The sequence below is a fragment of the Sorex fumeus genome, unplaced genomic scaffold (genome assembly GCF_029834395.1).
Source record: "Sorex fumeus unplaced genomic scaffold, SorFum_2.1 ptg000109l, whole genome shotgun sequence".
In the NCBI taxonomy this organism is placed as follows: domain Eukaryota; kingdom Metazoa; phylum Chordata; class Mammalia; order Eulipotyphla; family Soricidae; genus Sorex; species Sorex fumeus.
Window position 1 is genome coordinate 2015667 of NW_026606166.1, and position 113894 is coordinate 2129560.

The 113894-nt window shown below is 43.2% G+C and overlaps 1 protein-coding gene across 18 annotated transcripts; it reads left to right on the top strand.

Moving 5' to 3' along the window:
• The first annotated feature begins 6609 nt into the window (after positions 1-6609).
• CDC14B (cell division cycle 14B) lies at positions 6610-108715 on the top strand. 18 transcript variants are annotated; one of them, XM_056134857.1, is made up of 16 exons: positions 6610-6937; positions 19147-19173; positions 42565-42655; positions 43122-43197; positions 47858-47950; positions 65838-65914; positions 74029-74095; positions 77538-77600; positions 80627-80714; positions 81715-81945; positions 89455-89593; positions 89964-90123; positions 90847-90944; positions 100879-100995; positions 105920-105985; positions 106281-106965. In XM_056134857.1, the coding sequence occupies exons 1-16, from the start codon at positions 6778-6780 to the stop codon at positions 106315-106317; spliced, it is 1590 nt and encodes a 529-aa protein (XP_055990832.1). In that variant the 5' UTR covers positions 6610-6777; the 3' UTR covers positions 106318-106965. The 18 variants fall into 18 exon arrangements, with proteins under 18 accessions (XP_055990832.1, XP_055990836.1, XP_055990837.1 ...); XM_056134872.1 differs by having other exon boundaries at positions 6841-6937; positions 42593-42655; XM_056134861.1 differs by lacking the exons at positions 105920-105985; positions 106281-106965 and adding an exon at positions 108377-108715.
• The last annotated feature ends 5179 nt before the right edge of the window (positions 108716-113894 follow it).

Sequence of the window (113894 nt, forward strand, 5' to 3'; positions counted from 1 at the left end):
AGAATTGGTCCCCAGAGCCTGCCAGGAGTGGTTTCTGAGCACAGAGCTTTATCATAAGTATATGTTAGATCTTCTCGGACACATTCTCTGTGTCTATTGGACATGATCCTATAATTTTCATATTTTAATGTGGCATATCACATTAATTGATTTGTATATATTGAACTATCCTTGCACCCCTGGGCCAAATTCCACTTGATCGTGGTGTATGATCATTTTAATATATTGCTGAATACAGTTTGATATAGGCAAGTAGGCAGATAGGGAAGGCCCCCTCCTCAGGTGATGGCAGTAAATTTCCTCGTAAATAAATGCTCTGAAGTTGCAAAAGGCCAACCTTGCAAAAAACAGAAACTAAGGCCAGACAAGACCCTCACCTGGTGCCAGAAGCGGACCCTGAGGAGACTGGACCCCTCCCCATGAAGGAAATTCCTCAAATATCCTTGACCTCTCCCTTAATCCAATTAATTTTCCTGATTCAGCCCAGAGAAAGTCCAGCAGGATCAAAGGTCAAGAAAAGGAATTTCATAGGCTGCACCCAGTTTCACCTACTTAGCAATAGATTCTTTTTTTTTTTTTTTTGCCTTTTGGGTTACACCCAGGGATGCTCAGGGGTTACTCCTGGCTCTGTACTCAGGAATCACTCCTGGCAGTGCTCCGGAGGCCATATGGGATGCTGGGAATTGAACCCGGGACAGCTGCGTGCAAGGCAAATGCGCTGTGCTATCGCTCCAGCTCCAGCAATAGATTCTTATATAGGTAGAAGCCCCACGTGGGGGCACGTTTAAGAAACCTTATATAGGCCACCTTTTGTGTGTGTGTGTGTGTGTGTGTGTGTGTGTGTGTGTGTTTGGGGTTGCACCAGCGATGTACAGGGTTTATTGCTGGCTCTGCACTCAGGAATTATTCCTAGCAGTGCTCAGGGAACCATATGGGATGCTGGGAATTGAACCTGGGTCGGCCGCGTGCAAGGCAAATGCCCTACCCGCTGTGCTATCACTCCAGCCCCTCTAAAGGCCACCTTGAACAAGAAAGGGATGAGTGGAAGAAAATAAGGGGTGTGTGTGTGTGTGTGTGTGTGTGTGTGTGTGTGTAGAGGTATTAAAACTAACTACAAATTTTACCATTCTCTAACACAACTCTGTTTAATCTTTCTTATTGGAGAAGCATAGGTAACTGAAAAACATATATCAGAAATACTATTCTAAAAAATAAGTAGTGTTGAGACTGGAGAGAGAATACAATGGGTAGGGCTCTTGCCTGACACATGGCTGATCCAGGTTTGTTCCCTGACCCCACCAGGAGTAATTTCTTTTTTTTTTAATTTTTTTTTTAATTTTTATTAGTGAGACATCATGAGGTACAGTTGTAGACTTACAAATTTTTGTGCTTGGGTTTCAATTATACAGTGATCAAATACCCATCCCTCCACCAGTGCCCATTTCCCACCACCACGGATCCCAGTATCCCTCCCACCCCCCATTCCCCCCATCCCAGCCTCTGTGGCAGGGCATTCCCTTTTGTTCTCTCTCTCTTATTGGGTGTTGTGGTTTGCAAAAGAGGCAATGGGTGACGATCATGTTTGGTCTATAGTCTACTTTCAGCATGCTTCTCCCATCCTGGGAGGATCCTCCCAACACCCTTTATTTGGTGCTCCCTTCTCTATCTGAGCTCCCTGTTTCCCTCGCATGTGTGGTTGGCCTCCAAGCCATGGAGTAAAATTCCTGGTACTAATCTCAGCTATTCTTGGGTGTTAGTCTCCTATTTTGTTACTTTATGTTCCCCAGATGAATGCAATCTTTCTATGTCTATCCCTTTCTTTCTGAGTCATTTCGCTTAACATGATACTTTCCATGTAGTACCACTTGTGTGCAAATTTCATGACTTCGTCTTTTCTAACAGCTACATAGTCAGGAGTAATTTCTTAGTGCAGAGCCAGGAGTTATCCCTGAGCATAGTCATCTGTGTGATCCCAACCCCAAGGCAAATGTTTTATATATATATATATTTATATTTGGGGTATACATGAGTGAAACATGAGTTTTCAAACAAAACTCCAATCCAAAAGCCCTCCTTCAACCAGGCAACCAACCCTGTGGTCCCTCACTTAAACTTAAGAGAATGACAATGTCTCGTAGGAAGTCCTCATACTGCATCCAGAAAAGATAGCAGTGCAATAAATATTTCATTTTCTCCTTTTTTACAATTCTAAGAATTTTTCAGTCATAGTGTCAGAAACATGAAGTGAATTTCAGATAAATGTTGAATCACCAGACTATCCAAGGAACTAAAACCAGTTATGCTTAAATATGCCAGCGAAAATTCTGGGTTGTGTGTTTCCCAGTGATGTCGGTGGACAACACGGGTGGCTCACATGAGTTGGGAGGAGAAAGACAGGTCATTCTCTCCCGATCTGCCTCTGCCACCCGGGACCTAGGGTTACTGGGTTCTTGTCTCGCTCCCAGAAAAGATTTCAGGAGTAGACAAGCCGTGAAGTAAAACAGATTTTATTTGGAGGGTGTTTTGAAAGTGTGGAGGGAAGGGGGGGGGGGGGAGAGAAGGAGGAAGGAAGGGAGGGAGGGAGAGGGAGGGAGAGTAAAGCGCTCAAGAGAGAACGCAGGCTTCTCCAAGGGTGGAGAGAGATTCCTACACAGATCTCAGCATTAGATAGGAAAGCATGAAAGTACACATCTCAAGAGTGGGTAACACATGTGCTCAGGTACCACATGGGCTCGGGCACCATATGCGCACCCTTTCTTTGTTCAAGGTTGCTTTTACAGGCTCTTCTCAGGTTGTCTTGATCAGGAAGTTCTGGAGTCTTCTCTGGGCTGAATCACTGAAGTTAATTGGATTAAGGGAGAGGTCCCAGGATTTTTGAGGAGAAGACTTCATGGGGAGGGGTCCAATCTCCACAGGGTCGGCTGAAGGTCTTAATCAGGTCTTTGTTTTCCCGTATCCAAGAGTGGATCAGTCTTAAAATTTTCCTTCTCAGAAGTTTTGTTGACCTCAGTTTCATTGCCGAGGGCCTTTCCCTGTCTACCTGCCTACATCACCAGTGCCTGTCACTCTCTAGTTTCTATTTACATTTGACCTTAAAAATGATGACTAAGGGCTGGAGCAATAGCACAGCGGGTAGGGTGTTTGCCTTGCATGCAGCCAACCCAGGTTCTAGTTCCAACATCCCATATGGTCCCCTGAGCACCGCCAGGGGTGATTCCTGAGTGCAGAGACAGGAGTAAGCCTTGTGCATTGCTGGGTGTGACCCAAAAAGAAAAAAAATTATGACTAAAACTGAAATTTGTGGTGTCTCATATTTATATTAATGTTTCAACATTAATATCATGTATCTATTGACCAGCTTTCTATTAATTGTATTTATTTATTTTTGGTTTTAAACCACATCTGTGATGCTCAGGGTTTACTCTTGACTTTGCACTCAGGAATTAATCCTGGAGGTGCTGGAGGAACATAAGGTACGCTGGGGATTGAAGTCTGGTCATTCTTTTAGGAGGCAAACGTCATATTGCTATACTATGGTCCTGGCCCTCCATTAATTTTAGATGACGTTTTCATATTTTTGCTTGAGCGGGCCCAGTAACGTCTCCTTTGTGAGACTTGTTGTTACTGTGTTTGGCATATCGAATACTTCACGGGGAGCTTGCCAGGTTCTCTAGGGCGTTCGCCTTACAAGCGACCAACATGGCCGACCCGAGTTCGATTCCTCCGCTACCGAGAGTATTCGATATGCCAAACACAGTAACAACAAAGTCTCCAATGGAGACGTTACTGGGCCCGCTCGAGCAAATCGACGATCAACGGGAGGGCCTTTACCTTTCATATTTTTAGGTATAGGACCTATTTGAAATATACACAAAAAAACATTTTTCCATAAGCATCTCTCATGGTAAATTTACCCAGGAAAGAAATCACTTATAGGAGCATTGCAAGCTTTTTTCCGATTGCAGTTCGCTTCTGACCTCACTTCCTTGTGATTCATTCCCGCTCCCCCCCCACCAACCCCCACCCAATCCTACTTGTTGGGCCTCTAGCCTCTAGTCGTAGCCTCCTCATAATCCCTCCCCCGTTTACAAGATTTTCATCCTTGGAACATCCTGGTGGGGGGCTGAGACCCCAGTTGAGAGGACTCTTTTCCTTCATTTCTTTCTATTTGGGGACTTCACCTGGCAGTGCTTGGGGATAAGTCCTGGCTCTATGCTCAGGGATCACTCTTGATGGGTTTTGGGAAGTATATAGGATACCAAGTGTTGCAAGATGACTTGGTAAAGTGGGGAGCAAGGGAGGTTTCCTTGAAGAAACTGTTTCCACCTTCCCAGCCGGTCCTGAGATGGCAGATTGGGAGAAAGTGACCATTTTTCTCCTCTCCATCTCACATAAGTCGGTGGGGGTCCCCCCAACTTCAACATGAGCTTCTCCAAAGTGGAAAAGCAGAGAACTACTTTTGGAAGGTCACATACAATTCCTGAAAATTGTCTTGGTCAGGAATTCTCAGGAATTCTTTATATAAAAGTTAACCTGAGTGTAGTCCCAGGGAAGGCCTGGGCATCTAGATGGTCCTTTTCTGTTCTTATCTTGGCCTTTAGATGCTTCTGTGCTAGGGGGGCACCCTTCTCTGAGTTTTGCCTCTGTTTTTCCCTCTCAGAAGAGCTCAGGATTTGCATCTTAATAGGGTGTGTTCCTCATGTCTTTGGACTGTCAGGTCAGGGTTGGGCAATTTCTTTATAAATTTTATTATTTCCCAAAAGTTCATTACCAGGGCCCTCTTATCTATTTGCCAGCAACACCGGGATCGAACCACAGGCTGGTGTACAGTGGGTACGCATCTGACTCTGAGCATTGCTAGGAGCAATTCCTGACTGCAGAGCCAGAAGCTCTGAGCACTGGGTGTAGTCCCCAAACCCAACCTAAACCAAAACAAACAAAACAGCTGTTTCTGAGCTTCCACGAGGAAACCAAGAACATTCGATCAGTAAGTTCCTGCAAACTAAGACTCATTTGCAGGGCACTTTACCCCCCCCCCCCCCCAAGTCACTTGTTTCTCTGCTCTTTCTACAGACAAAACTTAGACCACTTTAAATTTATCAATTTTTTTAAAAAAGAAATCTTAGTAGAAAGTGAATGCGATTCCAAAATTTCTGACAAAATTGGCAGTTTTTTTTATTTTTTAAGCTCCAGACTGTTAAAACCTTTCTTCTTTATTATGCTGGGCTAAAGGTTAAAAAAATGGTCTCTAACTATGGAAATTAAATAGTTCCTACTGGAAGTACTGTGAAAATGTGCATTTCTAACAGGCCTCCTCATGGATAAGTCAGGTTGTTTTCTCTGAACAGATTGATCGTAATTGAGGAATTACAGGAGAAACTTGAAAATAATGAATGATGAAATTAGAAATAGTGAAAATTGGAAACAGTTTGCTTGAAGTTGTGAAATTTGGGGTCATGAGATCTAAAGACTGTCTTTCATTCAATTTTCAAACCCTCGCGGTGCTATCACCAGAATTTTTTTTTTTTTTTGCTTTGCTTTTTGGGTCAGACCCAGCGGTGCACAGGGGTTACTCCTGGCTCTGCACTCAGGAATTACTCCTGGCAGTGCTCAGGGGACCATATGGGATGCTGGGAATCGAACTGGGTCTGCCTCGTGCTAGGCAAACACCCTACCCGCTGTGCTATCGCTCCAGCCCCCAGAATTTGTTTAAATGTCCTCCAAACGGGGAGTTTTGCTTATGTTCCAGAAAGATTGGTATACTTTAATCTAGTAGAAAAAAGGGGTCTGGTTACAGTTTTCAAATACAGTGCAAGGACTAAATTTGCCACATGTTTTAGTAGTTCAGAGGACCTGTGACGACACCATAGCTAAGGAAAATACAGCAGCTGCTGTGTAAAATGAGCTAATTGAAGGTACAGGATTCCGAGAGGAGAAACTGAGGCACAAGCCATTACTTTATATCATATTTCCAGCAATTTTACCGACTCCTGAATTCAGGAGCTCTGGGTTGATTTCTTTGAAGGCTGGGCAACGATTGGTAACTAGAACGTGGCCGATTTACACTGTAGCTCTCCAGTTCTGAGACCAAGTCTTCCTTGTCTGCAGGGCGGCGGGCACTCTGTCCACACCACCCCAAACCATGCCCCTTACAAGGACAACCGAGAAATACTCCCTAGAGCCCACATGCCCAGGAACGCAGTCAGGCAACTGGTGGGGGCGGGGCGGGGGCGCTGGCGGCAAGTCTCAGTAGCCCCCTAAAGGAAACCGGGCAGGGGTCCTGCCCCGGGCCGCGGGGAGGGGCGGGGGGCACAGAAAGTTCCACGGGCAGGCGGCCAGAGACACCCGCTCGCGACTGGCCGGGGCGCAGACTTTCTTTATGGCGTCACCGAGTACCTGCCTGTAGCGACGCGCCGTCCGCGTGACGTCACGCGGGCCCGGCCAATGGCAGACCCGGGATCGCGGCCCCGAGGAGGGTTGTGGGCCTTTTTTTGTGAATGAAGCTCTTCGGAACAGCCCTCCTGGGGGTCCCGGTGGGCGCGCGCGCTTCTCCCGGGCAGCGTGGGCCGCGCGGGCGGGCTGCGGGCCCTGGGGGCGGGCTGGGGGCGCCCGAGCCGGGCTGTGGGGCCCGACCCGCGGCGGCCGGGGCCAGCGGGCCGGGCGCGTCCTGCGGCTCCTGCGCGGCCGCCTCCGGCGGGGCTCGACCGCTCCGTGCCCGGCGGGGGGCCAGCGCTCGGGGCCATGGTCGTGGACCCCTGACGGGCCGCGACCGCCCCCATGAAGCGGAAGAAAGAGCGGCGGCAGACCTGGGCCGCCGCGCCCCCCTCCGCGCGGCGCTGCTCGTCCACCTCGCCCACGGCGAAGAAGAGCCGCAGCTCCACGTCGCAGGACCTGGACGATCCGGATGAGCGGGACGACCTGTACCTGGACATCACCGGTGAGCCAGCCGCGAGCGAGCGCGTGGCCCCGCGGCCGCCCCCGGGGCACGTTCCCCCGCACTCGGCCCCCGGCCGGCCCCGCGGGACCTGACCGCCCCCAACCCCCACTTCGCACCCCCTGGGCTGCAGCCGGCTCCGCCCCGCCCCCAGAACCTGCAGCCTTGGCCCCCACCTAGCCCCCCGGACCTGCAGTCGGCCCCGCCTCCCGGAGCTGCGTCGGCCACGCCCCCACGGGCCGGGCGGGGCAGTTGGCCACGCCCGCGCCCCGCCCCCGGAGCTGCGGTTGGCCACGCCCCCGGAGAGTGGCAGCCGGCCACGCCCCCTCGGGACACCCGCGCCCCCGCGCGCCGGGGACCGCTGTTTGTGCCGCAGCGCGCTAGTCCGAGCTGTGACTATCCCTTTGCAACCCCTCCGCGCCAGCTCGCCGGCCGAGGTCACCATGCTAGGCTGCAGGCGTCAGCAGGGCGCCGCACAGCTCCTCCAAGTTCGCGAGTTCGGGTCCATAGCGCCTGCGGGGCGTGCGGGCTTCGTGGCCCCAGAGGGAGCATCGAGCGGCCAGTGGGGGCTGGCCAGACCGAGCCTTGAGCGGCCCCCGAGGGAGCACGCTCGCTCCCAGTGGGGGCTCCATGGGCTTCGCGCCCGTCTCCTCTCGGCCGCTTCAAAGGAGGTGGGGCCGTGCCCAGTGGCCCAGCCGGCACCCAGAGCCACGCCCCGGCCTTTGGTGCGCTCTGTCCTCTCTTCCTCTCCCCGCGCTCGTTGGGGACCACCCTCCACCTCCTAAGGAATGACCTCCTCCAGCTCCTCGGTGTCTACAGGGGCGGCGTGGGTGGCGTTTGTGAGCGCGGCGGCGCAGAATTCAGAGAAGTGACTTTGGTCTCGTTGCAGGCCAGCAGAGGAGGTAGCAGGGCGGTCCTGGGGAAGCTGTTTCTTAGAATCTCCAGTGCTCGAGGCAAATGGATTCGCCCTGACTGCTGTTGCATTTGCCATAGGTGTCCCCTAAGTACCTTTAGGCTTTGGATGTGGTGACAGATATGGAGACTAGGAGCACCTGGCATGTAAACAGTGTTTAGGGAACGTGCAGCTCTCTCCCAGGGTGCGAATGTGAGCCCTAGGCTTGTAGGGGGGTTGGTTATACATGTGAATATGAGCCACTTGAATGCGAATAGTCAGAATCTCAGTTCAGAAAGTGTGCAGACAAATTTAGATGAAATTCTTTCCTCCGTTGATGAGTAGGCTGGAGGTTAAAGTCTTCATTTTGCACAATGTAAAATGTAAAAAGTAGAAACTTCGGCTCTACCCTCAGCATATGTCTCCATTTTGCACAATGCTGAGGGTAGATCCAAAGTTTCCTCTGTTACATGGATGGAGGAAGACGCCGGACAGGAGCTGTCCCCGGGCTGTGCCCACATATACCCGGACCCCTCTATCCGATAGAGCTGTCGTGAGTGAAGCCAGCTCCACTGAGCTGAGCATCCCCATGGCGTGTACATCTGGGAGAGGCAGAACCCATAGAGACTTGTACTTCTTTGAAAAAAATCTAAGAGTGTTTTATTTCACTGCAAGGTATTGCACTTAAGGGGTAGAGTGTTCATTCTTCATGTACACAGGAGTATGTAGTGGGAACTTTTAGTCTCAATCAATTTCCCTAGAGGCAACTTATTTTCCTACTTTTTGGAAAAATGTTCTCAGAAACAGGCTCTGTTTCTCCTGCCTATCTCAAGCACGGCAGCACAGATTTCATGCACAGAACACAGTTTTGCATGTTTTTTTTTCTTACTGGTAACACAGTGCTCTTGTGAGTAGATGCAGAACTTCCTCATTCTCTTTTAGTCACTGCTTAGATTTCAGTAGGGACCATTTGGAAGTAGAAAAACAGAGTAGAGTTTATGTGGCTTGAAATGTGAGCCGTATATTTAATAATATATTTAGAGGACGGGGCTGGAGAGATAGCACAGCGGGTAGAGCGTTTGCCTTGCACGCGTCCAACCCGGGTTCGATTCCCACCATCCCATATGGTCCCCTGAGCACCGTCAGGAGTAACTCCTGAGTTCAGAGCCAGGAGTAACCCCTGTGCATTGCCAGGTGTGACCCAAAAAGCAAAAAAGAAAAAAATATATATATATATTTAGAGGACCTCTTTTTTTTTTTAAATCCCCACTACGTTTGTGATCATTTATTTATTTTTGCTTTTTGGGTCACACCCGGCGATGCACAGGGGTTATTCCTGCCTCTGCACTCAGGAATCACCCCTGGCGGTACTCAGGGGACCACATGGGATGCTGGGAATCGAACAGGGGTTGGCCGCATGCAAGGCAAACGCATGCACAGCAGATAGCTGTGCTATTGCTCCAGCCCCATAGAGGACCTCTTTTTGATGAAAATTTAGGTTGCTCTCATCACAAATGAGGGTTTTTTTTGACCTACTGCTTACTTCCTGAAGTAGAAAGGTAGAATGACTAGCTTTGCTGAGGCCAGTGAATCTATGTTAGAGCAGAATATTGAGGAAAGTGCTGGCAAATCATAAAAAATAAACTGCTATTCTTTTTATCAGGGTTCCAGGTTCAAATAGTGGCTCCCTGGAGTAAGGAAGCCAGCCTTCCCAGGTGTTTCTCCAGCTGTCTCTCAGTGGCAGCTTTCAATTTCTGGAAAAATGATACTAAATTAGTTTGTCTCAATTTGAGGTATTGGTATTGCACAAGCCAAATTAAGGTGACTTTGGATGTAAGAGGCAGATTTCTTTTCACTGGGCTCACTGGGAAGGCTCAGAGGCCTTGTCAGAAAGCAACTTCCTTTATAGTTGTCTTTTTCACTTAAAAAGTAGTGCATGTATGTTTTAAGTGTCCCAGCCACTTGGGTTCTGCACTAAGGAATCACTCCTGGTGGGCTTGGGGACCGTAGGGGGTGCTTGAGATCAAATCCAGGTTGGTCACATGCAAGGCAAATTTCCTTGCATGAACCTTATCAAGGGAGATAAAGTTAGTCTCTCTCCCATAGTTTTCTATGCAGATTTAAAGTTTTTAGGAATACCAGCAAAAAAATGATCTCTCTCTCTCTGGTTTTTGGGCCACACCCACTGTGCTCAGGGCTTACTCTTGGGGTCTGCACTCAGAGATCAATCCTTGTAGTACTCAGGGCACCCTTTGTAGTACAAAGGATCAAATCCCTGTTGACTGTACAAGGTGACCACATTAGCCTCTCTCTACTCTGACCATGTTCTCTCTAATGGCTGCATGGTATTACATTGTATACTTGAATTGTGTTTTATTTAATGGTAATAAATGGTTACTTGAGGGTTTCCAGTTTTATCTTCAAATGACTACAGTAGCCTACATGCCTATTTACATATTTAACTATCACAGAGCAAACTGAAAGTGGAAAGGTCCTAGTATATGGGCTTATGCAGGCATATGAGGAATTTTAGATGATTATGAGTAATGTTGCTCTGGATATGCATGTTCAAGTGTCTGTATGGACATCCATTCTAGTTCCTTTGAGTAAAGACCTAGGGGTAGAATTGCTGAGTCCCAGGGTGACACTTCAAGGTTTTGAGCATCTGCCAGACTTTCCCAAGACGACTCCACCCCCAGGATTGTCCCCAGAAGTTCCCCTGTCATTTTAATAGTGGTTACTAGATGATGAAGATTCTTCTGCTATAAGATTGGTAAAAAGTTAATGTATTCTTTTTGTTTTGCTTTTTGGGTCACACTCTGCACTCAGGAATTATTCCTGTTGATAATGGTGCTCAGCAAAAGCTAATAGGAACATCCCAGCTTTTGGATGGGGTGAAGTAGGAGCTCTGTATGTATACTACTATTCAGTAATGAATAATACAAGAATGAACTGTCACCAATCAAGCTGGAAGAGGAAGGGAGCTGATGAAGTTTTTTATTTGAATTTGGTACCCAATAGTTCATGGTAGAGAAATATCCAAAGTCAGATTTGAGATTTTATATGGACAGTCAGATTTTTATTTTTCTTAAGCCTTCTTGAGACTGGATTGTTTTTATTTCTATATTCCTGTCTCTTATCTAGAATTCTCATAAAATGACAGTGCACACTTTCCCTGTTTTCTGTTAAAATAAAAAAAAAACTCAATGTTTATTTTCATTTTGGGCCACACCCAGCTGTGCTCAGGACCTCTGGTTCTGTGCTCAGGGATCACTTCTAGCCCTCGGGACAGTAGTGCCAGGTATTGAACTGGCTTTGGTAACATGCAAGACCTTAACCCCTGTACTATCTTTTGGGCCTCAGCAAAATAGTATTAAATATTATTGCATAATATGTTAAATAAGCTATAGGCTGTAATTGTTGGTACAGAACTTCAATTTATTTTACTTTCATATTTTTTAAATTTTCTGATTGTTAAAGAAAATTGGTAATAACTACTGGAAAAAAAGGACTCCTGCTTGTCTTAAATTTTTATGATAATTGAATGATTATTGTATAAAATGCATATATATATGTACATATATCTTTTATAGGGCGTCTTTGTGCCACACTTGGCAGTGCTCAGGGCTTACTCTGGTTCTGCTCTAAGGGACCAATCCAGTTGGAATTAGGGTACTATGTGGAATCAAACTCAAGTTGGCCACATGCAAGGCAAATGTCTTCCCCATTATAGTATTCCTCCGAACCCATATTTATTATAACTTGAACACTTGATCACTTGACATCCGGTTATTCATCGATTTGCTCAAGCGGATGCCAATAACATCTCCGTTCATCCCTGTCACATGCTAGTGTAGCCCAATGGCATCTGCTCGCTCCAGGAACACGAAGAGCCTCAAACTGATCATTCAGGGTCTTGACGAAGAAGTCTGATCATCTCGTAGGTGGGCGGCCACACGATCTTTTGATGTCCCGTGGAATCCAGTTGATAATGGCTCTAGTCCAGTAGTCCTCTCCAAATCGCATTACGTGTCCAGCCAATCTGATTTTTGACAGCTTGGCAAACGAGACAGTGTCCCTGATTCTTGATCGTTGACAGAGGTCAGAACTCCGGATTCTTTCTCTGACTTGAGTGAAGTGTGATACTCCAAGCATAGCTCTTTTGATTCCTTTTTGGGAGACCCAAATAGCGTTCTCATCCAGTTTTCATGGGGCCCAGGTCTCTGAGGCATATGTTAATGCAGGAAGAACAGTGGAGTTGAAGAGATGTGCCTAGAGCCGGAGGTTATTCATCCTCTTAGCTATTTCTTCGAGGCTCTTGAAGGCGTTCCAAGCTGCTCTCTTCCTCCTGTGCAACTCAGGAGGAGTTGAGTTTTTGACCTAGGTACACATAACTACTGCATTCGGAGATGTTCGTTCTGTTGAGAGTGAATGGAACGTCAGGAACGAGTCCGTTTCTCATAAACATTGTCTTCGTGAGATTCAGCTGCAGTCCGACCTTTCCACACTGAGGTTGAAGTTGGCCAGCATTTGTGCTGCTTGGCTAATGTTTGGTGTTATTAGACCGATGTCATCAGTGAAGCGGTGGTAGTATAGTTGCCGACCATCTATCTTCACTCCCATTCCTTCCCATTTCAGTCGTCGCATGATGTTCTCGAGGGTGGCAATGATGAGTTTTGGCGAAATGGTATCATCCTGCTGAACCCTTCTCTAGACATTGATGATCACTTCCTTATAGAATGGTGAGATCCTGGTAGTGAATCTGTAATACAGCTCATGGAGGATCTTGATGTATTGAGTTTGAACACCCTATTTGGCTAGGGCTTTGATGACCACTTCAGTCTCAACAGAATCAAAGGCCTTCTTTAAATCAATGAAGGTTAGACAGAGTGGCATCTTGAACTCCCGAGAATCCTCAATGAGCTTGATTACTGTGTGGATATGGTCGATGGTGCTGAATCCTTTGCGGAACCCGGCTTGCTCGCATGGTTGTCCTTCATCTAGTGTTCTGCCAATCCTATTTAGGATGACTCGAGTGAACAACTTGTAGATGACAGACAATAGGCAGATCGGGCAACGGTTGCCAATGTCGTGGATGTCTCCCTTGTACAGTAGAACAGTCCTGCTGGTTTTCCACTGGGACGGAACCTGGCATTCAAACAGGTAGCATGTGAAGAGCCGAGCCAGTGTATTGATAGGTACTGACGGCAGATTCTTCAGGTGTTCAGGTCTGACCTTGTCTGGAATGGGTGCTATTCGCTTCTTTACCAATGAAATGGTGTGTCAGATTTCAGAAGGGAGAATGCTGGGAGCGACATATCCATCCTGCAGAATTTGGTATGTGGGCAGGTGAACGTGGCTATCGAAGAGATCCGAGTAGAAGTTATGGATAATCTTCTTCATTGCCCTTCTGGAAGATGTGATCGATCCATCAGGATGTCGGAGGGCAGTCATCTTGGTCTTGTAGTTGTCGACGGACAGGTGGGTGTTTTGAATGCTTTTCCTGGCTTCTGCTACATCGGCCTGCACTGCTGCTCGTCTCTCTTTGAGGTCTTCCTTTATCACTTCTCTGCACTGCTTTGAGTGTTTGGACATTGGCTTCTGGTTGCCTGAGGCTCGAGCCAAGTCACATTGGTAAATGAGCTCCAGAGTTTTTGAAGACAGACATCTTTTTGTGGCTTTCTCTCTCGGCATTCCTCACACAATTATGGAGGTACTGAAACAGTCGATCTATTCTTCTTCAGTGTTGTCAATGATGGCGTCTTCCCATGTTGCTGAAATAGTGTCAAAGAGCTCCCAGTTGGTGGTCGTTCTGCGAGTTCTTTTCTTAAACCTTGCAGCCCTTTCTTTCCGTTCTGTGAAGTAGAATATTGCACGAAATTTTCATGCAATATTCTACACTTCTCTAGTGTTGAGACGGTGGTCCGATTTCGTTTGGAATTTTTGGATGGCAGTGACATAGGTCAGGCAAAACTGTTGATTGAATATGGTGTGGTCAATTTTGTTGTGGAACTGTCTACTGGGAGATTCCCATGTCCGACATTTAGATTTGGCCTTCTGGAACTGTGAGTTACCATGGATGATTTTGGTTGACTTGATGAACTCGGACAGTCTCTCACCCTGTTTGTTCCATTCTAGGCCATGGGTCCCGGTATGAGTTCTTTGGCCGATCTTCTCGGTCCTATATTGTCATTAAACTCACGGACAATGATCTTGTAGAAGGTGTGGTCTTCTTTGTAGAACTTCTCCAGCTCCATGTAGAACTTCTCAATTTCTTCTTCATCGTAATTGGATGTTGGTGCATAGGTGATGAAGATAAAAACTGCTGACAATGAGCCAGCAATTATTCCAGTGTAATCGTCCGATTTGGGTTGTTAGGGATTTGAATGACAAGGACACTGACATCACCAACACCTCTTTTGTCGCATGTTCCGAGGAACATTTCTTCTCTAGTGTAGAAAATGGGGGTGATGTGATCAATGCCTTCTTGTCTCTGTCAGACCAATGATGTCGTATTTGAACTTCCATGCTTGCACCATCAGGTCCTCGATGTATGCATCCAATGCCAGTGTAGGTGCATTAAAAGTACAGACAGTCATTTTAGTCCTTCTTCATTTTGGCAGCCTAGTTCGGCCCTGAGATTTTATCAGCCTCTCCTTCCTCATCCTTGATGCTGCCGTATTGGGGGCTCTTTCAGGGTCAGGGGAATGAGACACATTGTATTTACTGTTTTTGGCATATGGAATACGCCACGGATAGCTTTCCAGGCTCTGCTGTGCAGACGGGATACTCTTGGTAGCTTGCCGGGCTCTCCGAGAGGGATAGAGGCTTTTACGGTAGCCTGTAATCACCCTTGCAGGTGTTTCCATGGTTCAAACCCCATCAAATATGGTACGGTAATCTTGGAAGATGGGTATTAAGTGTCTTATGATGTGTTGCGTGGCTGTAAAGCAGCCTGGAGTGTGGCAGTGGCTGGGTAGTGGAGGTAGTAGTACTACTGTTATAATAACAGTAGGTAGGTACTGTTATTATAACTAGCAGAAGAAGCAGAGGGCCCAGCCGTTGATCGTCATTTTGCTCGAGCGGGCCCAGTAACGTCTCCATTGGAGACTTGTTGTTACTGTGTCTGGCATATCGAATATTTTTATTTATTATAGTATAATAAATAAATTTTATATTGAGTGAAGTAGTAAGTGATTATATTGGTTAATATATTGGTCAAGATTTATCTTTTAAACATGGATTATAATGATATCTTGATACTCATCTAATAAAATTAAACATGATGCATGACCCTTTTATTTATTTATTTATTTATTTTCTTTTTGGGTCACACCCGGTGATGCATAGGGATTACTCCTGGCTCATGCACTGAGGAATTACTCCTGGCGGTGTTCGGGGGACCATATGGGATGTTTGGAATCGAACCCGGGATGGCTGCGTGCAAGGCAAACGCCCTACCCGCTTTGCTATTGCTCGAGCCCCAAGCATGATCCTTTTAAATAAGATTTATAATATTCACACCAGACATCATTAGACAGAAATTTTATTTACTAATTGGGAAATATTTATTGAATGCTTATTATGTAAAATAGTCGTGTATATTTATTGTTTACAGTGATAGAAATATTTTTCTTGATAGGAAGGAAATACTGTTACTTGGGGTGCTGATTCAAGAAGGAAATAAGTTCATTTTTCTTCAATAGTTACATGTATATTATTGAGTTTCAGTAAGTTCATCAAAGTATTTAGCATTCATTTTTCTTGCCTCTCCTTACTCTTAAATTTGTGCATAATGTGAGTTTATTCTCTTGAGTTATGTGTTTGCTTGATTCTTCAGCAATTTTTCTTCTGATGGTTTTGTCAGTTTTTTGCTGTATCTCTGATTCCTTAGATAGTTGAACAGCAAACAAGTTAACAGTCACAGTTCTCTCTTGCTCCAGTGAACATAGAAGTGGTGGTTGGGTCAAGAGATGCAGCGACAGTAGAATGACTGGGTTAAAAGGTGGTGGTGGGCAGCGGAGCAGGCACTCACCTTGCGCAGGGTGGCCTGGCTTCCATTCCAGCATCACTTAGGGTTGTCTCAACCCACCAGGGGTAATTCCTGAGTGCAGAGCCAGGAGTAAGCCCTGAGCATTGCTGGGTGTGGCCCCCAAACAAAAAAATGGGGCCCGAGAGATAGTACAGAAGGTAATGCTTGCCTTGCACCCAAGCCATCTTCAGTTAAATTTTCTGCACTGCACGTGGGCACTAACAGGAATGATCCCTGAGCACTGAATCAGGAGTCAGCCCTGAGCACCGATGTGACCCAAAAACTAATGTCAGTAGTTCCAGTCAAGCATAAGCTGTGACATTCTGTGAATCAAAGGGAATGGATTTCCCTAATTTCTGTTGGGAGTAGGGAGAGAAGCGTTAAAAAGACAGTGAAGATTTTTGTTTGTTTTTCTGCTACACCTGGCAGTATTTTGGGCTTACCCTGGCTCTGCATAGGGATCACTCGTGGCGGTGCTCAGAGAACCATATGGAAAATTGAAGCTGGATCTGCCATGTGCAAAGCAATCACCCTATGCACTGTACTGTTGCTCTGCCCCCTCTTGTAAATTCCCGAGTCTCTGGTTCTAGTTGATAGAAATTAGTGTTATGTTATATTTTTGAGAGAATTCTTTTTTGGGGGGATAACTTCTCCAGCTGTGCTCAGATGTCCCAGGGGGCTACCCCAGCATTATTTGAGGGTTTGTGTGGTGCTGGGATTGAATTCTTATATTTAAAGGCATGGATTCAATCCCTTTGAGCTGTATTCCAGGTCCTTTATCAGAGAGAATTGAGATGATGGTAGGGGGAGTTGGGCCAAACTCCTGGTTTTGTACTCAGGAACACTCCCTGCAGTGCTGGTGCTTAGGAGGAACCCTGTGCAATGCTGTGAATTCAGAGGGGGTCAGCCACAGGCCAAGCACCTTAAACCTGCTACAATCTCTCTGTTCCTTTTGAGAGAATTTTAGAAATCATCTAGCTATATTACAACTGTCCACTTTTTCCTCCAAAGTAGCCAAAGCCAGAGAAAATGCAATTTTGGCAAAGCTGATGCTGCGTTTTTTTGTTTTTATTTTTGCTAAAAAAATTGGGGAATGGGGGCTGGAGGGAGATGCAGAAATGATGCAGCTGCTTCACAGAGTGATTTATTGAACATCCATTGATTCCTGCAGTAACTGGCTGTGCTAGCACACTCAATAGCTTGTCTTTGCAAAATTAAGCTTGAGAGGTGAATATTAGAAATGACCAGATTTAAGATAGTCCAGGCCCTCCAGAATTCATTTTCCAGATTGGTTATCACACAATCTGATTTCCCAGATGTTTCATTCATTTTTCTTAAGTAATAAAAATAAATCACTGCTAGAGGAACTCATGAAATCTATACTTTATTTGCTAATTGACAAAAAGAAGTGTGTAATAAATATCTACTCTGCCAGGCCTTTCCCCCTAAGTACTTAAAATAAATTACTGCTAGAGGAACTCTCTCATGAAATCTATGTTTTGTTTGTGAATTGAGAATATAAAAGTTGGTAACTCTGAGGGGGATCTAGAGTACAGAGGAATCATATTGTTGAAAGCTTTGGGGAAGGAAAAATGCTCCTTCTTGTGGCTTTGCATAGGAACTCGGAGAAAGTGAGTGCTTGCCCTTGTATGGGTGGAACAAAGCCTCGTTACTAATAAATCTCGGGGGGCCTCTGTTCTCCTACCTAGTTAAAAATAAAGTGCACAGGAGTGTTGAGGATGGAAGGAAGGGGGTGCATGTGGAGTGCAGGGTTTTGTTTCTGGTTGAGAGAAGAACTCCATAATGAGCTGGGGCCCAGCAGTGGGCTGGGCCAGCGCACAGAGCTGCAGTCAGCAGGGCTTGGAAGGGTTTCAGGCTCCAAAGCAAACATTTCCCCCATGCATTTATATGCAAAAAGGACTCAGTGAATCAGCAAAGTGAATGTGCGGTACGTTTGCTTCTCCCTGGGTCTGAGCACTGGTTTTCACGGCAGAGACACTCCAGATAAGGCTGCTCTGTATTTGTTAGAGCCACGGGGGAGATTTGGTGCCTTGGGGATATTTCTGACCTGGAAAAATGTTAGTTTCTCTTTAAAATTCCTTATAAGGGAAAGGATAAAGCTCTTCCTTTCTATCGGAGACTATTTTTCGTATTTTAACTATACTAAAGAGTTTGTGTTTTGTTATTAAAGTGCAGCTAATCTCAGTGGGTGGGGAAAATGACATCATACTGGGAGGGCTCAGGCAGGAGGTTATTGAAAGAAAGAGGCCTGGTGGAATCCACAGTGTTCCGACAGTGTTCCGAAGGGTTAGTGTAAAAGTAGATAGTGCTTTGTCACAGTGTTTTGGTCCGTTGTATTTCACTGATCCAAAATATTTGATACTGGTGGTGCCCCTTGATGATAGGGAGGTTATTTTGTTTCATTTGTTTTATTTTCGTGGGTAAAACGAATGGTATTTCAAAGAAGACTTTGCCATGTGAATATGTTGTGCAAGTTTCCTTGGTAGGACTGGTAGTCAGACATAAATAAGAAATCAAACTTTTTTTCTTTGCTGGAGGATTGAATCCCGATCCTCACATGTGCATAGCAAACACTCAGCCACACTGGGCCACATCCTGGCTCAGAAATTAAAACTTTTTTACACTGGAACAAAAGAATTCCAGTGACCATTCCCGTGCTGTCCCCTACCCCCCCACCCCCTTCATTCTCGCTACAGGATATAATAACAGGATAAAATATTAGCAGTCTTTTAAAGTCTTTTACATTAAAGTTACTCTTGTTTATTTTGGGGCCCACACCTGGCTGTGCTCAGGGCTCACTTCTGACGCTGAGCTCAGGGATCTTCCTGGTGGGGTTTCGGGGCTCAGATGATTTGCCAGGGATAGAACCTGGTATCCTCCCTGCTGTTCTGTCTCTCCAGCCGGTACTTTCACAGTTGTCTGTGAGTTGAAATGGAGAACACGGGTGGACTGGCTTTTATGAATTTGAGAGACTGCCCCTCTCAGGATGCACACCTTTGTGAGGGGGTTAAGTAGGTGCAGGGTGGTGTGGGCAAAGTCATAGTATTGTTTCTTCACATTTATTTCATTTTTAGCTTCTGAAGTTATTCACTTAAGTTTTCGAGTCTGGAACAACCGAGTATGATATCCTCAAGCAATGATATCCTTAGAAAATATTTTCCAAAGTAAAATTGCTTTGAGTCGGATATTTAACTGGACTGTGTACATCTCATCTGGGTTTCAGTCTGCATGAACGTTTACGCCCTCTCTCTTTCTTTTTCTCTATAGCTTTTCATGGATACTGCTCCAACACAGGTATTCAGACCATTGACTCTACTTTGCAGTTCTTTCTGATCATTTTAAAACTGTAGATTTAATCTGTTAGTGTGAATCTTGCTTTTGTCCCTCCCTGTTTACGTGTCTTAAATTTAGTCTTAGGAAACACATGTAGTTTTCTATTATATGTAGAATATCTTTTGTATGTTTACGACTTAAGTTGATATTTGTTATTATATGAAAAATTCTGTTTTCTGTGTATCAATAATGCTGAAAGTTTCTGTAATAATTGGGTTACTCATGAATGCTGTATCTTGGATGGGGGTGTACTTGGGTGATACTAATTTTTTTCTCTGTTATCACTATCACTATCACCCTGTTGTTCATTGATTTGCTAGAGCGGTGCTCCATTCACCCCTGTCATGTGCTAGTGTAGCCCAAGGCTTTATAAGCTCTTGCTAAAAGGATGTATAAAATGCATTGTTATGATTATAAAAGACTTTATTTATCCTTCTTCCTCTATACCCCAAAACTAGGCGACTCAGTTCTTTCTAGACATTTCTTGCTGAAAGGACAGGCCTATGTCATATTTATTGTATTTGGCCAAAGGAAGTGTTCATAAAATGCCAACTTAAACTTTGGGAACAGAGAAACCTTTCTGAAGTCTGTTTAAAACAAAATTAAAAAGTGTTTGGGTTCCTTTTGATTTTCAAGTTCCATCAAGTCAGTTATCTAAAGAACACCTTTGAATAAATATCTGTATCTTGATCTAGGATCTAGTTCCAATTAAAAAATTTTCTAACTATACTTCTTGGCCATTTATTCAACTCCATAAATTTTGGGATTCCTTAATTTCTAAGGAGTTCTATTAGAGTACTTTGTTCACAGAGCAGTTCAAAGATTTGGTGTCATTGTCTTTGAGTATGACAAGCTGAGGAGGCTGGACTGAGTAAATTCACTCTTAACATCACATGCTGACTTCATTTCTCAGGTGGATCAGTTTTTAACATTCAAGCTTGCTTGGCAGTGAAAAACATCAGAGAAAAACATCTTGTCCCTGATGTCAGTGATATTTGTTATTCCTTCAAGTTCTAATTTGAAAGTAAAATTACTTTCTTGACACTGCTATAAAATTTGACATTGACATTATGACATTTTTTTTTAAGCCTAATCCATAGTGCCGTACTGTTACGGATTCTGAATTCTGCAAAGCCCTCTGTATGTGGACCATTGCAGCTGAATCATTCTCTGCATTATGCTCACTTATACTCTGCTCTATTTGTATGAGTTATTCTATAAAATTAATGTATCCTTTCGACAAATATTTGTGGAGCAAGAGATTGGACCAAATGTTATTTAAGGAGAATATGAAGATGTAATGTACTCCTTATTTCTGAAAGACTGAGAAAGGATAGAGCCTTAATATTAAATAAAGATAGGTGATCAAAGAATCAGTCATTGTATACTTTTGTTCTTTGTTAAAACAACTTTAGTTTGAGAGAATTTTTGTGGTTGAACTATTTTCTCATCAATTATTATACACTGTGAATTATTTCAGCTTGTGGTGAAAGTGATCAGTCTTAAAGGCCCTCCCCACCCTCCTTCTCTCCCTTCCCTTCCTTCCTACTCTCTCCTCCCTCCCTCCCTCCCTCCCTCCCTTCCTTCCTTCCATCCATCCAAGTGTGTTTTAAGTCACACAAGCATTGCTCTGGGCCGACTCCTGTCTTTGTACTCAGGGATCACTCCTGACAACCTTTGGGGACCCATATGGGGTTCTGAGGATCGAACTTGAGTCAGATGCATGCTATGCAAGCCTTCTACATCTGTATTATTGCTTCAGCCCTTGCCTTTTTCTTGTGTGTAGATATTGATAATATACTGAAACACCTATCTCCACTAAAGGTCTACTTTCTAATAAATTCTTTTTTTTTTTCCCACTTTTTGGGTCACACCCAGCGATGCACAAGGGTTACTCCTGGCTCTGCACTCAGGAATTCCTCCTGGCGGTGCTCAGGGGAACATATGGGATGCTGAAAATCAAACCCAGGTTGGACGAGTGCAAGGCAAACACCCTACCTGCTTGCTGTGCTATCGCTCCAGCCCTCTAATAAAGTCTTTATCTCTAAATTGACCTTCACAATATGGAGGCTGTAATCTAAGAGTGGATACTTTGTTTATTCTTAAGAATACCTAATTTATTGGTCTGAATGAATTGCAGAGATTACAGAGTATCTTTTAAGATGAGCATTACTACTTCTTTTTATTTTCTTTTTGGGTCACACCCAGCAGTGCTCAGGGAACCAGAATGAACCTGGGGTCAGCAGTCTGCAATGCCAGCACCTCAGCCTCTGTGCTATTTCTATGGCCAGAGTATTACTTCTCAAAAAGAAGGTAATACAGATAAAAATCCTTAAATATTTTCGGAAGTAGATTTGAACTATGTAACTTGAACTTGAACAGCATACTGATTTTTACATTTATTTTAAATAGCTACCAAAGAAAAGTTGCTTTGACGTGTATGTGTAAGAGAATTAACAGGGATTTGCATTTTGGAGAGCTGTTCTCTGTGTGCTCTCTGAATCTTCTATTATAATACTGTCATTAGAGAACCTGGAAGCAGCTAAAACATGAAACTGTGAAGTATCTTCACATGGATTTCTTTCTTTTTTGACAATAAACTGTCAAGAAATCTTAGCATTTAGCCAGCAAACACAACTGAGTTTGGGATTTTTTTTTTTTTACTTGACTTTAACTATATTCTGATTGGGAACTCTGTGACTGGCAGGGTTGGAAGTACACATTGGCTCAGGCTGTGTGTGCGGCATGTGGTGGTCTCCTCCTTCTGTGGCTGCAGGCGGGCTTCCCGCATCTCTGCTTTCTGGGGACTGACAGCAACACCCTGGACACCCTGACATTTTCTTTAGATCCCCAGCACGTGACGATGGAGGAGGCTCCACATCTTGACAGGCTGAGGAGGAATAGAACCTTAATATTCTAAAAGAAGACAGGATGAAAATCAGTCATTGGATAATTTTAGTCTCTTCTTCCTTAGATATTTTCTTCCTGTGATATGTCCAGGTAAATACACATAGTCATTCAAAGTCATTCTTCTGAATGAATGGAATCCTTGCAAAAGGATATTTGAACTGCATTTTTGTTATTGTTGGATCACACCCATCATTATTTAAGGCTCATCCCTGGCTCTGCTCTGGAATCACTCCTGATGGCCTCTGAGGGCCCTATGGAGTGCTAGGGTTCAGACCCAGGTGATCATGTGCAAGGCAAGTACCCTGCCCCCTGTGCTCTCTCTCCAGCCTCTTGGGCTGCATTGGAAAAGAGTTTATCCCTTTCTAGACCATTCAAGAATAGTTATTGAACACATCACAAATAAATGTCTGCATTTGCCTTCATTTGGAAGCACCATTGCCCCTCCTTTCTGGCAGCTGGGGTGGACATTACCTCAGGAATGACTCCTAGTGAGGTTCAAGGGCCCATGTAAGGTAAAAGGTAAAGGCCCTCCTGTTGATCGTCGATTTGCTCGAGCGGGCCCAGTAACGTCTCCATTGGAGACTTTGTTGTTACTGTGTCTGGCATATCGAATACTCTCGGTAGTTTGCCGGGCTCTCCAAGAGGGGCGGAGGAATCGAACTCGGGTCGGCCATGTTGGCCGCTTGTAAGGCGAACGCCCTACCGCTGTGCTATCGCTCCCCCCCTGTGAGGGCCCATGTGGGATGCTAGAAATGGAGCCCGATTGGCCATTGCAAGATAAATGTCCTACTCACCATACTGCTGTGGATCCAAGTCCCTCTAGTGGTTTCAGAATTGTTGATTCAGAAAACCACCATTTCTAGCCGAAATGCTAAAGGATATTGTTTTTATCCTTGAATTAAACATTATATTTTATAACTGTATATTGATATGACATCATAGCATTATACAAGTCTTAGCTATGTGTAATTATAAATTTACATCTATGTATAATACTTCCACTATTAAAAGAGTTATCTAATATTCTGTCAGTTATCTAATATTCTGTCTCCAAAATAAAAATGTCAGATAGGGGCTGGAGCAATAGCACAGCGGGTAGGGCGTTTGCCTTGCACGCGGCCGACCCAGGTTCGATTTCCAGCATCCCATATGGTCCCTTGAGCACCGCCAGGAGTGATTCCTGAGTGCAAAGCCAGGAGTAAGCCCTGAGCATCGCCGGGTATGACCCAAAAAGTAAAAAAAAAAAAAAAAGTCAGATATTTGATAGTGAGTAAACCTGAACCTCTAAAATTAAATTTTCACTTTTTTTTTCTTTAGATTTGGGCCACATCGGGCAGTACTTGTTAAGATCATGTGATGCTGGAGTTGGAGCCTGGGCTCAAACATGCAGAATAGGTGCTCCAGCCCTTTCAGCATCTCCCTTGCCCTCTTGAATTTTCTTTTGTTGCTTTTTTTGGTTTGTTTGTTTCTGGGACACACCTGGTAGTGCTCAGAGTTTATTCCCAACCACGCTTAGGGATCGCTCCTAGGTGAAGCTCAGGGAACCACATGCAGTGCTGGGGATTGGTCTTGGGTCAGCTGGACACAAGGCATATGGCCACACTGTATTATTGCTTCAGCTCCTTGAAAAAAAAATTATCAAAAATTTGGTGAAGGATTCTATTTTAAAATGATTTCAGACTACAAATACTATTCTAATGTAGAAACTTAAAAACAAGATTACTAATTATTCTTATTTTATGTTGGGAAAGCAATTTTTAAAATTATGCTTAAGCTTTGTGTACTTATTATATGCTTCATTTAATGTAACCCTGTGCGATACTGTTTTTGTTTGTTTTTGGTGAGTGTGTGTGTGTGTGTGTGTGTGTGTGTGTGTGTGTGTGTGTATGATTATATTATCCTTCCCATGATTTACAGAGACTAAATTGGCATTTCTAAAAATTGTTGTGCCTGACTTGTTTTGGGTTCTCCCAAAATTGAGTCAGAGTCTATGCACACCTTGCATGCATTGGACCCAAGTTCAATCCCTGGCACCCCATATGGTTCCCTGAGCCTGCTAGGAGTGATTCCTGAGTGCAGAGCCAGGAGTAACACCTGAGCACTGCCAGAGCATCCCCAAAGCAACAACAAACAGCAAAAAACCCCAAATTCAAATGCAAAAATTTTGTGAGATGATCCCAAGGGGAGCAGTGGGTTATCAAATGATCAGTACTGTGGTCGGGAGCAGGGTCCCAGGGGTGATTCTGCCAGCATAGTGCTAAGCAGATGGTGGGCTTGGGGAGAAAGTGAGCAGGGCTATATATATTTGATGGTGCTCAGGGGTCCTTATGGGATTCAGGGATTGAATCCAGTCAGTCATATACAAGGCAAATGCCCTCCCCACTGTGCTGGGATATTTTACACCCCAATAACTAAGAAAGGGAGCAGATTTTTGTAGGGGCACTGAGAGTGCCCATGAGCGACAGCAAAGAAATGCTGGTGTCACTGCCGAGCAGAAAGGAATGTTCAGGGCTCCTTCTCCTGACCAGCGAGCACCCAGCTGTGCAGTACCACTGTGCAGTGTCCTGCGTGACCAGGAGCATTTTTTAATAGAAGGTGATGAGAACAGGTACATGTGTGAGGGTGAAAGCTGTGTGTTTAAAATGCTAGCTTAAGGTCAATTTATAATTCAGGGTAATTGGAAGGATTTAGATTTTCAGGAAAAGCCCCAGAAATAGTGTTGTCATGTGGAGGCTTGACTAATAATTGGCTGATAAGCATCTTGGAAGTATGGTTAAAGATAAGTTGAGTAAATATGAAGTGACCTCAGGAATTGTGCTTTTCCAGCGTAGAATGCCAGGCTTGGGTCCCTGGAGATTTCATGTTCTATATAAATTCCAATTCCAGAAACACCTTTTTGCCAGGTAAATGGACTTGTGCATCTACTCCTATTTTTTAACTTCTTTATCCTCATAAGTCTATATAAACAAACTCAAGGAATGCTTGAGAAAGTTTCAAGATAGAAAAACCTGCTGATTTTATTGCTCGGGAAGTTTATCTGTATCACATGCATATACAAAATTAGGGAGGTCAGATTAGCTCCGTACGATGTGGTCTCAGCGCCATTTTTCTATTTTGGGGATGCTTTTCATGTATTAAAGTCTCACACAGTTCCTTTTAATTTTCCCTGGAAGCTCATGTAGTTTGTTGTTTTCAGTGGCAGGTGTTAATAAGCCATGTTGTTAATCTGTAAAGGCATACTTTTAACAATGCTCAAGCTTTCACAGGGGATTAATAATAAAATACTTGATTTTTGAAAGCAGCAGAAATAATTTTGCTTCATCTTCTTGAACATCATCCATGGGTAGGTTTTAAAACTTAATTGAGGGGCCAGAGAGCTTGTACAATGGGTAGGGTGTTTGCTTTGCACAGGGGCCAACCTGGGCTCATTCCCAGAACCCCATCTGGTCCCCTAAGCACCAGCAGGAATAATTCCTGGGTGCGGAGCCAGGAGTAACCCCTGAGTACAGCCGAGTATAGCCTAAAAACAAAACCAACCCTCTTTCCCCCCCAAAACCCCTCAAACTTATTTGAAAAAGTGGTACTGATTTCTTTCTCCAGAATTTTTATAAGTACTTCTGTGTTGTTCCAAGAGTCTACATTTTATTAATAAAAGATTCTTTTTGGAGGCCGGAGCCACAGTACAGCAGATAGAGCTTTTGCCTTGCATGTGGCTGACCCAGGTTCGATCCCTGGCATCCCATATGGTGGTCTGTGCACTGCCAGGAGAAATTCCTGAGTGTATAGTCAGGAGTAACCCCTGAGCATCGCTGGTGTGGCCCAAAAGACAGCATGTTCTACACATAATTTTATGCCTGGCTATTTGCTAATGATACCACATTTCACAAAATCCAAGCTACAATAGAATATATATTTTATGTACTTCTAAGAAAGTAAAAATGCTGCCAATTAAATTTCTGAGATTTTAAGAAAATGACACAATTTTAGAGATGTACAAATGTGAAAATGAGACAAAATTGATAGAATATGATTTGTCTTGGAGAATTTTTCAAGTATTTCATAGAGAAATTCTCATTTTCTTTTATAGCTGCATAGAATTCCACTTTAAAATGCACATAAGATCTAATATCAAACATAGATATTCACAATAGATTTTTCAGTCTTTACTTTTAAAATTAACACTGAATTGAATAGCCTATTGTTCATGGCCGTAACTTTTCATTCACAAGTGATTCTGTTCCATAACCAACTGCACTCAGGGGTTGCTCCTGGCTCTGTGCTCAGCGATTATCCTGGCGAGCTCAGAGGGGTGATGATAGATGTACATGTTTTTGTAAGTATAGTTACTATCCCACCAGAAATAAATGAGAGGACTTGTTAATGAACTTGTTTATAAGTTCACCAACAAAATGGGTTAACAAATTTGGATTTTGCGAACTTTGAGGAGCACAAATGAATTTCTGAAAAGTGGGTACCAATACCTGGTGCCTGTTTTTCTTCTGGATTGTTGGTTCTTTCTCATTTCAATGCACTAAATTTTTTCTATATTGGGGTAATTGTTATTTCTGATCATTCACAAAGGTGCTTTCTATTTATCATTTTGTATACATATTTTTTATTCACATTTTTCTTTATTTTGCACATTTTTAAAACTTCCCATATTTTAAAACTTCAATATTTTAAATCAAACATTTGAATGCCTAGCAGTGGTCTGGGAACCAGATAAATGGTGAATGGGAGTCATTTACTTTTGTTAAAGAAAATTAACATTGAGGTAATGCTGGTTTATATATCATTTTATAGTTTAATTTTCCAATAATTGTGGTAATCTGTACTAGCTATGCAGAGTTTATTTTGACATCCCTATTCTTTACTCTCTAGTTCCTGGGTTTTAAGTTTTAGTTGGCCTCAAAGTCATTTAGAAATCTTCATATAAGACTCTTTCATTTTTCTTGTCCTGTTTTTTTTTACATGCATTGTACTTATATAGATTATAAAACTCACAGTACATTGTTGATTTTGTTAAAACCCGGGGGCCACCACCTTCTCAGTACTTGGAATTGAACCCAGGGTTTCTGCATGCAAGCCTGTGTTACAGACTTCTGAGCTCTTTCCAACCCTAAACAAGAAAGTTGGTATCGAAACTTTTTAGAAAGATGTAAGGAGAGAAAGGGAAAAGTAAATGTTTGAGATAGAGCATCAGCTTCTCAGTGGAAATAGGCAAGCAAAGAAACAGAGACAAGCAAGCCAAATACATGTTCAAGGAAAAACAAAGGCTTGAAGGGTCAGCCAACCTTACTCAGGGGTTACTCTTGGCTCTATACTCAGGAGTTACTCCTGGTGGTGCTCAAGGGACCATATGGAATGCTGGGAATCGAATCCGGGTCAGCCACGTGCAAGGCAAATGCCCTACCTGCTGTGCTATCGCTCCAGCCCCGCTCACATATTTTAGCTGCAGACACCTTCCCCACTGTCCCATGGCTCTGGCCCAATTTGTATCATTTATATCTTTGTTTCCTTCCTTCCCTGCTAAAATTTGCTGTTGCTGCTGTTGTGCTGGGGATTAAACACTTGTAGTTGTGCTCCTGAATGCTTTCTGATTATAGTACCAATAAAGCATGTGAGTGCTAAGACATTCCTTCACCACATTCAACCACCTTCAAGGCCAGCACCTTATTCACTGCTATTGTTTCAGCCCCTGGACACTTTAGAAAAATCATATATGACAGTGTGCCTCTATATACATACCAAATATTGACTGACTTGAGGTGGATGAATTACTTGTTCAAGCTTTAATTTTTACCCCTTCCCATAAGCTGGATGACTGTGAGTTTGTTATTTCCCTTGGCACAGCCAGTTCTGTTTAAACTGGGAAACTGGGGAATGATAATACTGGTGTTATAAGACTGTGATGTGAACAGGTGGGCTAATAAAAGTGCTAGGCCAGGATAAATCAATACATACAAATATTCCTTTTTTTTTTTTTTGCTTTTTAGGTTACACCTGTCAATGCACAGGGGTTACTCCTGGCTCTGCGCTCAGGAATTACCCCTGGCGGTGCTCAGGGGACCATATGGGATGCTGGGAATTGAACCCGGGTCAGCTGCGTGCAAGGCAAACGCCCTACCTGCTGTGCTATTGCTCCAGCCCCTATTCTTTTCTTTTAGTCTCTCTGGTCTTCCTCCATTTTCATCACCTTTTGTCTGTGTAACAGGTATTTTTCGGAACACTTAGTTGGTACCAGGCATTGTGTACTGGGATGTGTTTCTGACTGTGGGTGACTTTCATTCTATCTGATACACTCAGAAAATCAGAGTTGTATTGTGAGACCTGGTTAAAACCTTGGTACTTGTTGGAACCAGAGGGCTTAAGAACAGAAGGAAGTCAGAGCTCTTTTTGCTTGCTGATGGGAGAGGCCTTTTACCTCAGAATATCCAGTTGTCAAGGCTATGGGTTAGACACAGTAGCTGTGCTTCCCTTAAGTCTGCACTGGCCAGTAGAGTAGCCTCTAAGCCCGTGTTAACAGATACTGAACATCACTATCACTCAGAAAGTTGCAGTGGGTAGCAAAATTCTAGTCATTGCAAGAGACCTGGCTCATTGGTAGATTTTTTAAGGTCAAGAGAAGAGCTGTTGCATGGTGGCACTGTAACTGGGTAGTTTCATCCTGGCTCCCAGTCTGCCCCTGATGCTGGAAGTCATGCCCTCAACCCACCCCAGGCACCATCTTGCCGTACACAGCAGTGAAGGGTCCCTGTGGTTATCACAGAACTGGAGAATTCTCTGGGCCCCATACCGAGCTGATATCATCAGGATGCCCCAGATGGAGCAGGTACAGTCTCCCCGCCTTCTCCGGATGGAACCACATTGGAATAGCTTCCTACAGAGATGTCTGTGGAACTGAACTATTTATAATTTAGAATCTCAGAAGCATGTGGCTGCTTATGCGGCCGCGTGATCTTTCCTGATATGCAGAGTGAGCAATGGAAAATAAACTATCTAGCGTCTGCCCCTGGAGGGCAGGCTTGAATGGTGGTGGGAAGATCCGAGCAAAATATAATGCCCAAAGGTAGAGAGTATCTGGACAATTGTCTGCCATAGAGGCAGGGTAAGGACTGGGATGGAAGTGTGTGTGTGTGTGTGTGTGTGTGTGTGTGTGGTGGGGGGGAGGGGGGCGGATAGGGATATTGGTGGTGGAAAGTTTGCACTGGTGGAGGGATAGGTGATCGATCATTATATAGCTGAATATCAAACATTAAAGCTTTGTAACTATCTCTGGTGACTCAATAATTTTTTTTTTCTAAAAAAGAGAAAAGCTGTGAGGAGAGATGATTTTGCTCTACTTACATCACTCTGCAGGTGCTTCCTTATAGAGTGTGGCAGTCATGGTTAACCCTTTATTCTTAGTACTAATTATGTGGGCTGGAGCGATATCATAGTGGGTAGGGCATTTTCCTTGCATGCAGCCAACATGGTCGACCTGAGTTCGATTCCTCTGCCCCTCTCAGAGAGCCTGGCAAGCTCCTCGTGACGTATTCGATATGCCACAGTAACAAGTCTCACAATGTTACCGGGCCCGCTCGAGCAAATCGATGAACAACGGGAGGACAGTGACAGTGACTAATAACGTGCTTTTTAGAAAATTGGTATTCCCATTGTGAATAGCTTTTTATTGTTGTTGAAACAAAGCAGTCTTGGGTCCAGGGAGATAGTACAGGGGTTAGGACTTCTGACCCAGTGCTGAGTGTCCTACCATGCAGTTCTGCAGTCTCGGGCAGATGCTGCAGTCACTGCATTTCTGTCCTAAGTATTAAGACTCCATACTGCCTGTATGGCCTCTCAGTCTTAGCCGTGAATGCTGAGTTACAGTGCTTGGTGGTGCTCTCTTTCTCTCTGGGACGATACTCTTAGATTGTGCTCACACACTTCCTCTGGCGGCTTTGCCGAGAATGTGCTGCGCAGAGACAGGGGATGGAACTCAGCACTGTCCAGGCTGTGCCAGGGCCCAGCTCCTCCAGGGTGCTCTCCTAACTGAGCTGCCTCATCCCTGGGAGAACATTTAAACCACTCTTGTTGAAGTCGCTGGGTCCCCAGGGGTGGCTTATGTGAGGCAGGGAGGAGAGAGAGTTACTTTCTCCTGATCCACCTCTGCCCCGCCAAAACCTGCTGGGAAGGTTAGGACTGCAAAGTCTGTGATGAACCAAGTCTGTGATGAACCCCTGCATGGCACAGCCCTGTAGTCCCACTAGCCCCACCAGGTGGCTCTCAAGCCACATCTGATGTCTGCTATTTTTTTTTTTTTGGGTCACACCCAGCGATGCACTGGGGTTACTCCTGGCTCTACCCTCAGGAATTTCTTCTGGCGGTGCTCAGGGGACCATATGGGATGCTGGGAATCGAATCCAGGTTGGCTGCATGCAAGGCAAATTCCCTACCTGCTGTACTATTGCTCCAGCGCCCTGCTTGGTTTTCTTGACCAAGAGGAAGTTGATCCCCTCACCGCTTTCTTGGGGAGCCACAGACTCGGCTGTAGCAAGGAAGTGCTCTTTGCTGGAAATGAGTCAGTCCTAGGCCTTACCCAGTGGTACCAGGCACTTCGTACTGTCTCACAGAAAGGAATTTCAGCCAGAGTAGACAAGCAGCAAAGTAATAACAGATTTTATTCGGAGGGTTTGAGCAAGGGGAGGGAGGGAGAGAAAAGAGGCAGTAAGAGTAACACGTTCAAGAGAGAACTTGGGGTTCTCCAAAGATGGAGAGAGCCCCAGAACATATCTCAAGAGGGGAGGTGTGGGAGACACATGTGCTCCGGTGCCACATGTGCTCTGCCATGCGGGCACAAGCAGCACATGTGCTCGGGCAGCATATGCGCACACTTCCTTTGTTCAAGGTGGCTTTTATAGGATTTTCCCCAAGCTTTCTACCTAAGAGTTCCTTGCTAGGGTGGTTGCCAAAGCAGGTAGAGTTGGGATGGTCTTTGAAAACTCCTTTTCTTGACCTTTGTTCCGGCTGGGTCATAGGTCCAGCCTTCTCTGCTCTGGGCTAGCTCCAAGTAAAGGTCTTAATTTCTGTAGCCACAAGTGGGTCCTGACAGTCTAAGGGCTAGGTAATTTGAGGACTCCCCAGGAATTCCATTGCTCTGGGGTTGGGAGGCGGGAGGCCCTTCTGTGGTCAACCTGCCTGCATCATGGCTCCTGGTGGTGTTGTTTCTGGCGGCCTTCCTTTGTGGTTGCTAACTTGAGTTTTCTATTCATGTTCTCACTAGTAATCTCCACCACTGCTCAGGTTTGGGGCCACAGACATTTCCTGCCTGTCCACAAAAGGGTAGTTTGCCTGTAGAAGAAACAGTGCAGGAAAATGGACCAGAGAGACACTTGGCTGAAAACCTGCCCTTTAGTAATTTTACACTTAGGGTAAGATCATTCTTTGTGTGGTTGTTATGTGACCACACCCAGCACTGATCAGGGTTTAGTCCTGGCTCTGCACTCAGGGACCACTCCTGTTGGCTCTGGGGACCATATGGGGTGTCGGGGATCAAAACCAGTTCTGCATACAAGGCAAATATCCTACTTGCTGTACTATCTCCAATCCTAGATGATTTTTTTTTCTTTCTGCTTTTTGGGTCATACCCAGCTATGCACAGGGGTTACTCCTGGCTCATGGACTCAGGCTTTACTCCTGGCAGTGCTCGGGGGACCATATGGGATGCTGGGAATCGAACCTGGGTCGGCCGCGTGCAAGGCAAATGCCCTACGTGCTGTGCTATCGCTCCAGCTCCACCTAGATGATTTTAATCATATTCTATCCAGAGTTCTTAATTCTGTCATCTTTTCATGGATATGTACCACTCAACACACTTTTTCCCTCCGCCTGATTTAAAATTCCAGCTTGTAAACAGTGATATGCACCAGTGTGTACAGTTTGAAGTTTATTTTATTTTATTTTATTTATTGTATTTTTGGGTCACACCCAGCAATGCACAAAGGTTACTCCTGGCTCATGCACTGAGGCATTACTCCTGGCAGTGCTTGGGGGACTATATGGGATGCTGGGAATCGAACCCGGGTCAGCCGCATGCAAGGCAAACGCCCTACCTGCTGTGCTATCGCTCCAGCCCCACAGTTTGAATTTTAATAGGCACATGAACCTGTGATCATGTTCCCTTTGGACCCCTTTCCTCTCAACTTTGTCTTACCTTAAACAGTCACTGGCCTGGTTTCTAGCAATATAGATTTATATCATCTGTTTTTGACTTCATGTTTGTGGAATCATACAGCATGAACTCTCAAAACCAGTCAGCATAGTGATTTTGAAACATATATATTGTCTGGTCTGTCCACACATCATTCCCCTATCTATGACCAATTTCTATAGTTTGTTCTCCTGCTGGTGGATTTTGTCTTCTTTCCAGTCAGGGGCTGTTATAAAGCTACTACCACAACTTCTGTACAGAAACTTTCCTTATGTGCCTACCTCAGAGTAGGGTGGGTGGGTCACAGGGACAGTGTAAGTGACTCTGCAGGAAACCACTAAACTATGTTTTTGTATTTGTGGTAGGTGCATGGGGGTTGTCAGTAACATGGAGGCGGGTGGTAATGCAGACCTAGGTGCTGGATTGAGTCTAGAGTTCCCACATGTAAGAAGCATGTACTCTAGGTGACCTAGAGTCTTTCTGGTCCTCCCATTTCTTAATTTTACATCACGTGAAGGCTTTACATTCATATTAATGATGTTTAATGGGGGTGGGGTGGGGTATGTATGTGTGTGTGTGTGGCGGGGGGATGGTGTTCTCATCCACAGCTCTCTACCTTGTCTAACAATTAGTGTTGTCATTCTAATTTTAGTCATTCTAGTGGGAGTGTAGTGTTGTTTCATTGTTTTTATAATTGGCATTTCCCAGATTTGAATGCATTCTTCCTTGAGCTTTTCATCATCACTGTAGATTCTCCATATAAAGTGTTTTCAGATCATTTATCTTGATTCCCATTTAAAAGGAAAAAATATGCTGTATGCCTCTAGTCCTTGTAGTCCTTGTCACCATTCCAAAAAAAAAAGGGGGGGGGCAGATTTGTGTGGTAATTTTAAATCTCCAGAGATGTTTCTGTAGGGGAAAAGTAAATTCTTGATCTGACTAACCTAGTATTGTAATATGTTCCAGATATTGTTACGAGGACCTTGAAATGCCATTGGAGATAGAGTGAATATTTACTGTGATTAAGAATATTTCTGATAACACAATTTTATATTTTAAGTCGTCATTGCCAAAAATTAGAAATGAGATAAATCAAATGTTTTTTGAAATGCCTAAGTACATAAATTACGATTTAACAGAGTCCTTGCCTTAAGATCCTAGAAAAACACCCATTTGCTAGAGTGGATCACTTCCTGTGTGTTCTGTGTGTTCTGTCAGACTGGCTCCAGGATGCTGTGTGTGTGTGTGTGTGTATGTCATGTGTGTCTGTGTGTGTGGTGTGAGGGGTGTGGTATGTGTGTGGTGTGTGTGTGGGGGGGTGGGGTGTGTATGTGTGTGTGTGTGGGGGGGTGGTGTTCTCATCCACTGAGAGGATTTGGGGCAGCAAGTCTGGTCTGAAGACTTGGAGGTGGATGGAGTTTAGCTTTATCTCTGCAACACTGCTACCAGTTATTTAAGTTCACCTCTTGTTTGTTTTGTTTTGGGGCCACACCCGTCAGTGCTGGGGGCACCTTCTGGGGACACTGGGAATCTTGCTGCTGTGCTCTAGAAAATTCTGCTCCTGCAAACAAAGCATGTGCTCTAGTCCTTTAAGCTGTATCTCCCTGGCCCAACTCCTGTGTTTTCAGTTACTTTCATCATGCCTTTGGGAAAAGTTTACTTTAAGCAGCCATAATAGTGTGCCAGAAACAAAATTCTTTTCACCTCACTGTTGGTACCAGTTAGAAATTCTTACAATCCACTGAACAGGGCCAGTTTAAAATCTAGACTCGAAGATCCCACACTGTCCCCTAGATAAGAGTGTCACTAGATTTTTGTAATCTGCTTTGCAATCTGTCAGTAAAATATTTTGACAGTTTACACATATGGGTAGTCAATAATTTTCACCCCTGAGAGCCCATTATTAACAACCATTATTGTGATTTACAGGCTACTAATTTGGGTTGCAGCCATAGTATAGCGGGGACTGTGTTTACCTTGCACGCGGCCGGCTGATGTTTGATTCCTGACGTCCCAGAGGGTCCCCTGAGCACCGCTATAAATAATTACTGAGTGCAGAGCCAGGAGTAACCCCTAAGCATCACTGGGTGTGACCCCAAAAGCCAAAAAAATTAAAACCTCTTAAAAACAAACAAAATAACAAGCTACTAATTTTACCAACTTGGAGGACATTCAATATTTAAGTTATAAACTCTGCAGATGAGTGGATAATAGGAAAATAATGGCTGTCCATATCTGAGTGGCCATAACTGCTCCCAGATTTTCCCAAGAGCTTTAATAAAATTGCATATATTTCAACCTTTTTATGCAGTATGAAAGTAAAACAACAATTAACCGCTTCCACTACATTAAAAAATAATCCATTTAACTAATACTCTATTTTTATCTTTTTTTTTTTTTTGGTCACACCTACCAATTTCCTGGCTCCACATTCAGGGATCACTCCTAGTGGGTCTCAGAGAGTTAGGGATCTGACCTATGCTGGGTGCATGCAAGGCCAGTGTCCTACCTGCTCCACCCCCACCTCTGACTCTTTGCTTTAATTTTTGTTTGTTTTTGGGAGCACTAGGCAGTGCTCAGGTTTACTTCTGGCATTGCACACGGGTATCACTCCTGCTGGGCTTTGGACACCATATGGGGAGTCAGGGATTCAAACCCGTGACAGGCATGTGCCAACCAAGCCCCCTGCTTCCTCTGCTATTGCTTTGGCTCAGGACTCCTTGCTTTAAAGGAGAAAGACCAAGAAGATGCAACAGCCGTGAAGTGCTGCCATCCAGGACTCACTCCCCTTGAAGGGCAGCAAAAGTCAGAGGACTGTGTCCAGTCCAGGTTTGAAACATGGAGGAAGATGATGGAGAGTGTCGAAAGGTTTCTGGAGGGACATATGAACTCATCTTTCCATTCAAGAGTGTCAGCTACTTGCTCACGCTGCTTCAGCTTGAGTCTGTTCTGGGAAACAGTAGATCTTGTTCTGGCTGCAAATAGCTGTTCCAAAACACTTAATAACTTGAAAGTAGGACAAATTAGGCGAGGGACTGATACTTTTCAGAGCTGAAAGGCTTCTTCCTTGTCCCTTCCTGACTTACTAGAGGAATATATTTTCAATTATAAACTAACACAAAGGCATTCTTTTTTGTTGTTGTTGTTGCAGAAGCAAAGAAAATGTGTTTATTATATTATTTAAACAAAATGTGAAAGATGCAGAAATGGATTTGACTTTAGTGCAATTGGACCCTGAAAGTTGACTATAATTTTTTTTTGCTCCTGCTTTCTTGTTACTGTTATTCTACACAAAGACATTCTGAAAAACCCAAATGATATTACTAAATTTTTCTACCCAGCTCCCCAATCCAAACCCCATTGGCATCTTCTAGCTGCTTGTTGGGGGTATTATTCCATTTGCTTTTTTGGTCTATTTTTGTACATAAATGTTTACCTTTAGGAAAGTGACTTATTTCATTTTATTATTGTTATGTACCAAGCAGAATAGATATATCATAATGCACTTGAACCCATTTTATCAATTTGATAGCCATACTTTTCTTGCAATTTCCCCACAACCACCTACTTTCATTCTTTCTTTTTTGTTCAGGGCACTCGGGAGCTGCTGTAGCTAAAGGAGCCAGGGGTCACTTTTCGAGGGGATTGTGCATGTATTTCTTTCTTTTTTTTTTTTTAAATCTTATTCTAATAGGCTAGATGTCTCATTTTTTGTCACTTGTATGCATTTTATCTGATTTGCCTCTTGTGTGTGTGGGGAGGGGAGGAGGGTGCCCAGGGTATACTGGCAAGGTACAGGGGTTAAATCCTCACTCTTCACTCGAAAATTACTCCGGAGTGTTTGGGAAACCATATGGGATGTTGGCCATTGAACTTGGGTCAGCTGCATGCAAGGCAAATGCCCTGCCAAATATGCTCTCAATCCAACCCCCTATTTCCCTGTTAATTCTTGACTCCCCCCACCCCCTTTCCCTCCCTCCCTTCCCCATACCTGTCTGTGTTCAGGGCTTACTCCTGGCTCTGCCCTTGGAGATCACTCCTGGTGATGCTCGGGGGGACCAAATGGGATGCTATGGATCAAACCAGCAACTATCCTACCTGCAGTACAATTTCCTATTGGACTGTTTATAATTTTAAGACTATAGCTCTACTTATAACTAGTGCATGCTATAGAAGTTATAAATATTCTCTCCATTAGGTACTTAAAAAATTGGGGTCAGAGTGATAGTACAGTGACAGTACATTTGCCTTGCACGCAGCCGATTTGGGTTTAATCCCTGGCATCCCATATGGTCCCCCAAGCACCGCCAAAAGTAATTCCTGATTGCAGAGCCAAGAGTAAGACCTGAGCATCTCGTGTGTTTGACCAAAAAAGCAAATTAAATAAATAAAAATAGGGCTGGAGAGATAGTAAGGGGGGGGGGTAGGGTGCTTGCCTTGTGTGTGGCGGACCCGGGTTCAATCCCTGGCATTTTATATGATCCTCTGAGCACTTCTAGGGGTAACTCCTGATTGTAGAGCCAGGAGTAAGCCCTGAGTGCTTCTGGGTGTGATCAAAAAACCCCAAACAGTAACAGTAGGCCGACTCAAGTTCGATTCCTCCACCCTGCTCAGAGAGCCCGGCAAGCTACGGAGAGTATCTCGCCCGCATTGCAAAGCCTGGCAAGCGACCCGTGACGTATTCAATATGCCAAACACAGTAACAACAAGTCTCCAATGGAGACGTTACTGGGCCCACTCGAGCAAAATCAATGAACAGCGGGAGGACAGTGTTACATGCTATAGTAGTAGTAGTAGTAGTAGTAGTAGTAATTTAAAAGAAGGGTGAGAAGGAAAAAGGAGGGGTCAAGAGAAGGTCCAGAGAGATAAGGCACTTTCCTTGCATTTGGCTGACCTGGGGTAAATCCCCAGATGGTGCTGAGCCCCACTAGGAATATGGTTTACAGAAATATACAGAGAGTTTCACTGTTTTCTGTTTTGTTTGTTTTTGGGCCATGCCTGGCAGTGCTCTGTGCTCAAGGATCACTCCTGATGATGCTCAGGGGACCATGTGGGATGCTGGAGATCAAAGCTGGGTTTCCTGTGTGCTAGGCAGTTGCCCTTCCTGCTGTGCTCTCTCTTCAACTCCAGTACTGTAGACTTGATTCACATTTCCCCACTGGTTTCCATGAGTGTCCCTTTTCTATTCCAGGGTTCAGCCTGAGGTACCATAATTATATTTAATTGTCATTTCCGTAATCACCTGAGGTTTGTGAGTTTCTCCTGTTTTCATGAGCTTGATCGTGTTGAAATCAAATCCAGACCAGGTGTTTTGTAGGCTGCCTCTCACACCGTGACTTTTTGAAATGAGCATGACTGAATTTTGGGATGAAGACCACAGTGAAGAAGCACCGCTCTTCTTCGGTTCTGTCCTATCAGGGTCTGTGTTTTTGCTTTTCCATAATATATTTTCAGAAGCAGACACGAATTCTAGCTCTACTCAGCATGGGGAGGGATTAATCTCTACCCCTGCAGGAAAGTATTGATATATATCACTTGAAATCCTTCTGTAAGGAAAATTTAATTTTTAAATTTTTTGTTGTAGGGTTTTTGTTATTTCTTTTGGCCACACCCATCTGTGCTCAGGGATCACTCCTAGTGAGGTTCAGGATTGAACTGAGGTCAGCTTATGCAAAGTAAGCACTCAACCCATTGTTCTTTCTGGCCCCTTCTGTGGCCTTATATATTTATTTAAGGGGGAACTTGTCAGATTGCACAAAAAACCCACTGAGATTTCATTTTGTTTGAGATAAACTTTTGTGATATCAAGTCTTCCATTTTATAAACCTGCTTTACTCTTCCATATAAGTATAAAGGAGAGGTAATTTTTTTAAAGATTATGAAATCAGTGCTGAGAAATTCTGTTGTGTTTTATGCATCTATATCTAGTAACTGCAATAGTTTATCAGTTTTCTTCTTAGTTTGCCTAGAGATTCTCTTGTATGTCTTAGAGAATCATTGCTGATAAATAAATACAACTCTGTTTCTTTCCAATTCTTCTCTTATTTCTTGGCACCACTTTGTACTTCCAGTCACTATATTGTTACCATGGAAGCATTGGTAACCAGATTTTTTTTCCTTACCTTGGTTTTGGTGGGAGAGATACTTTTGTGTTTGTTTTATTTTTATTGCTGTTTCTACTCCGCCTGGGGGCCCAGGTGCCTCTACTTGTCTTGTGTGTGGCTGTCTTGGGTTTAATGCCTCTGAGCCTTCCAGGAGTGATCTTTGAGCAAAGCTGGGAGTAAGCCCTGAGCATTGCCAAGTGTAGCCCCCAAACAATTTTTTTCCCCAGAGAACACTGGTAATAGTACCTACTTCCTGGGTTGTTACTGAGCTTAATACAATATGTCATTAAATTTTAAATAATGATTAGCTGTCATCATTTAAGGCAGGGTAATACCTCATTTTTTTAAATCAGTATTTTTAGCAGGAGTTCTTCCAGGGTCTCCCGTGCCCTCATTTGTGAAGGACTAACCCATAGTCGACATCTGTGGGCCTATTGTTAATCTATAACCATGTCTTTTGACCAATTGCCAACCTATAGCTAATGTTTGGCCCTCAAAGGTTTAAGAAGTATTCAGGAAGAGCCTGAGTGATCATCAAGTAGACTGTACTATAGGGAAATCTGGCACTTGAATGTAAAGTCAGCCAAGTTCATGGGAGAGCAGAAACAGTTACAAGTCCATGAATTTACAGATCCATGTCAAAATTTCAGTTTCTTCTATAAAAAGTAGCTAGTGGCAGATCTTTGAACTCTGAGGCATGGAGCATTCCCTTGTGTGTTCCCTGCCTACCCCCAAGCGTTGTGAAGTCCCCTAGTGATCCCTAGCAGGCCTCTCAGGATCCACTGGGGAATGCCCAGAAAATAAACGTAGATACTGTGTTATTATTGTTACTTGTTTCCTGTTCTTAATAGGTTCCCAGTTAGATATACTTATGCAGGAAAATGTTTTTAATTAAAATATTAATGGTTTTAAACGTTTTTAATTAGGGTAACATTTATTAAAGGAAAAGGTAGCAAACCAAAAGCCAAACCAGTACTGCAGACAGTTTTGGTGCAAGGATGGATTAGAATATCTGACTGACATTTTTTAAGTTGTAAGCTTTCACTTCCATTTATTTATTTACTTTGCTTTTTAGGTCACACCTGGCATTGCAACAGGGTTACTCCTGGCTCATGCACTCTGGAATTACTCCTGGTGGTGCTTGGGGGACCATATGGGAATTGAACCTGGGTCGACTGTTGCAAGTCAAATGCCCTACCCGCTGTACTATCGCTCCAGCCCTCTTTTCCTTTTAAACATGTGAACTTGAATGAAGAAGCAGGAGGGGCAGGGTATCAGCTTTGTTGTTAAAAATCAAACCTGTGAAGAGAAGATTCACCAGCCAGGCCTAGGATGATGTGTTTAAGTCCCAAGCACTCAAAGCATGGTAACAAGATTGCAAACCCTCTTTCTGACTCCAGAAAACTCACTCTCATTCTAGCATTGTAGCCTCAGAAGTTTACTGCCAACTAATCCTATGACAGTATTTTGAAACTGTATATTGTGCAAAGGTTATTGGACATCAAAACGCCCCACAATTGGTTAAATCCCTTTACCCTCAGGTCAGAGCCAGGAGTAGCCCCCAGCATGCTGGGTATTACCCAACCCCACCTGTCAATATGTTAGCGTGTTCTTCCCTCATTCCTACATATACCCCCAGGAGAACTGAAATTTGGATGGTGGTCCCCAGGGAGTTGTTTATGCCACATATGGCTGTATTCAGGGCTTCTAACTGCACTCAGGGCTCACTCCTGGCTTTCTCAGGGGACCATATTTGGTTCTGGGGATGGAACCTAGTTTGTCTGTGTACAAGGCAAACCCACTGTACTTTCTCCCGCCTTGAATATTTGAGTTGGGCCTGGGAAACTTCTTTCCACTTAAATGTAGCTACTTTCATTTTTTTTGGGTTTGTTAGACATTAGATTTCAGGCAGTGGTAGAAATCAGAACAGGTTTCTTAGCAAGTTCTCTGATTTTCCAAGTTGCATTGTACTGAGCTAACTTCATGAGATGCTTCCTGTGGTAAACTGGTACGCAGTCGGGTCTACAACTGGACAACCTCCAGTTTACATTCGTAGACCCGATTGCGTATCTGTTTTTTCTGCAACCTCACAAACATGGCACCTTATCAAAGTCCTTTGGCTTTTGTCAGTCTGAAGGGAAAATAGTAACTCAAAGTACAAAGTTTCACTTTAGTTCTTTGAAGTAACATAAAGTTAAAACACTTTTTTGGGATTGATTTACAGTCTTTCTCATTCTGTCTATTTTTGTCTATTGCTGCGAAGATCTTTAAACAAGTTAGCATCAATTTACCAATGCTTTCAGTGTGCTGCCCCGCCGGTCCCCCGGCCGTCCACATGCCTTTCCGCGCTGAGACCCAGGGCCTCTGAAAGAACCCATCACTTCATTTTCAGGGGCACCTTTACCTGGGGGAAAGTTCTGTCGCCACCCGAGCACTTCCCTCAGTCTCTGCCCTGCGGAGCTGGGCGCCAGTGCGCTGCCGGCGGGCGGCGGGTGCACCCCGAGCCTGGTGTGGGCGGGCCAGGACTGACCCGGAGCTGGGTGCGCGCGTGAGGGGCGTGCCCGGAGCTGGGTGTGGGCGGGTCAAGGGCAGTAGTAGGTGGGCCCAGAGCTGGGTGTGACCGGGGTTCGAGTGTCCCTCCACCCTCGGCCCTCCCCCGTCTGCTGCGGCGCCCTCGCTCTCCCCCTTCCTCCCCGCGCCCCTCCGGGCCTGGCCGGGCGCGCCCCTAGCTGGGAGGCCCCTGTGCCCGGAGGCGCCCTTCCTGGAGCCCGCCCGCCGGTCCAGGCGCCCCCGCAGCCTGGGTCGCGGCGCGGGCGCGGGCGCGGCCCTTTAAAGTTCTCGTCCCGGACTCGGGGTGTGCTCGGGCGCCTCCTCTCCCTTCCGCCGCCGCCGGTCCCGGGCCTTCCAGATGCTTCGCAGTCATGAGTCGGAAGGGTGCCGGCACCCTGGTGGCCGAGGTGATCAAAGGTGAGTGCGGCCTGTGTTGCTGCAGCAGTGGAGGTGCAGGTGCGGGTCCGAGTGACCCGCAGGGCCTCCCTCCTGCTGCCGGGGCCGCGTCCAGCCGGAGGGCAGGGTTCAAGGGTTGCGGTGGCCGGCGTGAGGCCTCCTGTGGCCGCTAGGGCAGGGGGGAGCCAGCGCGGAGAGCGAGTGGGCTGCCGCCGGGTGCCCGCAGTGGTTCTTTGAGCTGCTGTGCCCCGCTGTGCGTGTTCTCTGCGCACGCTGCTCCCTCCCTCCTGTGTGTTGCTGGGAGGGCTGGGCGATGTCTCTGGGCGCAGCGGGTGTGGGTGTCGCGCAGAGCCTTGCGTAGTGCCCTTGCTGCTGTCGCAGTGACTCGGACGAGGCTCACGCAGAGCCCTCACCGCTTCATCTCTGCGCACCCGCCTGACTGTAAAAAACCACCACGCACGTGCACATGCACCCACACGTGCATGTACACACGTGTGCACGCACACCCCCGCACACGCAGCCACACGCTGCATGCACCCACACGTGCATGTACACACGTGTGCACGCACACCCACGCACACGCAGTCACACGCTGCATGCACACCCACACAACATGCACGCACACACGCAGAGGTGCACGCGTGCACAAACACACGCACTACAGAAGTTGTGATTCTGATTTTTTTTTAAATTAAGTGATAATTCCTAAGAACAGTTTTGTGATCTTATGTTGGCTTATTTTGGTGTTTGTGTACTTTAGCCCTCACTTATTTTTCGCCCTTATTTAAAATATATAATTTCTTACTAGACAACTTTCATTGATAGCTTGAAAACTTTGGGGACCCCAGAGAAGGTCATTCCGGTCGATGGCTGGCCATCAGATGAATGCACGCTACATTTGGCTGAAGTTTCTTAGCTCAGAGAAACTAGTTTGTGATAGTTCTTTTTCTAGATGTCAATCGTATGGCTATGTGAAAAGCAACTTAGCACAACTGAAACTAAAGGACATATTTTTCCTTTAAATTTTTGCTAAATTATTGCTTCCCACCAGAATAGCCAGAACATTTTGAAACTTCCCATTGGCATCCATACCATCTGAACATGCATGGAAACAAAATTTACTTCATCTGAAGAGCATATCGTTCTATAGGAAATTTTTTTTAGTAACTTGAAGGAAGGAACATTGCAATTTTTCCATTTCAGATCGCCTTTGTTTTGCCATTCTCTACAGCAGACCAAAGAGTTCATCAAATATACATTATTTCAGCATAGATAATGAACTTGAATATGAGAGGTAAGTATTGCCTTTGAAAGATTGTTATTAACTTTTTTTTATTAGCTTTGGAAAATTAGAAGTAAGTAGATATTTGCAAAATTCTTTTTTAAGCCTTTGATAATAAAAAAGATGGGAGGTGGTGAGAAAAGGAAAGAACCTTCCTAAGCTTAATGGTTTACATGTGAAATAAAAGTTTGTAGTATAACAAAATATAAACTAGTATATTTAAGTCAGTTATGTTTTTGCCTGTGGAAAATATGTGTACAAAACTATTTGGAGGTATTTTCATATATTCTCTGTGGCTAGATTTGTCATGCTTTCCAAAAGATGCCGTTTACCAGAATATGCCTTTAATTAGAAAAGTTGTACCTGGTATGAGACTCACATTTTGGTGTATGCCTTTCTGTCTTAATTTGATCTTGTTCCAAAATCTATATTAGAACACTTAGAATAGACCTTGTTATTTTGTTTTTCATTCTTGAAGCTTCTACGCAGATTTTGGACCACTTAATCTGGCAATGATTTACAGATATTGTTGCAAGATAAATAAGAAATTAAAGGTAAAGTCTTGTTTTACTTAGTATTTGATTTAAGTGATGGTTAACTTTTTCTTGGGAAGGGACGTGGAAGGAAAATATATAGGAAAATATATGTTTTAAGAAAGAAAAATATCAGGGTTAAATGACAGTAGAACAGGGAGGGCTCTTGCCTTTCAGGCAGCTGACCCAGGTCTTTTCCCCCAGTGTTCCCTCTGGTTATCTGAGTATTTCCAGGAGTGATTCCCGAGTGCAGAGCCAGGAGTAACCCCTAAGCATTACCAGGTGTGACCCCTTAAAAACAAAAACAAAGCAAAGGAAATGTTTTAATTTATTTTTAAAAATATTAAGGTAGCATGATTTATAATAGTGTTGTTTCAAAAGGCATTTTGGTGTACAAAGTTAGTGCACTCCCATCATCACCATCACATGTCGCTGCTAGTTGTGGGTCCCTTGCCTCCATGGTACTCTCAGTGAGTACAGGGCTGTGCTCCTTGTTCGTGCCTGCCTTTGTTTCTCTTTTTACCACATATGATTGACATCATGCAACACCAGTCTTCTCTCTCTGCCTTTTTTTTTTAACGTTACATAACACCCTCTTTAGTTCCATCCAAGTTGTAGTAAAAGGCAAGTTTTTATCTTCACTTATATCTGAGGTACTATTCCATTGAATGTATATATTTCCATTTATCTATACTCTCACTTGTCATTGGGCATTTGGGTTGTTTCCAGAGCTTGACTATTGTAAATACTGATCCCAGTGAACATAATGTGTGCATGTATCTTTTTGAATTAATATTTTTGTGTTCTTGGGGCAGATGCCAAGAAGCAGAATCGCTCAGTCATAGGAAAGTTCTATTTTTAAGTTTTGAAAGATGTTTTTGTACTGTGTTTTTGTTTGTTTTGCTTTTTTGGCCATAGCTGGTGGTGCTAAGGGCCTACTCCTGGCTCTGGGCTCTGGACTCTGGGATCACTGTGGGGGTGGGGGAGGGGAGAGGGAGACCATATATGGTGCCAAGGATTGAATCCAACTTAGCTGCATGCAAGACAAGCCCCATGCCCACTGAACTATCCCTTTATACTATTTTCTGTAGTGGCTGAAACAGATGGTCTGGTTGTAATAGTGAATGGAGGCTTCTTTTTGTCTGCATCACCCCAACACTAGTTGTTTCCTAGTTTTTAAAAATTGGTCATTTTCACTAGCTTGAGGTAACGCCTCATGTTAATTTTGATTTATATTTCTCGAATAGTAAGCCTGTCTACCCGAGGAAGTGGCTGTTCAGCATCTCTCTGCAGTTTATGATTTTGTTGCTGAGCTTTGTAGAAAGCACATGAGTGCTTTCCATATTTTGGATGTTAGCTCCTTTTCAGATGTAATAGTATATGATATTTTCTCCCATTTCAGTACAGTGTCTTATATTTTAAGACATGGGTACTTGGAATATACTTAAGTTTTGTCTTTTGTTTTGCTACACCAGTGGTACTCAGGATATATCTGGCTTCGCTCAGGAGTTTTATCTGGTGGTGTTAAGGTCTGAATCCATATGTGGTATTGGAGGTTACACCAGGGTGCAAACCAAGTGTCTTACCCTGTACCATCCCCCTCATCCTCCCTCCCACCCCTTGGCCCCTCACTTTTGGGAGGGGATTGCACCTGAGGTGCTCAGGACTTTCTCCTGGCTCTGCATTCAGGTATTTCTTAGGACAGAACATGGGGGACCATCTGTGGTGCTGAAGATCAACCCAGGTGGGCCTTGTACAATGCCAGTCCCCTACCTGCTGTTCTGTCTTCCCAACTTTAAAGTTAGAGCCTATATATGTCCCTTTTTCAGAGTTCTCATTGAAAGTTACATGTGGGTCTCTCCTTTCTGTAAAATTTTGATTGGTGGTGCTCAATTATTTCAAGTATTAACTTGAAAAACCAGCGCAGATAGGTTAATAAAGTAAGCCACTCTGAAATATGGAACGAAAAACTTACTTGGGAAACTTTCTCTTCTTTATTGTTCTTGCCTTTACTGTGATAGGGAATGTCAGCAAACATACAAGGAAAATAGGCTCTTCTCACTTTCATTTATCTTGAATCTCCCACGATAACTGTAATATGCCTCTTCACTCTGACCCTTCATATACCATGAAAGAAGCAGGGAAGTTCAGGCAAATGGCGTATCCTTAAGGTTTTAGCACAGAGTTGGGAAAGTGTATTTATGTTTATTTGAACATAGAACCCTTTTATTTATTTAAAGAACTTGATTGGTCACATAAAGTAAGAGTTTTTGAACTGCTGCCAGTTCCATATTTACTGTAAATCTTCAAGTAGGAAATACTGAATTTGGGGGCAGGAACTTTGTATTATTTTATTTTTTAAAAATGCCAACCCGTCTTTTAATTGAATTTTTAAATTTTATTTAACTTGGTTTTTGAGCCACACCCAGCAGTGCTCAGGGATCACTCCAGGTGGGACTCCAAGGGAACATTCGTGGTGCCAATGAATGAACATGGGTCAGTCTTGTGCAAGGCAAACACCTTACCTGCTGTACTATCTCTCTGGCTCCCATTTTCACTTTAAAAAAAGCAAAATTGTGTTTTTGGGTCACACTTGGCAGTGTTAGTCTTACTACTGGCTGGGCTCGTTGGACCACATGTGGTGCCAGGGATCAAGCCCTTTGTTATTTGCAAGGCAAGAGTCCTACCCACTGTACTATCTCCCTAACCCCTTAAAAAAATTACTGCCGCCACAGCTAGTCTTCCTCCAAATGCTCTCTACTCCATAGGTTATCTTAGTTCTATTGCTAATTCTGATTGTCTTTTTATTGTGTTAATTTTATATCTCCCTCTCTCCCTCCCTCCCTCCCTTCCTTCCTTCCTGCTTTTGGGCCATACCCACAGTGCTTGGGGCTTATTTCTGGCCTATGTGCTCAGGGTCACTTTTGTGACTTTAGAATACCATTTGGTACCACAGTTCAAACCTGGGTTGCTTGCGTGCAAGGCCAGCGCCCTGTATCCTGCTGCACTGGAGTGAAAGCAGCCAAATCTTTCCTTTTTTTCTTCTAAGATCCTTAACTTTGCATAATTTTCTTCAGTGCATTTCATTTTGCTGAAAAATTTCATCTGTTTTTGATATAAAAAAAAAGGAGAGAGGAAGAAACAGCGTCCAGTCAGAGCAAACCTGGGGTTGGAGCAGTAGTAAGTGGGCATGGTGCTTGCCTGCTCAGTCCCCCTTGGCCCAGGTTGGATCCCGGCATCCCATATGGTCCCCCAAGCACTGCCTGGAGTAATTCCTGAGCATTGCAGGTATGACCCCCAAAACTGAAAAAGTAACTATACCCCGCCAACCAAGCCCACAATCCCCACCCCCCCCAAAAAAAAACAAAAACAATTTCAATTGTGCTTGAAATGCACAATTGAAGTTAGAGGAGGTGGGGTTGTGGATGAAAGTCCATGGCCAGTGTTGGTGGGTGTGGAAGATGGTTGTGCTCCAAGACACTCCTATAAAGCTGAGGGGGGTGGGGAGAGTCTCGGCTGCCTGTGTGCCTCTTCGCGGGGGCCCACCCCCCAATCTACAGAGTGTCACCATTTTCATAGATGAGTATTAGCCATTGTACTATAGTTATCAATCATCTGTATTTGGGGCAAGAACAGCAGTACATGTGCTGATCCCAGTTCAATATCTGCAACCCCATATAGTTCTCTGAGCCCCTCCAGGAGTGATCCCTGAGGACAGAGCCAGGAGTAACCCCTGAGCACTTCCTGGTATGGCCCTGAAACAAAACAAAAACACAAAAACAATCAGTGGTACTTCATGTTTCCACCATTTAGCTGTTGTCCGTAGAACACCATCCACATCTGGGTGGTATCAGCTCTCTGGTGGATAGCATCCAGATTCTTCAGATCAATACCTCCAAGTGGGATTGCAGGGTCACCTGGCAGCTCTATCCGACACTTCTGAGGAAACCCCAGAGCTTTTCTCTGCTCATACCAACTGATATCCTACCAACACTACTGGATAATTTTTTTCTCCATTCCTTCTCCAATACTTACTGCTGTTGTTTTTCATGGATCGTGTATTCGTGGGTGTGGGGTAGTATCTTATAGTCCTTAATTACACTTCTGTGATGATGAACATTATTCATATGCTTATTAAACATAACAGTGGTGGGGGGTACAAAACAGGGAAAGAAAATGTATGTTTATTTAGAAAAACAAGAAAAAAAACTCCAAAGCAGCCATGTACTAACAGAAGTTCAGGGAATTGCAAGAACACAAAGCCCCTAAGTTATTAGAATTAGATTCACATACAGCTAGAAAAACCCCAGATATCGATAATTTAAAGGAAATAATGTTTTTTTCCTCCAACATGGACATCTGTAGGCAAACACCTGGATAAATTCTCCCTTATTTATTGTTTTTTTTTTGACCACATTTGACAGTGCTCAGGGCTTACTCCTGACTTTGTGCTTCGGGATTACTCCTGAGCACTTGGTGGACCGGGACCGGGGTTGGGGGGGGTCCTGGGATCAATTCCCTGGGGGGGAGTTTGGGAGACCATCTGTGGTACTGGGGATTGAACCAGAGCACAGAGTCAGGAGTAGCCCTGAGCACAGCTGGGTGTTGTCCCTCTTCCTAAAAGAGTGTCAGAAATGATAAATTCAAGAAAATCACTAAAAATTGGTTTATCTTTATGCAGACCGTTACAATGATAAGGAAGAAAATAATTCATTTTACTGGCTCTGATCAGAAAAAACAAGCAAATGCTGCTTTCCTTATTGGATGTTATATGGTGAGTATTTAACTTCTAACATTAGTGAATGTACATACAATAATGATACTTTAAATTTACGTTGGACTTCTCAAGCTTAACTGTGTAAACTCCTATTATGGGCTGTGTAAACTGTTTTTCAGAGCTGTGTAAGCTCCTATCTCAGGCTGTGTAAACAGCTTTTAGCTGGCTGACCACTAGGAGAGATTACAATTTGAAGGATGCTCGCCCACCACTGGTGCTTCTGAACTGCTTCCCAACCTGGGACGGCCCTTGCCTTGGACCAACAAGGAGGAACGAGGGCCAAGCTGGTTGTTGATCAGTTGCTGTTTTTTTCCCATTCTCTCCCAAACTCTCTCCCCAACTCACCACTCTCTCTCTCAGCTCTCCAACCCTCTCCATAACTCGCTCCACAATGCTCTCTCCAACTCTCGCTGGCTAACTCTGTCTCTTGCTCTGCCCACAGCTCGCACTCTGCCTTTCAGGAACCCTATCTCCTCTGTCTCAGCTCTGTCTCCCTACCCTCCTCAGCCACCACTTTTATCATCTCTTCTCTAACCACACCCCCAAACCACCCCTCCCCCTAGAAGTGCAATCAACTTGTTTTTCCAGCCTTCCTGACCACCTGCATCCTACAAGGGCAAAAGGGCAAAATAGCACTTAAGGTGTGTTTTTCCTCTCCTTAGTCACATAACTTAATTAACATCTTAATTGGACTTCCTAATATTTACCATTCTGCATAGACACAGTAATAGACACATTTAGGCTTGTAGAGTGACTCTCCTGGGGACATTTCACCACAGACTCGGAATACAGTGCTCAAGCCAGATTAATCATTCCTAACCCTAGCAGGGTCCAAATCTAGTTATTAATGACAGATTTTGTCCATGGCCATGCTCTTAACTTATAGTTAAGCATTATGGCACTTTGGCTAGGCCTATTTTGATGCCAGGGTAGCTTGCTGCTTGCCCTGGGTCCATCCATTCCCTCTTCAGGACCCTCCTTTTGGGGATCTTGGAAATAAGGGCAACTAAGTGTTAAGTCGAGGAGGTATTATCTGGAGTCAATTAACTCCCAAGTTACAGACTTGTATTTTTATCTGTCTTCCTGTGTTCATACAAAAAGCAATTGCTCTGAAGTCATAACCATGCAAAGGACATTAAGGAGAAGAGTAAAACAGTATTTAAAAGCCAGCAGAGTCTGCTCAGGAGGCAAAGGTAATTGACAGATTGGGGGGCAATCAACAAACCCAAGCTCCCTGTAGCCAGGGAGGAAGGGCAAACCAACGTTATATCCTACACTTACCTTTTTAAAAATATTGCCTTGACTTCCCCCTCCCCCCATCCCTCCAAAGAAAATAATGTGTTGCTTTTAAAAAATTGGCTAATGAAGTTTGGAGAGATAGATAGCACAGGGTTTAAGGCAATTTCCTTGCATGTAGTCAACACAGGATCAAAGCGCTGGCATCACCTATTGTCTCCTGAGCACAGAGCCAGGAGTAAGCCCTGAGAACTACCAGGAATGACTCTAGACCGCCCCCGAGACCCCCCACCCCTCCCCATCCAAATTGGCCCTGCACATTGGGGCCGAGTGGCATATAGGAGACCTATACCTTTTGTTCACAGTTGCTATGAACTAAAAAAATCTCTAAAAAGTTATTATAAGGAAAATTGATAGTATAAAGAAAACTTTGTGTTATGGTATTATGACACTTAGAGTAGGAAGTAATGCTGTTATCAAAGCTCTCTTTTTATTAACCCATAATCTATTTAGTGAAGTTGTGAAATTAAAGTTAGTGCTTAGGATTTACTTCTGGTTTGCTCTGTGCTCAGGGATCATTCTTGGCAGTGTACCTGGGATCGAATCACATGCAAAGCCGGTGCCCGATTCCAGCAACACTCTCAGCCTTGAGTAATTGATTTTTTTAAGGAGACTATCCACCTGTCACATAAGACAGAAGCAGATTACAGTTTGAATGCAGGCACTCTTGCTCTGAGGTCCTCTCCACCATCACCACAGCATTCACGGCAGGACTGGCAACATCGTGGGGACAGGGAAAAAGGCTCCATCATTCACATTCAAAGCTGCGTAGTCCATTAGTGTCACTAGAAGCTTGGTTGACTGTATCCAGTAGTGAAATGGTTATGAGATTCTATTTGTATGTATTTCTAGAATAAATTTTATCTAGCAGCTAGATAATACTTATGTATATCTATACCTAAGTGACAGTTTTCAGCAATTATGCCAGAGGGCACCTCAAGAGACTCATTGTGTGAAGGCCACTGGCTGCGATGCTCAGTGCTGCAGAATAGTGAGAGGTGTTTCTCCTACTCCCACCCTTCCTGTAAGCATTATCTTTCCAGATGAGTAGTAAGACCCTCCTTGGTCTGTGTAGAGCGCTAGCTCTGTCATCTGTCTGTTTATTTGACTTTTAGTTTTTGGGCACATCTGGAGATGCTGAGGGCTGCTTTTGTCTCCTTGCTGGAGAGCCCATGGAGAGGCTCAGGCTCTGGACACTTGGGCATGGAGCATGCCCTCAGCCTGGTGACCACACTCTATAGCTTTGTAATTTGGAATTTAGACAAAAATTGCATTATTATAATAATGTTGAAATTGTAGTTCAAAATGTAATAATTTTCTGTGGTAAACTTGTATCAGTGCAAGAACGAATGATTAAAATGATTTGTGTGTGTGTGTGTGTGTGTGTGTGTGTGTGTGTGTGATCACAAAGGGATTTATGAGAAAGATTTATACTGAATTTGAGAAATATAGGTTACAAATTAATAGAATTTATTTAATTCCTTAAACTTCACGAAGTTTTTTTGGGATGGGGGTTTTGGGGGCCTTTTTTTTTTTTTAACCTTTTTCTGTTTTTCTTGGTAATGTGCTTAGTAGAAAACCCCCCACGACAAACCAAAGCTTGTCCAAATAAACACAGTCCCTAGAAAGACAATAAGGAAAGAGGTGATTGATTTACCTTTGGCATTTTGGAAGTCATTGTACTACCACAGAGAAGAACCCCAGGGATTAGAGTAAATCATGACAGCTTTACACAGAGAGGAAAATAGCCAGAATTTCTTGCAGTTCCTGAATATTAAGGCGATCCCTAGAGAAATGACCCTTGGTGTTACTCTCTCGTCTGCCTGGCAGGCACTGAGGGGCCACGGTGCTGAGCAGCACTCTGAGCTGACTAGTGAGGGCTGTGTTACTGGATCATCTCTTTACCTCTGCCAACGTGTTGGGTTCTTAAGGTGCCAAGACCGGTGGCTTCTTCACTAGACGCTGAAGAGTTTGGCTGTGGGCATGGTGGGAGCTAAGGATTATTCTAAAAGAAAAACATTCTCTAATTTTATAAACAAACAACAACAACAACAACAAAACCCACCACACGTTTAAAATCTTACTGCTGTTCTTGATTGCTGGTATAGAAATATTTGAAACTCGATTGATGTATTTTTTTTCCCCAGGTTGATGTTGCCTTTAGACTTTTGTGGTATTTCCACCTACTGGATGTTTTATTCTCTCTCTTTCTCTCTCTTATATTGAATGCCATTTTGGGGTTTAGAAATGCTGGAAACACTGGGATGATTGGTCAGAAAAGTGTAAGGCTAGCAATTTGGACAGTGACTTGAGTTCATTTCTCAGCTCTGTTAAAAGTCAGCGTGTCAAGAATGGTGCAGCTTTTGGCTGTCGCCATGGACTCTGCAGCCATGACAGCTTGAATCTGTCATGATACTCACTGGGGGAAATTTTCCAGGAGAAAAAAGTTCCAAGGAAAGGAAATTTATGCATAGTAAAAAAGATGTATGACTCTGATATAAGAGGCTAGTTAAGAGAGTTACCTCAAAGATTAAATGGTCAGAGTAAGTCTAGCTTCAATCTGTTTGAGATCTCAAATCCCTGATTTGTAGAGATATATGAAAATTGATCAGTCTCCACAACCTTTTCTGGAGTTGAAGGACTCTAGACATTGCAGAATAATCTGAACGAACTGTTAAGAAGTGTTCCGAATGAACTGTCTTTTGCCTGGGCTTCTGCAGAACCTCTTTCTCCCTCCCTGCACACAGTGGCCCAGAGTGGAGTATGAGGGAGCATGAGAGTGGAGAAGCGAGCTTGTTTTTTAAAAAATTTTAAGGCAGAATTGATTGGCATTTATAAAACCTTCAGTACTTAAAATAGGTGTTTCAGAGGAAGGAGAAGTGCAGCTTGCTTGACTAGTTCTTGTCTTCAGTTTAGTTCCAAACATTGCACTTTATGTAGCCTGGTAGCACTGTAGCACTGTCCTCCCGTTGTTCATCTGTATGCTCGAGCGGGCACCAGTAACGACTCCATTGTCAGACTTGTTGTTACTGTTTTTGTTATATCACATATGCCAGGGGGAGCCTGCCCGGCTCTCCGAGAGGGATGGAGCAATGAACCCGGGTCAGCCACATGCAAGACAAACGCCCTACCTGATGTGCTATTGCTCCAGCCCATGTAGCCTGGTAAATGGAATTTACTGATTACCTATGATGGAATCTTGGTACATTTGCACCATTCATTATAAAAGAATAAAAGGAACATAGAAGATAGCTGAGGGTTTTTGTTTTGTTTTGTTTTGTTTTTAATAACAGAAAAGTTAGTGGATTGTGCCATTTTAAAAAAGGATAAATTTGCTATCCTATTCTTTTTTGGGGGCTATCCGATTCTTTAAATCAGTGTCTGTACCCTAGCCATATTTTGGGTGTGGTAGAACTTAAACTTAATTCATTCTATTTCTTGTTTTATTGGGTTTAAAGGATTTATAGGGTTGAGTTTCCCTCTCTGCCTGCCCCGAGCAGAGCCCTGGCAGCTGAGGACCTCCGGGACCCAGCCAGAGCTATGCTAAGACCACACTCCACATGCTCAGATGAGCCTCACACATGAAGGAACCGGCAGAGGAACCGAGGTGTGTGGGATCCGGGGCTGAGATCTCCAAGCCTGCTTGGTTCTGGACTAGGCCTCCTCCACCCAGATCCCCCATCTTCTAGTAGCTTCCAGTTACACCCACCAACTGGCCTATAACCTCATCAACGGCCAAGATCCAGAGACTATGAAACAAAGCTCCTGGAAGTGTGCGGCTGCATTTGTGGCAGTGCAACCTCTTTATTGTCTAGTTCTTGCTCTCGGAGAACCCCGCTAGCTACCAAGAGTATCCTGCCCACATATATGCCTGACTGGGAACACTTGTAAAGGTGAATAGAGGCTGCCCCCAAAGCCTCCATCCCTCTCGGAGTTCCCTGCAAGCTACCCAGAGTATCCCTCCCGCACGGCAGAGCCTGGCAAGCTCCTCGTGGCATACTCGATATGCTGAAAACAGTAACAATGATGGTCCTCATTCCCTGACCCTGAAAGAGCCCCCAATATGCCTTCGGGCTACACTAGCATGTGACAGGGATGAATGGAGACGTTACTGGCGCCCGCTCGAGCAACTCGATGAACAACGGGATGATAGTGATAGTGATAATGATAGTGATATTTTTTGTTTATTTGAGGGTGGCGCGCTGGGGCTCCATTTCCTGTTTCTGTGCTCAGGGAATCTTGGGCCAGCAACTGAACCCGGGGCTATATGCAAGTGACTCTCAACTCACCCTGTTTGTTTTGCTGGCCCTTAAACTCACTTTAAGTAGCTATGAAATTTAAGTAAAAATTACATGCTTTTCAAAATCATTCAGGTTTTAAGAGAAGATTTTTTTTTTTTCTATATTAGCTCGATTCCTCTGCCCCTCTCAGAGAGCCTGGCAAGCTACCGAGAGTATCTCGCCCGCACGGCAAAAGCCTTACAAGCTCCCCATGGTGTATTCGATATGCCAAACACAGTAACAAGTGTCACAATGGAGATGTTACTGGGCCCGCTCGAGCAAATTGTTGAACAACAGGAGGACAGTGACAGTGACAGTGAAATTAGTGAAACACCATGAGGTACAGTTATAGACTTACAAACTTTCATGCTTGGGTTTTAGTTATACAGTGATCGAGTACCCATCTCCACCAGTGCCCGTTCTCCACCACCAATGATCCCAGTAGCCCTCCTACCCCTGCACCCTATCCCCCCAACCCCGCCCCGCCTTTGTGGCAGGGCATTCCCTTTTGCTCTCTCTTTTCTTTAGGGTGTTTTGGTTTGTAATAGAGGTATTGAGTGGCCATCCTGTTCCATCTACAGTCTACTTTTAGATGCGCATCTCGCATCTCCAAACATCCTTTACTTGGTGTTCCCTTCTCTATCTGAGCTGCCATTTCCCCCAGTATGTGCTGCCGGCTTCCAAGCCATGGGGCAAACCTCCTGGTAGTTATCTCAACTGTTCTTGGGTATTCATCTCCCATTCTGTTACTTTATATTCCCCAGATGAGTGCAGTCTTTCTATGTCTGTCCCTCTCTTTCTGGTTCATTTCACTTAGCATGATCACGATCACAACGATCACGACCATCCTATTATTTGTCGATTGCCTCAAGCAGGCCCCAGTAACGTCGCCTTCATCCTAGCCCTGAGATTTTTTTTTTTCCTTAAAAATCTCAGGGCTAGCATGATAAAGAGAAGAAAAATTTTAAATGAAGGTTTGATGGTTTGGAGAGTTCAGAGGGTGCATGTGTCTGTGAGGGAGCTGGGGGGGTGCCTGCCCTGCATGTGGACTCCCAAGCGAGAAGGACCCCTGAGTGGGCGCCCGTGACCCTGACCGTTTGGCTCCGTTAGTGCTGCCGTGTTTGGTCTTCCCAGCAGCTTGCTGGGAATGATCCTGGAGTACCACCAGATGTGGCTGCAAAACCAGGAAAGAAATAAAGGGAGAAATTTTGAAAGGTTTCCTTAAAAACAACACAAGGGCTAAAACTCAGGATTTTAAGAATAAGGCATGATTTAAATCCAATGTTTCAATGTATTTTAGTGAGATTTTCTTTTTCCTCCAAAAGTACATAATGTTAATGGTACTTGTTACTAGTTTTCAAAAGTTGCAAAGTGCATGGGTATACCTTATCTTGCAGATAAGGTTTTATTAGTAGATTAGTATTTTCAAACAAGAGTGATCTGTGGTTGTGAAACACAACCACATTTGAAAGCAGCCCTGAGGGGAGGCAGGAGCTGGGGTGGGTGCAGACTACACTAGTGTCTCAGCTGGGAGGGCAGTTCTCAGGCCTACAGTCTGTGCCCTCAGGCTGAACTGGTTTTCACTTTGAATTTCCGTGAAAAGCTTCAGGCACAGAGTAAGCTCAGCTTATTGCTCTTCTTTTTTTCTCTCTTCTTGGTTTCATTTACCTTAGTCAAACCTTACATCTGTTTTATTTCACAAGTAAGAAAAAATTGCCATTCTGTGTTTGGCTTATTTCTCTTTGGTTTGATTTTACAGGCCCACCATTTTATGTTTTCCTGCAGGTCTGTGACATTTAGCTCTTGAATAGGTCAGATGTACTTTTAGGAATAGCGTTAGAAATGAACCATCATTTCTAGCATGTTTCTATGGCTTTAGCAATCTGAGTGTGAAATAAATAATCGAGCAGACACATGGTACAGAGTTTTCCTTTCCTTTAATGTTCATTTTCACTTATTGTTATTTTGGGGTTACATCCATTTGTGCTCAGGGATTACTCCTAACTCTGAATTTAGGGATCACAGCTGGTCAGTTCAGGGGATCATATGCAGTTTCAGGGGTCAAACCCAGGTCAGACACATACAAGGAAAAACCCTTTGAACTCTGCCATCACTCCAATCTCTCCCCTACTCTGTTCAATAAGTATGGTAGAATTAACTGATTACACGTAGCTTCCTTGTTTGAAATTATTGTTGTATTGTTTAATTTTGAACAACTTTTATGGCTTTTTCAATGCCTGCCTTTTGTCAGCATTCACCGAAAATTATGATGAGATTAAATTCTAGGCATTCTTGATTCAACTGACAGGAGTTCCTTGTATAGTCAGGATAGTAACACATGGACTTCTGTTTCATGATCTTTGGGATGTGTCCACAGCAGACTAATTTTTCATCACATGCGGTGCTTTGTTTCTCTTTCCTTGTCAGTGCTGGTTGGGGCCTGTGCAGGGAGCGTGTTTCCGAGCCGTCAGGCAAGGGAGCAGAGGAAAGGTACTCTGGAGGGCCAAGCAGAGAGGAGAGCCCGCAGTGGGGCTTCTAGAGCCTTCTCTGCTAGTGATACCTGGTTGCTTAAGAACTTTTTACATAAGCCCAGTTATAGAAAAGAGGTGTATAAATCAAAGAGCTAGTGCTAATAATGGATGAGTTTATATTTTAGAACAGACCCCATGCAACCCCTGCATTCAGTGTGCGATCACCGGCCAGAGTTGAAGTAGTGAGTCCCTGAGGATGGGCAGAACTATGTGCATATCCAGCCTTCTATCCGCTGTCCTCAGGAATGTCATGGCACATCATGGCGATTTGGAAGGGAGGAGAAAGGGTAACCATCAACCTAGGTAGCTGCCCTGAGATGGTGCGATTCCAGAAAGGGGACAAGACAGTTCAGGCCTAAGTGAGCTGTGGGCCCTGCCCTGGGAGGAGGCTTAGGGTGGCGGCCGCTTGGCGTCCTTCCCTTCTGTTAGCAGAGCCCTCCCTATCTTTGTTTCTCTGACCTTTCAGTTCTATAATACTGGTATAGACTTTGGAAAGGGGCAGAGAGAAGGCCCTTGGTTCCTTCATGGTCTCTGATGGCAGGTCTGCTAAGCCCTCTGGAATTTTGGGTCCTGTCCTGTTGCAGCCTATGGTTTTTTTTTTTTTTTAAATTTTTATTAGTGAAACACCATGAGGTACAGTTGTAGACTTACACATTTTTGTGCTTGAGTTTCAGTTATACAATGATCCCATCCCTCCACCAGTCAGCAGCGTATGTTTTTGAGAGTAAATACCATCTCTCATTTATAATAAGGCCCAACAGCACTCTTCCTGCTGTGAGACTCAGGCAAGTGCTCAGGGCTGGAGAGATTGTACAGCAGGAAGGACGCTTGCCTTGTGCGTGACTCACCCAGGCTCAGTCCCCAGCATCCTTTGCCCCTGAGCAAGGAATGATCCCTGAGTGTACAGGCAGGAGTAACCCCAGAGCACTGCTGGGTAGGTGGCCCCAAAAACTAACCAACCAGACAGAAACCAGGCAGGTGCTGTTTGGGGTGAGTAGTCAACACTGTCAGCTGAGATTGCCAGCTCTGGTTTCCTTGGTTTCAGAGCTCTCCAGGTGTTGCTCTGGGGACCGTGGTGATGTGCTGGGACTCAGAGGCAGGCCTCCAGCCTCACAACACACTCAGCTTTGCTGAGCTGGTTCTCAGTGCCCTCTCCCCACCCCTCCCCACCCCCCACCCCCCTTCCCCTGCCAGCTTAACCCACAGAGTGTTTGCCAACAGTAGTTTGTTTTTACCAATGGCTAAAGATTAGGAGATTTATATTTTGTTAATCAAGATTTTTGCTCTGTTCCTACCACACACATACTCCGTTGCTTTACTCCAACCAGACACATGTGTTACTTATGTGGACTGGCCTCTGGAGCCGGTTCATTGGTGTTCGTTACCTGCCTGGCATCAGCAGCTGCATGTGTTTGTCCCTTTCCTCATGCAGCGAGGACCTGATCTTAAGTATCATATATTTGATTATATATGTACTGTTCTGCTCGGAGTATATATAAAACCTAGCTCCCGGAAGCGTGCGGCCGCACGACATATTATTATCTAGTACATACTCTTGGAGAACCCAGCAGGCTACCGAGAGTATCCTGCCTGCACGGCAGAGTTTGGCAAACTCCCCGTGGTGAATTCGATATGCCAAAACGCAGTAACAATGATGGGTCTCATTCCCCAGACCCTGAAAGAGCGTCAAATGTGGCACTTTCTAAAATCGCAGGGCTAGGACGAAGGAGACGTTACAGGTGCCTGCTCGAGGAAGTCGATGAACAACAGGATGACAGTGATACAGTGATACAGGGATCTGTACTACATATAAATAAAAATGGAAATGTTAAAAACGAGCTTACTGAAATGTAGGTTTTTGTTAAGTGATTTAGGATAAAGGTCTTTGTGCAAGGCTGTGAAAGTGATTTTATCTTATGTTTCATATGGAACTTAGAGAATAAAATCTTTCCTCAGCTCACATTTATCAAGCAGCTGCTTCTTTAGCCAAATTTCCAATTGGACTAATGAACATTCCATGCTAATCTGGAAAGTCATTTTAAGAAAAAAAGCAATTGAAATCTTGGCCTGGGAAAGGCTGTGCTATCTATTGAGCTGAAAATAGTTAAACACTGAGACATTGTGATATTTCTCCATGGAGAACATTTGCCAGTAGTTCAGTGCTGGCACATTTCTTATTAGAATTAAATAGCTTTTGTTATTTTTAACTCTTGCTACTAGGATTACTTATATAATGTTTTGATTCTTATTCTTTTTTTTTTCTTTCTTTTTGGGTCACCTGGCGATGCACAGGGGTTAACTCCTGGCTCTGCACTCAGGAATTACTCCTGGTGCTGCTCAGGGTCCATGTTGGATGCTGGGAATCAAACCCGGGTCAGCCGCGTGCAAGGCAAATGCCCTACTCGCTGTGCTATCATTCCACCTCCTCTTTTTTTTTTTTCTCTCCCTTTTTTTAAAAATCTGTCCCGAAGTCTGTCTGTAAGGTACAGAGATTCAGCTTCAAAATGTCCTGTCTCAGAATAGAAACCGGAGGCTACTGCTAAGTCTTCGGGTTTTATTGAGACTTTCACAGTCAGGAGTGAAACTGAGAGTGCTGGGCTGGACCCCTTTTGTTTTCCTCTTCTTAGTCATCATGTCTGTTGCTGACAGGAACACTCTCCATCTGGGGACTCTCAGTCAGCAGCCCTCAGTCACATGTGTGCTCACAGGGGCAGAGGTACTCTTTAGCACAGGGTGCTTTAGGTCTTAGCAAGAAGGAATCTGGCACCATGTCTTTGCAAAGCTGTGCTTCCTTCCCTTTCTCCCCAGTGCTTTAGACAGGCCCTGAGATTGCTGCGTCAGAGTCATCTCTGCCCTACCTGCAAAGACAAGTTTGACTCTGCTTCCTAAACCAAGGGGTATCATGTTAACAATGAAAACCACCATTTCCCTCTCTTCAGTGTACTGCTACATTGTTCATTCCTGTCTAACAACTCACCGTAATACCTGGTAAATCAAAGTTACATTCAGAGTTTCTGTGGGGAGGGTATCTGCAGAGCTAACTTAGGCGTGTCAGCTTCCAGATCACCTAGGTTGTGCTCTGGGACCATATGGTATGCCAGGAATTGAACTTGATCAGCCTCAGATGAGGCAAATACCCTCCCGTTGTACTACCCTCTGATAGCCCTTTTGTAACATACCAAACCCAGCCAGGAAGTCTCCACCCTAATCTCGAAGCATCTTCCAAATACCCATCAACTCGGTTAGCATTGCAACATGAGTTTGGACTGGGAAGGTCACAGATATTCAGATCATATGAATAGACTTCATTCTGAATGTATACATTTTCTTCAGCTTACTTGTATCTGGACTGGAGCGATAGCACAGGGAGTAGGGTGTTTGACTTGCATGCGGCCAACCTGAGTTCGATTCCTCTACCCCTCTCGGAGAGCCTGGCAAGCTACCGAGAGTATCTCGCCCGCATGGCAAAGCCTGGCAAGCTACTCGTGATTTATTTCATATGCCAAAAACAGTAACAACAAGTCTTGTAATTTGTTGTGAGAAGTTACTGGTGCCCGCTCGAGCAAAATCGATGAACAACAGGAGGACAGTGCAGTGCAGTGCAGTGGTGCTCGTATCTAATATTGTATATGTATTGACATTCTCCAGGTAGATGGGAAAATAATATTTTTGTGACATTTCATCATTAGAGTTACTGTATTTGGCGTATCGAATACACTGACAGTGACAGTGTTTTCGTCATTAGATACCCTTTTTCCCTTTGTTCATGAATTAAACTTGGGCTCCAAGGACTTTGCTGTTTGTCTTCAACATTAGAAAGAAATACTACCATTGTAATTTTAGTAAATAAAGAAACCAACTAAGTGCAATATTGAGTAGGAGGAACTATCTTTAATCTGGTGCTTTAGCAAAAATTTCTATAATGTGAAAAGGTTTTACTAGAAATTTGGGGAGAGATTGAAAAGGGTCACTGGATTTATTTAATTGAATTGTATATATATCTATATATGCTTATATATGCGTACACATACACGCAAATGAAGGAGGATTAGTTTTCAACCTTGTTGGTCTCAAAGGTCCTTTTAAATTTAGTGTCCTTTTTTTTTTCCAATTTGTTGAATCACTGTGAGAGCAGTTACAAAGTTTTTGTTTTAAGTCTTAGTCATACAATGATGAAACACCCCTCCCTTTACCAGTGCTCATTTTCTACCACCCAAAACCCCAGAATACCTCCCATTCCACACCCTCCCCATACCTGTGTGGCAGTTGATTTGTACATTACTCTCTTTCTACTTTGATTACATTCAATATTTCGACACCAGACCTACCATTGTTATTTGGGACTTTACCCCAACACTCAAATCTGTCGGAAAGGCAACATTGGACAATTTGTTTTCTGTTGGTGATTATGAATTGCATATGTTGTCACGCGGACGAGATTTTGGAATTCTGAAGTTTTAATAATTAAATCTGGAGGAATTTCTGCTAAAAGCCACTGGGTTCTGAGCTTTGTTTCTGAGTCTCTGGGATCATGGCCTATAGGCAGCTCGAACAGCAGCCAGACGGCTCGTTCATGGGCGGCAACTTGGGGTCTCGTTAGGGTGGGGGGTAAGAGGGAAGGGCCGGCTCTGCTCCCATCCCATGAGGCCCTGTGTTGCTCATCACTGCGGCTGTCCACAGGCCTCTGGAAGATGGCAGCGATCTAGCTGCCAGGGGGAGGAGGCCAAGGCATGAAACCTGTTCCCACCTGGGGGGCCCAGAACCGGAAACCTAAGTTCAGATGCGTTTCTGCCAAAAGCTGCTGGGTTCCAAAATTTGTTTCTGAGTCTCTGGGATCACGGCCAATAAGCAGCTCAAACAGCAGCCAGAGGGCTCGTTCGTGGGTGGCAACTTGGGGTCTCGTAGGGGCCTCTTTTTTTTTCTTATTTTGTTTTTAGGTCTTTTTTTTAAACTTTTATTTTCATAAAGTTCACAATGATTTACTACATTCAATTTTTCAACACCAGTCCCACCACCATTATACCTTTCCACCACCATCATTTTGAATTTCCCACTATCACCCAAGACTGCCCCAAAGGATACTAAGTAATTAATTTTGTATTGCTTGTTATGAATATTTTGATCAAAGTTGGTTGCCTTCTACTTTACACCCCAGCATATGTGGTGTGCTACTTTTGGTGTATCAGTGGCATCCAGAATGAGATGTTGTGGCCATGTGCTCCAGGGATTCTAAAATTTTAATTAGGGTGCTAGAGCTAGAATTAAATTTTTAATTGGATTGTTATTTTGGGGTCTGGAGGCATCTCTGCAGTGTGTTGTGCTCTTCTGAGATTTATTTGTTTCTCTGATCATGCCTGTCAATGTGCTTATATGGTGCCCAGAGGCAGTTTCTGGACATGACTGCCAGGAACCTGGAAGCACAGGGAGGTGGAAAGAGGGGCCCATTCCCAACGCAGTGAGAGCCTGGAGATTTCAGTCACAAGTCCCACATACCTGGACTTTTCAGTGGATTTATTCTCATGAGTAGGGGGCTTGGGACAAGTCTGTGAAGGTTGGCCATGAGCATAGTGACGATTGGGTTCTGGAGGTTTGTGGCTGCCAGAGTTCTTTTGGGGCAGGTGGAGGGACACACTGAGGCTCCCTGAGTAAGTCAGCTTGGCGTGGAGTGAGGACACATCTCTGCAGCGTGCTGCTCTCTTCCAAGATTTATTTGTGAGTCTTTTTTTTTATTTGTTTATTTTTAAGGAGTAGGCTAAGAATTCCTAATACAAAATGGAGAAAAGGTTTTATTACTGTTACCCCATAAGCTTTAGGAGAAGAAAAATGTTGGAGACTAAAAGAACATCAGAAAAAATATTTTAAACTATTTTAATTGAAATATCGAGATTTATTATGCTGCTAATTATACTTGTCTTATATACATCAGTCTGACACCACAGCCATCACCAAAGAGCCTTCTTCCTTCCACCAGTGTCCTAGGACTGTTCCCACGCTCTCCCCCCATTGCCCCATGTAAACCCAGTCCTGTAGCCAGAATGTAAAAGTGTTACTAAAGCACTGTGATTACAGAGATATTCAGAGTTGGGCTTTGGACATACAGTGTTCCAGCACTGATTCCTACACCAGATCATCTTCCCTCAACCAGTGTTCCCAGGTTCCCTCCCTCCTCCACTAGAATTCATCTTGACATGCACCATTTTAGTTTGGTTATTTCCCATGATTTCAGTGTTGATGACTCAGCTTTGGATATTTGGCTCTGCCACTCCTCTGTCCCCTTAACCCCTACCCCTCTTAATAGTAAGATTATAAATGATCTTTGCTTCCCATTTGTCTCTTCTTCCTCAACCCCCTTGGTTTCTTTCTTTCTCTACACTATGAGTTCAAGGGTAATCTAGCATCCCCCCCTTTATTTATTTATTTTTGCTTTGAGACAACACCCAGTGGTGGGCTCAGGGGACCATATTCAGTTCCGGGGATTGAATCTGGGTCATCTGTGTGCAAGGTAAGTGCCCTACCTGCTGTAGTAACTCTCTGGCTCAATATTTTCCCCTTCACACCATTACATTCCCTCATCCAGTTATTCTAAATGCCACAAAAAGTGAAATCATCCAGTGTTTCGTGGACAAATCTTTAGAAGAGTAGAATTCTGGGAGGTGGGGAAACAGTCTTCACTTTAAAAGCTTTTCTAATTTTTATGCGGTTGTTGTATATGCTATCTTTCCAAGCACTGTAGCACTGTCCTCCTCATCTATTTGCTTGAGTGGGCCCAGTAATGTCTCCATTGTGAGACTTGTTGTTACTGTGTTTGGCATATTGAATATGTCACGGGGAACTTGCCAGGCTTTGCCGTGCAGGTCAGATACTCTCAGTAGCTTGCCGGGCTCTCTGAGAGGGGCAGAGAAATTGAACCTGTCTAGCTCCGGCTGGCTGCGTGCAAGGCAAACGCCCTACCACTGTGATTCAGTTGCCACATTGATTCCTACAAAATGTTAATATGATATGTTGAATAAGATTATAAATGATTTTGAGCTTACTTAGTGAGAAGTGATATAATTGAGCATTTTGCTAGGTAATGCATCATTTCTTTATCCATGAAATTGATCTATCTTTTGTGGGTTTTATGTTGTAGATAAGAATTAGAATGATTCTGTATAGCTATTAAAATTTATGTATTTTTAGAGTAAATGAAATGGAATGATATTAAGAAATAGGCTAAACACTTAGAAAATTTTCTGAGTCTTAATCAAAATTTCCTTTGAAGTAAAATGCCCTTTAGAAGCTAGAATCAATAATATTTTGATGAGTTTTAGTGAGTGGCTTCTACATTTCAATGTTCTTTCTGGGTAGGTCTTTGCTTTTTTTTATTATTACTTTTATTCAGTGATTAAATAATTTTATATTGACTTTGTAATTATTGGGCTGGAGCGATAGCATAGCGGGTAGGATGTTTGCTTTGCATGCAGCTGACCTGAGTTCGATTCCTCTGCCCCTCTCAAAGAGCCTGGCAAGCTACCGAGAGTATTTCGCTTACATGGCAGACCTGGCAAGATACCCGTGACGTATTCGATATTCCAAAAACAGTAACAACAAGTCTCACAATGGAGACATTACTGGTGCCCGCTCGAGCAAAATTGATGAATAATGGGAGGACAGTTCTACTTAAAAAATGTTCCTATTATGGGTAAATTTAGGTTCTAAGAATTTTGTATTGTTTTGGGGTCATACCTGACAGTACTCAGGGCTGAGTTGTGATTCTCACCTCAGAGGTGAATTCTGGTGAGGCTCAGGGGACTATGAGGGTTTTTTTGATTGAACTGAGGTTGGCTGCATGCAAGGCAAGTGCCCTACCCACTGTACTATCTTTTCAGCCCCAGGTTCCAAGAATTTAACTTTGATTCAGAGTCTATATATAATGTATGAACAGGACTTAGTTCAGTTAAACCAGGATGTGGGTCCTCCTTCAGAATGCTCTCAACTTGGTTGATGAAGGAGGAAAGTATGCGAAGTGGAAATTAAAATATTTATAATCTATTTTTAAAATTTTACACGAAGGGAGCGATAGCACAGCGGGTAGGGCGTTCACCTTACAAGCGGCCAACATGACCGACCCGAGTTCGATTCCTCCGCCCCTCTCGGAGAGCCCGGCAAGCTACCGAGAGTATTCGATATGCCAGACACAGTAACAACAAAGTCTCCAATGGAGACGTTACTGGGCCCGCTCGAGCAAATCGATGATCAACGGGAGGGCCTTTACTTACTTTACTTTACTTACTTACTTTTAAAATTTTAATGTGTAAAGGTCAGATAGTCTCCACAATCTTCACTGGGAATAGGAGATGATTTATTCAGAAAATGATGATGAAATTCTTCAACTTCAAATCTCTTTCACAAGCTGTTACTCATAAGAAGAGAAAATCAGACAAGTGAAGTACTTCTCCAACACTAGAAATGAGAAGACATTGGAGCAGCATATTAACTGTTGAATGAGAAAAAAACAGCAGTGCCACAATTCTATACCTAGTCAAGCAAACATAAGAGCAGGAAAAAGGAAACTTTGGGAAATGCAAGAAATATCAAGTGCTAAAAAATCTACCTGGCTCTCTACAGGATTACAATTGCAGCACAATTCTGAAGATAAAAGATGTATATGATGTGATGGGACCAGAGAGATAGCACAGCGGGTAGGGCATTTGCCTTGCATGTGGTTGACCCAGGTTCGATCCCCAGTAGTCCATATCATTTCCTAAATCCCTCTAGGAGTAATCCCTGAGCACAGAGCCAGAAGTAAGTCCTGAGCACTGCCAGGTGTGGCCCAAATACAAAAACAACAAAATGTATATGAACTGGGAAAGAAGTGTAAACTTACGGAAAGCATGTGTAATGTGAGTGGTTAAATCTAAATGTATGGAGCTAGTCAGCATCTTTGCCCCCTCATCTCAGTCACTTCACCCCTTCCAACCTGAAACCCTCTCTCCACACACCTCTTCTTTCCTGTCATTCCAGGGGATATTTAGGAAGGAGATGATGATGTAGAAAATCTGTTAAAAATATTATGCTTCTTAACACAAAAGACTGTGATAGGTCTGAAAGATTGTGTGCCAGAGCTATTCTTAGCAGTGGCAGCTGTAAACAAAGCTGGGAATGAAGAGTGGGGTGTTTGAGTTTACTCCAGGCTGTGCTCAAGCTTCCTTCTGCCAGTGCACCTGGGAACGTGCCTACTGGATTGGTTTCTGGATCAGGATCAGGGATCAGTATCAGGATCAGATGGTGTCAGGGCCTCCTGCATGCAAAGCCCAGAGGGCGTTTCCAAACCACAGCTGTGTAAACAACACAGACCGGTGCTTTTTTTAAAAAAAAATTCTATTGCACAGATGAAAGTAGAAGTATTTTGCGAAACAGTAAGGCAGCATAAAAGCCATTATTATTATTGTTATTATTATTATTTTAAATGGGACTTCTAGGCTGAAGTTCTAGTACAGTGGGTACAGCATTTCCCTGGCATGCAGCTTCCCGTGGTCTATCCCTGCCATCCTTTTGACCCCCTCCAGCCCCACCAGAGGCCATCCTTGAGTTCAAAGGCAGGAGTAAGCCCTGAGCATTGCTGGTTGTGGCCCCCGAAACAAACTGAAAACAAAAGGGTGGGTGGTGGGTGGAAATTCACTGGCTACTGTTGTTTTTTTAGAAGTACAACTTGCTGGAAATGGTATGGAACTTAAAATAACAAGTACTATGTTTATTTAGAAGTAAATTGACCTTGTCTTCTCTTTTTAAATGTAGGTTATATATTTGGGGAGGACTCCAGAAGAAGCCTATAGAATATTAATATTTGGAGATACACCCTATATTCCTTTCAGGTAAATATAAAAATGTTTGTGGTCAGTTCATTTAAATAGACTGTGGCCAGAAATATTTTGCTATAGTTTATGAAAAAGGAGACATGGTGTAAAGTTTGGGGGACATTCTGGTGAAGGTATTACTGAATCAAGTTCCTCAGTGCCCTAACCTTCCAGGTGTTGTTAGGGATTAGCCTGGGTGTGGAGGAAGTTTAGTAGTGTCCTTTATCTCTGCCCAATGGTTAAATTTCAGTAATTCTTCTGCCACAGTTGTCATAGCCTGAATATAATTTTTGGTTCTGACCTTAAATCTAAAATGACCTAACTGACCTTATCTCCTTCTTGAGTAATTGAAGGACCACGCAGATTTATGCCATGAAAAGAAATTTGTAAGAGCAGTTTTGCAGAGCTTAGTTTCATACTGCATCAAGAGCTGTACCTGTTGAAATGACTGAAGTTTTTGTGCTGAAAACTGAAGCTAGCTGCTTCTAGCATAGAGTAGGAAAGTAAAGAGTGATTTTAAAGACAGGACTCGGGGGCTGGAGAGAGAATAGGGGATAAAGTCATTTGCCTTGCATATAGCAGATCTGAGTTTGATCCTCATCACCCTGTATGGACCCCTAAACCCTGTCAGGAGTAAGCCCTGAGCACTGCTGGGTGTGAGCCCCAAAACTAATAGTAATAGTAATAAAATGAAAACAGGATTTAATTAGAAGTGGTTTAGGTTTGTGAAATTCGATTATTTTTAAAAGTTTAAAAAAGTCAGGTTATAAAAGTCAGGTTACTTCATTTGTTCAAAGCATTGTTTTTTTTCCCTGAGTGTGGGCTCCAACCTAATGACATTCTCTGGACTTTCTGTTACATAAGTATATGAAGCCCAGAAATTGAGATAAGTATATTAATCACAGAAATTGAGAGTAAGACTCTAGAGATGTTTGTATTTTCATATCTGAGAAATCGAGTAATAGAATGTTTTGTTTTGTTTCCTTCCATTTTCTATTTTTTTAAAATAAGATCTTTGTATTTTAATTCGTAATAGCGTGTTACTGTGTAATGAAACAATCTCCCTGTATGTAACATATGTTGTTTTTCACAGAAGCATTGACCTATGACAGACTAGAATCTGATGTTTCATTAGATGTTGCTATTCTGTTAGGCCCTCTCCTAATAATTGAGAGGATATTGCATTGTCACACTTTTTTCCTTTTCATATTGCCATTGCCCCTATATGTGTTTTTCTATCTTTTTTGGTTAGTAACCACTCAAACACCACTACTACAACCTCTAACCATCAATTAGTCGTTTTTATACTTCATGTAAATGTAGTCGTACAGTAATTTTGGATCTGGCTTTTTCAATACAATGTTTGTAAGATTTATCCGTGTAGTAACCTTTCATAGTTCTTCCTTTCATAATTGCATTTGAGCTTTCCATGCTTATGAATATACCACAATTTGTCTTTTCTCCTGACAAGTTCTTGAGTTATTTGTAGTCCTTGGTTATCATGAATATAAGCAGTTATGATACATGTTGTTCTTCCTGAGGGCCATATCCATTGGTGCCAAGGGATCAAATTCGGGCCCCACACAAGCCAGGCACAGGCCACCACTTGAGCCATAGCCCCAGCCCCAGATGCTGTTGTTTTCATAAATTAATATTTAGCATTGTTTTTGCAGTTTCTAAGCAGTCCTCCTTTATTGATTCTCATCTGTGTTACCAAGTTTTTAAAATTATCTTAGTGACAAGCTTCCTTCCCACCCTTCCACCCATGACTTGGTTCAAAGTTTATAGCTGCTATTCTGCTGTTTTGAAGAAGTTTGATTGCTTGGGTAGGGGGAAGATGTGGGTGTGTTTAAAGTAGGAGAGTAATTAAAAAAGTAAGATTCTTGTTGTGTACTCAAACTAATGTGGTATATGAAGCAGAAGTGTTGACAAAGGTAGGGCTTGATCTACAAAAAAATACAGCTTTGAATAAAAGCATCAAGTTTGTCATAAAGACTGAACTAGTCTGCCTTCAGCTTGCAGGACCAGAAGTATCAGCATTTTAGAAAGCTAATAGTAGCTAACTGAGAATACATAGTTAACTTTAACTGGGGTACAGTTTGAGAATTCATCTGTTCCACTGAAAAAAATTGACCTTGGCTTTGACCAGGCAGGTTCATTTCTTGTCTTAGAATTTTTGTTGAAAGAGTCCCGTGGTACCAGAGCAATAGTACAGTAAGTCGGGTGTTTTCCGTACACGTGGCTGATGCAACTTTGTTTTCTGGCATCCCATGTGGTCCCCCATGCACTGCCAGACCTCATTCCTGAGTGTAGAGCCCAGGATCAGCCCCTGAGCATTGTCACCAGGTGTGTGACCCCAAAATGCCCTGCCACCCCCAGAAAAAGGGGGAATTAGTTTTCTTAAAAATGAGTATTTTAGAACAGTAATTTTTTTTTTTTTTTTTTTTTTTTTTGGTGAAACACCATAAAATACAGTTGTAGACTCACGAGTTTTTGTGCTTGGGTTTCAGTTATACAATGATTGAGTACTCATCCCTCCACCAGTGCCCATTTCCACCACCAATGATCCCAGTGTTCCTCCCACCCCCCATCACATTCTGCCTCTATGGCAGGGCATTCCCTTTTGTTCTGTCTCCCCTTTTGGGTGCTGAGATTGGCAAAAGAGGCATTGAGTAGCAATCATGTTCCATCTATAGTCTACTTTCAGCATGCATCTCCCATCCTGGGAGGATCCTCCCAACACCCTTTACTTGGTGTTCCCTTCTCTATCTGAGCTACCTATTCCCCTAGCATGTGTGGCTGGCCTTCAAGCCATGGAGTGAACCTCCTGGTACTTATCTCAACTATTCTTGGATGTTAGTCTCCTATTTTATTACTTTATATTCCCCAGATGAATTCAGTCTTTCTATGTCTGTCTCTGTCTCTGACTCATTTCACTTAGCATGATACTTGCCATGTAGTACCACTTACATGTAAATTTCATGACTTCTTTTCTAATAGCTGCATAGTATTCCATTGTGTAGATGTGCCAGTTTCTTTAACCAGTCATCTGTTCTCGGGCACATGGGTTTTTTCCAGATTTTGGCTATTGTGAACAGTGCAGCAATAAACATAGAAGTGCAGATGTCATTTTGACTATACTTTTTTGCCTCTCCGGGATATATTCCCAGGAGTGGTATTGCTGGGTCAAATGGGAGCTCAATTTCTAATTTTTTGAGAGTCGTCCATACTGTTTTCAAAAAGGCCTAGACCAATCAGTATTCCCACTGGCAGTGAAGGAGAGTCCCTTTCTCTCCACATGCGCATCAACACTGGTTACTTTTGTTCTTTTGGATTTGGGCCAGTCTCTGTGGTGTGAGATGATATCTCATTGTTGTTTTGATCTGCATCTCCCTGATGATTAGTGATGTAGAGCATTTTCTCATGTGCCTTTTATCCATTCAGATTTCTTTTTTGAGGAAGTTTCTGTTAATTTCATCACCCCATTTTTTGATGGGGTTGGATGTTTTCTTCTTGTGGAGTTCAACCAGTACTCTGTATATCCTTGCTATCAACCCCTTATTGAATGGGTATTGGGTGAATACCTTTTGCCATTCTGTAGATTGTTTTTGTATTCTGGTCACTATATCTTTTGACGTGCAGAAGCTTCTTAATTTAAGATAGTCTCCTTTGTTTATCTCTGTCTCCACTTGGTTGGTCAGTGGAGTGTCGTCTTTGAAGATACCGTTAGCCTCAATATCATGGAGGGTTTTACTGACCTTGTCTTCAATGTACCTTATGGACTTTGGCCTGATGTTGAGATCTTTAATCCATTTTCATCTGACTTTTGTACATAGTTTTAGGTTGAGGTCTAAGCCCATATTTTTGCATGTGGTTGTCCAGTTATGCCAGCACCATTTGTTAAAGAGGCTTTCCTTGCTTCACTTTACATTTCTTTCTCCCTTATCAAAGATTAGATGTTCATACATTTGGGGTTGTGTGAACAGATATTCCACCCTGTTTCATTGGTCTGCAGACCTGCCTTTGTTTCAGTATCATGCTGTTTTAATTATTACCACTTTGTAGTAGAGTTTGAGGTTGGGGAGGGTAATAGCTCCTCACGTCTTTTTCTCAAGAATTGCTTTAGCTATTCATGGGCATTTGTTGTTCCATATGAATTTCAGGAGTGCTTGATCTATTTCTTTGAAGAATTTCATGGGTATTCCTTATAGGGATTGCATTGAATCTGTATGATGCTTTGGGAAGTATTGCCTTTTTGACAAAGTTAATTCTTCCTTTCCATGAGCAGGGGATATGTTTCCATTTCTTCGTGTCCTCTTTTATTTCATGGAGTAGTGTTATATAGTTTTTAATGTAGAGGTTTTTTACCTCTTTAGTTAGGCTGATTCTGAGGTATTTGATTTTCTGGGCAATGATTGTGAACGGGATTGTGTTTTTCATGTAACTTTCCTCTCATTATTTGCATATAAGAAGGCCACAGATTTTTGGGCATTAATTTTATAGGCTACGACTTTACTGTACAAGTCGATTGTTTGTAGGAGTTTCTTGGTAGAGGATTTAGGATTCTCGAGATATCGTATCATATCATCTGCGAATAGTGAGAGCTTGATTTTTTTCCTTTCCTATCTGGATGCCTTTAATGTTTTTTTCTTGCCTAATCGCTATTGCAGGTACTTCCAGTATTATATTGAACAGACGTAAATCAATCAACATGGATTATGTTGATTGATTTACAAATGTTAAACCATCCTTGCACCCCCGGGATGAATCCCACTTGGTCGTGGTGTATGATCTTTTTGATGAATTGTTGGATTCTATTTGCTAATATTTTGTTGAGGATCTTCGCATCCTTAGAGCAGTGATTCTTAAATCTGAACACACATCAATAATCTTAGAATCTGTCTTTAGGAGCTATTCAAATGAAAATTACCTGGCCCACCCTAGAGCACTCTGACCTGAGAATTGGGTGAAACCTGAGAATTGGGATTTTTTTTTTTCGGGGGTGGGCTACACCTCCTGATGCCTAGGGATATTCCTCAGGGGACCATATAGGATGTCAGGGATTGAATCTGGGTCAGCTACATGCAAGTTAAACACCTTACCCTCTGTACTACTGCTCCAGCCCCAGAATTAGGATTTTTAATAAGTTCTGGTGCTGCTCTAAAGTTGAAAGCAATTTTATTTTTTCCTTCCTGAAAGTTGGCACTAAGCTTCTGTAAGATCACTTTCTGATGGATGGGATAGAGGTCTTTCTTAGCTCTTAGAAGAGCACCTTTGAAATTTGGAAGTGACAGAACAAGAATGGCTCCAGTTCTCAGGAAGACTAATAATGTCTAATATGCCTCAGGAAAACGACCCAGTTCAGAAAGCAATGTCAAAAACTGTTAGCTGAAAAGGATGCTGATGTATTTCTGCATCGTTGCTTCGCTGCTGCTGTATTAGTTTACATTCTTAAGGCATATGCAGAAATAAATGCTAAATGTATAGTTTGATTTTTAAGGTAAGTAATATTACAGTATAAAAAGTCAAGCAAGGCGGGATTCTATGATAGTTGTCATAGAAACTTGGTTTCAACCAAGAGATCCATTTTCATCCATTTCTAACCATTTTTATAATTAAATTTTTAATTTTTGATTAATTAATTAACCTTAATTAACAATCTTAACTAATATTAAATGATTCATAGTAAGGAGTGATAGCACAGTGGTAGGATGTTTGCCTTGCGTGCAGCCAGCCCGACTGAGCCGGGTTCGATTCCTCCAGCCTTCTCAGAGAGCCCGGCAAGGTACTGAGATTATCTCGCCCACACGGCAAAGCCTGGCAAGTTCCCCATGATATATTCAATATGCCAAACACAGTAACAACAAGTCTCAAAATGGAGACATTACTGGGCCCACTCGAGCAAATCGATGAACAACAGGAGGACAGTAAGATTGCTAGTGGGTCTTGCTACAGTACTGCTTAGAGCTTCTGTAAGTAAATGCTTCCCCAAATGTGGAGTGATTCTGCTAAAGCACTTGTGGATTTATTGATAATATTGAATTATAAGATTTATTGATTAATTATATTGAATTATAAGATTTATTGGTAAATTATAAGATTTATTGATCATTGTATCACTGTCATCCTGTTGTTCATTGATTTACAGAGTGGGCTCCAGTAACTTCTTCATTTGTCCCAGTCCTGAGAGTTTAGCAGCCTCTCCTTACTGGTCTTTACCAACGCTTCCATATTGGAGGTTCTTTCAGGGTCAGGGGAATGAGACCTGTTATTGTTACTGTTTTTGGCATATCGAATAGGCCAGGGTAGCTTTCCAGGTGCTACTGTGCTGTCAGGATATATATGTATATATACATATATATTTATGTTTTCCTCTATGATTTGTTGCCTACTGTCTGAATCCCATCAAATATGGTGTGGTAATTATGGAAAATAGGTAGGGATTTATTGATAATATTGAATTATAAGAATCAAGGAGATTTTTGAGAAAAAGTACAGTGGATAGGACACTTGCCTTGCATGTGGCTGACCCAGTTTGATTCCCAGCATCCCATGTGGCCCCCTGAGCCCTGCCAGGAGTGGTCACTGAGAACAGAGCCAGGAGTAAGTCATAGCTAGTATGGTTCAAAGAACTGGGGTGGAATTTTGCATTTTGGAGCCTCGGGCTTGATTTCTGTTATTTCAAGGTTCTCAGGACTCAGCGAGGAATGACCTGGAACCTTACTAGAATGTGAGGCTCATCCCTCTCTGTGGGGATGTGGGGAAAAACAGAATCTGAAAGAACTTAGCCACTTATATTGTTAAGTTTTTATTGTTATTAAAATATGAAAGAAACACATACTATTTTATTTATTTATTGTTTTTTGGGGTCACACCTGGCGATGCACAGGGGTTACTCCTGACTTTGCACTCAGGAATTACTCCTGGCAGTGCTCGGGGGACCATATGGGATGCTGGGAATCGAACCCGGTCGGCTGTATGCAAGGCAAACACCCTACCCACTGTGCTTTCGCTCCAGCCCCACATATGCTATTTTAGCTGGTACCCAGTATTTCAGGTATGACTTTGATTTGCCACAGTGTTGTGTTTTTTTAATTTTAGTGTGTGTGTGTGTGTGTGTGTGTGTGTGCGCGCGCGCGCTTTAGTGGAGAAGCACACACATGCTCATGCAAAAATTGCACAAATAGAACTAAAAAGTAGGTTTTTTTTTTCTCCTAGCAATAATTTAATGCGGATAGCACAGCAGGTAGGGCGTTTGCCTTGCACACAGCCAACATGGCCGACCCGAGTTTGATTCCTCCGCCCCTCTCGGAGAGCCCAGCAAGCTACCAAGAGTATCTCGCCCACATGGCAGAGCCTGGCAATCTACTTGTGATGTATTCGATATGCCAAACACAGTAACAATAAGTCTCCAGCGGAGACATTACTGAGCCCGCTCGAGCAAATCGATGAACAACGGGAGGACAGTGACAGTGATAGTGATTTTCCAACCTGAAGGAAAAAAATTTAAGTTCCTTGTTCTTTTCTGAAAGGGGTGCCTTTTGTTGACCATTTGAACTTGAGGAAATTTTGAAGTTGAATTATCAGTGAAAAATGCTCTCTAGAGAGCCATTTAAAATTTTGAAGAGGGCAGGGTGGGATGGGGAGGATAGGGTGTGGGAAACCCAGGCAGAAAGATTTGTAAGTCTACAACTGTACCTCCATGATGTTTCACTAATAAAAATTTTAAAAAAATAAAATAAAGTTATGAAGAGGTTGTTTCATGATCAAATTCTCTGAAGTACTCTCTGCTTAGAGTAGGTAGAAACTGCAGTGAAATTTTGCTGATTTTGTTTGTTTGTTTTGGGCCCTAGTTGATGGTCACCTTTTCCCAGCTCAGCTCAGGGATAACTCCTGGCAGTGCTTCTGGGACATGCACCCCAGCCTTGTGAGCTGTCTCCCGGCAGGGACTTTTATAGTAGGGAGTTATCCTATATTTAAAAACCAAAAGGCAAGATTTTTTTTAGGTTGGTTCCGAATGCATTTTTGAGTCTAAATTCTAGGCGCATTTATTGGGATTGAGGTAAATGTGCTGCAGAAAATCAAATTAACTAGTTCTGTGTTTCACTATTTCACTGCTTCGGGGACTTCAGAGATGCTGCCTATGGGAGTTGCAATTTCTACATTACGCTTCTTGACTGTTTTCACGCAGTAAAGAAGGTAAGTGCTCACCGGTGGATGGAGTGTCCTGTGGGAGAACTGAGCATACCCAGGAAGATGGGACCCTTCTCCTTCCTCAAAACATGTGTGATGGCTGTGCTGTTTCCACTCCCTAATATTAGCATGTCACAAACCATAAACGTTTATTTTATATTGGTACTTTCTGTATGAGGGAATTTCGGGTCTCCCAAAGAGGAATCGAAAGAGCTATGCTTGGAGTATCACGCTTCACTCAAGTTAGAGAAAGAATCTGGAGTTCTGACCTCTGTTGACGATCGAAGATTAGGGATGCTGTCTTATTTGCCAAGGCGTCAAAAATCTGATGGGCTGAACACGTAATGCAATTTGGAGACAACTGCTGGACTAGAGCTATTACCGACTGGATTCCATGGGACGTCAAAAGATCGCGTGGCTGCCCACCTACGAGATGGTCAGACTTCTTTGTCAAGACCCTGAATGATCGGTTTGAGGCTCTTCGTGTTCCTGGAGCGAGCAGACTCCATTGAGCACAAGACAGGGACGAATGGAGACGTTACTGGTGCCCGCTCAAGCAAATCAATGAGTAACCGGATGTGAAGTGATCAAATGACTTTATGCATAAATTGGGGGAAAGGCACACAAACAACAGGGACAAAAAGAAACAGCTGTGCAAATTTAGAATTCATTCCTAGGTTCTGTTTGATTGATTAGGTTTATGGGCTCAGTTCCTATCAGTCTGATTTGCATCTGTATACAGTCATACACTTTGCTTTTGTTTCTTTTACGTTCAGTGTCAGTTCAACAGCAGAATCTGAATGTTCACGAAATACTCAGTAGTAGGTCACTACAGCTCGCTCACAGCTATTTTAAAATACTGTGTTTTGTCAACGGAACCGTGCTCTCTTGACTCCAGCTGACAGTCTTCCTGGTACATTCCAAACACATTGGGGTGCCTGGAGTTAAGTGGCCCAGCTGTGACACTTTGTGCTCCCTCAGGTCTTATCCCAGAATGCCAGAGCTACACAGAAGCTCAAATCATAGATAAGTAGCCCATGAATCAAATGGGATTTAAAAATCACGGGGGCTGGAGAGATAGCACAGCGGGTAGGGCATTTGCCTTGCACGCGGCCGACCCAGGTTCAATTCCCAGCATCCCATATGGTCCCCTGAGCACCGCCAGGAGTAACTCCTGAGTGCAGAGCCAGGAGTAACCCCTGTGCATTGCCAGGTGTGACCCAGAAAGCAAAAAAAAAAAAATCATCTCAAGATACCGCTCATGTTTTACAAAAGGGACCCTAGTTTAAGGCCCTGTATATTGGAATAGGGAGGCTCTTTGAGAATTTTTTTTTTTTGAAAGAAATCGATTAAAGTGAGAGCACAGTTCAGAGATGAATTGTCCTTTTCTTCAGTACTACCCGATGAGGTCTAGAACATAATGCTTTGAGGTTCCTGTTCAGTGGCACTGTGACCTGTGGAGCTGATGAGCCATTGCCAAGACTCCAAGGCAACTTTGTCAAGCCTCATTTAAGGCAGGTAATGGACAAAATGAAATTAAGAAGGATGGAAGGATAGAAGATGTGACACCCCCAGCTGCCGTTACAGTCCTGCCCATTGGGCCCCATGGCTCTGCTAATGTAGGTGGCACTAGAAATATTGACCATGTGTCCAGAGGAAATCTTCAGGAACTTTGGAAGTGCCCACTTCACATTCTGGAGTGGTTTCTGTTGTTTTTTCTTGGGTTCTTGGTCTTTTGTTTGTTTTATTGATTGGCTGTGCAAAGTCTTAAGTAGCTGAAACTCTAGTCCAAAGGTTGCTTTTGTGTGTTTTGTACAATATTTAGGTTTTGTTCCTCTCCCCCCCCCACAAGAGTCAGCTGGTTCAGGTTTTCAATTTAAATATTTCTAATTCGTGAAAAAAATTGAATATTATTATTGGAGGATCACCTCATGAAATAGAAAGTTGTTTGTTATGCTGGCCGCATAACAAATATTTTATGACATGGCGGATTTTCTTTGAAAGTGGCTTACAGAATCACTCACTTTGAAGCAATAATCTCATTGATCAGGAGTTCTTGGTTAGTGATCAGTAACCTGGGGGAACTTTGCTTAGAGACCACTATCTCATCCTGGTCTCAGAAAATGCTTCCTTTGCTTAACATGCTCTGCCAGTTGCAGCTCTCAGGGCATGGGATAAATCAGAAAATAGACTTCCCTGGTGATAAATTTTTTCCCCCCCAAAACTTTGAATTTTAATGATCACCTCTGAGCTGTCTTTGAGGAAATGTAGTCTTTATTATTAAGAATCTCAATTTTAAATCTCAGATTTAGAAGAATTAAGAAGTGTATATGCAGGGTCTGGAGAGATAGTAGAGCCTTGCACATGGTCAATCTGGGTTTGATCCCCAGAACCACATTCAGTCGCTTGAGCACTGCTAGGAGTGATCCCTGAGCACAGACCCAGGAGTGAACCCTCATCCCTGCCAGGAGTTATCCTTAAGCACAGAGCCAGGAATAGGCCCTGAGCAGCAGTGTATGTGGCCCAACCTCCCACACCAAACACACACACACACACACACACACACACACACACAATGTATATGGACATTTTTTAAAAGCAAACCTATGTTTATTTCCCTCTTTTTTTTTGTAATTGAATCACCACGAGAGACAGTTACAAAGCTTTTATGTTTGAGTTTCAGTCATATAATGATCAAACACCCATCCCTCCACCAGTGCACATTTTTCACCACCAATGTCCCCAGTATTCCTCCCCATAACCCCATCCCAACCCTTCCCCTGCCTCTATGGCAGACAATTTCCCCCATACTCTCTACTTTTGGGCTTTATGGTTTGCAACATAGATTCTGAGAGGCTATCACGATTGGTCCATCATCTACTTTCAGCACACATCTTCCATCCCGAATGATCCCTCCAATCATCATTGACTTAGTGATCCCTTCTCTGTTCCAGCTGCCTTCTCCCCCAACTCATGAGGAAGACTTCCAATCATGGAGCAATCTTCCTGGCCCTTGTCTCTTATCTCCTTGGGTGTCAGTCTCATATTATGTTATTTTATATTCCACAAATGTTCCCCCCTCTTTTTTATTATCATTTTGGGACCATTGGTTCTGCTTTATATTCAGAGTCTGAATATTACCTTGATCTAATAAATTAATGGGATTACACTGAAACCCTGATTACTTTTGATTACTTATCTCAGAGTGGGTCATTGATGAAGGAACATAAAAATTCCAGCCTTATTAAAATAAATACTGTTATAACTCTTTGCCATATGATGGGAGCATTAAAAGGCACAGCTGATTTCCTTTGAGATGTCTTCAGTGACATATAACCTGGGTATAATAATGCTTTTATGATGTGCTTCATTATATTTCCTATAGGGAGGTTGGACTGCAACCTTCTTGTTTGCATCTTTTTTTTTTTTAATTTTCTCTGAATTTTAGGCAGTGCTGTTTGGCTTCCTTAATTTCAACACCTTTAACCTTGCTGAGTATGAATACTATGAGGTAAGTTTTCAAGAATAATGTTTTTTAATTCATTCATATTCTTAAGAAGTAATACTACTTTTTTTTTTCTCTTTAATGGTTCTTTTGTCACACCAAGCAGTGCTCAGGAATTATTCCTGGCTCTGCACCCACGTGGGATGCCGGGATCAAACCTGAGTTGACTATGTGCGAAGCAAATGCCCTACCCACTGTACTATCACTCCAGTCCCCAAAGAAGTAATATTCTTGTATTTGGGAAAAAAAGATTTTTGTATTGGGGTCACACCCAGCAGTGCTTCAGAGGCTACTTCTGACTGCTCAGGGATCGCTCCTGGCAGGGCTAAGCGGACCTTTGTGGTGCCAGGGATTGAAGAAGAGTTAGACACTTACTAACAGTCTTCGTAGTGCCTGGATTATCTCTCCAATCCTGATAGACAGATTGCTTTATGGGCTGGAACATTTGCTCTGCGTGTAGGAGTACCAGGTTCCTGTTTTCAGCAGTTCATGGTCCCCTAAGCATTACCAAAAAACTATCCTGAAGCACATTCACTGAGCTGGGGTTGTCCCCCAAAATTGAATGATTCTGATACAGAGTTAAAAAAAAGGTTCTCTTGAACCTATTACCCCATTTTTGCTATCTCGGTTCTCAGCAGTGGTGTCTGCATTTGATACATCCTTCTGGGGTGCTTGAGTGCACCCTTTGCCTCTGCCCTTCATTTTACTTTACATTCTCTTAGCATTGATCTGTGGCTGAAGGAGACCATGCTGGGAAAAATACCTCAGCATAGCATCTGAGGAGATGAGTAGCATCTGCTTTTATCATTATCTTTTGTTTGTGATACTTGTGACTGCACAGATTTAGAAAAAAAACACAAATGGTTTCAGGAAAACAGATGAAAACATACTCTCAGTGGAAAGCCGAAGCTTCTGTGAGACTTTACGCCAGACCAGCTACAATAGTTAGACACTTCCCTTCCACGGTTGGTGCCTCAGTTTACATTACTGCATAGGCACTGAGCACCCGTCAGAGACTGGACAGGGATCACTCTCTGCCCAGAGCAAGAAAGGTGGCCAGCATGGCCTTCTGCCTCTTGTCAGCCTTCGTTTCCAGCACCAGCAGCAGGCCTACAGCCCTTTGCTTGGCAGCCCTCTGTGCTTACGTGGGAATGGCGCTGCTTTCCCAGCAGATGAAGGCTGGAGAATTCTCTGGCCAGCTCAGGAACTGGATTACTGTGGTCAGCCCTATCAAGCTAGACATGTCCCCAGACCATGCCTGGGCCCTCCTCCAGCCCCGCTTCCAGAGGAGCAAGAAGAGATATTTTTGCTGGCAAGCTCTCTGATTTTGTGTTTGAGCCACACTTGGCAATGCAGGGACCACTCCTGGCAGTACTCAGGGGACCATATGGGATGTCTGCGATCAAACCCAGGTTGACCTCGTGCACAGCAGATGTCCTACCTGCTGCACTATAGTTCCAACCCTCCTCCCTTTAAAAAAATTTTTTTTTTAATTAAATAACTTGATTCTACTGGTCCAGCTTCCAGAGAGTTCATGAGTAAGATGTTATGTTAATGATCTTTTTCAGGCAAGAGTATTTATGGAATTTCATCTTTTTATCCTACCGTACTCATGTAGATATTATTTTTATGCTTATTGAACAGATTTTTTAAAAAATAATAGAGTGATTCAAAAGATTCACCCTGACTAGTGCTGAGAATACAAAAGGAAAAGATAGCTGTTGTTCAAAAGTAATTTCTAAAGTAATTTTTATCTTATTAAATTTTTTCCTTTATTTTTCAGGTAACATGCTACAGTAGCTTAAGGATAGTAACATATATGACTAAACTGTTTTATTAGTGCATTGGATTAATAGTTGTGATCAGTCATTACTTTACCTATAATAATCACCATCTTAATTTTCTGTGCACATGCATATCCTCAAATGGTTAAGCTTATTGGCCTTTTTAAATTTTTTCCCTTTTTGGGTCACACCCAGCGATGCACAGGGGTTACTCCTGGCTCATGCACTCAGGAATTACTCCTGGCAGTGCTCAGGGGACCATATGGGATGCTGGGAATTGAACCTGGGTTGGCCACGTGGGAAGGCAAATGCCCTACCCACTGTGCTATCACTCCAGCCCCAGTTTTTTCCTTTCCACTGTCAAATTTCTTCTACTTTTTTGCCTAAGCCTGTGTATCTGTTCCTATTGTTAAATTTCATCTGAGTTTATCTTATAATATTGTTATGGGATTTAATAACCACAGGTAAAGGTGTTTTTCACATTTCAGTCTATGTTCTTTTTTTCTTCCCTACAGACATACTATGATCTTTAATACTTGTAATTTTTAATTTAGAGATGAGGCCTGTGGGAAGCCTTCATTTAATCCTCTTATTCAATAGCTAGTGAGGTGATGGAAAGTATCCTTCACACATAAAATGAAAATATTGAAATGGCAAAACCAAGGGAGTTTCCCCCCTTATTGAGGGAGAGTCAGGACTGTTCATACTCAAAACCAGTTTGTCATTCAGGGAAACAGGAAAGCGTTTCTCAACTTAGAAAATTTGCTCTCTCATCAGCTGCAAGTGATAAGATTTTAATAAAACAACCAAAACACTTAGGTGTATTTTGGTGAGAAGTAGTTAGCTCTATTTTATGAAAGCTGACTACACTATCAGAAGAATTTTGAGAGTGTTTGAGGACTGGAGAGATAGAACAGTGTGCATAGCACTTGGCCTTGCCCGTGTCTTTAAAACTGATTTTAAATCCTGGCATCTTATACGGTTCCCTGAGCACTGCCTGGTGTGATCCAGGAACCCCCCCCCAAAAAAAAAACCAGAAGAAAAGGAACCCGTAGACTTATCTCTTGGTAATGATCACTGCAGGCTAAATTTTAGTTTTCTGACTGTTTGTTTATATATAAACTAGCTGTTTGTTTATAAACAGTTTTATACTAAAGCCAGTGGATTTGCTTGAGACATTCACTTTTGATAAAGGGGTACAAGGAGATTTAGCCCTCACATAAATTGTGTTGGTTTTCTTTTTTGTAGAAAGCAGAAAATGGAGATTTAAACTGGATCATACCAGGGCGTTTTGTGGCCTTCTGTGGACCTCATTTGAGAACCAAACTCGAAAGTGGTATGTGAAGTACTTTTGGTATTAAAAGTATCCATCCTGTAGGAGCCTTCTGAAGGCAAATCATTCTCACTAAAAGAAGACTTGTAAGTTTGCCTACTAAGCACCCTCACTGGATCATTCATCTTATAAGAAAATGTGAACCAGAAATAATATGTTGAAAAATAGACAGGGTATATCCAATTAAAAATTATGCCTGGTTGTGAGTTGAATTAGCTTCAAGAAATTAAAAAAAAATAAAGTTCTTATTTCTTGTAACTGGTCCATCTATAGCTTTACTAAAACTTGTAATCAACAGATACCTTGTCAAGGTGATTTTCTACATTTCAAAAGGCATGGATCACTGGTAAAACATCAACCTTTTAGCCATGTAGGTAAATAATAAGCAATTCTTAGCCATCGTCAAACAATAATAGTTGCAGTTTAAGACCCACTGTCATAGTGATTTTGATACGGAATGAATTTTAGTTCTTCTGATTGTAGCATTCTTGAAATTAATATTTGCATAAAGATACATGTGAGTTTCCCCAGGAAAATTCTACTAACCTCCTATCCCCTAGGCATTTCCTGATTTCTGTTATAGGACTTCCATCTCTATGTCAGTTGAAACAACAAAAAAATTCTGCTAAGTTAGTTTTGCTTCTTAATTGTGAAACTTAAAATATTGGCAAACTTAGTGAATATTTTTGTTTTCACTTACAATTAATTATGACCTATTAAATCCAGTAGTTTTATGCTAAAAACTAGAAGCATATCCATCATGTGTTTTCATTTTAAAGAATTCAAAGCACTCTGTTTAAGATGTTGATCACTTAAATACACTTGATCATTTCATCACATCATTTTGCTTGGATTTTCATTTTGTTTTGCTGCATTTAAAATCAGATTGGCATTCAGTCCCCAGTCTAGACACTTCCTACCCAACTGCATGTTCAGTTGTCATTTGTTGTATGTGGTGGTGCCTTTGTGCATTTTACAGCATCTGGTGAATATCTTTCTGTAGGTTACTACCAACATTCTCCCGAGGCTTATATTCCATACTTTAAGAACCACAATGTTTCTACCATTATTCGCCTGAATAAGAGGGTGTATGATGCCAAACGCTTTACCTCTGCTGGGTTTGAGCACTACGAGCTCTTCTTTGCGGACGGCAGTGCCCCCACTGATGACATTGTGAAAGAATTTCTGGACATTTGTGAGAATGCCGAGGGCGCCGTTGCAGTCCACTGTAAAGGTGCGTTTCTAGGGTAAGGTAAAGAGCGGGAGACATGAATGCATTCATACTCAAACACATATCCTTGTTTGGAGCTAGGACGCAGGAAACTGCCTTTCTTTTTCATTTTTATCTATTCACTTTAGTAATTTTGGGGGTGTTTGGGTGCTTCTGAGCCAACCCTGGTGGAGCTCAGGGCTTACTCCTGCCTCTGTACTCAAGAATCACTCCTAGCAGGGTTAGGGGGGCATTATGGGGTCTGGCAACCGAACCCACGTCAGCCACATGCAAGGCAAACACCCTGTCCACTGTGTTATCGCTGGACCCTGCCTTTCATTTTTAAAGATTTTATTCCTTTTAAGTTATCTTTTTGTTGAAACAACTTTATTGAGATTCACAAAATAGTTGTACATTAAAGAATGTATTTTTAATCTACCTGATACTGGGGCCAGAGAGATAAAACAGCAGTAGGACACTTGCCTTTACTTGTAGATGACCCAAATTTGGTCCCCAGTACCTTATACGGTTCCCTGAGCTCTGCCTGCAGTGATCCTTGAGTGCTGAGGCAGGAATAAACCATAAACATCATCAGGTATGATTCAAAAATATAAATACAGGGGCTGAAGAGATAGTACTATGGTAGGGTGCTTGCGTTGCATGCAGATGACCAGGATTTGATCCCTGGATCTCCATATTGTCCCCTTAGCACTGCCATGATTAACCCCCGAGCATCACTGGGTGTGGCCCAGAATAAAAAAATGCATAAATAAAATTCTGATTCATGCAAAAAGTGAAATAAATTGTATTTATGGTAACTCTAAAGGATATCACAGTGAAATAAGTTCATTTATTCACCAACTATCTGTTTCATGTCTATCCTTTGGTAAGATTCTAGGAACAACATTTTCTCCAGACTTATTCTTATATAGCTCATATTCTTAATAGATTGCTTAATTTTAGGTGCTGGGACAGTGACTGTTTAATTTATTGAGTGAATGAATGTGTAATAATACATGGAATAAATGTACAAGGATTTTTTAGCACTTCTCTTATTGGATAGAAGACAAAAAAATATACTTTTGTTAAGAAAAATCAAACATTGAGGGAGAAGAAACCAAACCTAGAGAATAGTCAAAAATCTAATCACTAGAATAACATGAGGAGGAGGAGGAGGGCGGGGGGATGGGAGGGGGGAAGGGGAGGGGGAGGAGGGAGGGTCATGTTAAAGGTGCTTCTAGAGAAAAAAATCTAGAGTCTACAAAATAGTGTGAAGATGGAAATACCTATAAATAGGTAAGAAATATAAAAAGGAACCAAAAGAAATTCTGGAACTAAAACACGTAATAACCAAAACTAAAAATTCACTAGTTGTGTTTAAGAATGGGCTGGAGCAATAGCACAGCGGTAGGGCATTTGCTTTGCACACGGCCGACCCAACTGACCTGGGTTTGATTCCTCTGCCCCTCTCAGAGAGTGTGGCAAGCTACCGAGAGTATCTCGCCCTCATGGCAAAGCCTGGCAAACTACCCGTGATGTATTCGATATGCCAAACACAGTAACAACAAGTCTTACAATGTAGACGTTACTGGGCCCGCTTGAGCAAATCAGTGAATAGTGGGAGGACAGGGACAGTGACAGTGTATAAGAATAGACATGAGGGGGATGGCTGGAGAGATAGTACAGTGATTAGGGCACTTCTTTGCATGTAGCTAACCTGGATTTGATCCTGGTATCCCATATGGTCCTGAGTATAGAGCCAGGAGTAAGCCCTGAGCAACGCTGAGTGTGGCCCAAAAACCGTCAGTAAAATTTGAAAACACACACACACAAAATAGACATGAGGGACCGTACAGTGGGTAGAATATTTGCCTTGGATGTAGCTGACCAGGGTTCAACCTTTAGAACCACTTAAGTTCCCTTGGATCCTGCTCAGGAGTGATTCCTGAGCCTGAAGCCAGGAGTAAGCTCTGAACACTGCCGGTGTACTCCACCCCCAATAAAAAATAACCATGTGTAAGTAAGGCAGAAGTATTTGGCAACTTTGAAGATAGGATAGTTGAAATAAATGATTACATGAAGAGAACAGGAAGAGACTAAAAAGTGAATCTTGTCTAAGGGACTAATGGGACACAGTGTAGACTATTGTGGACCGTGGGAGTTCCAGAGAGAAAGGAGCAGAGATTATTTGAAGTCATGACTGAAAATTTACCAAATTCGATGACAGATTGGAATTTCAGCATCAAGGAAGCTAGGTCAGTGAACTCTAAATATGATAAACTCAAAAGACTTACACCAAGATGAACATAATCAGTACAGAAGCAGAGACAGAGAATGTTGCGATCAACATTGAATATGTACAAGAACATATACAAGAAACCCCAGTAAGCTTATTCACAGATTTCTTATTAGAACCTTATGTGACTAGCTGGCTATGGGCTTGACATATTCAAAGTGCTGAAGGAAAGAAAGAACTAGCCAGCCAGAAATTCTGTTTCTGGAAAAATTGTCCCTGGAAAGTGAGGGAGGAATAAACACATTCCCAGATCATTGTCACAGAGAATTTATTACTGCCACTTCCTAGCCTGCAAGAAATAACAAATGATGGGTACTTTGGCATTTGAAATTAAAGGGTCACTGGTTTAGGTAAGTACTTGAACAGTTGAGAGAACTAGTCTTAGTATAATTTCAGTTCTAAATTCTCCAAAACATTAGAAACATGGCTTAAAAGTAAAAATCCAATAGTATATTATTGAAGAGAGATTAAGCTTAAATAGACATAAATGAGTAAAGAGATAGGAAAATTTTATATAAGTAATAGCCAAAAGACTGCTGATATAGTACTTATGAAGACATACCAGAGCCCGGAATGATAGTATAGCAGGTAGAGTACTTGCTTTGGAGGCAGCCAGCCCTGGTGCCATCTCTGGCCCCACTCATGGTCCCCTAGCCCTCCAGGAGCAATTCCTGAGTGCAGAGCTAGGAAAAAGCTAGGAGTAAGTCCTGAGTGTCACTAGGCCTGAACCCCAAACAAAATAATAAATAAAGGCAAACTGAACTTGTTTTTTTGTTGTTGTTGTTGTTTGGGTTTTTGTTGTTGTTATTGTTATTGTTGTTTTGCTTTTTGGGTCACACACGGGCATTGCACAGAGATTATTCCTGGCTCTGCACTCAGTAATTACTGCTGGCGGTGGTTAGGGCACCATATGGGATGCTGGGAATCAAACCCCGGTTGACCACATTCAAAGCAAACACCCTACCTGCTGTGCTATTGCTCCAGCCCATGACAACCCGAACTTGAGATAATAAATTAAGAGACAAAAGAGGACATTTCATGCCAGCAAAATTCCAATACAGCAAGGTGATGTAATATGTATCAAGATGATGTAGTATTTATAACCGTTTTCAATGACGAATACAAACCTTTAAAGTATATAAGGGAAAAATTGACAGAATTGAAGGAAAAAATAATAGAAGTTAATATACAGTAATAGAACAATTGTGTATAATTAAGTTAGGTATTTTTTTTTTAATCCTGTTTTTCAGAAATGAACAAGCAGAGAAGAAGATAGTGATCTTGGCTAATACAGTCAACTAGTATATTGTAGCTGATAGAACAGAATACACATTTGTTTCAGGAACAGAATACACATTTGTTTCAGGAATGCACCTAACAGCATGAGTTTATCAATGCCACTGAACTGTACACTTAAAAATGATGATGGGGGCTGGAGCGATAGTACAGCGGGTAGGGCGTTTGCCTTGCACTTGGCCGACCCGGGTTTGACTTCCATCATCCCATTTGGTCCCCCAAGCACAACCAGGAGTAATTCCTGAATGCATGAGCCAGAAGTAACCCCTGTGCATTGCTGGGTGTAACCCCCCCCCAAAAAATGATGAGGATGATGATTTCTAGACGTCAGCCTTCAGTAGTCTTTGAATTAGCTGATCAGACATTTCAAGTGTCTGTCTTTTTTTTTTTTTCTTTTTGGGTCACACCCGGCGATGCTCAGGGGTTACTCCTGACTCATGCACTCAGGAATTGCTCCTGGCGGTGCTCGGGGAACCATATGGGATGCTGGGAATCGAAACTGTGTCGGCCATGTTGGCTACATGCAAGGCAAATGCCCTACCCACTGTGCTATCGCTCCAGTCCCTCGAGTTTCTGTTGAGCTACAGCTCCTGTAGGGGTTAAGACGCAGACCTTGCATGCAATCCACCCTGGCTCCATCCTTGTACCACCTTGCCCTCTCAGCACTGTGGGTGCAGCCTTGGACGCTCTCTGAACACCGTCTGGGATAACTCTGGAGGCCCCCAGAGAGCTAGGGTGCCTGGTGCTCCCCAGCAGTGCAGCACCCTGAGTAGCACTTTATTCTGGGCCGTCACAGTGAACTGCATCTGGGCCAACTATTCCCAGAGGCCTGGGCACCTCTGAAGAGAGACACTCCTGATGGTGACATCAGTGAGGACCCAGGGCTAGTGCAGTGGGCACTTGCATGTAGGAGCCTTAGGCTCAAACCCTCACCTTGACCAGAAGGTTTCCTGAGCATCATGAGGTGCAATCCAAAACAAAAACAACAAGGAAAATGTCAATAAGCAGATGAATTTAGGGGACTAATATATGAACAAATTTTATAAACATGCTCAATTTGTGCATATTTATGTTACAACAAAATCCATCATTAGTATTTTATGTTTTTAAAGTTCATAATAAGTGAGCCGTAGTTAAGGTGCTTCATCAGAGTGATTTTGCTGCCCTAGATACTCAGCAATACCTGTAGACATCTACTGGATACCACAAATTCAGGGGCACTGTTGTTGGTGTCTAGTTGGTAGAGGTCAGGGATGTCTCTAAACATTTTTAAATGTACACAGTAGTCCTCACAACAAAGAATTATTCAGCCCTTTGGTTGACCGATGATCATTTAAAGCCCAGAAGAGTGGGCAGGGGTTTGGGCACTTGGTTTGTATGTGGAGTTCCGTGGAACATCAGTGGAGGTAGTCTCCTTGAGCACAGAGCTGGGCATAGCACTAAATCAAAACAAAACCCATACCAAACCAAAACAAATATACAAAAAAGACCAACAAACTTCAGATAGACATGATTAGATCTTTGTTTTGGGAAGAAAGCTGATATGTGAGGGGTTGGATTTTTAAGTGAAAAGTGACAATCATTAGGAGATATAATAATTTGCTCAAGGTATCAAAACAGAATTTGTTGTGATTTAAACTATGGAAGTCTCTTTCACATGGTTTGGAAGACTTAAAAATCTAGAAGTTTAAAATCTGATGGAGCAGGGTCGCTTTTCCTGGCTTGCAGGTGGCTTCTTTCTCTTGTCCTTTATAATACTTCCTCCTGGCCCTGCTGTATTAGGAGCATGATTACCTATATAAACTGCTCCCCTTGGACCTTAACAGTTAAGACTTCAATCTATAGGGGCTGGAGAGAGAGTGCAGCAAGTAAGGATTATGTCATGTATGTGGCTGACCCGGGTTCTAGCCCCAGCACCACATTTGGTCCCCTGAACCCTACCAGGACCGATCCCTGAGAACAACCAGATGTGGCTCAAAAAAAAAAAAAACAAAAACCGAAAACCCTAAAGTAAACAAAAACCTTTAGTTTATCAATTGGGAGTGGAGTATTGGTGGCCATAACTTTATTCTATTCTCTATCTGCCTGATACTTATGGTTCTTGTATATACAATACACTGAGTCCACTCTAGCCACCCTCAAACACATTTCAGTTCCACCCAAATACTGTTTGAATCCGATATGGCTGATAGTTCAGGAACACACATGCAAAAGCAAGAATTCTTTTCTTGATATGAACCTGTGAAGCTAGACGAGTTTGGGGTTTCTGGAATTAAGGAGTGGATTTGGGAGAGTGTAGTCACTCTCTTGTCTAAGTCAGTTAATCAGAAAAGAGCAAGAGGAGGCAAGTCCATACAAGTCAGTCTTTCATTCGATCTGGAGGCTCACAGTAATGCTCTAATACCACTCTCCCTTCTATCTGCCCATCATTTTGGCAGCCCAGCCACTGTAGTCAGGGAGTTACATCTGCCCTGCGAGACTGACTCTTGCCCCTCTGGTGTTTCCTGCAGGACAGGCAGCGTGGCTATTTCCCCATCACCTTTCAAGATGAGGCATATTTGCAGCCAATAGTTCCCATCATAGAACTCAGAGATCTAACTCCTTCAGGAATCTCTTCCACTGTCATCTTCAGACCCAACCACTCTGGTCTGCTGGTATAATCCCAACACTATCTCTGGCTTTTGCTGATTAGATTCATGCATGATCTCTTCACCACCATCCATGGAATTGATTGTCTCACCACACCCTAGTGTTCTCTCTAGAGAACTCTCACTTTGCAATGTGGGTGGGCCTGGTATTGTTTCTAGCTCCTCTTTGCCTGATGATTGCTTCTTTATCTCTCTTGCAGTCCCTCTAATCGGAAAAGAGAAACCAGGCTTGCATGTTCAACACTTTATTTACAAATACCCTTTGCTAAATATCCAAGGCCGTCAGTCACTCTAGATATTTTGTTCTTTGTGAAAGTTCTACTTTCCACAAAGGACTGGAACAGATTTCAGCTTATTTTTTCCTTTTGCCACTTCCTAACAAAGGTGACTTAACTTTTAATTTCAAATAAGATTCCTCATTCCTGTCTAAGCTTCTACCAGAATCCCCCTTAACCTCTACCTACATTCCCACCAACAGGCAACAGGTCCTGGCTAAGGGGCTGAAGCAATAGTACAGTAGATAAGCCACATGGTCAACCCGAGTTCAATCCCTGGTATCCCAGTATGGTTCCTCAAGTCCCCTCAGGAGTGATCCTGGAGTGCAGTCAGGAGTAAACCCTGAGCACCACTGGGTGTGGCCAAAACAAATCAAAAAGCACTGTCTTTTAAGTTCTTACTGACATATGCTTTAGAACTCATATCCTTTAATAGTTCTAGTTCCAAAGCTGTGTACACATTTTTACATACAGTTACAGTTACATGCCAATTTATGGGGCCAAAATCTTTGTAAATTGCGGTTTTCCAGAGAAGTAGAATCAATAGGATATGCTTATAGGTTTATTTGAAAGTGTTGACTCAGGTGAGCATACAACCTGCAGTGTGGCCTGGAGGGTGGGTCTGGTTTGAAGGCTGTTTGCTGTTTCAGCCAAGAGGAGGTGAGGACCAGTGTGTGTAAAGACTCTCCATAGGGCTACAGTGGCCTTTAGAACTTGAGACTCGTGTTCAGGGAAGTGGAATTATGGGAAGCCTTAAAAAGAAATTCCACCTGGTGGCTGGAGTGATCATACAGCTGGAAGGGCATTTACCAATTGCATTAGGCTGGTCAGGGTTCGATCCTTGGCATCCCATATGGTGCACTGAACACCGTCGGGAGTAATTCCTGAGTGCAGAGCCAGGAGTAACCCTAAGCATTGGCAGGTGTGACCCAAAACAACAACAATTCTCTCTGCCCAGGATCTTTGAGGACCTAGTGCCGCTTGTCTGATGGGTTTGGTGTGTTTCTTCCTTCCCTAGCTGGCCTTGGGCGCACAGGCACAATGATTGCCTGCTACCTGATGAAGCATTATCGGATGACAGCAGCCGAGAGCATCGCCTGGGTGAGGATCTGCAGGCCTGGCTCCGTCATTGGGCCTCAGCAGCAGTTTCTGCTGATGTACGTGCACAGAGAACGTTGTAATCACTCAGGAAACACACGGGGCTCAAAAAGAATGGGAAATGGATTCTTTTCTTTTCTTTTCTTTTCTTTTTTGCTCTTTGCGTCACACTTGGCGTTGCACAGGGATCACTCCTGGCTCTGCACTCAGGAATTACTCCTGGTGGTTCTCAAGGGACCATATGGGATGCTGGGAATCGAACCTGGGTCAGCCGAGTGCAAGGCAAACGCCCTACGTGCTGTGCTATCACTCCAACTCCTGGACTCTTTTCTTACTGTCCAGTGACAATAGATCCTCCAAGAGCCGAAAGCTGTTTGCGTGGATCTTTCTGGAAAACTCTATGTTCATGTTGTTATTTGAATGCTCTAGGAAACAGTCAAGCCTCTGGTTGGAAGGGGATTATTTCCGTCAGAAGTTAAGTGGTCAGGAGGATGGCAAGCACAGCGCCGCCTTCTCGAAGCTCCTCCTGGCTGTCGATGACATTTCCATCACCGGGGTGGAGAACCAAAACAAGCCAGAACCTGAACTGGTAATCACACTATCTCTGTCATGCAGTTTTCATTGTTTAAAATGCCTTTGAGAACTTTTTAGAGCATTGAAAAAGTTTATAGGTAAAAATAATAAAGTACAGTTGGAGGGATTATTGTCACTTAAAAAATAATTTTTTTTAACCCTCTTAGTACTTTGTTAAAACCAGTACATTGGTTTCTGTCCATAATACTAAAGTTGTTTCTTGACTCAGTTTGGTGCTGGTTGATAATAGAGGTAGATATAGGAGGTTCTTTCTAAGGATCTACTTACTTTTTCTCCGCCCCCCCCCCCCCCCCCCAGCTTTTTCCCATTTTGTGCCCAGCTTTTTCCCATTTTGTGACAACCCACTTAGGGAATCAGTTCTTCTCCAATGGAGAAATGAAAAGGGAAGAAATGAAAAGGTAGCAGTGTTCTTTGTATTATGTAGTGGGAGAGATTCTGAAATTTAAACAAAAGAGTGTAGAGTGTTTGTAATACTGAAAACCCATTGTACCTATTTACTGTAAATGCTGTATAAGAGAGTGCTTTGGGTTCTCTGAATGTCAGCTTGTAGTTGTCTTGAAAAATGACCCTTAGCCTTATTTGAAAATAGCAGAATGTTTAGCTGGAAGTTGAAGCATTTATGTTGCTGAATGTATATCTGTAGACAAATACCCGTTTTTGTGCAGTACTAAAATAATAAGCGTGACTTCAATCATTCACTGTCTCTTTCCTTACCCAGTACAGTGATGAGGATGAAATCAATGGAGTCACACAAGGTGATAGACTTCGGGCCCTGAAGAGCAGAAGACAGTCCAAAGCAAATGCTATTCCCCTCACGTGAGTACTTTCCTCCGAGTGGTTGGTGCTCTCTGATTTGTGTAGGAGTCCCTTAGTGAGCATCTTTCCCCTACATTTTTACTAGTTTGCATGCCTATTATGCCACCTTTAAATGCTTTGCTACATTATTTAAAATGTAGAGCAGTGGGTAGGGTGCTACCCTGCATATTGTCTCAGTCTTTGATCTCCAGCACCCTGTCTGGTCCCTGAGCCTGCAGGGAGTGATCCCTCAGCACAGAGCCACAGGAAGCCTTAAGTACTGCCAGGTGTGACCTTAAAACCAAAAAATAAATAAAATCTAAGACTTTTGCCTAAGAAGCTTCTTCTTCGCTTGCAACTTCACTGGTCTGTATAGATCAGAAAACAATCTTAGAGCTGCTTTGTCCCCGTGGATAATCACCATTGTGACATCTCAAGAGAGTAAGATGTGAACAACAGAGGACTATCCAACTGTAGTTATTAAAATCATGAATCTTTTCAGATTCAGCCCTGTATTACAGAAAGTCTGTATGGTGGTAACCTTATAGCAGTGCATTGTATTTTGAGGCAATGATGAAATAAATTAGGCCATATTTTTGTACTAGTATGTTTTAAAAATACATAAAAGTTTTAAGTAAAATTTTTTATTATATTACATGTATAATATATATAAACATACAATCTAATATGTGCCATTTTGTAGTTAGTATGTGTATTTCTGTTTCTATTTGTACTTATTTTTGTGTCAGTTTGGATTAAAAGACTTTTAATATCAGGGTTACTAGAAAAATAAATAGCTAATGTGATCAGTGAATATAGGAGATGAAATCTGACAACAAATTGAAATAATTGGAGAATTACTCAATTACCTAGGCAATAGGTATAATTATAAAAATAAAATTGTTTCAAACATTAAAAAAGAAGAAAAATATATAGAATAGAAAAACTTGGCCATTGTAAATCTCCCCCTTATAGTTTAATAAATGATTCTACTCGTAACACTGGATTCCTTTTTTATAATTACATCCATTTTCATTGTAAGGCAACGAATTTTCATTCTTTCATGTTACTGAAACTAGATTGTTCCATCCAATAAGGTTACTCTCAAATGCCCCTAATAAGGATATCCATTAAGGAACCAATGAAGTGAATAACTGCCAGTCAGAGCACAGTCATAGAACAAGAGATTTTCTTGGTAACTTTTCATTACTGCAGTTCTCAAGAAGAACTACACCCCGGGCATATATTGTCACGGGTTACATCCTGGAAGGGCTGGAGCAATAGCACAGCGGGTAGGGTGTTTGCCTTGCACGCAGCCAACCTGGGTTTGATTCTTCTGCCCCTCTTGGAGAACCGGCAAGCTACCGAGAATATCCCACCCACACAGCAAAGCCTGGCAAGCTACCCGTGATGTATTCGATATGCCAAAAGCAGTAACAACAAGTCTCACAGTTTATTGTGAGATGTTACTGGTGCCCACTCGAGCAAATCGATGAACAACGGGAGGACAGTGCTACAGTGCTACATTCTGGAAAGTTCCTAAAGACCCAAAGAAACAAGCAACACTTTCCAATAATTAGTGCCATGTGAATGATGTGAATATTGATTATTTGTATTTATTGACTTTTTAAAAGCACTGTTTTTTGTTTGCTTCACCTGAGATGTTACAGCACTTTTTAATTAGAAGCATATTATAGTCCCTTCAGTCATCTTCCTATTTTGCATTCCACCATTCAGATGGTGGAGACAGGTGGGCCCTTCTCTAACACAGGGCCTTAAAGCCTGTGTGGAGCCTGGCCCCAGGGCAGCAGGTTTGACGGGTACCTAGAGTTCTGCATACTCATGGGTTTCCGGAACTACCAGCACGGCTGTTGGGTACCGCCGCCATCTGAATTGGAAAGGCGTAGAAGATGAATTTAGTTAATGCCCTGATTTTGATTTTTTTTTTTTAACTTCTGTTTAGTCGTCACAGAGTTGGTGAATTCTGCATAGTCAAAAGTTATTGTTACCAGAAGTTTTCTTCATTTTTTTAAAACTTCCTTTGAATATTTATCTAGAAAATTTCAAATACTGGTGGTCTTTTCCAAAAAAGGTTGAGGCAGCAAAAAAGTTCTTTCAGAGTTAATAGATTTGTGGTAATATAAAATGTCCTCAGTGATGGAGCACACACTCATCTTGGAGGCCTGGGTTGGGTCTCCCCCAAGTGGTGATCATATCACCCACCACCCTAAGTGTAAATTTGTTGGAAGCCAGAAGATGACACTACGTACTATTGTATGGAACAGTCTAGTTTCAGTACTATAATGTATTCACCTTGATAAGTGATGGCTTCATAGAATGAAGGTTGGAGAATGATGGCTGAATCTATCTAAACAACAAAGACAGGGAGGGAAGAAGTGCCTCTCTGCCGTCATCTGTCTGGTTGTCCAGTTCTGCACACTTCTGCTTACCTGCTGAGGAATAAAGGATAAAGGATACTGGCTCTTTGCACTGAAGCACTCAGCTAAATCAAGGGAAATGGTTAAAGTGTTTTGTTTGTTTTTAAAATGAGGGTAGTTCAGATTCCCTATAATTGTAAAAATAGTGGAATAGTTCCCAAACTGCCCTCCTCCCAAATCACTTTATTTTTTCTTTTTGGGCCACATCTGGTGATGCACAGGGGTTACTCCTGGCTCTGCACTCAGGAATTACACCTAGCAGTGCTCGGGGGACCATATGGGATGCTGGGAATCGATCCTGGGTTGGCCACATGCAAGGCAAACCCCCTACCCGCCGTGCTATCACTCCACTCCCCCCAACCCCCAATCATTTTTAAAAACTTTTTAAAAAGTTTTCATTATTATAGTTAAGGTAACCTGTTTGTGATAGCAGTAATACCACCACCAAAGTAGGCCACGCTTTTAAAGGGAAGTACAGAATGCTAAATTTTTCAGTTTGTAATATGAAGACCAAACCTGTTGGGGAAGGGGGCCACAGAAGTGAGGGGCAGGTGCATTTAAATAAGTCACCGGATTGTTCTTCGTTTTCCTTTAAGTAAGCAGGGTTTTTCTTTTTTTTTTTGCTTTGTTTGGGCTCTTCAATCCATCTTGATAGGTGTAATGATCCCTGTTTTCACTTTGTTTGTGGTTACAAAGAGGAGAGATGGGGATGTTCTTCCCCTCCATAGTCCTTGTTTCTAGAAGAGTCCCAAAGAGTTTGGCAATGGATGGGTGGGGAACCCTGAACCCCCTCCCCTTCCACCAGCCCCCTGCCCCCCACCAACCCCCAACCTCCACCTACAGTTCAGGGCCCATCCCTGTGGATTCATTTATTGTGGGCAAGTTATTGTGTCCACATTTGGGGTCCAGACTTGTCATTGTGAACAAGTTATATTGCTTCCTGATTCCTTATCCAATATTTCTGTTGATTTTCATTTCACAAACTGTTAGTGTTTGGGAGACTTAATGTCTAGAAATTGTGAAAGTCACTTTCTCGGAGAGTCTGCCTGATGGAGACTCCCTTAGAGACAACAAAGCATACAGCACCCCAACCGCAATCTTCAGGACAGAGTGGCAAATGATTTCTGCTCAAATGATTTTGGTGGGTGTAGTAGCATCAGTCTTCTGGTTGTTTTTGCTTGAGTTGAAGGGGTTAATCAAGATGTTACATAAGGAGTATAGATGCATTCTATATGGGAACAAGGTAAGAATCTAGACATGATGACCTCTGACTGCTTTCTTTTTGGTGGTGGTGGAGTGGGGCTATTCCTGGCTTAGTGCTTAGGGGTTGCAAAACTGTGAGATGCCAGAGATAGAAACCAGCCTCCAGCATGTGGAGCTTGTGCTTGGCTTCCTGAGCTCTTTCTGGCCCCAGCTTGGATTTCTTAAACTCTCTGGAGAATAGTGTTTACAGGTTTGTACTCCAATATAGAAAACAATTTTTTGCCATGAGCTTTTACTAGAAGAACTAAAACAAATCTGTGTAATGCGGGCAATCAGACATCCAAGCCATTAAATAATGGCTGCGGGGCTAAGAGCTGGCTCAGCAAGTAGGGTGCTTGCCTCCCAGACGGCTGACTGGGTTCCATCCCCAGCACCACATACGGTCCCTGAGCCTCACCAGGAACGTCTTCTGAGTGCAGCGCTAGGAGTAAGCCCTAAGCACTGCTGGGTGTGCCCCCAAACAAAAAGAAAACAAAAATAACTGTTAAGTCAGTACCTGCAAATGAAATTTGGGATTGGGAAAAAAGTTCTGTAGGGTTTCTAGCCATTTTGGCTGATAATAAATATCAGGCTTCTGCTAATCAAAATAAGTTGGCTTTTTTGGTGGGAGGATCGAATGAGGTAGTGCAGGGTAACTTGTGGGGTGAGTGAGGTTAGACTCAATTTTAGGTTCAGCCTATTGTATCTGGCCCATAATGCTCTTAGAATGTGATGAGAGGGAGAGTAAGGGTGGTGTAGCACATCAGTCATTTCCGACTCCATCAGCAGAAGTTCCTAGGGCCTTTCTGTGCAGTCACAGACATTCCCACATGGCCACAGGTAGGCCTGGTCACTGGAGGGAGTTGCTTCTACCCCACTGTGAGTGGCTTCTCCTCACTGCTGCAAGTCAGACCAGAGGGTAGAAAAACACTGAAAGCTGAGTTGCTGAGTTGCGTAAGGGAAAAGGAGTACAAAAAAAAAAATAAATAAAAAAGCAGAGATAGTTTGATCATCTCAGTCCTGTTGCCCGCATGTTGTGTTCCTGCATGTCAGCATGCAGTTTGTACACACGTCTTGACAGTAGACGAGGCATATGGCCAAGCATGGCCCTGGGCAAGAGAGCAAGGCTGCCTCCAGGGGAAAGCTGCCCACTGTCTGTTCAGGACTCTGGTTTGCTTTGCTCACTCTCTCTCGCTCTTTCGGTCATTCAACTGAGATTCTCTGGAGAAATCTCAGCTGCAAGATTAGACTCCGATTGCTGTATCATATGATCATACAGGTCGGAGTATTTTTCAAACTAGAGATTTGATCTCTTACCACTGAATGTCAAATTTGCTTAAGTTAAAGAAAGTTATTATTGTTATTATTATTATTATTATTATTTTAGTTGTGCCACACTGGCGATACTCCATTCCTTATTTCCCATCACTTTGCAATACTGGATATCTAAAATTCATATGGGGCTTTACTTGCTGTTTTATTTGTTTTGGCTTCCCAATTTGAACATCTGTTCTTTCACCCGTTTCTAGATGTTCCCTAGCTGTGCTGGCCTCTGCCGTGGGTAGTGTTGTCATCTGGTGGATTGTCTGTGACTACATTCTCCCCATCCTGCTATTCTGTTTCGATGGTTTCAGAACACAGTAGCCCTCAGGACCCTGGCCAGATAGCTGCTGTGTAAGTGCTCCACTCCATTTCTCTACCCATGTTCCCCTCCGGTGTCCTGCATATTTCTCATAACGTATGTTTTTCTCACTCTCAATCTTTTTAGCTTGGCTGGTTTGCCTCCTTTCCGAAGTTGTTTTTATCGAAAGTTCTTGTTATCGAATCTTTTGAACTAATGTGGGTTGGTGATGGGAAGGGCCATTTTATTTGCTCCTTTCATGCGTTTTGTGTTAAGTTGTAGTTGATCTTATATGATTTTAACATAGCAATTTGTGAAGACATTGAAATTGTTTCCTTTCTTTATCCAGAAGAATTTAGTTTGGGCTAATTGGGTTGTTTTTCTTTCAATAATTGACTAACACATTGTCCCTAATTTCCTAGAGGAATATTGAGTGTATTCTTTCCAGCTTGCTATAAATCTTCTATTTTCCTACTGATTTTGTAGCCATGAGGTCTTAGTAAGCATTGCGTCCTGTTCTCTTGATTTTTTTATTGCTTCCTTCCTAAGTCTTCTGTCTTGGTTACACAGACTTTTCTCATCCCTTACTTTCCTTCCTTCCTTGTAGGGAATGCCATTATTAGTGCAACCTTTCAGGACTATCAGAAAGAGCCAGAGAGAACTTTCTGGTATTCATTTTCTTCCACAATAGCCCCTCGTGGCCTTATTCTCTGACATTCCCCCATTTTCCAGAAGGAACAAGCCTGCCTGGATTAGGTCATTACAGACAGACTTTGTATTCTCTTTATACTTTTTATTTAAACACATGAAGAGCAAAGAGATTTTTTGGCAGAAGAATGTGGTCAGGTGCTCACCAGGGAAACCTCTTGCTGAGCCCGGTGTATATGGTCACTGTCTGGGCTGCTCCTTTTGTCCTGGCTTCAATATATCCTCTGAAATCCTTTGGCTCCTATGTCAGTGCTTCTCTTTCAACTTGCATCTTAGACTTGGAAGTTACTAGGGGATAAAAAAAGTGTCTTCTAGGATCTCTGCCAAAGTAAAATTTTTGCTGCAAACATCTCTGGTACTTTGTGGTCTTGGTGTCTTTAGATGGCCTGGAAAGACTTGGAAATTTAGCGATGCCATTCTTTTTCTAAATCAAGGGAAGCATGTTGACATGTTCCCATTTATTCCTTCTTTTCTTGAATATCTTGTTAATTCAAACCTCGCATAAGCAGATGTTATGTTTCCGATCGAGATTATCCTTTACTTGTCCTTTACTTTTCTTAGTAAGCTTAGATTTCTATACATTGAGTTCTGAACGTCACAGATTTATTCTCATCTTTCCAAATGACAAAAAGATTTTAAACTGGTTGGGTTCTAAATGTCAATACTACTTAATTCTTGATAATACTGTTTTTCCAGAGTAAGTTTAAAAATCAGGCTGTTTTTGATATTCCTTAAAAGTATAATATTTTGGGGGCTAGAGCGATAGTATAGCAGATAGGGTGTTTGCCTTGCATGCAGCTGACCCAGATTCAATCCCCGGCATCCCATATGGCCCCCCCCAAGCACTGCCAGGAGGAATTCCTGAGTGCAGAGCCAGGAGTAACCCCTGAGCATCGCTGGGTGTGACCCAAGAAGTTAAAAAAAAAGTATAATATTTTTATGTTAACATTGACATTTCACACTGCGTTTCTGGAGCCAGAGTTACTTATTTTAACCTGACTGATGAATTTAGAATTTATAAAACAAAAGCTTTCAACGACAGTACAGAAATATAGGAGAGATTCTTTTTCCTGTTACTCTTTTTTGTTGCGGGGGAGCATCATGAACCACTGGTCCTCAGGATTAACTCTGGGTCCTGTCTGACATGCTGGGCATTGATCTGGTTCAGCCACATGCAGGACAAGTGCCAAGACCCGTGTATTGTCTATACAGTAATAGTTCCTACAGTGACCTTGTGAGGCCTTATCTGGGTCAGCATTATTGCCTTCACCTATGCTGGCCAGTAGCTCTGCATTACTTGACATGCATAGAGAGCACAAGTGCTATGTCCCCTCAGTGCTGCGTCAGTGGAGACAATACCTCCGTAAGGACACAGGTTTCCCAGCTCCTGCTCCCTCCCCCCACACTCCATCTCTCATCTCTCTCTTGTTTCTCCCAAGTGTCAATACTGCTTATATACCACAGGTCAAAGCATTTTGTAAGAGACCTGACATCTTAGTGTGCGTGGCTGTATTCCTCAGGTAATCCATACTATAATTTTTAAAAGTCCAAGGTTACCAGTATTCAAAAAAATCCTGTGGAAAAGATTGTGAGTTGTACTTGGGCAAGGAATTAAAAGAAGAACTGAGGATTCTGTCAGGGAAGGTGGACAGGAAAGAGAAGGTAAGATAATAGTGCTCTGTAGAGCTGCATGCTGGCTGGATTTGGAAAGCAGAAGTAGTCTTTCACATTTCCCACTGGTAGAGTGAATATTTCACGAGTGCTTATCAGCTGCTCCCAAAATTTCTTTCAGTATAGGATGTCAGAGGCAATACAATTGTGGGTTCTCCTTTACAGATGCATATCCAGTAGCTGTAATAACTCCTGTTACTGCAAATGTTAGATGGGTTGAAACTTACTGCTTGAATCATGCATTAGAAATTTTATATAAACTTTCAGATTTCCATGCAAATTTATATTCTATTATTTTATTGAGAAGTTAAAGATTTTTTTAGCCTAAATGTTGAATTGCAATAGTATCTCTCAGTTTGGTAATTAACTGTTTTAAAATCAGGTGCATTGAAAAACCAGGACCTAAATTTTAAGTAGGAAAATATATTGGCATTTGTTTTTTTCTCTCATCGATGGTTTTATAATATGGTAGTTGTTTGCATGATGGCTATAAATGTCCTCAGGTTATTTGAAAAATAGATGTTACACTCCCACTCATACCTCTCCCTTCCCCAAGCCAAGAGCAGGTGCCTCAGTTTCTTCATTGTGACTGGAGATAAGAACCAGGAACCTCCTGGCCTCAGCTACTCCTCCCTAAGTCTCTCTGAACCGATGGTTGGGAAACTGCTGTAGAAGCATCTAGGGCTTATTTTTGTTCTTATTTATGAAAAGTTCTAGATACAGCTTTCAAGAGAGATTACTGGCTATTGTGCCTCCTTGATATTGTCCGCCAGAACATTAAACTAAACTGTTTTCCGGGCAGAGGGTGCTTCATCATAGTGTGTCTTCACCGACATCTCTGTCTGTATTTCACCTCTGTGATGGTGGGGTTTTGTGAGACACGCTGACATGAGCAGGGCTTGTTTGTGGAGGGCCATATGCCTTCTGAGCCTGGAGATGGTTTCCCAAGTCTTCCAGAAACAGGAGATGGATTTTTGTTCAGAAAATGAACAAAAGCAAGGGCTCGGTATGTGCATTTGTCCTGCCAGTCTCTCTCCTTCTTGAAAACCATTGACCTTCTGGAGCTCTTGGTGTTCATCTGACTCAGGCCAGTTTTGTAGGATTTTATGGTGCAACTTTGGTTATGTTGTAATTTGATAAGGATTTCTTAATATATGCTGATAGCCTGGCTTTTAAAAATTAACCTTTAAAATTTAACTTGAGTGATGGCAACAGAGGCAGAGGAAATAGAACTGTGAGAGTTCTAAGGCCATTTTTCTCCTAAGAGCTGGATCCTCCTTAAGTCTCACATTTATTTCGGGTATGGTACAATAGGTATGTTGTGTACAGCTTAGCAGTTCAGACATTATTTCTTGAACAGTTGAAGATCTTTGGATGTTTTCTGTTGTTCTTGGGATGATTCAATGAATAAGTAACAATACCCACTGTTTATAAACAAGACATTCCACATGGACTTTATCTGAAAGCATTCTGTTTCATGAATTTACCATATGGCACCCTATTACCATAAGCATCAGATCCTGGAGATTTAAATTGAATGAAAGCAAGTCTCAGAATTTTAACAGGTTCACTTATATGTTAGTGGTATTAGAAGAGTTTAGTGAGTAGTTACAATCATAGCAAAGTTCAAGTTTGCTTGAACATATTTTAAAATTTTCAAGTGTTAGAGCCGTGGTGATAGTACAGTGGGGGGGGCACTTGTCTTGCACACAGGTGATCTGGGTTTGATTCCCGGTGTCCCAAATGGACCCCTGTATTCACAGAAGTGACCCCTGAGTGCAGAGGCAGAAGTAAGCTCGGAGCACTGCTGGATATGGCCCAACAATAACAAAATAACAAAAATATTGAAGTGTTATGTGAAATCAGTATTGATTTGGTATGTATTATATACATTTTTCGCTCTGAGAAGTCATTATCTTTTAGCTATTTATATTGTTTAGAATTGGAGGACTGTGATTTCTTGTGTTTATGACTAGAATTCTGAGAATCTTGACCAATCGATTTCTTTGTTGTGGGAGCTGCTTAAAATGCCAGTACTTTGCTTTACAAAAACATGGAAATGATATCTTGTGTGGCTGTCTCAGGGAACAAGATGCTTCCTTCCAAAGATCATGTTGTGACATGTATTTCTGAGCTTTTTGACAAATGTGAAAAAAAAAATCTTAGCCAGGTCTCAGTAAAATAATTTGCACTAATGTGCAACAACACTTTCCTCTGTCATTATTTCATCATTTGTTTCAGTGAATATAATCTTTTTTTTTCCAACTGTTTTCAGAGTAATCCTTCAGTCCAGTGTTCAGAGCTATAAGCCATCTGAACCTAACATTTCTGGCAGTACAGGCATTACTCAAAGAACCACCAGATCTGCTTCAAGAAAAAGCAGTTTTAAAAGGTGAGAATCAGTTCTTCCTCATCTAAGAAGTTTAATACTGGTTTCCAGTTCAGTCTTCTGGACATTGAAATGAAGATAAGGACTTCTCTGGGAAATGAATCAAATGTGTTGGAGTTGTTCATAATCTAAGAAAATCTGGTCATTTTACTGCAGGATTTTATCGTGTTTTGATTTTTAGAGATGTTTTCAACACTGCGAACAAGAGGATGTTCTACTATTAAGTTCCTGACTTCAGAATTTCCAAGACTCTTGACAGAACACAGAGGGAATCTTTGGATCTGTGTCGAGCTCGAGCATATTTGTTGGAGAGAGGGGACAGAGTACCAGGCATCCTGTTCTGCCTGTACCTTTGCCAGATATAACTTTGATATTTGCAGGTGAATTAAACTGAACAGTTCAGATGGATGCAGTCTGCTGATGACAGTCTGTGTGGACAGGCTTTAAGTGGAGAGGGTCTTTTCTCTTTGCAGGAGACTTGCTCGGACTTCTCTTCTGGTGGAAAAGGAACTGTCCCCTTGACCGTAGACCACTCCCATGGGTTGTTTCTAGACTTTGAACCCAGCATCTTGCACTTCCTTCATGAGCCAGAATGTAGACACACTCTTTGACCAAGTGCAGCATTTAGCCGTGTCTTTGGGTATACACTGAGTTGAAGGCAGACTTGCTATTTTTATCCTCTTCCAAATGAGATCTTTGGGGTTGGGGGCAAATAAGCCATCCCCCATTCTTGCACTGTTCCATTTGGGGGGATCTTTGCCTGTGACCTGTGTTGCCCTCTCTCTGTTTGATGTTCTGTGCACTCGGCACCACATTTCAGAATAGACCGCAGGTGGGACAAGACTTTGCAGAATGTTCTTTGCAATTTCACCAGTGGTTTTTTTTTCTTTTCTTTTCTTTTAGCTCACAACCCATAGGTTCACTTGGGGGACCCTGTACTGCTGGGGCCAGTCCAGGACTCTGCTGTACGTGGCCTGTGTGCTTGCCTTTGAGCCTTTCCTTAGTCCTTTGAACTTCAGTACGCATCTGTCTTTGGGACTTTAGGCTCTCAGCAATCTGTTTATCTCAGAACAGCCCATGGCAGTCCTTTGGGCCTTTGTGTTTTATGTTTGTTCTGGGCCTCACCTGGCAGTGCTCAGGCTATGCCTGGTTCAGTGCTCAGGAATTGTTCCTAGTGGTACTTGGGGGACCAGGTGGTGTTTGGGTCACACCCAGACCTCCAGGATACAACTGCTTTGTACTTTGCTTTCTAAAGAGTCATCAATTTTTCTGCTTTTCTGCTTTGCTTGATTCAATTTTCCCATTTTTACTTACATATAAATAGATTGGGCTGGAGCTATAGCACAGCAGGTAGGGTATTTGCCTTTCACGCGGCCGGCCCAGCCAACCCAGGTTCAATTCCTCCACCCCTCTCAAAGAGCACTGCAAGCTACCAAGAGTATCTTGCCCACACGGCAAAAGCCTGGCAAGCTACCCATGACATATTCGATATGCCAAACACAGTAACAAGTTTTCACAATGAAGACATTACTGGGCCTGCTCGAGCAAATCGATGAACAATGGGAGGACAGTGACAGTGACAGTGACAGAAATAGATCAGTGCTTCTTTGTAAAAAGGAAAATGCAATGGTCTATGCAATAATTGAAAACAGCTAAACATTGTGAAGTCATACTCTAATTTTATCAATGTACAATACACTATTCTAATTATAGGTCACTGTCACTGTCATCGCGTTGTTCTTCGATTTACTCGAGCGGGTGCCAGTAATGTCTCTGTTTGTCCCAGACCTGAGATCTTAGCAGCCTCTCCTTGCTCATCTTTCCAACGTTCAGAGGCTCTTTCAGTGTCAGGTTATGTTATTTATAACAGGTCTCATTCCTAATTATAGGTACATTTCTAAATAGTTATAGGTACGTTTCTATTTATATGGAGTTTTTTAAAAACTGCCGTGATATTAGTGATTCTTCTGATTCGTAGACCCTTGAGGGCTTCATTATTATTTTTCTTACTTTCAGATTATTTATAATATATGAGAATATTTTAACTTTGGTCATTTTAGGTGAATAAATCTATTCAAAATCCAAGTAGAGAACTGCCATAAATAATGCCAAGATTAGACATGTTGGATGAACATACTAATTTTCAGCATAAAAGAAGTTTTTCTTTTATAGTTGAGTGTGTTTGGCACATTTAATTCAGTTTTCTCTACTGGACTTCATGTCCCTAGAATTGGGGACAGAGACCCCTCCGGACCAGGTTCCCTTAAGGAGCTGGGCATTGAGCAGCTTTTCCATCTTGGTTTTGCCTGGCTGATGGCGCTGAGCATCTGCCCTGCCCCAGCTTGCATTCCTAGAAGGACTGAGCAGGGATCAGGATGCATAAGCTGGGCTGAATATTGAAATGGTCCAAAGCAGTTTCCAGTATCTTGGCCTGTGTTATAAGCAGCAGGTCTCCTAAGTGATGGGAGGAGATGAGCCATGAGAATGAGTGTACCCACTGACCTTTGCAGCTCTGAGGTCCTCCCACTTGGAGACGCCTTCACAGGGCACCACCACAGCTCCTGGGGACAGGGCCCGGGAGGTAGGCTCCGTCCCCAGCTGCAGACTGGTTGGGATGGCACAGCCGGCAGCTTTCTTCTTCCTGGTTTGGATTCATTTTTGGTGGGTGCACAGTGAGCGGATGAACATGTTTGTACAAAATATCATGAGTTAAGATTGTTGAGTCATTTAAAAGACACTATCTAGAAGTCTTGTGTGTGAATGAGCAAAGCAAAACAGAAGAGTCTGCGTCTTGCCAGAAGCTGTTCAAGGACTGGCTGCTGGTTCGCCACCACTGCTGCCTGGTAGGCCTTTTCCTTTGCAGGTTGATGTTCTTCCCTTACCATCGACATGATCTTCATCATTGTCACAGTCCTCTTTATCCTTCTCCTCGTCCTCCTTCTTCTCCTCCTCCATACTGATACTGCATAGGAACTGGACCTTTCATCTCTGTATTTTTTTCTTGTGAGAAGATCTCACAAGTACTTCTGGCTACAGTTTTTTGTTTGTTTGCTTTTTGTTTATAAATATATATATATATATATATAATATATATATATTTAACTGAGATGCTCTGTGACTCTGGAGAACTTGCCCACGAATACACTCAGAGCACAGTTATTTTGAGACTGAATATTCAAGTCTTGTATATGGCCTTGTTTTGAGAAGACACCACTGTGTCTGTGGTGGCAGGCTATAGTTTTCTTGTGTATCCTTGAGCACATGCCAAATCGAAATCATTGTGACAAGCCTATGTAGGGACAGGTGTGTGGTGGCATGTGTGGCACTGAAGTTGTGATTATACTTCATCCCTTTCTTGGGCTCAGAGAAGCCAGAGACTCAGTGTTCTCTTTGAAGTTCGGCTAAGCCCTGTGAAGAGTGACTAACTGCCCGCCTCATTTCATACCCTTTGATTCAGTTTGGCACACCTTAGTACATGCTGGCTTCTGGATGCTTAGGCTGTTTCTTTAGGATTATCTTTGCTTTCTTTCAGAAAATAACAAATCCATTTTCAGAGAAAACTGTTGTGTACAGGTGCTTTTCTGTTGTTTTGGGGCCACGCCTGGCGGTGCTCATGAGACCCTGTATGATGCCAGGGGTCAAACTCAGTTCGGCCATGTGCCCGGCAAGCACCCTCCCCATGGTCCTGTTGCTCCAGCCCCAACAGTGCCTATTTTCATTCCAAGGTGCATTGCAGGCTCTTTTCTGCTCTACCTTCAAATTAACCTGCCGTCCAGTGCTTTGGGCTATCTCTTATAGGCATTACTATCATAAGGGAAGAGAAGTACTGAAATCATGAGTTTTATCAAAAGGCCTTCAGTTGGGGACTTAAGACACATTTAGGACTTCTAGGGGCTTGTTTTCTTATTCTAAGCTTGCAGTGATCGTTCCTGTCACAGTTTCTTGACACTTAGAGCAGCATTTCTCAAACGGGGGCCTCCTGTCAGACCCCACAATATTCCAAGGTCACATATCTGGGCCACAGCACAAGTCTTGGGACAGGAGGAACCAGATTTGTAAGATGGCCACAGTGAGGAAAAGGTCTCAAAACATTGGCCCCTGCTGTCAGTCCACACCGTCTGGGCTCTGACCTTTTGAGAGTGGCATGTTATCTCTAGAATTGCATCGATGTCCAAGCCTTGAAAGGTTCTGTCTAAATATTCTTTTTTCCCCCTCTTTTTAATATGGATTGCCTTTTTTACCTTTTAGATTATTAACCTTCTTTGACATTCCAGCTGTTTTCCTGCTTGTCTCCTCACTAACTGAACTTGCCCTTTCTCTAGTGCCTTGTTGGGCTGTTACAGTTAAAGGGGAGTGCGCCAAGAACATCTTCAGACAAGGAGGGTCCTTTCAGATTGGGATTTTTTTGAATTCCTTTTTCTCTGAAAGTTGCTCTTAGTTGAAAGTATATGAAGAAATGAATTTGGGAAGGAGAAAATAAGAGTGAGAGAAAGTGCATGTGAGAGAATATGAGGGGGAGAGAGAGAGAGAGAGAGAGAGAGAGCACTGACTTCTGAGGAACAGCAACAGGTTCTGGCTAGGGTGTGGCCGGGGCTGGCTTCGTGCCCCAGGGTTATGTTGGTACATGTCAGTGTGTGTCAGTGTGTGTTGGTGCATGGAGGTGTGTGTTTGGTGTATGTTGGTGCATGGAGGTATGTTGGTGCTTGCTGGCATGTTAGTGGTGTTGGTGTATGGGTGTTAGTACGTGTTAGTATGTGTTGGTGTGAGTCTGTGTGCTGTTGCATGTAGGTGCATGTTGGTTGGGCCATCTTTTCCCAACCTGGAATCTGCTTGAGGTGCCAGAATTTTTTCTGTGACTTGAAATCCTGCCTTTGGAAATAATCTGGTAACATTTCTCTATCTTTTCATCTTTCTACTTTTCCCACAGCCTGATTGCTCAGAGGGAAAGAAGGAAAAGGAATACTTTGCGACAAATGCCCTTACTGGCTCTATGGTACTCTCACTGCCCTGCTATTTTGTCCTCCCTTTAAGACTGTTATTTTTTTACTGTTTAAAGAATTTCTTTGCAGAACTGAACCATTTTTCTGCTCTGCCTTTCTTTCCTGTTTGTCTTTGCTTTATGATTGGTATTGTACTGTTTTTCCCAAGTTATTTGTCATGAAAACGTACAAGAGTATATACTTTTTAGCATGTTGATATTTTTAGTATGTTGCCTTCCTTATCTTTGATAAACTGTACAGATCATTTGAAAACCTTTGTGGTAAAAGTCTTTTTTTTCCCTTCTGTAGTCCCACCATTTCAAGGACTAAAACAGTCTTGCGTTAAGTACAAACCTGTGACCAGAAGTGAAGATTCTGAAAACTACTGTGGGACGTTATTAGCACAAAACCGAATTGCAAAAGCCTTAGATGCTTTCCACCTAAGAAGTTTATTCAACGGAGAAAATGCCCATTGGAGTTTCAATAACGGAATGAGTTTGGGTACAGACGAATGACTTGAAGGCGGCCCAACTCCCCTTTTATGGAAACTCTCAACAAACAAGCTGGTGTCCAGTTGGCCTCAGGTGCTCACTGGAAGCGCTGCTCAGATTGTGGGCTGAGTGCCAGTGGGAGTGGGGAGCGAGTTCTGCTGATGCCAGTCTTCTAGCTGCTGGCCTTCCGAGGGACCCCCTTAGGGAGGTGTTTTACTTATTTATTTTCTGTTCACCCTGTGTCAGAGTTTTAAAGGAGGAAACTGGCATTAGAAAAATGAGACGTTTATAACTTGATAGTGTTTGCTTTCATGGTCTTCCCATTAACGTCTGTGATGCTGTGCAGTGGCCCCCACATTGCTTGTCTCCCCAGACAGTGCTCCAGTAACAAGAGGCTGTGAAAACCCCGTGGAAATCCTACGTGTATGGTACCAAGTTGTACTTTGGAACCGAAAACTTGGAAAAGACTAGTCATGGGGACTTCAGAAGACAGAAAAGGGAGGCGGGGGTGGGGGTCGGGGGCTGACCTCAGTGCTGTAGAGTAACAAGTCAGAGGGAACACTGAGACTGCCTGGTCAAACAGATTAACGCCACAGTGTCCTCTTGGCATAGTTTGAAGAAAAATAAAAAATGGCGTTTACCTTTGGACCCAGCACTCTCCGATAACAGTTGCTTTTAGAAAGAAAAAACACAGTTCCAGCTTTATTTGGGGTCTTTCCCTATGAATTTGTGGATTTGTTGTCATGTGATGTGATCAGCCTAAGGCTATTCACGCGCCCTTTGATTTAAGTAACAGTTATAGTAGCATCTGAATTTCAGTTGTTTGTAAGTAAGAAACTCACAGGTTGCCTTTGGTTAGGGAGTACAGTTAGCAACTCCTTTTGTAGAGTGCCTTTTCCCCTCAGCCCCACAGAGCCAGAGTCTGCTATAACGCAATCTCTCTCTGTCTCTGTCTCTGTCTCTGTCTCTCCTCCCTTCCTCCCCCCTCTCCTTTTCCCCCTCTCTACCCCTCCCTCCTTCCTTTCGTTCCCCCTCCTCCCCCCTCCTCGTTCCTCTTTTCTCTACCCCCTCCCTCTCCTCCCTCCTTCTCTCTCTCTCTCTCTCTCTCTCTCTCTCTCTCTCTCTCTCTCTCTCTCTCTCGTTATTTGCTGCTAAGAAAAACTTGGTCCCCAAGGTAAAGAACATTTTGCAGTCCCCTTGGTCACATCCTTAATTAGAGAATGCTTTTGGTCATTAACCAGTTTTCACCTGTCCTAGCTTGGAAAGTTGGGGATAAGAGCAATTGAGCAGAGGCAAGACCTACACATTACCAGTTGGCCCCAGATAAGGCTGTGGGTAGTTGACAGAACAAAGCTGCCTTTTTTTTTTTAAACCTGTGAAGACTGCATAGTGGTTGGAATAAATTCTGTGGGTGTACTTGGGAAGCTGTGGCTCCATTTTGGTGTCACCCGTTTGAAGGGAGTGTGGGAAGGCCACTGTAGTGGGGGGAGGACTTTGCCTCCTCCGAACCAGTGCTTGTATTCAGAGTGAAAGACTCACTTGCCTTGGAGATGGCCCTTCCCTGGGGTGGAAGCAGAGATGGTGTTCCAGTCAACCGCATACGCTGGGAAGCAATATTCAGTAGATAAACCAAGCCCAGGCATACACTATGGAATTCCCAGGGCACACCACCCGCCCCCCTCCCTTTGCATGTATCTGTCAAGGTAGAGTCTTGAATCAGAGAGCTGGGAAAACCAAGCCCATCAGAGTGTAGCTGTCTGCCTTTCTCTTTCCTAAGAGAGATCGAGAACACTGCTGACTCCTGCAGCGCATTGACTGTTGGCCACTGGACATAAGTGAAACATTTGGACTTGAGTGTTAATCCCAACTTTTTCTCATACATATTGCCTTTTTGTTTTGACTGCTCATTTCCAGATAGAATTGCTGTCAGATACTTGTATTTCCTGGTCTTGTTGAAAGGATTTCTAGGAAATGGGATTTGATAACCTTGTAACCCAGAAGAATTGGCATACTGCCTCCAGAGCTGCTTGGGTCTGGGGAATCTGGGGCCTGACTCCAGGGATGCCTCCTGCTGTGAATCAGATGGACACTCCCCTTCTCCCCTCCACACCTCAAGTGCAACTTCAACATACCCAGAATCTTGCGCGATTTGAAATTCTGAGTCCTGGTTCCAGATCTTGTTGCTGTTGAATGGGAAACAGGACATGTCGGATGGAGAGAGCCGATCCACTTATGAGCCTTAAATAGCTTTGAAAGTACACCCAGAGAGTTTCCATTGGAATCAGATTTAAAAATGAGTATTTTTAGGTGCCCTTGGAGCTTTTCGGGAACTCGAATCAGCATGCCCGGAACCTCCCACAGGAAGGGTGTCTGCAAAGTGAGAGAAGGAAAAAGGTATCTGGTGCCCAGCTAGGGTCCAAGCAAGGCTCAGGTCCAGCAGCTGCACTTGGTCACTGCTGCGTCTCGTGCCACACACTGCCCATCTGCTCCTGGGTCTCTCTACTCTCCACTCGTCTTCCTCTGCTGTTTTCTTCTCTCCGCAGGTTTCTTCTACCTCTTGTCTTGGGCCCAGACACAATTGGTTCTCTAGTGTTTCATGGATGTCTGTGTTGGTGTTGGGAGCCGTGGGACCGGCCCTGCTGGGGGTCATACCCGGGGCCTCCCAGCCTCTGCTGGGATCAATGCCCAGGGTCTGTGGGGGCACATGTGCTGCTTTTGTTGTCTGTTCTGAGTAGCTTGGCAGTGTCTCTCCAAACACTTTTCAAAGTAATTGTTGCATTTTGGGAAGCAGTGCTCAAAAACGGGTTTTAGAAATATTCAAACACAGACCACAGGGGCCAGAGTGATATGATGGGTAGGGCACTTGCCTTGCTCATGGCTGATCTAAGTTCAATCCCCAGCATCTCATATGGTCCCCCGTGCACCCCCAGGGTTCTGAGTACAAAGCCAGGAGTAACTCTTGAGCATTGCTGGGTGTCACTCCCCCCTCACCCCTGCAAAAAAAAAATATTTTTTTCCCCCAAAAAACAGGCCAGAAAGAAAGTGTTGCTGCTAAGGAATTTGCCTTGCATGTGGTCAACCTAGTTCAATCCCTGGCACCCCACATCGTTCCCCAAACACCACCAGGAGTGATTCCCTGAGCACAGAGCTGGAAATAAGCTCTGAGCACCACAGGGTGTGGCCCCCAAACAAACAAAAGTAGTCTTTGATTATTTTCTCCTTAGCCTACCTTGGTGGGGCTGCCCATCTCCCACATCTGTCTTCTCCACGTTGGCAAAGTGGAAATTCTAAGATGTGTTTTAAAAACTGGACAACACATCTCCATGGTATAGGAAATTACCTCCTTAATTGCCCAGTAGAATTAACCAACTGAGCAGATTTGTTTATCTGGTTACAGCATTGCAATTTTATATTAATAATTTGCAGACTTTGACCTACACTCATGTACAGATTACATTTTAAAATGTAACTGATGAATCAGTATTTGATCTATCATTGTCCTGATTTTTTAATCAAAATGTATATTTCTAATCATTTTATAAAGCTGAGAAATGGTTGAATGATTGTTTATTTTCTTGAAGGTATTTTTAAGATAAAGCTTCAATATAGGCCTGGAAACTTTGCTATCTAGGTAGTTTGATATGTTGTTGCATTGAAAATCTTGTGTATTGTAACTGGTTTTATACAAATATGACTAGTGAAAATTGTATAATTATAATCATGCAATTAAAAGTATTACAGCCCTTTTGGTTTGTTGAATTTACTTGCTGGCTCTTGGAGTCGTGACACTTGGAGGCTAAATGCGAAGGAAGAGCATCCCCTGTAGTTTTCTGGCGCAGCTGTAGTAAACAGGACAGAGTGAGGAGTGGTGAAGAGCTATACAGGCTGAAGCACCGTCTTTGCATGCAGAAGGCTGGAGTTCAACTCGAGGGCCCTTTAGCACCCCCTGCCCCAGCACTGCCAGGGACAGTCCCAAAGCTGCTAGTTGAGAGTTGCCCCTGAGTACCATTGGGAGTGAGCCTCCAATATCAAATAACAATTTTTTCAGTTCTGGGGGCTGGAAATCCAAGATCAGATCATCTGCTGGATTGGTATTGACTTCCTGTGTCCACACCTGGCCTTTACTTTCTGTGTTCCCACTCCTGGTATTCCCTCCCATCTTCTTGCCCTTATTCTCGGGCCCTAGTCAGATTGGATTCAGGCCCACCACAGGGACTATTGGATTTAATTACCTCTGTCAAGCCCTTGATTACAACTAGTCACATTTTGAAGTACCAGGGGCTTCGTGTTAAGAATTCGGCGGAGGACTGTGGGGTTCAGTCCACAGTAGCATTCCCAGGCCCAGCTTTGATGCTACATTACACACATCTTCAGCTCCAGCAATGCGATGAGCTCACTGTCGGGACACAACACTTCTAAGGAGTGGTGGCCAGGCCCCTACTCTGCCCCTTCTGACCCCATGGCTAGCAAAGGATAGCAGTTTGGGGCAGTTCATCCGCCCTCTCGGTGTTACTGTTTCTGGCACAACCTGGCAGTTTTAATGCCTAGTGTCATGCAGAGATTGAATCTAGGAAGCAGGAGTCTTCCTGGGGTGTATCCTGTACCCTTCAGTATCCCAGAGACGTACATTCTGATCCATGCTGTTTTCCAAGTCCAAACCCAAACCCACACCCACTCTTTACCCTAAACTTAAGCAAACACATTGCCAGCCCTGCCTGTTGCTGAACATGGATGCACTACCCTCCACAGTTGGGCAAACAAAGTGGGCCATGCCGCCCTCCTGGGGCACTGTTTGTAGGTAAAAGTAAGTAAATTTCCAGACGGTTGTTGAGGAAGGGGCAGGGAAAGTCTGGGAAGCTCTGATTTAGCCAAGGAACAGAGGCTGACCCTGGCTTATGTCCCCTCTTGCTGACAGGCTGTTACGGAGCAGCCTGAGTGCCATGTCTGTGAAGGAAAGCAGGTCTGAGTGCCATGTTCTGTGAAGGAAAATGGACCTGGGGCAAGACCCAGATCTTCCAGGGATACCCCTGGCCTTTAGACACTTGCTCTCTTTAAATGCTGTCATTGTCCTGGCCATGCCCCTCTGCCACCAGATCACGGGTAAGCCCCTCTGCTTCCATTTCTTCAGCTGGGAGTAAAAAGAAAGATATTCAGTGGCTCGTAGCACTTGCCAGACTGGCAACAAATGTGAATCTGTGATCCAGACCCCAGTGCTGCTGCTGGTACTGTGGGCCAAAACTCACCCAGGAGGAAGTGTCCAAAGACCCCACCCCATCAAAAATGGCAGGCCCAGCCACTGAGGAGCCCCAAGGGGGGAAGCTCAGTCCTGGAGCTGTGTATGTGCTGATGCCCTGATCATCCAAGCAAGGAAGAAATAAGGATTTCTTAAAGATTCAATGAGAAAATGAAATGTAGGCAAAATGCTTCTGACAGTGACACATAGCTTTCAGTAAATTAACTTTTCATACATTTTATATCTTTCATCCACTTCTGATCACTGGTACCTGCAAGATAATTTCTTGCAGGTATGATGGTTTTGTTTTTTACAAACTTTAAGCCCGGTGTTTTAAAAAAAGTTCAATGAATTATGAGATAGTTACAAAGTTTTCATGGTTTTCAGTCATACAATGACACATCCCCTCCACCAGTATACATTTCCCATCACCACTGTCCCCAGTATCCTTCCTGCCACCCCACCCCCACCCCCTGCTTCTGTGGCACACAATTTCCTTCTTACTCTCTACCTTGGGTAGGCCCAGTGATTTACAAAATACTATTGATAATGGGTTTCATGCATGCCATGTTCCAAATTCCTTCACCAGAGGGTGCCCCTTGGCTGTTTGCTTGCTACCAGTTCCTAGTGTTTTCAAAGAGGTCAAGTGTGTTTAAACATTTGAAGGGAGAAACTCGCACTAAGAAGGGCGAGTCTCTGGAGAGTGGATTTTCAGAGGGAGGGATGAGTTGCCATGACATCCCCTTTAAGACACGCTCTGTTCATTACCTCCAAAACCTCCCTCCAAGCCCTCCCTACAAACTCTCCCTTGACTCTTTGTAAAACTAATGATAAGTGCATAGTGTTCAGGTAAAATAAGTTGAAAGGGGCTAGAGAGCACAGTAGGTGGGTACTTTCTTTATACATGGCTAACCCAAGGTTTCTGTTTTGTTTTGAGCCACCATAAAATACAGTTACAAAGCTGATCAGTCATAGTGTTCCAACACCCATCCCTTCATCAGTGTACATTTCAAGTTTGATCCCTGGCATCCCATATGGTGCCCCGAGTACCACCAGGAGTTATCCTTGAGCACAGCTAGATGTGGCCCCCAAAAACCAAAAGATAAAATAGATCCAGTTATGGGCTTATGGCCTGGTGTGGTACTAGCCTGGGGGTATCACTGTCTGCTGCTTTCATTTCCCTTGCCCCCGTAGCCAGTGAGATATGGCTGCCTTGAAGCAGCATGGTGGGACTGTGTTACCAACAGCTGATGTTGCCAGACGTAACAAGAGCTCAGAACACCTCATAGACTCCTGTGGGAGAGTCTCCCACTTCCTGCTGTTGAAACACTACATTCCTCAGTGTTAGCTGTTCCTGAGGCTGGATATTTCTTTAGGATAATTCTCACAACCGGCATTTTAAGCTATGCCACACTTAAAAGTGTCTGATGTACACTGCACCCAAAACAGCTTAGTGTATTTGTCCAGCACATGGGATCTTACCCAAACCTGGGGTGCAGATCGGCTCTGCTACGTATTAGCTACGGGATTTGGGCCGGGATGATGAGGATTTGGTTTAGAACAAGCACATGGCATATACTAAGAACCACAAATATTGTATTGTAAAATTATTAATAACAGTATTGCCTTTATAGCCTTCCCAAGGACTGACAAGAGAGTTCTCTGGGCTCTGCCTGCTCCTGGGCCCCGTGTGGGGAATCCTCTATCTTAGCCCTCCTGATGATTCCTAATGGAGGTATTTTGTCCTCTAATTGGTCATTAACAGTATGCCTCCATTGTTTTTCTCTGCCTACTGGGACAGTCATTGGACCTTTCTGGGAAACACCCACCAGAACCCTGCCAGACAGCTCACAGGGAATGTTGGTGGCACCTTAGCCGTGTTTCTTGGACTCTAACTGTGTCTCATGTCTCTGCTAGCAAGTCTGCATGGCCTTGACATGTTTCTGGATGACGGGTACTCCAGCCGCACTGAGATGCCCAGGTAAGGAGACCCCACCCAGCAGGGCCAGACTCCAGGTCAACGTCACATCTGGGCCCACTGGGCTGGACCCCTCTAGTTCCTCCCTGGGTCAGATGTCATTTTTTCCTTTAGGTGCTAAGGCTCAAACCCAGAGTTTCACACATTCAAGGCACGAGTTTTGTGCCTAGCTCTGCATTATAGACCCCTCAAATGTCATTTGTAAATGGGGCTAGGCTTTG

Bases quoted from the DNA above. Each gene is read 5' to 3' on its own strand.
- CDC14B (XM_056134857.1), top strand. From the start codon at position 6,778: ATGAAGCGGAAGAAAGAGCGGCGGCAGACCTGGGCCGCCGCGCCCCCC. The intron at 6,938-19,146 runs GTGAGCCAGCCG...TTTTCTCTATAG, and splicing joins CCTGTACCTGGACATCACCG to CTTTTCATGGATACTGCTCC. The intron at 74,096-77,537 runs GTAAGTGCTCAC...TCTGAATTTTAG, and splicing joins GTTTTCACGCAGTAAAGAAG to GCAGTGCTGTTTGGCTTCCT.